Source organism: Electrona antarctica (genome assembly GCF_951216825.1).
Source record: "Electrona antarctica genome assembly, chromosome: 22".
Lineage (NCBI taxonomy): Eukaryota > Metazoa > Chordata > Actinopteri > Myctophiformes > Myctophidae > Electrona > Electrona antarctica.
Genome location: NC_136805.1, coordinates 25149695 through 25264618, shown reverse-complemented (window position 1 = coordinate 25264618; position 114924 = coordinate 25149695). Strand labels below are relative to the sequence as shown.

Here is a 114924-nt window from a genome sequence, read left to right as displayed (position 1 = left end):
CGTTCCCTTTGGATCTAAACAAAAACAAATATCAAACATATCTTCCGTTAAAAGCCGCTTGTTTTGCGTTTGGGTGTATTATTTGTACTTTGCCCGGTTTGCGTGCACCAAAGCAGACCCCTTAATCAATTCACATCCACAGCATCTATTTTTGTCATGAGAGGGAAACTTAAAACAGTATTGTTGGGGAGAGGGTAGGGCTAAATGCGGTCCACTTATTCTCCTTTCTCTGCCCACCCTCGGGTTTTCTCCCCATGAATATGCACTCCCTCTTTATCCCTGTTAGGTCTGAGCCTCTGTGACGCAACGATCGACGAATTGGTGTCAGGATGACTGGCAGACTTGTTCCACGCCGCTTTTGTTTTCAAAAAGTTTTCTGTATAGCTTGCCTGTTTGTAATGAACTGTGGAAGCGACAGATGAAAAGGACATAAAGTTAATCATTTTTGCTGAGGGGACATGGAGAGGGGGGTTGCCTGGCTGCGGGCCTCTTTTTTTTTCTCTCTTTCGGTTATAGTAGTGTCCCCTCTTCCATTTTCTTCTACCAACCAACCGTCAGCCTCTGAACCATAATGTTTAATTTAATACTATTACTGTACAAAGTAAAGAAAATGGTGGAATTCAATACTGTTTTTCTTTTTGTAATAAAAATGAAAATATTAAAAATAAATATATATATATATATATATATATAAATAAATAAATATATATATATAAGATGTACATACTTTGAGACCTTATAAGTGGAGAAAAGTTATCTTTTTTTCCATGCTTGTTTTTCTCCTCCCATTTGATTGGCTGTCCCTGTATCTATAGTAAGAGAGCCTACACCCCAGCTATTGTACAGTATTGAAATGTTTTCTTTTTGTCAAGGTACAGTATATGGTGTAGTAGGTCATGAGCACCAATGCGCCTTTTATGTGTATTTTTGAGAAACCTTTCTTAGTCGGGGGTTGTTATTGTAACAAGATCTCACAAGCAACACACACACCTAAAGATCTATGTGAACTGAACTCCCAGCACTTATAAGACATGAGACACATGCACAAAACTGTGTGCAAGTGCTGGGGGTGCAAAAGAATCTTGTGAAAAAAACAATCTGGTCGTTTAGCTTTTTACCAAGAGGATTGAAGACACAATTTTCACACGCAAGGCTCACTATTTTTCTCAAAAGTTCGGGGTTTTGGGGAAGGGATTGGGTGAAACGGAACCAGGTGGCAATATATCTTGAGACTTATTTTATAAAGAACAAGGAATAAACTCTTTGTCTTTTATATATAGATATATTATTTAATTTTATTTTTTTGGAAATAAAACTTGAAGCCTACAGGAATATTAGATACGACATTCATTTTTGTTTTTCCATTTTGTATTGAAGATGTACTAGTGATGCAAAAAGACACTGCAGACAGTCATTCAGTTTGCCTGTGGGGGAGGGGTGGAGGCTGTGGAGTATATCATGCCATTTTTTTCCTCTGTTTTTCTCTTTTGAAGAAATGTCTAATGTACAATGAATATAGATGTACACATACTGAATCAATGTACAAAAACTGATGGCAACTGAACAAATCTTTTCTTTTTTTATTGTTTCGCCTCTACAAGAGACTGGAAATAAGACTATTTAAATATTTGTTTAGTATTCAAATGGAATCTTTGACCACTCTTTCGCTCTTTCTCTTGTTAACAATTTTGGTGCTTGCTAAAAGGAAGCAAAAATGAAATAACTGTTGCTCCATTTTCATTAGTTTTCTTTTCTTTTTTTTAAGTTATTTTGGTGGTCTGATTTTTTTTGCCAATAAATTAATTGTACAATAAAGTATGTTTGTACCATTGGAAAAATATATACATGTGTCGCATCACAATTTCACCAAAAAAATGTATAGGAAGCTGTACAAACGGCATTTGACTGCTTCATGTGTAACAATATCTAAAGTTATTTGCAACACCTGAGTACTTTTGATGCTGGTTACACAGCCATGGTTATATGTGCAAATGTCATTCAGTAAGGCACAATGAATGCCCTTAATGTTCTGTGCGCTCCTATTTGCAACTCTGTCTTGTGGCTACAGAGTTTTAGAGAAAATGTTTTTTATTGTCAGTCAACGTGTAGGAGGATTGTAGTGGACACCGGATTGACGGGCAACAATGGTGGTAAGGAGTCATTTGAACACTTTGCTCAATATTGCTCAATGTGAGCAATATTGATTTCAATATCTCAAGAATTGTGCTATACACTGATTATGAGCAGATAATATGCCGTTTCACTAAAGTGCAAAATACTCAGCACCTGCGGTGGCTACAGGCGGCACACAAGCATCCTCATTAGTCATAGCTCATGACCAAATTCTATGTGCTTGTTTTGTCATTGTTGCTGGTTAGCTAATAGCACCAGCATGGCAGTTATCAAACCATGTACAAAGAAAAGTCATGACAGATACACAAGTCTTTCCTTTAATAAAGAATAAATAGTTTACATTCAAGTCATAATAGAAAAAAATATTACTAAAAATACATGTACATCTCCCTCCTGTTTCCCACCCCCCACCCACCTCTTAAAGTGTCTCTTTCAAGAATGAATAACAACAGACCAGAACCGTGCATTTAGTAATACAATAATTAACCAGGTTGGGACAGTCACCATTGTGTATCTATTTGTCTTGTGGGAGTGAGAAAAAGAGAGACAGAGTGAGGGGGGGAATGCTAGCCTTGAAAAGCTCCTGAAACAAGAACTGCAAGGTCAGGCACTTCCTTTCCCTGCAGCTTCAGTCTCTCTCTCTCTCTCATACACACACACACACACACAGTCGCACACAGACTCACACACAGCTCACAAGACGCTGATCCATCAACCCCAGAGTGGAACAAACTTCCATCTCTGACCAATGAGAGACAGAGTGACGGATTCCACAGACATGAGTCACATGACACATCAATTTAATGATGCACATGCAAACGTAGTGCAATTCGGTACAATCCGTTCTCAAAGTCTCAGCTGGTTTAGCTAACTGTTACTGTTGTTTTTTGCTACGGGTTCTGCCAGTTTGGTCCTAGCTCGCCTCAATGATATGGTCAGACGGTCAGACATACTGTTTCATGTTGCAGGGCTAGGCCTTATAATAGGTCAGAGAGAACGCAGAAAGCTGCTTATAGACTACAGTTATTGATAACGTTGATACAGTCTTTGTTCAGAGGTTTTTTGAAACCCACGAACAAGTCTAATAAGCCATGTTGTACGATGCTGTGTACAGTTACGGTACTAGTTACTAGTATGTACTATGGAGACTGACATCTACGGCTGCCTCACTGTGAGTCACTGTTAAGTTAAGTCTGTACAATACACTTCAGTCCAGTTGTTCAAGGGGTAAAGAACTGTGGAAGAACGGAGGATGATAAGGCTGTCGCCCGCTGTTAAAACGTACTGTCAGGGATAAGGCTTTAAAGAGTGCAAAAGGAAGTGTCAAAGGGTGGTCCACAAGTCCTACCCTATGTCTCAGGCCTCCAGTGGTGAAAGGGGTTCATTAAAACCAGCTCCCTCAAAATGAACACATTTGTGCTCTTCATTCATGCCCACCCTCCTTCCTACCAATTAGCTCACCTCCTCTATCCTCATGTCTCAGGCTACCACAATGGCAAGCTCTTGGTTTTCTTTCCAAGTTCTTGGCTTTGCCAATGGCACGCACGCACGCACACACGCACGCACGCGCACACCCGCACACGCACACGCACACACACACACACACACACACACACACACACACACACACACACACACACACACACACACACACACACACACACACACACACACACACACACCTCAACCACCTCAACACACCCTGACTGAATTTATGTGTCACAGAGATGTCACACCCAAAAATATGAAGAAGGAGAGGGGTCACATCAGCACATTGAGCTGTCTCCTCTCACACCTCCAGGCCCCACTCTCTGAGTCTGAAGAAGCCCCTGGCCGCCATCGCCTCGCGGAACGTCACCGTGAGTGAGTTGAGGGTGACGTCGGTCACGGTCACCTCGCCAGGACCCGCCGCCGGGCACCACACGCTTGACTCTGTCTCCGCTACAGCAATCAACGCGTCCTCCACCTCATTGACCCTCTGGCCAATGGTAGAGCTCCACTCCTCCTCCAGAGCCCTCTTCTTTAGCTCTCCTGGAGGAGAAGAGGGGGCGGAATGAGTGTGGTGGGGGGTGGAAGCCAAAGAGAGAAAGAGGACAGGACCATCTAAAGCAGCCAACAAACACATCAATAGAACCGTTTTAGAGTAGACATTGTGATGGGTAAACCTAGCTGAAAGTAATACAATTCACTCACTATGAGGTTGTATCATTTAGGTGTTAGTGTTTGACAGCTCCTGAGCGGTCAACGTTATGCTGGCACACAGAAACACCTAAATGAAACACATCCCTGAGAGACCCCTGGGAGATGGATTGAGGTAGAGCGGTAATTACTGCACGATTTGCCATCGTGAGTGTGAAAAAAAGGAAAAAGACCAGGTGAGAGAAAAGGGGATTGACACAGAGGGAGAGGGGAACACGACAGGTAAGGACAGGCAAAGAGAGGGTACAAGTGACAGCTGAACCGTGTCAGTCCTGAATAAACAGGGCAGACCGAGGATTTAATTGAGGGAGGGCAGTGACAGACAGAGAGGGGATTGGGTGTGCAGTCTGAAAGTGATCAAAGGCCATCATGTGTTTGCTGTTATTGAGTTAACCTCTCTGGGAATGACCTGGATAGCTTATCACTGCCTTGAAAGAAAACTGACAGAGACGGATAAGATGCATTTGGCAGCTACTGTAAGTGCTACTGGGGAGGTGGGTGTACATTAGGTACACCCAGGTACATTAGGTAGGATTAAATCTACGTCAGAATCATCGATAGGGCAGGATGTGTCGTTTCAGTTTGAAATGTCCTCTTGTTCTGAATGAGTGAGCAAGCTAGTTTTTCCTAATACAGTGAGACAGAGAGCAGGTACATTTTGAAAAAGAAGAAGAGGAAGGATGATGATGATGATTATGATGATTAGGTCTGTCACTGTGTGAATTTGGCCACCAGAGGGTTCTGGAAACGCTAAAACAAACTTGAAACAAAACACAGTCATGCTGTTCATCTACGTACACTGAGTTCACATTGAATTTAATCTAAGTAATCTGACACCGCCTCAACCGGACCATCTCGCGCCTTACATCAAGACAGCAAGTTAGAAAGAAATTATAATAGCGTTTTGGCATCAAGCCTTCCTCAGCATGTTAGAAAGTGGTCAATGGTGTTGTGTGTACCAGCCCAGGAGGGACTGATAGACAGACAAACATGACAAGGACTTCAGCTGCTGTTGGTAAAAACAAATAACATGTTAATTACGGTATTAGATGGGACAAAGCAGAGAGACAGGAAACCATGGGCAGAGAGGAGAGATATAAGATAACATGAATTGGATATGAATGCAGGCGCTCATGGCCCAAGCAACTGAACAGATATTCTGGGCACTAAGTAACAGCTTGGACCAAGGTTAAAAATAATAAGATTAAAAACTATATTATTTTTGTTTTTATAATTTTGTTTATACACCACTTAAAGCTGCTATAAGCAATAATATGTCAAAATTTCAATGACCTTTTTATTTAAATTTTTTGGGGTATTCAGACAGCCAGCAATGGGTAGAACGCTCCCAAAATAAATGTAGTCTCTGTGACACATCTAGGGGCCGCTATCTGCATTCAAAGATGTTCCTAGAAGCTTTGTCATTGGTCGAAAAAAACCTGGTCACAATGACTAACCAATCAGGAAGCAGATAGGCAAATCGACCAATGACAAAGCTTCTAGGAACATATTTGAATGCAGATAGCGGCCCCTAGATGTGTCACAGAGACTACATTTTTTTTGGGAGCGTTCTACCCATTGCTGGCTGTCTGACTACAAAAATAATAAAAAATAAAAGTCATTAAAATGTTGACATATTATTGCTTATAGCAGCTTTAATAAACAACATGCTAAAATGTAATATTAACAAAACATGTCCTTTGTTTTTGCTTTGTTATGCAGACCTCCTGAACTCATCCACATTCATGTATCAGCTGGTATCTGAAGCTTCATGACGGTCATGATCATATCCCCATACTAAACTGGGTCACCTCAGTGATTAGTACTCCAATGGTTGACCGACTGACACACTTACCACTCAGAGCATCTCCTTTCCTCTCTGTCAACGTCTCCAAGACTCTCTGGGCCTCATCTTTCTCGTACCTCCCCGCTTCCACCACCACCTCCTCCATCATCATCTCCTCTTCATTTCCCCTGTCATCCGACCCCTGATCCTTCCAGACCTTTCGTGTGGGACTGGGAGGATTGGAGAGGACTGAGAGACAGGTAAACCGTGCCCTCCTGCGCCGGCAGGCCCCGTAAGGAGGTTCCTCAGCCCTGGGGCCCAATGAGCGAGTTAAGGAAAGACGCAAGCGACGCGGAGGAGTCTCTGAGGACTTGTGGGCACTCCGGAGGTCCATGGTATAGATGGTGTTCTAAAGAAAGAAATTACGGTGAGCGTTCTGGGAGTGGAAAGTGACACTAGAAGACTAGAGTCTAAAAGCCTCCCTGACTGTATGTTCCTGTTACCTGACCAAAGTGTTGATTTCGTCTACTAATGCTATGACAAAAAATGTTTATCGACTACCTTTTTCCAAATGGAGACTAAATGAAAACTAAGCTATGATGACTAAAACTAAGACTAAATATATTAACAATTTCGTCAACAAATAAAAACTAGACTAAAATGTTAGGAAGGGACTAGTGGACAAGAGATCCAGTATAAGTCATTTTACACATGGTTGCATGCTGAAAATAGCAGATCTACAAGTGCAGGCCCTGATGGAGGTTCCTCAGCCCTGGGGTTGTGTGTGTGTGTGTGTGTGTGTGTGTGCGTGCGTGCGTGCGTGCGTGCGTGCGTGCGTGCGTGCGTGCGTGCGTGCGTGCGATAATCAAACCTATTAATTAATTGTCTGGTTTTGGTCTTATACTTTGTTTATAAATCCAGACTCAAATTGGAGCAGTGGAACCACCATGTTGTGTTGTTTGTAGCCTACTTGTGTTGTTGTTTGCTTTAACAATTTGTGATAATGTGATATTGATACTAAAACGTTACTTTTCACAGTAACGCATTACTATCTGGTGTATGTAATCAGTAAAATAACTTGAAATTAAGTAACAGATTTGTTTTTCTTCACCCCGGAAACTTGTGTCTTTGTTTATGATTACATACAAATGAGAAGCCTCTCTGAGAGTTACAGAGTAGCCTAAATGTTAGCCTCACAATGCCAAACATCTATTGCAAAGTTTTTGGAAGGAAGTCAGCAGTCCCTGGAGGAGCTACAACAATTGTATGCTGAGGAGTTCACCTTTACTGGGCCGGCAAACTCCACAACAGCGTCCGCCCTTGGTTATGGATTACTACGTGATTGAAGACAAGACTCGGGACCCCCGTGACATTCCGACACCTGTCAATCTCAAAGACACCTGACCTGACTTCATAAATTTGAGGGAAAAATAAGTATTAATGAATTAATATTTTGCACGTGCGCATGTGTGCCCACCCATTTGGTGCCTAGCCAGTATTCATTCCTGTATACGCCACTGCTGTATAGGCTGTCCCTCTCCCATGATTATAGTAATGAATGATTGACATAACTGTTCCAACACACATAACACCACATGCTGAACATAATGTTACCTGCAGAAAGAGCCCTTTGGGCTTGATTCCTCTCCTCCTGTGTCCCACAGCTCTGTCTCTCACCTCTCTACAAAGTCAACAAGACTGATCAAATTCCATTCAATTTCAGTTTACAACATTCCATTCAATTTAATTTGATTCAGTTTAATTTAATTAATTACATTTTCTCTTCCCTTCAGTTCACAACAATAAAAATGTTTGGTTTGAATACAGGTGCTCATGGTCATGGCTCAAGCAACACATATTCTGGGCACTAACAGCCTGAACCACAAGGGACCCCAGGCTCCCCAGCACATGAATAAACATTTATTTTGTTTTGCTTCGTTAATATATTAAAACTATCTTTAGTTTGTTTTTATTATTTAGTATATTCACTGCCTACTTAAACAACATGCTAACGCAATACTTGATTGTCTTTGAGTTTCACCTGGCCAGTTTCACCTGGCTGTGTCTATAGTTCCCTGTGTATATTTGTTTGTAGTGTGTTGGATTATCTATACCACACTGTGTTGTGCACAGAATAGAGAGAGACTTTGTTTGCACACTTTGAGCTGGACTCAGATTGAGTTGTCATGCATTTTTGGACCAGCTTAGAAAAACCTTGAAAACATGTGCACCTGTGTCCCATATTACACCCCCTAAGTAATGTTGATGATTGTTAATTGTGAATATAATGTGTAAGTCAGTTTGGGTCTTACTTGTCTTCATAGCTTTGGACCAAGCGTTGGTCTAGTATGTGTTCCTCTGGTTCCCATGTGCTATACCTGTGAGGTAAATGTAAAGATTGCACAGTACAACTAATGAAGCACCTCTTCATTAGTTTGATAATGCATTCATTAATAATCAATCTATCTGTTGTATCCATCTATCAATCCTTCCATCTCCTGTCTGTATATTTCTACAACATAGAAATGTACTGTATACATACTTTGGCGGCCATCCTTGCCATTTTAGCAGATACTCCACATGTCCCTGTTGAAAATAAGGTGATGTTAGAGAAGTAGGGTATAGCTACATATATGATCCAGGACCATCCAAATGTCATGTCATTGTGTTGTGTGCCCTTCTACACAATAACAAATAAAGATCTTGGAATCAGTTTTCTATATAGGCTTGCTGTCAGAGTCATTGCTTGCTGTCAGAGTGTTGTAGCCTATACTCATTGGCTTTGTTTTGAGTTGTTGATCTCACATACAGTAGCCTAGCTAATAATATTTACTATAATGCCAATTAACAATCCTGGATTCTGCATGAGTCTCCTTTGATTCAAACAAATCTACTTGATGACTTCATGTAATTTCTCCTTTCTCCTTGATTTGGTATCAAATTCACCAGAACACTGAAACTTACATCTTGGCTCTATGCTATTAACAGTACAGCCATAAACCTTGCTGAATTTATTTTGAGTTGAGAGGGTACGAGTGTGTGTAGGATGATCTAGGATCTCTAATTAATCATATAAACTATATGCGTCATCCATACCCGGTGCAATAAACGGTTATTAGTTCTGAGTGACATCGTCATCATCATCATCCCACTTCCTCCCAGATCAATTTAACGGCGTCACTATTTTTCCGACTTTTTGCTGGACCGAGTGATGGAGAGAAAGCCAAGCCAATGCCATATCCTTCCTTTACCACAACACAGAAAACAGTGGCCTATCATTTAACGTTATGTAAACATCACACTATCACGCACCCAGGCAGTCGTGGCTGGTCCAGTGTGCACTATTTTGCTTTTATTTGATTGCGTCAAAAACCAGAATCTGCCAAAGGGCACGGCAGATCTCTGTAGTATACTGTATACAACTTCAATACATTGGCTAGCAACAAACACTTCTGCCTACACTGATCTGGGTAACCTCATTCTCTGTGAATAATGTCGTCCTGTAGTAGGCTATCGTCCTCCGTGCTATCTTTCCCCAGCGCCTGACATGCAATGCTGTAATACGATGGCAACACACACCCACACCTCATCACTGACCCGCCCCCTTTAGAATAATATTCGCAAGATTGGGTAACCGTTATAGTAGGCTTAGGCTTCATTGCTTCAATACACCAACAAAACAGCCCCTTTTGCCGTTTTCAATAACCTTATTTTTGTCGTCATATCTCAATATGCTAGCCAGTCATCGTATTCGTAATACACTCACAACGGCACCCACCACGACCATTACCTTTCTCAATCTTTTCTTGGTGATTGATTCCACAGCGAACACTTGTTCGCCGATTGCGGATAGTTCCATCTCTCTCTGCACGCGAGGATCTATGTGAGAAATGGTTAAGTAGGCCTAGCGTCTTCTCCACAAAGTAAGTCAACTGTTATATAGCGGGCCTGTGTTTCTGTCCCCGTTAAGTCTGGTTCCCGTGACAGTTGAGTTCGTTCTACTTCCCTCTACTGGATTTTTCCGCACGTCCCAGTGACTTTACAAAATCTGCGACACATCTGCAGTGCACAACGATTGGCGCGGCCCCGTGCCACCAGACGCGCTCTTCTGTCAGAAGCGCGCTCCCCCCACCCATTATGCCAATGCAACGCAGATGGAAGTCTTGGGTCCGCGCACGAACGGTGAGATGACTGCACCATCAGCTTGTTATTGTGTTACCCCCCCCCCCCCCCCCCCCCCCAAACACACACACCACCAGAGTAAGAACAAGGTTACATTGTTACATTTACGAAATTACGATGATCATCGGTGATCCAACCCACTATCATTTCACTTTTCTCATAATGAAATAAACTCACACACATGTGTATACATAAAGTCAAAGTGCCATTATAGCCTTTTTTATTTCTGTGAAAATAGGAGGGGGGGGGGGGGGGGGGTCAAGATAAAATACAGTACATGTACAGTACAGGACATACCAGAACTCTTTTGATTGGGAGATGAATGTTTGGGATTGTCATGGCAGAAAATAAATGACGAAACAATGCTAAAAGAATTATAGAACACATTTGGTCAATGCGAGTGGTCCGATCAGCCTCAGCCTGCAGTAGGACCTAGTATCTTTGCCCATCATTGACTACCAAATCAAGTGAATCACAACGACTTTGATGTAGGTCACTTATCCGATGAAGGTTTTTAGACTGAGAAACCAACCAAAATTACACAGCCCCTTCTTTCCTAAAAGAGCAATATTGTGTTCTATATGTAAACAATTTAAGGCCAATATAGTTGTCAAAAAAACAAAAAACAATGATACGAAGAGTTTTCCTTCCAAAATTAGATATCTGCAATATGAAAAACTCTTAAAAATAAATGTTGGCATCAAAAAGCATGTCATGAATCTGATATACCATTAAAAGGTGTTCATCATCTAATGACATTTGCTTAGAAAATTGTAATAAATTATCAGAGTACTGAAATGTATCATCATGAAATTTCAGGTTGCAGAAAGAAATATCCAATGGATATATCACATTTTGGAATATACAAAACCCTTCATAACCCATATAATAAAAAGTTTTTCTTAACAGCACACATACATAGCCACACAATCTCTCTAATAATGCTCATTTTCACATTACTCAATGATGACACGTCTGTCTGGGAATGTGCTTCTCACCAGCTGACAATTTTAACTTTCCTTTTCTTCATCAGCAAAAGACACTTTGTTTCATTTCATGGCTTGCTCATCTCTAGAGACACACTGTCCAGTTCTTCCGTCCCTCTGTAGAGCAGAGCTCTTTCTCGAACTTACAACTCAATTTCAAAGCATCATCAATGGGACAAAACATACGGTACCCGGAGTTAAACTGTAACTGAAAAATGTGCAAAGACAACTCCCTCAGGGGGCACGCTGGTGGCTCAACCAGTTAGTGTGAACACAATACAAGTCTTGGTTTCAAACCTGGCCATGAGACCCATGTCACCACAAACCCCCATTCTCCTAACTCACTCTCTATTTTACTGTCATGTAATGCAGAAAAACCCTCCCTGAAAACAACCTCAAAACAACTACAGAGGTCTCGATCTAGGAGGTGATCATTTAGTCATATCGATACCTTTGCTACAGAGGGCTGTTGTTCAGCCGGATGTATTCTTCAGTGACATGGTGCACAACACTTTGTAACCAAAGCACAAATCAGCCTGTTTCTATAGACCAATATTACAGCATGAAGTACAGTCAAACATCCACTGGGAGGCGTGCCTGGCCTGGGTATTGCATTGCTTTGTTGCTCTACAAAACACTTTGTGTCTCAGTTAACAGACTCAGAGTGTGTGTGTGTGTGTGTGTGTGTGTGTGTGTGTGTGTGTGTGTGTGTGTGTGTGTGTGTGTGTTTGTGTTTGTGTTTGTGTTCCTGTGTGTGTTCTTGTCCATTGACAGCTATGTCACGTTGTGAGATATACAAAGTTGGCAATGTGATAATCACAGATTGTGAAGTGAGATATCAAAAGAGGGTGGGATGGGTGGGTTGGTACAGTCACAGTGAAGCAAGGAAGGACACATTTAGTGAAGGACAGACGTTTAGACACATCAGTGAACATGGCAGACGTCCAACATGTAAGACCGCTGGAGGAGACAGGCAGAAGAAACTCGTCATTTTACAGCCTGAACTTCCATCACTTTGGAAATTTGGAAAACTAAAAACTGTCGAATGTAAAAAAGAAAAAAAAAACTAAAAAAAGAAAAAAAAACTAAAGAAACACAAAAATAATAAAAAATAATAAAATAAAAACACGTGAAAAATAGTCAATATATATAAAAACACATAAGAATACAAGATAGTGAAATAACACGTTTTTTCCATAAATCTGACTGGTGTTGTGATTCTTTTCGTTCTCCCTGTAGGTGTGTTTGCTTCCTGCATCACCTCGGCTGTCATCTGATAACAGTCCCAGCGATGGCCGTGTAAACAAAACCAAAAGAAAAGGAGGAGGGGAGGAAAAAGAACGTCTGGCCAGCGTCGATTGGCCCACAGTTGCTTCCGCGTGATTGGCTGTGCACAACTGTTCTATTTCCTCTTCCTGTTATTCCGTGTTTCTGTTGTTTTCGCCCATGCCGCTTCGTCCCGACCTGAGTGCTGAATGGAACCGTGATTGGTCGCTTCTCTCTCCACCTAGCCATCAGACCTCCACGTCTGGTGCGACTCCACTTCCTCAGAGACGACCAGTAGCAGCTCACAGTTCTTCCCTCTCAGCTGGTGACGCAGGAACTTCCTGTGATGTCATAAAAAGTGGACAATGAGAAAGGAGTAGCCAACGAGCTGGCAAAATGTTGCGACATTATTCTGTAGTGATGTTTGATCGTGAGACGTGTAGGGCGCGATTCATACTCCTATTTTAGAGCCGAATAAAAGTCGGTTCGGGGGGGGGGGGGGGGGGGGGGGGTACCGTCCTAAAGTTGGCTCTTCGGTGCTACTGAAAATTTCTGACGAGCCGAAATCATTTAGGCACTACATCGGTGAAATAGGAGTATGAATCGGCCCTAAGGGCATGTAATAGACAGGTGTTCGATGCAGATAGGAGGCAGAAAGTGAGGGATGAATAATCTAGTCATAGCTTAAAGGATGACTTCACCCATCCTCACTAATGCTCATGATGAAATGGTACCTTGTTTTCTACCTGCCTACCAATAACATGGTACCACGACCCCTACCAACTACTATGGCCTCAGATCAGACGACCCGCTGAATTTAGTGTAGGAGGATACAACAAGGATATCCATGCTTCCTATTCCAGGAATAGAAAGCCTGCAGTGTCTATTAGCTTGGTTTCCCGATTCGATGACGTTACTGGTAAGCAGGTTTCTAAACTGTCCACAGCCCTCCTCTGAGACACAGACCAAGTAGGGAAAGAAATCTATTATAATTAGAATTAGTGAGGACAAATTCATTATATGAAGATGAAAATGGGTAAAGTTGTCCTTTAAGCAAAACTCACTAGCCTGCTGAATTCTAGAAAACTGTAGCACATGTAGCTCACGAGTCACGGTGTGCAGTACATCTATGCTATGGCTACACCTGGTGGTAACAAGATTTATGCTGCAGTAGTAATCTCGGCCACCAGCATCATCATAGTTGTAATAGGACCACATGGGTGAAACACACACCACACACACAGGCAAATGACACACACACACACACACACACACACACACACACACACACACACACACACACACACACACACACACACACACACACACACACACACACACACACACACACACACACACACACACACACACACACACACACACACACACACACACACACACACACACACACACACACACACACACACACACACACACACACACCTGAGCTCCTCTGGGTTGCCGATGGGGTGTGGGTTACGCAGCTTAGAGTCCAGGTTGTAGTAGACCCCTCCCACCTCTCTGACCCCTATCCAGTGCTGCCGCTTGAGTGGAAGTCGGAGGGGCCCCCAGCGCAGGTTGGATGGCACATTGAGAATGAATCCAGTCACATTAGACAACTCTATACAGCACACATCCCTGGAGAAGAGAGGACACAGATATAGACAAAAGGAGGGTTTACAATTAAAATATACATACATCTCAACTCAAAATTAAATAAAAAAAAATCGTTTAATTCTTGCCTCTCATACATTAATAATGGACGGTTAAAGCAATTCAAATTATCTAGCCTTAATTGCTAACAGCCTTATTGAATCCCTAACCCTCAGTACAAATACTGAGTATGTGAATATTACGTATGATGATACTTTACGAGAAACTACTACTACAATATTTAAGCTAAAACAAGAATAACTCATATTAATTGCTAGCTGCAGCAAGCTCTCGTTTATTAGCATCTATAATGAGTTTGTGTGCCGTAGCCTCTGCTTCAGCTCACAGTTTCACGTTGCGGCGTTCAGAGTATTATACGGCTTCACGTTGTGGCTATGGGCCATGGGTTTTATGCTCGACTATAGGTTTTATGGGTAAATCTGCAGCCAATGATGAAAAAGTGTCTACTACAGTCACTATTAGATATAAGTGAACAGCCACTTTTCAAGCAGCTGGCTAAAAATGTGATGAGTGATGACTCAAGTTGATGACAATGGCTAAATTGTCAGCAAGTACCGACGTTAAGAATAACACAGACTTTGGACCTGTTTTGTTCTAAACAGAGTAGCAGGAATGTGTGTCTTCTGATACCATATATTGCACTGATGAAAGGCAGCTTCCTGCCTCATTGTTCTCAACTATCACTCACAGATACGACTGTCCTGCGTGTCCTCCACTAAAAGTATTTTTTGACTAACAGGATTTCATTTCCTATTTAATTAAGTCAATTTATTATGCAAAATGTTAGTAAACTAATCAACCAAGACACAGTAGGGTAGTTTGATGAACTCAAATGATATAAATGAGCAGTACATGTGAACGGGGCATGGCTGGATACAAACAGTCATGCTTACTCGATTTGGTGGTCTCGTTATCTTAAGTGTCTTATACTGCCATAAGTGCATGCATTTTTAGCATAGCTGACACCAGTGGCTATGAAATCATTTATCTTAGTAGTATAAATGTCATACTCTAACCAAGGAGCCATACAGGGAATGCAATCTCTAAACCCAATAGCATTGGTGCCACACTCTACATCTGGATCCTTATCAGGCTTTTGATGTGCATTTTACTGTAGTTCATTGCACTTCATTCCCTGTCTCCCTATACTGAATTTTCTCTGTCCTTACAATTCCCATAAAGCATCCATATGGTCTATGACGTATGACCACCTTTACATCAATCTGATGCATATTGTCAAGATAGATATTTTTTGAAACAAACAAAAAAGGACTCGCAGCTACCGAGGGTAGCGGTTCAAACCCTGGAGGAGTTCACAATCATTTTACTTCAGTGACATCACTGGAGTCAATTCTCAGAACACATTTTCAGAACAACCACTTTGGTGGCGTTTCAGAGATACAGAAGAATGCTCATCTTCTTCAATGGTTGATAATGGAACATTAGCCCTACAACAAATACAGAGTTAAATTCTCAGTGTCCCTTAAACAGGCAATACTTAAACTTCCCTTAGCCTTTCTAGTAACAGCATACATTCAAAATATACAAGAAACATTTTTTATGGAATACCAAGCAGCAAGCACCCTGGTGGTGTCTCAACCATACAGACACAGATCCGATTCCAACATCATTGGTTCAACTCCAGACAATGACCATATCTTTCCTGTCTGATGAAGCAAAACAATGCCTGAATCCTAAATTCATCTTAAAGATGAGAAAATAGGTTTGATGTCAACCTCCGCCATGCCTGGTCCTGCGTACCTTCTTTTGTCCCACCATACAGCCTCAAATCCACGTGTCTGTAGAGCCGCCATGATGACGTTGACGTCATAGTTCCCATTACCCAGCATGCTCTTCTTGTGAGGAGTCACCAGAGTGCTGGGTGAAAGTCTGGCAACAAGGGGAAATAGAAGAGTTGAGGAAATAGAAGGACAAACAAAACAGAGAGAGAGCGAGGGAGAGATGAGGGAACGTGAGGCAGCCATGCGCGCGCGCGCGCGCGCGCGCGCACGCACGCACGCACGCACGCACGCACGCACGCACGCACGCACGCACGCACGCACGCACGCACGCACGCACGCACGCACGCACGCACGCACGCACGCACGCACGCACGCACGCACGCACGCACGCACGCACGCACGCACGCACGCACGCACGCACGCACGCACGCACGCACGCACGCACGCACGCACGCACGCACGCACGCACGCACGCACGCACGCACGCACGCACGCACGCACGCACGCACGCACGCACGCACACACACACACACACACACACACACACACACACACACACACACACACACACACACACACACACACACACACACACACACACACACACACACACACACACACACACACACACACACACACACACACACACACACACACACACACACACACACACACACACACACACACACACACACACACACACACACACACACACACACACACACACACACACACACACACACCATCCCTGCACCTTATTCACCTCTGGTAGATGTCCTGCAGCGTGTCCCTGCTGAAGGCTGTGCCGTCCTGGAAGACGTTATTGAGTGCGTGCAGGGCACACAGCTCCCTGCGCTGCTTCTCATGGTAGATGGCCGGAGGAGCCGGAGATGCCTCTTGGGAAGCCACCGTCGTGGGGTTAGGAGGAGGAGAGAGGGACGAGGAAGAAGACGAGAGATCCTGTTGCTGCGACTCCCTGAGATCCCTGCACCTCCTGTCCTCCCCACCTCCTCTCGACCCTCCAAGGACCATTTCTCCTCCTCCTTTCTGCTTAGTGACCTTCCAGGGCATGCAGCCCAGCTCCTGTAGGCCTCCTCGCCCCTTCCCCTTCCACTCCCCAGCAGAATGGGGAGCGCTTCCCATCTCCTCCTCCTCACTGACTCACTACCACCAACCACTACCGCCGCCACCTTCGCAGAGACGATGCTACATCGGTGTCATGGCAATTGTCGCCATGGCAACCACTCAGCTGCTCGGAGGAGGGGATGGGCTTGCGTGGAGTGGGTTGGGGGCAGTCGTCCAAGTTAAGTGAGAGACCCTTTTGGGGTTTGAAGAGAGTAGACCTGCTCTTTCAGAAACAGGAATGGATGTGTGGAGCGAGGGAAATAAAAGGGATGATGGACCGTGGACTGGCATTCACGTGTGCATCAACAGTGTGAAGGGATTGCCTGTGCAATTAGCAGCGAGTGCAAACATTAGATACTCCAGATGTGCGTAATCAATTAAAAGACAGCTGCTGAAGTAATGCCAGAGGTTGCATCATCAACCATGTCAAAGACTAGAGGAGACAGTCTTGTTGCTCAGTGTTTTCCACTTCCTCCATTGTGTGTGGATGATGATGACTGGCTTACAGGTTTGCAGTTCTTTCCATTGCTAACAAAGTGTTATACTGTAGATGCAGCTCAGTTGGGGATTTGATGCCTGAAAACAGCTGAGAGAGAGAGAGAGAGAGAAAATACACTTCAGGGAATGCTGTTTTTCTTGTTGTCAATATATGCTTTGTAAAAGTGTGATAAGATATCGTAATCATATGGTTTTACACGCTGTTCTCATTTTAAGCTGGTCAGCAATCACTAACGTGAAAAAGGTAAACATTTCAAGCAGCCAACTGATTGGACAGAGGAAGCTGTCTGTTTAGCTGAGAAAGAAAAAAAAACAACAACCGTGAAACGTACAAAATATATAATTTAGGACTAGACGAGTACGATCCTCTGGTTCATGACATTTGTACCAGTCTGGGGGGTACCTGTGTGGGCCGAGTTTAAATTGACGGTAACGATAATAATAATTACCCAAAAAAAAGAAGAAAAAAAGATACTCGGGCTTGCACAATCCTTCCCTTGCACTACGTGACAGTCGTTTGGCAATGCACACAAACCGTTTCACATTACAATTCCGACTAATCTCTCCATTTACCTTTCCCTTTCTGTCAAATTTACAGCTTCCAAATGACCGTAATCCTCTTTAAAATAACCCAGTCGCTCCTCTTTTCATACGGGGTTGCTTGGTAAGTCCTTTGTCTCGCTACCACTTTTTCCTTGTAGCTGCTGTGCTGCCTCTTGCCCTCTTCTCAACACGCGCATGCGTGCTGTCCCTCGCGGCCTCATGTTTGCTGTCAGACCTTTGCGTCAGAGCTCAGTGCGTACAGGAGCCCACGAGAGTGTGGTACGATGTGTACTTCCCTGGGATTTTTTTTTCTTCTTCTTTTTTCTTTTTTGTTGAAATGTTTTTTTGTTTGTTGCTGTTTTGGATTTTATAGGGACCAAACTGTCTTGGGGGGTCATGTATTTTAGGACCTCCCAGAACAGTTCCTACACCAGCCTGATTTTCATAATATTAGAGTTGTTTTGTATGTTTTAAAACATTCTGAGTTGATTTCTCACTTAAAGTGGCAAGACGAATATTTTCTGACTGTGGTAGGGGTGTTTCCTCACCTGGGACCCCCGGACTGACCCCTGCCCTGTGCTATATCTCAGTACTCATTTAATAGTCATTATACATTCCTCGCTCTGCTGCTCCTGCTCCAGAACAATGTCAATCAGATCATAATTGAAGGACAAAAGTTCTTGAAGCTGGGCTCTGATGAGTAGTAGCCCCACACACACACACACACACACACACACACACACACACACACACACACACACACACACACACACACACACACACACACACACACACACACACACACACACACACACACACACACACGACACACCTCTTTCTTTCAATTATGCCTATAGTCAATAGTGTTGACACAGTCTCCACCATAGCATTTGCATGCAGAGACCATGGCAGGTTGGTTATTGTTTGAGCACCAGCACCGTCCCTTGCATTATGAATGAATAAAGAAAACAAAAACAGGTTACATATATACAGTAGTAAAAGAAATAAGATTAAGAAACATAAAACCAATTATGTTCTAATCTGACATTGTTCTGGAGCAGGAGCAGAGCAAGGAATGTAATCAGTACTGAGATAAGCACAGGGGTCAGTCTGGTGAGGAAACACCCTTACCAAAAGTCAGAAAGGATTCTTCTAGCCACTTTAAAACATGCTAAAACATGCTAAAACCAAAATAGATGACCCCCCAGAAAGGGGTTGGGGGTCCGGAAAAGTTGAACCCCATCATTTTCTCATATTGGACTCTATAGAACCAAGATCTGGAGCTTGTAGATCTAGGCCATTTCTCAAAAATGTTGTATCAATTATGCAGCATGCATGCCTATCATTAATCCCATATTATATCCCACTTTTCCTTCTGTGATTACCTGCTAAATGCCAAAATTGTAATTGTACATTGTAAATCTGTCCTTGTTTTGATGTGGGAGCTATACAGCATGTTTGTAAGTTGTGGTGATGTTCTTTTGGATTTCAGTTATTGTGTTGTTTAGTTTTTCTGTTGGAACTCAACATATTTATCCTTAGGATTTTGCACGCACGCACGCACGCACGCACGCACGCACGCACGCACGCACGCACGCACGCGCACACGCGCACACACACACACACACACACACACACACACACACACACACACACACACACACACACACACACACACACACACACACACACACACACACACACACACACACACACACACACACACACTCTTCCCCAACACCATTCTCTCTCTATTGTCCATTTACAAGTTTCAGTCAGAGGCCATGTCAAACAGCAGTCCCTCTCACATTGCCACTCCTCCCTTCTCTGTGACTCGTGGATGAAATGCCTTCTGATCGCTCTCATCTCTACAACACTCCACCAGCCATCTACACATTGCCATCCAAGTGTCTTCTGTTGTCACTATAGCTCAGCCTGCATGCAGGCCACATAGACAGAAAGATAGAGCTGTTCTGAGACATCCAGATTCTAGTGTATGCCAGCGGGAGATTAGCCAGAGTATGCCCAGGTGAGCACCATCAGGATTCAGGACATGCCACACTGTGTCCATAAAGCTTCAAGGTAATTCTGAGGCTGGACTCGCATTACACATCGAAATGGGGAAGATATAGGGGTGTTGCTGACGAGGATAGGATATGTGAATACTGTGATCTGAACGAGGTGGAGAATGAAATCCATTTTATTTTATTTTGTCCTGTATCATGATCTGAGAGTAGTGTTTGAAAAAGTCCACACCCCTGATCTGGACCTCGTGGAGTGTGAAAGTGGTGAATTGGTTAATTTTTCACCATGTTTTTGCTTTTTCAGAGTATCTTTAGACATAGGGCATGAGATAGGAGGCAAAGGTTGACGTTTAACTAAATTGTATTATAGATGAACTGTATTATAGATTGGTTATATATTTCATGTGCAGGTCTACTTCACTGCTTGCAATCTGGTTGAGTTGCTGGCTGGTTACACACCTGAATGGTTTTGTTTTGTAATAATTTCCCCCCTCTCCCCCTCCCATGAATGGGTGTGTATGGGGCGGACGCATGCTGCACGCAAATGTGTGAGTCCAGCTCAACTCTATGGTCCAGCCTGATAGCCTCTGCAGCATCCTGTTTTCTCCGACCATCAGAAGGCTCTTATCACCAGAAGGATGCCATCGGGTCCAGGGCTGGACAGATAAAGACCTAAAGGGGCCTCCAAAACTTTCTTGCTGTCGTCACCGCACTGATTCCTAAAACAGAAGTTTAATGAGGGGGACTTTATTTGGCAATACAGATTTTCCTGCCCGGAAATGTCCACCCCCGGCCTTTTTTCTCAGTCCAGCTGAGTGGTGCATTCATGAAAATGGCTATGCCAACTCCAAAGACACAATATCAGTACTATTTGACCCCACTGATTACAAAAACAGAAGTTAAAGGAGGGGGACTTTATTCGGCAATACAGATTTTCACTTTTCTTTTTTTGTTTTTGCAGAATTCTGTGAATAGCAATAAACCGTTCTATTCCCATTGGCAGAATCTGCTGCAAAGTTCGGTGTGACCACACCCTTGATTATTAAACCTGTAAATTTTGCTTAATGTAGCCGATTCAAACTCAAAATTGTAGTGTTTGTTAATATTAATGCTCTACTCATACCTGTACCTATCATGTGTTTCACATTGTTGTAGCTGTTGCTGCTACACCCGAATTTCCCCATGGGGATGAATTATTCAGCACCATGGAGAGAGGCATGAATGAAAACAGCATTCAAATATCTTTTTTAATAAAAGTCATCGGCCTCACCACACCTTATGTGGATATCCTACACGGCCAAGAAACGTCAATCTTCCCTTCTACCTTTAGCCAAGGTACAGTAACTAACTATCATATGCTGCCTATATTGTCATGAGTTCTAAGTGGCCATATATTATTTTAGCGTTCTTGCAAATGAGACAAACCATACAAAAATTACTCAGACCAAAATATTTCCCACTTTTCTTTTTATTACAAACAAGAATTGTACTGAATTGTGTATATGGTCATAGATATGAGATCAAAACTCATTTGGTAATTTAACTCTTAATACCAATATCAGCATTTAGTAGTCAAGTGTACCAGCCATGAAAAAAAGAAAAACAAAGTTATTAATGGTCAGTACAGTGAAATGTGCTGAGGGTAGAAAAGACGATGCAAATAGGTTGCTTACAATACATCACGCACAATAACTGCAAAAAGCTACTAGGATTCCCAGTTTCCCTTCTTTATTTGCCAGCCATCTGATCGATAATAGCATCGACCAGTTCTTGTTTCTTGGTGCCGGTGGTTTTAACTCCAAACTGTTTGCAGGCATCCTTGAGCACAGGTACTGTCAGTTTCGCCAGAGTGCCATTCACTATGTGTGCCTTGAGGCTATCCGCTGACATCTCCACTTTGGCTTTCTTCTCAGCTCCGCCCCCAGCATCATCTGCACGACACACACACACACACACACACACACACACACACACACACACACACACACACACACACACACACACACACACACACACACACACACACACACACACACACACACACACACACACACACACACACACACACACACACACACACACACACACACACACACACACACACACACACACACACACACACACACACACACACACACACACACACACACACACTCTCTCTTTGACTAATCATAAGTGCAGTCGGCACCAAGTTTAAACTGTCATTTCATCTGTGTGTTTTTTTTCCTTTTCTCCCAAATTCTTCGCCAATTCTCCCCATGTTTGTACTGCTGTCTGACATGGCCTCTGTCACTGCAGAGATCACCCACTCTGCCAGCTTCCCACTTGTGAACCAATTGTGAACAATGAACCAATTTTGTTTATTGGAGTGCCCATTAAGCTCAAAACAAAGGGTAGGAATCAAACTCCACTATCCACTGCAGTGGGCACTGGGCAGAAACTTTAACCCTGCAACATCCCTGACCAACCTGTTTTGCGTTTGGCAGCTGGTTTGGTGTTCTCTGGGTTGTAGTAGGCAGGGTAGACCAAGTCCTTTACCTCCTGGGCCAGAGGACCCAGACGCTTGTCCATCTGTTCGGCTTTAGGCACTGAGAGAGAGAGAGAGAGAGAGAGAGAGAGAGAGAGAGAGAGAGAAAGAAAGAGGGGGGGGGGGGTGGATGGAGGTAGAGAGAAGAATGGATGGAGGTAGAGGGGGAAGAGATAAAGACGAAGGATATGGTAAAGAGAAAGAGGTAAACAGAGATGGAGGGATGGGTGTAGGAAAGAAGCAAGGATGTTAGTTAGTTGTTAGTTTTGGCTCTGTGCCAACAAGTGCAATTCAAGTCCTGTTTGAAATAAAGTGTGTATGCATTTGTGTGTCTCACTGGTGAAGTCTTCAATGGAATCTGGAGCTACCATGTCCAGAGCCAAGGCTTCCAGGTTCCTGTAGTGCTGTTGGAGGACTGGGTTCTCAAACGATTCACTCCTGCAACAATATAGTATTATGTTATGTAGGTATAGTGGTTCCGAACCTGGGGTCTGGACCCCCCTTGTGGGGTCCACAGAGGGGGCTTGAGCCATTGTCTCTTTGAACATTTTAAACATACTGCATAACATCATAACCTGTATTCATCCATTCATCTGCCTGTATCTTCTCAATGTGATATAAAACCTTTATTATTATTATTATTAAAAATGTTTGAACAATATTGAAAATATATCTACAATCAGCTATTTTGTAGATATATTACAGCTAACCTGTATTTGAAGCGGAGCTTGGAGACGACTTCCTTCATCTTATGCACTTGGATGTCTGATGCTGAGGGGCATTCTGGTGTGTTCAAGGTCCTGAAGTCATCAGCAAACGGCAGGAAGATGACATTAAAACCTGATGTACCAAGAGAACATGCGTGTCCATCAGTTAAGGCTTTTTCAGTGAGGCTCTGTAGGAGCCTAGCGGTCTATAAGCAGGTTGGTCTGGGTTGGTTATGCCGTTCCCATGTGGATCCCAAGATCCGCATGATTAGATGTTAGATGTAGATGTTCAAATGTTAACAACCGTGGCCATTTTATCCTTACATACACAGGGTCAGTTACTGTAGTAGTACCTGGTGGTGAGACCTGATTCTGTCCCTCGTCCATCTCCTCTCTCTGGGGCACCAGCGCCACGAAAACAGGAGGGCTGTTTCGTATCCTGATGTACCGACACAGTGCGAATAGGTTCCTCTCACTGCACCTCTTCAATAGTGCAGTGAACAGACACGCACTTCCTGGGGGTAGACGATGTAAGAGGAGTTGAACTTAGTGAGCAGAGCATGGCATATTAACAAAGTTACCTGCTCCATTCCCTGTCGGTGTAACTAACTAACTAACTAACTAACTAGCGCACACACACACACCTGTGACTTGGCCCTCCTCTGGGTAGATAAATCTAGAGGGTTGTATATGGTGGTGCAGCTTGAGTTTCTCCATGGGTTTGAATCCAAACAGAACAAGTCCCGGGTCATCAAACTGCTTTAAGGTGTCCACCTCCTCCTTCTCCATCACAATCTGTTTGTTTCCATACACCTACAACAAACACAGGCATACAAACAAAGGCATACAAATGTAGTTGGTTTATAATAAATTAGTTCACCTCTAGCAGTCACTGTGGCCTGTAGACAAAAAGTGAGCTTTCTTCTTCCTTGTTAGTTTCCATCCCAGCAATATACATTGCATTATATCTAAACCCCAGTTCACGCAGACGTGCGACAATTTTGAATGCTGCATCATTGTCACAGCACATAAGCAGATGGATAGGTTTCTTTTCGCTCCATACACGTTATTTTCTCATCCCCAAATGCCTAGCCTTGTGTGCTTAGTCTCCTCTCGTGAGAGTATTGCGTACTGTACCCATGGACCGAGACCAGTGTAAATACTTACTTTACATAACTAGGTTAATTACGTGAGCATCACATGAATGATAAGGTTCTGTAAAGAGTAGCTCCAAGCATGTGCACGCACCAGCTGTGACCACAAAATCCATTTACATTTTTTATTTCCCCCCTAAATTGCAATATATGCGATATAAGGATAATCCGAGATCCCAGATTTTAATACTTTTTTAACCTTTTTTTTTTTTTTTTATTATTTTTTTGCGGCTTACGCCTTTTATTGGTTTTTTGAAGGGACAGACAGTAGGCTGACAGGAAACGGGAGAGAGATGGGGGAAGACATGCAGTAAAGGCCATGTCGGGCTCGGGAGTCGAACCCGCGGCACACTGCGACTGGATTACCAGTCGGGTGCCCAGACGGTTACGCCACCGCCTGTGCTACTTTTTTAACCTTAATGATGAGTCTCTCAGCAATGCGGTCTGCCATGTTGAATTCAAGTGATGTGTTGAACATGAAATTCTGATGTAGTTTGATTGGCTGTCAGTGTTTTGATCGTTCATCAACTCGCTCTAAAAGTGTTCCCACTGTGGTCTTACCTGAGATTTCTTCATTTCACTGGGGAGCAGCAGGCTACCCGTTTGAGTGTGGAAGGTTCGAGTCTTGCTTCGGACCTGCTCGTTGGTCTCCCGGTACAGCTTAACTGGATATGGTTTATGGGCTGTCGCTACAGTGGCATACACAGCCACTGCCACGTTCATCCCCTCTCCCAGACACAGATTCAACCTGGGGGTGGGTATATTTCAATACAAAGTCATTCATAAACCAATCAGAGTTGGCTGGCATTGTGTCAGAGCTTCCAAGAGCAAGACACTGAAACATTAGCTAGCTGCTTCCTATGAGCATGTGGATGCCTTGCCTCTATACAGTTAGGTGTGTGAATGTGCATGTGAATGGGCACTTTGGATAATGGCACTGTATAAAATGCTGATCATTTTAAGTAACTATTTAAATCATGTTTGATGTGCACTTACTCTATGTGAAAAGTTGAGACTGAACTCACCTGATATTAAATTCAGACGTGAACATCCCACAGCACAGCTTTTTCATTGCAAATAATGACAGAATGCAGCAGGTGCTATGAAGAGTTGCCTCTAACCCTACCTGCACATGGCTCTTTTCTTCTGTTCCTTGGCACGCACCCTCTTCTGGAGGTCCTCCAGTTTGGAGCAGGGCTCCAGCTGCATTCCCAGCTCACTCTCATCCTCTGGAGGACTGACAACATCGCAGAAGAAGAGCGAGACATCAAAGCCGCCAGGTTTCATCTGGTGCATCAGGTCAATGACAACACCTAGCAGAGACAGGAAAAGAAAATCACTCTACAAAAGTCACTGGGAGTTTTTTACACATGAATGCAGTATTTGTAAATAAAGCAATTGAACAATTTCTTCTCAGTGCTTACTCAGTTACAATGCAAAAAAAAAAGATTTCCCTTTATGGCTTGCTTTAAACCCACCAGTTTCTTTGAGGTCGCTGGCCTTGGTGCGTGCCTGGCGGTTCTTGGTGGTGTCGCCACCATGCGGCTCATCCCTGCAGGTGAAGATCATGAGGCGCTTGTGTGAAAGCCGTAGCTTGATGTCGCTGTAAAGGTTGGAGCAGCACCACAGGGCATCACCCAGGGACGTCTCCCCCCTGATGCCCAGGTTTTCTTCCACAAACTGAGCACCCTTACTCCCACGCAGGGCATCTACTTCCTGCACCCTCTTAGCACCTGGAGGATGTTGGGTGAGTCACAATGAAGGAAAAACAATAATTATAATAAATGTCATAAGTCATAATAAATGAATATTAGAATATAGTCTTCCTCGTCTTGTATTAGTGCAGTTTCCTGCCGAGCTAAATATGTGAACACATTTATTAAAGAGTTCTATGGAAGAACCCTTTTGGCATGACCTACTGCATTTTAAAGTATTTTATTGAATTTCTACAATTTTACAAAATATCACAGTACAAAAAACAATGCTCTACCAATGGAACTACACTGTTATAACATGCCTGTACTTATACTGTAGAATACCCTGGTAAAGGCTGTAAAAAAAATCAGTCCACCCACTTACCTGGTTCCTCAAGGTCGTGGTACACATAGACATTTACCTGGTTCCTCAAGGTCGTGGTACACATAGACATTTTTGAAGGAGTTCCTGGGGTTTTTGCTCTGCTCTGTTCCATAGAAAACCAAGGCCACCAGGTCTTGGTAGCTGCTGATGATCTTGCTGCTGTACACACTGCGCACACACTACAAGTAGTGGACAAGACACAAGGTTTTGTTATCCTTATTTTACTGATTGGCTTGACCAATTATATCAAGTTGATATTAGTATTTTGTACCATGTTGAGATCGGTGGATAAGGACCGAGTTATGGCACATTTCAAGCACAACTCTTAAGTAATTAGTGATAAGTAGTGTTTAAAGTGCCTGAAATGTAAAATAGGATAAAACAGTACAGAGTTTGTTGCATTAATTATGGATAATAAGCCCATCTGCCTTCCTGTTATCCAAAATATTGGAATTGTTAATGGCCATGAAAAATCCATATTGTACGACCTCTACTTTATTTAGCTAGAATTATTTTGACTGAGCACAAATGCGCTCAAACAGTAACATTTTCCATTTCACATACTGTTGGCCGTTGGGCTCCACTGAGTGCTATCATGCATTTTGTCCATCTGGATTTCTCTGGCCTGTCCAGGGATTCTTACCTGCATGGTCATGTCAAAGTTAGAAGGTTCTCCATCTTCTCCTTTGACAAACATCTCCTTGGAGGCATCAACCAAGAACACCAAACTGTCTCTCCCTGTGACCTTGTACTCTCCTGGACACGCGACAATAAGTAACCAATTTGGTGTGTCAATAATCGTATTCGTAATACATATAATTGGGGATATTCTAAAACACTGCAAGCACTTAATAGTACTGTAACTCTCAAAAGTTGTAGCGCCCATGCAAAATATACAATACTACCGGTTCCTATGGCCACTGCATACGAGATGGAACGAATAACTCCTGAGTACTCTAAGATCTTGTCGCTACTCCAAGGGTTCCCGGGCCAAATCTTTCATGCCACGCCCACGACCCCCCCAAAATAATCATTTTTTAACTGGGGACCCACTCTGACAAGCACTTGGAATTGTAGGCATTGCATTTAGTTTGTCTCGGTTCCACAGATAAATATTGTTTATCTTCAGCCAATTTGGTATTAATACATTCACATTTCACTTTAGAAATGTGCAGATATACTTATACTGTGTGTTGGGTTTGCTTTTACTGTTGAGTGAGAAACCCCCCCAAAATTCCTCAGTTTTGGAACCACTGCTTTATTCTGTACCTCCAGATTCGTCTCCTTCCTCCTGCTCATCGTCATCCTCTTTCTGGTAGTAGGCGTTCCACTCTGCCATGGCCGCTGCCCCAGAAGCACTCCGCTGCCCTGGTCAAACCAAGACCAAGGTACAAAAAAATAAAGAATGAATGAATGACAAAATGTTCAAGATGTGTTCACATACGCACACACACTTACATAAACAGTACATACTTTAATATAGAGTTATATAACTTAGGCGTGTTAATGTGATGGATTTATTTCTGATTAAGAACAAGAAATGTGCAAAAACTACGGATTTAATCGCAAACATGAGCTCTTCTAAAGGTTATAATGTTAATAATGAGTATGTAACGTAAGCGCAACACAAAGTATCAAAGCTCGGAGGCGTTGCTTGCTTGCAAGTATATCAGAACACAAAGGATCAAGGTACTATTAGGGTTTAATTAAAGACCGTGAATGAGTTTAGAAGATCACATAGTTACCTGATCTTGATGAAAAGTGTGGTCAGAAGTCCAAACTATAGTACAAATAAATGGTATCTATCCTCTATATTATAACTTTATTATCCTCTCCTCATTGAAAACATAACAATGTGAATGAATAGGAAGTGGAACGTGCATGTTTTGTTTTTCTCTGTACCAAATGTGTGCAACTCCAACGTTGGCATAATTCGATACTGCCCTCTGCTGTTACAAATGCGGTATTGCATAAATTCAGGACTAGGAAACGCTGGTACTGTACTGTACTGCACTGTTTGCAACAAAATACATTATTTATAACTACGCTATGTAGTGACATTTTGCTTCCTACTCTAATGCTTTCTTGCTTTCTATAAAATCTAGGTAGGGGAATGTTATAAAATAAGTATTTACAATTTACAATACATGAAAAATGTCTGCTTCTTTGCCCCATATATATATATATATATATATATGGGGCATAAGGAGGAGACTTATAGTAAGAGAAAACTATCACCAATGTGTTTCTAAAGGTGTCTAATAACACATGACAAATTTCATCATTCTTTAAGTAGCATGTGACATATGAAACTAGGGGGTTTTCATGATTCTGAATCCATTCCAAGCATTAGTTTTGCACAAAAAACACTCCTTGGGCTAAATTAGGCCATATCCACTTGACCAAATGTGCTGACCTCATCACATTTGTGAGGCCGTTTTTTGCCTTATATAGGATGTTAAGGGTATGGTCCCATTATGCTAATAACTCAATTTCCCACGGGAGTTGAATTTCAAACTTTTAGTATATGTTATTAGACACCTTTAGAAACACATTGGTGAAGAAATTTCTTGGTAACGATTTAGTTCCCAGATTGGTCAAATACCTGATAAAATGCCCTTACTATTAAAGGAGCTGTGACCCCCAATGCATGCACTTTATACACATGAACCATGGAGAATTAAGTCAGGTAGAAGCACTTATTTGTATCATATTTTGTGTAATTATATAACACTGTTACATATATATATTATACACACACACACACACACACACACAAATTGGTCACGTGTTTTCGGCTGACTGTCGATGATGTAAGGCAGTTTACATCAGGCGCTGTCCGTGGCGTGCTACTTCATGTATTCAGTGTATTGTTTTGAATGATTCATGGTGACACAGCACCAGCTGTAGGTCTGTCAGAGTGTCAGTATAGTAGTAGCCGCCGCACGGTACGGTTCGCAGTCTTGCTTGCAATAATAGTAATACTTTAATTGATGTATTCTTCTTAAATTTATCGTACAGAATAGAAACGTTGTGGACCTATCATTTGTCATTTGTTTAGCTGGTCTAGTTTGTATTCGGTTTGTTTACTATAGCCTGTTAGCTAGTCCGGGACTCCGGGCTAACCCGTCGTGGTGGTGGTAGGGTTTAAAAATAACGTCGCTGGACATTTTGGATCGACTCCATCTGAATCATGGATCAGAACAGTCCCGCATACCCGGTCAAACTGTACATTTACGACCTGTCAAGAGGCATGGCTCGGCAACTGAGCCCTCTGATGCTAGGTAAGTTGCTAGCGTGTTAGCGTCGTTGTTTGGATTTTGGATTATACTGTACCTCCAACCCTCTGGTTGGATTTAACAGCACCTATAGGCTCCGATTAAACGGAGATAACCACCTCCTAAAACCAGACGGCCGAAGAATGACAAGCCATTCATACATTAATTCATTATGTTTTGTATTATTAACTCGTAATTCCTGGTCCTCACCATTAACTAAATGGTGAAGTCAGTCACTTAACCAACATTGATTTATTAACAGTTTGCAGAATTACAGTACATTTCAAGTACAACTGTACTGTACTTGACCAACATTAAATTTAACAGCTCCACTTCTATGCAGGAGGAGGCTCGTTCAGAGACCCCAGCATCCTCCCTGGGTTGATCACTCTGACATCGTCCTTAATCCGTAATGCTAATTAATGGTGTGGACGAGGAATTCATGATGAATTAATGTATGAGTAATTAATGTGTGGGACTGAAATGTATTTACATGTATGAATTACATGTATGAATCGAATCTGCCCCTCAAGTAAGTGTTACGGTTTGAGATATTGCTGCATATGGCTAATGTCCAATATTTCTCGATTTTACAGGGAAGCAGCTTGATGGAATATGGTGAGTTCAGTATTATGTCTTAAGATTTGATCTAAGTATAATGCCAAACATATAATTGGGATGAACCTTTGACTTTGTTGTTCTGGAAATGTGTTCTAGGCACACTGCCATTGTGGTCCATGGAGAGGAGTTCTTCTATGGGGGTGAGGGTATCGCTAGCTGTATGCCTGTAAGAATCATTGAACACTATCACCATATACCAGTGTTGCTTGTAACAGTTAAGAGAATACAAATTAATTAAAAAAAGTTAAGTGTGATAAGTGGTCAGTGGTGTGTCTGTGGGTGTCCCTAGGGTGGAACACAGCTGGGTGATCCCAACTCCATCGTGGAACTTGGTTACACGGAGGTAAACGAAGAGATTTTCATGGAGTACCTGTCCTCCTTGGGAGAGTCCACATACGGGTAACTGTCAAAGAGGAGACTGTCAAATTGTGTCAATGTCCTGTTTTACCCATGCGTCTGTCTCTGGCGGCTCTGGCCCTCTCTAGGGGGGGCCTCTGTTATCTGTTATCTGTGCACATTTGGTTGCCATGGAGTTATAAATAAGCTGTTGGCTCACTTATCTTCTACTGCCTTTTGCCCTCCCTCCTACGCCCCTCTCTCTTCTTATTGCTCTCTTTCACATTCTGTCTCATTCTCGTTTCTTTCATTCTCTGTACAGAGGGGACCGGTATCACTTGTTTGAGCACAACTGCAACACCTTCAGCAATGATGTAGCTCAGTTCCTTACAGGAAGCACGATCCCTTCATACATCACAGACTTACCAGCTGAAGTACTATCCACGTGAGTCAGAATCTTTGACGACACAATAATATCATTATTTCATTTTCATCCTCTTTCTCTCTATACCACCCTTTTCTCTTGTCTATCTGCCTCTCTGCCATAACACACATTCGTTTTTAATTCAACATCTATTAATTCCTCAACCTGCTGTATGACTGCGGTGTATGTGATCTGTTCTTTGATCCACAGGCCATTCGGCCAGGCTCTCCGTCCCATCCTGGACTCCATCGCCATATCTCCTCCAGGAGCCAACAGCTTCAGTGGACAGAGATAGACGGGAGTGTGTCCTATAATTCTTAGATTGAGAAAATACTAGATGTGTGTTGACTTAAGGGTGTGGGGGCTGAGTTATTTTCCTGTCCTGGGAGGGATAACATCTGGAGCTCTGGGTCTGTGTTCACAAACTTGTAGTGCTGATACAAGATCAGTGACAAATCTCTTAATTGTTCATCAGGATTTTGTGTTGAACTGAAAAAAGAGACAGGAAAGAAATCACCATGATCATAGCGCTAGGTATTATAATCACGATACCTAGGCTATTATGATCTTTAGTCTGATTTTAGTTAGCAACATTATTTGAATTGAAATTGATTCATAATTTTAGGAAACCTGAATCCCATTGTTCTGTTGAGGAGATCAATAATATTGTTAGAAGAAAAACGTATTTCTGTGAATGTTGATGTGCCGAAACAGTGACGCCAAAAGCGTTGTTTGACTTCATCTATAGTTCTATACTCTATTAGAAGAATTGGAACAATGGAATTTAGGTTGAAAACCAGTAAAAAATCATTCAAATTATGGCATAATGTCATCCCTATTTTGTGTAAGTCATTGGCAAAACATTTCAAACCTTTTTCAAAGAATAAAATAAAAATAGCAGATCTATAAGCTCACACCTTGACGCAATGCGACATGTAAGCGTGTACATTTTTAGATCTGACATTTTGCGCTGAATTGAGCAGCCTTCATCTGAAAGACTTATCTGCATTGATATTCTGGCACTGCAGCCTTTGTGAATACAGTCCCTATTTGTTTTACGAGACAAGGCCCTTCAATATGGTAGCCTGTTGGTTTACAATGACCTTTAGCCATGGCCCTCTGCTTGACATGTGTAGACAAATGCTTATTGCCATTTCTTAACTTCATCAAAGGATATTGACATCACTAAATGTGCAGACACTGTATCCTTTGTGGGAACCCGTACAGGATGATGACTCGTCCTCTAGTTCTTGTTAGAGACTGTAAGTGTAAGTTAACCTAACCTCCTTAACTTAATCAGTACTATACCAGCAAAGCCTGATCCTACACTACCCCAGCCTTAACGTGATCTAATCTTGGGCCTTGTCTTTCACTCTTACCCCATCAAATGCATGACCACTCGGAGCTCAGACTGTACAGATTATTATGTCAGCAGACCATAATGAGATGCCACAGTGTATATAAAGTATATACATTTTCCCCCTTGTTACCCTACTGCACATCTCGTCATGGTCGCTCATTATAGCTTGCAAAGTTCCCAGTGTATAGTATACTATGGACTTTGATGAATGTCAGATATGTATGAGTCACTCTTTCTTATCAGAAAGCTATTTATTCAGTTGCAACTTTTTTGTGAGAATCTTCTGTTAATATGCCTAAACTTTTTGTTTTATCTTCCATCATTGTGGATATTGCAATGACTGTTGGGCCACTATTATAAAGACCAATGAGAGTCAAAGACTAATGAGAGTTATAACTCTGTTGTTGAAGAGTGACAAGAAAACTGATTGTAAACATACCACTCTAACCTGATCATATATCCTCATTGTAAATCATATCTGTATAGTGTGATTTCTGGTCATATCCTCACTGTATAGTGTGATTTATTATCCTATCCTCATTCCTCACTATACTACCATATAGTGTGAATCTGTGTAGTACTATATAGTGTGTAATTTATTTTCTTGCCACTGCTCAGAAATATTAGTCATTTTCTTTAGTTTATAGAGGAGGCTGTTACCGCATGTCCTTTATTATCATACAGATTATAACTGATTTTCAAACATTCTGTACAACAAAATTGAGCGTTTAAAGGTGTAAAAATGGATACGGAACGGTGCATTTATACACTTTCACAGTTGAATGAACTCTGTGTGGATCCAGGTAACAGTTTGACTCTGTGGATCTTTGAGGTTTCTTGTGCTCCCAGGGAGCCAGAGTTTCAGATGAATGTAAATGTGTGGTGTTTTGATTATATTATTAAGATCAATCATAGACCCAAATCTGTTTAACCCACTGCTGCACAAGACTAGGTTGGTGGGCTTCAGCAGGGGTTTATACTTTATATTAATGCTTTGTCATCCTAGTTTTGTAGGAGCATATTGTAGGTGTATATCTCCTATTTTCATTGTGTCATTTTGTTTTCACTTATTATTATTTACCATACAGTACCATACTCATGTACCTCAGTGACACTCCTAAGAATAAGGCTAAGGGGAGGATATAAGTGCAGAGGAAGGAAGGAAATTTTGTGGAGAGTTTTTAGATGGCTGATTTGATTGTATTTCTGAAGTAAGAAGACACCGATTTAAACTCACTTGATGGATTTTGTCCTTGTATTGCGCATATTGGGAAATGCACAATTCATAGCAAGTGCTAGCTCTCTCAAGATATTGCATTAAAGTATAAAGCTGTTTGAGATGCTCAACTCTTGTGTAATAACCCTCAGGACTATCTCCTAACCTCAGAGTGCTATATGATGTGATTTTAAAGCAACACAACTGCATCTTTCTCCAGTGTTTCAGCAGCAATGTCCAAGAGAATTTGTGCATTTCCGATCAATCTTTCTAACGACAGAGGCAGCATTTCAACATGGAATCTTGTCAGTCAAAGGATTTGTACTGTTTTAATAGATCTGATACATTATGTCTGCCATGAGAAGTTATGCCAACTGATCTTTACTGATTTGTGTTATGGCCATCAATAGTTTAAATACACGTAATGCTTCTGTTACCGTATATCTACTTATTCTAACTTTTTGGATCAAAAGTTTCCTTTGTAACTTCTTTATCTTCCACATGCTTGTCATTGTGATCCTGAATATAATTTGTAATTTATTATAATTAAACTCAGACATGGTGTACTTCACATTTGTTATTTGAGTCAATTTTTTTTGTCAGGACAACTCACCCCGAACGTCCGGCCAACTCACCAGGAGTGAGATGTCTTCACTTTCGGGGGTGAGATGTCTTCACTTTCGGCCACTTTCGGGGTGAGTTGTCTGACTGAATATGTAGCCTTTGAGCTCTTTTATATACTTTACTGAACTAATGGTGACATAGTTCCTATTGGATATTGAAGTAGTCTATTTTCAGAACTTTACAACAACAACAATTTCTACAATAATATAAAAGTATAATTAAGTCAAGGCATGATAGCACAATCACAATATAGGCTACAGATGTAAATATATTTATGACAAAGTAAAATGTCGAGGTCAAATTCATACATTTAATAAACCTTACAAATACAAACATTATTGTTTGTATGTAGGCTACCCAGTAGCCTACCCATATGATTAGATGAATGTGCAACATTGTTTCCATCTTCCAAGCATATTCCTGCCAAAATGGAGATCTTAAATTGTTGAAAATGTCTTTAAACCTCTGATTCCACTCATTTCCTTGTATAATCTGAATGATTTATCCTTAATATAATCTAGATTCATTCAACCAATATCTTCCTGAATCAAAGTGTGTGTGTGTGTGTATGTGTGTGTGTGTGTGTGTGTGTGTGTGTGTGTGTGTTATAAACTTCTGAAGAAATGTGAACTGAACCCCTCCTAATTTGGTTACAGATGGCTGAATGGTTATATAAGGTCACTTGTAATTTCTCACATGCTAATGTATAACTAGCAGTAGCCATATCATCATCGTTGTTGGGGGGGGGGGGGGGGGGGGGTCAATATTGCTTTGCTATTCAGATGTAATTCAGTCAGTATAAGTAGGCCTATTAGAACTGTGCTTGATTGATCATGCGTCCGTTGGGAGTGCAGTCTAATTAGCAACTTTGTACAGCCGTGAGACTCTGCCTTTGAAGCGCAAACATTATCCACAAACGACCCCCCCCCCTCAATGCTGCATAGAGAGTGAGAGAGACGCTCTTACAAGTGTTTCACCGGATTTTACTGTTAAATAAATAAATAATTAGCCGTGACTGCGCACGTCTGTAGGAACCGATAGTTAGATCCGAAATTGCATTAGGCCTACTGTAATGGGTGCCACGGAAAGTACAGACAACTCACCCCGCAATGTCAGAAAGTGAAGACAACACACCGGGGTGAGTTGTCTGGACATTCGGGGTGAGCTGTCCGTACTTTCTCGCCCAACTCGCCCCAGCGGAAAGTACAGACAACTCACCCCGACATGTCAGAAAGTGAAGACAACTCACCGGGGTGAGTTGTCTGGACTTTCGGGGTGAGCTGTCCGTACTTTCTCGCCCAACTCGCCCCAGCGGAAAGTACAGACAACTCACCCCGACATGTCAGAAAGTGAAGACAACTCACCGGGGTGAGTTGTCAACTAGTCAACTACGCCCCATACCTCCCTGTTGGGACTGCGAGGAGTAACTAACATTATTGGTGAGTTTATTTTGTTTTAAATGTAAAAACATGGACCTTTGGGATGTACTCTTTTGTTTCACGTATACTGATGAGACAACATGCACAAGATGGCGCCAGAGGTATAGGCTATGTTATTCATCGACCGTAAATAACATGAAACGTTTTTTTTCCCTGGCTTCAATTTATTGATGCTTATTTGATCCGTAAAGCCACTGGGCCTGGCCATTCTCTTTGATCAATAACCTTTTAAAGTGTTCACTCTTTGTCACTGACCTTTTTTAATCTGGTTTAGTTTATAGTTAGACTGTAACAGTCTGTGTCGGCAGCCCTCTTCTGAGTAGACCACTAGACCTAGACCCATATGAGATATAAGATATATAGCCTATATAACCCATATAGAGTTATAAATAGAATAGTAGACAGAAATGAGCACCATGTTACAATGACGCATGTCTGAGGACAAAAATAAATTAAGATAAAGTTGAAAACGGGTGAAGTCTGAAGTGGTCCTTTAAGCACTATAGGCCTATCTCTTGACAACATGTGTTTCGTTTTTTTTAATCTAGCATACCACCTATTCAAGCAGGGGGGCACAACCATAAAATGACTTGATGGGCACCACAATATTTTGACAACCAAAAAGAATGAATACAGCCATACACATGACCTACTGAGGAATTTGTACATGGTGAAAGGTAAAAGTTCAGATAAATGTATTTGTGGTGACTGATGAGTTGTGTCTGTAACTAATTATGAAGTGAGATTTGGCTATAATGTTATGAATGTTACCCTGCTATTTCCAAGTGATAGACCAAATTGGAGAAATCAACAACAACCGACACAACTCATCATATCCATTTCTCTGAACTTAGGCCTTGGCTTTAACCAAACAAATTGCTCTAGGTCAGTTCATGTTTTATTTTCAAGCCACATGAGAAGGTCATATTATATCAGTGGTAAGCATGTGTTAATACTTTACTGTACCAAATGAGAGAACTCAACAATCCCAGACAACTCACAATCACAAATACATTTATCTGAATTTCATAACATTTCAATAATCAAATTGGTGAAAGGTAGGTCAGTTCACCAAGAGTACGTGTTACCACAGAATCAATATTTAGCTTTGGCAATTCCACACTACACATAATGATGCGCAGATCTACAGTAGCCTATAGATTAGGGGGGGAAAATCGCTACCAGCCAGTGAGGACTGATGGTTTATTTCCACAATTTACCCACATTTGGTTATACTCTGTTCCTGTAGCAGTTTCACGACTGTAAATGCAGTCCTGGCAGATGTTAATTTGAGTGAGTCACAGCCATTCATCAATTCTAAATAGTAGGCTATATATAATAATATATATAATAGTATACCTTTTATTCGTATTAATTAACTGTTAGAGAAAAGAGAGAAAAGAAAATGCTAATAGAACTTCACTATACGTACCTTTCATTTTCCATCTGTATTCACGGGTTTATACATGCTTCACACCTCTGTTCCTGAAGTCTTGGCATTCAGAATGTGTATACATTGTTGTTAGTGGGAATGAAAAAATGGGCGCACCGCCACCACCGGAAAGGCAGAGCAAACGGGCAACATCCTGCTATCCACATTCTGTTTGGCACTGCCCCATGCACTGCCCCATGCACTGCCCCCAGAGGCAAATTCAAAGGAAAACAGGGTGCAGTTTTTTCTTTCTTTGCCGATGGCCCTGGGTTCCCAGATTGGACCTAAGGCAATGTCCAACATGTATAGCTTTAGCTTTCACATTTAATAATCATAGAATATGGCATATTTAAATCTCACTGTAATGTAATACAGTCACTATATGAACATACATTAAGATGCAAAATGTGGGTTCCTCAAAGACTTATAATTGGATTTAATAGTATTGTACATAACATGCGTTGTCATTTTAGATATCATTAAATATCTAAAATGACAATTGCAACATATATTGCAGATGTTCTGTGTCCTGTCACTAAAGTAGCCTACAAACCCACAAAACGATCAGACATGCGTACAACACTTGTAGCATAGCATCCCATTATTGCACGGTAGAAAATACCTATTGCACAACTTAATTAATGTATTTCTCTTTCCCTAACTTTTAGCCATTTGACATTCCTCATGAAATTATATGTCTTTCCATTTGACATCAACATCAATTCAGTTAATTATAAATATTATGAGAATAAAAATATATTAATCAGTTTAGTAAAAGCCCTTATACAAACAATATATGACAATATACCGGTATTTACACAACAATAACTGACCAAAGGAGGATGCATGATTTTCAGATGAATATTTGATAAAACAAAAGGCTTACAGTAAGTGGTATACATATACAAGATGTAATACTGTAATGTCATGGATAGTAGATCTTGTGTAAAAGTCCCACTCCATGTATTTGTTCTGTAGCCATTTTCTGTTCTCCCAACTAGTCTCCAGAACTTTCTGAAAACTTCTGATGGCTGAAAAAGAGATTTATTCTTGTTTCCCCACAAAATAATAATATATAATAACAATATAAGCACTATTATGGCCAACAAGAATGCTGTAAAGACTGAGACCTCTTGAATTGCTATTTCTGCAGAGCCAAAAACACATTTGTATATGCTTTTAACTGAAATTTAGATTGGTTAAAAGTTTTAGCTCATTTGGAAAAATGACTTTGACATTTCAATGGTAAAACAAATAATGATGTAAGAAATAAACGTATTGCCTGAACCCCCCCCCCCCCCCCCCTGCTACCCTTTAATATCCTCCCAACTCATATTGTCATACTGTATGTTTGTATTGTGTGTCATTGAACATATTCGCACGGCAGGCATTTTGTTCCAACTTCATACGATATGTGAATATGGTGAATCTGTGTTTGAAAATAAGCAATTGGTGATACTGGCCTGCAAGGGTTGACACTAAGGTCTCAGCGGCACTTGCCTGTCGGACAAGAACAGGTCATGTTCTACTTGCCCAAAGGTCATGCCCCCTTGCCGGAAAAGTACATTTTCCATTATAAAATGATTAGTAAAATGTGCTGTTGTTGTTAAATCTAATCAATAATTGCCGAGTGGCGACAGTCACTTTGAAACAACAGAATGAAATTAGCATTGTTCTTCATAAATAGCCTATAATATTTCATAAAGAAGATGGAATGCACTTGCCCATCAGGCAACCTGAAAGCAAACTCTGCTTGCCTGAATGTTTTATTTACTTGCCACGGGCAGTCGGGCAACCGTTAGTGTCAAACCCTGTGGCGTTATACTGTACATTGGTACTTGTGGGAGCAAAGAAGGAAGAGATGCATTTGGAATTGTAGGGCGCAATGTAAACGCAGCAAGCTAGTTTGTATGTGCTTGTATGTGGACAGTGATAACTGTAGCAAAAGTTTCTGATTCTGAATTGATCCTACAACAATATTTGTGCCGCAGACAAATGTCTGTTGAATTGTGTGTGTGTGTGTGTGTGTGTGCGTGCATGTGCGTGCCGCGTGCGTGCGTGTGTGACATTAAACCCCCACATGCTGTGGACTCAGCCTGTGGCATGACACCCATACAACCATGCAGCATAAACTCTTGGGGAGTGTAACTTGTCATTTGGACCAATAGTCATGCATGTGGGAAAGCTAGCTGGAGTCATCTGTCTCTGAGGGGTGTGTGAGAACTCTTAAAGGAGTGCTTCACCCAATTTCAATCATTAGCCCTCACTAACACAATAACACTCATTATTAGAAGGTACCAGAGAGAGAGAGAGAGAGACCATTTCTGTCTACAGTGGGCTGTCGACAATGTTTAACAAGATTCCAAACTTTTGTATTTTATTGGCTTCTGTTTCAGCATGCTAACCTTCCAGGATATCAAAGGCTGTAGTTTCCATTAGCTATAGATGATGTCATTGATAGGCAGGTTTCTGTCCATGGCCCACCAGTGAATTAATATAATTCATTATACCAATTATATGAAGAAAGGTTGAAAATTGGTGACATGCTCATTATATGAAGATAAGGTTGAACATTTTAAAGTGCTCCTTTAAACAGAACATAAGCCACGGTAGTGTATGGTGTATGGATTGATGCATATCCACCAAATGGTGGATATGCATCAATCCAAACACCATACACTACCGTGAATTCATTAGCCTTATAGTCTGGCCCCATTAGGAATCAAGCCCCTAACCCTAGCAGTGATGAAAGCCTTGCTCAGCCAATTGAGCTACACAGATCCACAGAATTAAATAGTATTGCATGACTCAAGAGAGCAACATTAGGACACTAAGAGAAAAGCCCAATGGGCGAAAGGGTTATGCATCAACGGGCCACACAAGGAAATGAGCAGTTGCAATTGGAGGACAAATGAGTGCACAGAGACGTGGGAAAGATTGAGGGAAAGAGGCATCAAGCGGGAGTCGGGACAACATGAGACTGGCTGTCAGGCAGAGGATGATGACTAAAAACAGATGAACGAGAAATGAAAGAGGTGAACGGATAATGGGACTCAGAGGAGGAATATAGAAGAGAGTTGGCTGTGAGGGTGTACTAGAGTGTGTGGGTGATGGGGTGTACCTGTCCTGGACACATAAGACCCATGAAGACTTCATGGAATATCACCCACAATCAAAGCCTCAGGTCCTGAACCAAGCAATAACCTTGATTTAGATCAGTTCTGTATTTGCTTCAGTGGAAAGCAATTGGTTTCTAGTACTGAGAACAGTGAGAATCATACAACCCTACAAGTTGCAAGAGAGCTTATTAAAAATATTAGGAGCTTTTGCAATTTACTTTTTTGTGACTTTTAGAGAGTTCAAATGCAGAATATGAAGACTAACAGATAAATCTTATTGAGGCAAATGACTTGCATGTTGCTGGCAGCCATATTAATAAAATGTTTTGTTTTACGAAACATTTTAGTTTTTTGACAGAGACAATCCATTCCCGTGTTTTTCTTTGAGACAGAAAATAGCAACGTTAAGAGGGGGACTGCAAAGAGGGCACAAAGACAATACTCTGTCAGGAAAGGGTAGCTCAAGTGTCTATACATCATTTATGGGTTCTTCAATTTTGCCTTCATTCAGCACAACTTTGATGACACACCACCCAGATAAGTGCACATCGTTACGTAACTCTTTGGAGCTGTCCTGCATTTTGTGCAACGTTGAAAATTATTTAATGTAACTGCTTGATTTAGATCACAGTAGCTTTCAAAGTCCAGACCTCATCAGGTATGTATAATCAAACTCGCTGTGTGAAAGGTCAAGCCTGTCATGTGATCTCCGTCCAATCGATAAAGATTTCAACTCTTCTCTTTCCAGGACAGTAGCACATTTGTGCTAGAGTTTGACATTTGAAATGTCAGACCCTTTTGATCCCCGGTGTAACACACTCAATGGTGTGTGTGTGTGTGTGTGTGTGTGTGTGTGTGTGTGTGTGTGTGTGTGTGTGTGTGTGTGTGTGTGTGTGTGTGTGTGTGTGTGTGTGTGTGTGTGTGTGTGTGTGTGTGTGTGTGTGTGTGTGTGTGTGTGTGAGCTGTCATATACTCATATACTATATGAATGCCTGCATGACTGTCCAGTGGAATTCTTATATTGTATTGCTGTTTTTGCACAAGCTGTAGCTGCTTGTACCTGTAGCCTAAGGCAAATACACGCCTCTTGATTCTTCTTGATGATATTGTATACATTTTGATGCACCATACCTTAAAGTCACGTCTTGCATTTAGTAATTGACTTCATCATTTGGTGTAATTTTGCTTATTTATTTATGTGCTCTTATCTGTTTGGCCCAGGGCAGCTCTGCTCAACTAACTCCACAATAATACCCTAGTGACTGTTTAGCCAATTGCAAGTTGTGCTTGCAATGTAACTCTTCACCATTGTAAGTATAGCAGCACAAACATTATTGTGCAAACAATTCTGTGGCCACAGCTGAAGCCATCAGCAATAGCTGCTGCTCAATTGATATTACAACATCTCGCCAACCAGCATGGTTGATCCCTTGTTGAGTAGATACTTTATCATGTCCCACTTCCGTTACAGAAGTTCCTTTTCATGATGTGAAAAGACATATCTCCAAGAAGTTCGTCATGTGGTATTCCCCTCCCCTGAATCAGTCTTGTCTCCAAGGACAACCGGCAGGTAAAAAAAAATCACACCATCTCTCTCTTCTTACCGGCGTAGGTGGTCTCCTATTTCATATCCAGGTATTTCTAATAGGACTCTAAGACCTCTGACCTTTGACTGACCTATCATTTTCCCCATAATGTTCAGATTAAAGACATGCCATTAGGAGTCATGTCCACAGACAGTGTTTTATGAGTAGAGGAGCGCTTATTGATGCCCGCAATGTTCGAATATATCAACCGTTGCTGTCCTCAAAGGTCATGTCATCTGTGTTATTGGCACAAATAGACAAGTGGAAACATCGCTAAACATAGACAAGCCAGGAAGATCAAACGTGACATTGATGGGCTGCGCTTCTCCAAAAGTTGAACTGTTTTCTGCTTGAGCACTCTGCCAAAAACTGCTGGATGCAGAGAGTGCTGAAACGCTATGCTCGGCGTTGGAAAGAGGAGCACACCAGGCAGAAAGGCGCTGGCTCCAAAACGTTTTCTGTGGAGTACAGTAGAGTGACTAAAATATAAAATGGTAACCGCCACGAGTCCACATTGTTTGTCCTCTGCTGTCTAGGACTCAGAGAGGTGATGTGGGTGGTCTGCCACACTTCAGGGTTTCAAATGCCTCCATGAATTTCACTCCAACGACACCTCAAAGGGGTAGCGTGCACGCACACTCCCATACCACACACACTGTCCAATGGTCAGCAGAGACTCCTTCAGTGCCCGAAGGAAGGAAACACAAGTTACTATCTAGTGAAATAGTAACTAGTCAACACAAAAATCCATCCCCGTCAACTCTCTTTTTATAACCATTTTCTTTCATCATTTTCTTATTTCATTGCTCTCCTCCTTTCTCTCTCTGCGCTCTCTCTCTCTCCTTTCACTACTGCCCCTTTCTATCCTTTCTAAAGAAGTTTAGCCCGTGGCTCTTACCGTGTGCACGAATGCATGCATGCATGCGCACGCACGCACGCACGCACGCACGCACGCACGCACGCACGCACACACTCTCTAACCTCCTTTCCCCATCCTCCCCTCTCTCACTGGGCTGGATAGAGGCTGATGGAACGTGACACCAGGGTGGCATTGTCCCCACCATCAAGTTAATGTGACCTGGGGGCCGACATCCCTGAATGTTGGACCTATGTTGCGCGCTGCACACTTTAACAGGGCCAGAGACTTGGAGAGAGAGAGAACGTAGAGATACACACATGTACGAGCAGGGCTCTTTAGCATAATGTTAGTAAACAATATAATGCCAAAAAAACGAACTACTAGAAAGTATAATGCTACAGATCTCACCTGTTTTTAAGTACAATTTTGTATAAATTTCGGAAATTGCGAGACTCACTGCAAAATATAAAAATCTAAATCTCTATTTGGCTTTATAGCTGAAGCACAGCCAGTGTATTAGGTTGCTGTATGTTTGCATGATTGCCATTAAAATGTGTACAGTATGAACAGATTCTATTAACCAGATCTGTTGTATTGATATATCACTTGTGTTGTCCTGACGCTTAGGCAATGGAAAGAAGAGTCAAATTGTGCTGAAAATTATCCTCACTCCACCCTAGACGGAGCAGCGCTCTCATGCTGAACATCATTGCATAATAAAAAGGTAATATTGGAAACAGCAAACACACAGGTCTTCTATCTAGTGGACCCCTAACCCTGGAGGGCCCTGGGTTGCCCTGTCCATCTATTTCATCCCAAAATATATTTTACATGATTAACTATGACAACGGCAGTTTAAATCCTTATGTTCCCAACAAATTAATATAATTTAACGCAATACATAATAAATTATCCAAAGGTAACGATTAACATGAAGCAAATTTGGCACAGCCATAACGCAGTGATCTGTTTTTATGTTGCATAATGTGCAATGATTGTCATGACCCCTGATCTTAAGCTCTGTCATACCCTCTTTGAGTTAAAAGCAGTTGTGTTTAGAAGAAAACAGGAATGCCGAACAATCTAGCCTGGCACAAATTGCCGGGACTATATGGGGAGTGGAATCATAATCCAAGGAAATTGCACAACCTAAGATTTGATTGTACGACTAATTCGAAGCTGAAGTGATGTCCCACTGAAATAATCGGGGTGGAGGTTCTTTCTTGGCCTGCATGCTGGGAGTGAGCTTGCAAAGTTAGATTGACGATCGGTCCAATGAGATTAGCTGTTCACAGATGATTAGCTATTCACAGACATACACACATACCTGGTCAGACACACGGACTGACACACAGATGGACATGAGCGAAAACATAGTCTCTGACCTTCGGCCATCCAGCCTGGTCTGAGACAACCAGGCATTTACAACTTGTATTGTACTATAAACACTGGCCATGCTGCTTTTCCTTTTAATCCTGCTCCTCCCGCTACAGGCTTTCATTTATTTATCTCCTGTTGAAGACCACTGCGGCCAGCATGCCTAGTACGGAGTTAACAACTGGTTCGTCCCTGTGGCCCTGGAACCTCAGACGGTCACTTCAGTCTTACTGTGGGTGGAGTAGCTCTTGTGCCTGTTGTAGTGGTAGTAGGAGGAAGGGTGGGGCAGATGGTGACCATGGCCCTGGAATTGACCTAGCACCGCTCCTCCATCCCCTCCTCCGTAGGGCCTCGTGTACTGCTGTCCGAACAGGTCGGGCATGTTCTCTATACTCTGCTGCCGCCGGGTGGAGTAGGCGTGCCTTCGGGCCGAGGGATGGTGGTAGTACCCGCCGGCAGCCGAGGAGGTGCGCCCAGGCACAGATGTCTGCCTCTGGACGTGGCGGCCACTCGACTCCCAGGCCTTGAAGGCAGAGCCGGAGATGACTGGGAGCGTGATGGTCTTTGGTAGGCGCTGGTACTCCAGGTGGTTGGGGGGTATGGAGATGGAGAGCGGGGCGTGGAGGTCAGCCAGGTGGTGGGGCCCAAGCGGGGCCTGGTGGAGGTAGGACTTGTCCTGGGGGTGGTGGTGTTGATGGATGGATGATGAGTGGTGGAAGGCTGGAATAGGGGGAGGAGCGGCCTGGTAGTGAGAGAAGTCCATCAGAGGGAAACTCTTGTAGTAGCTACGATTCGCAGTGTCAGCTGGGGGGGGGGGGGGTGAATAGGGGGAGAGAGAGAGGGAGTAATAAGAGACAGAATGAGAGAGAGTAAAGGAAGGGATAGAGAGAAAGTGTGTTATGGTGAAAGAGAGTCAGGGACACATAAAGAAAACAATAATTAATGCATGTTTAGTGCATGAAGATTGTCAAAAACTAATAGGAATTAGGCTTACATAGTACATTATCATTTGAGTCATATCCTATTTACAGTACCATGGTCTGGTGACAATATTCCTTAGTTGTATATATTTTATGTTGTGTATTTTGACGTGTATGTTGTGTGCTCATTTATCTTTTGTTCAGTTGGAGGCCATATTGTGTTTTATGCCTGGCTGCAACCAACTTTCCCATGGGGGACAACAAACATCTTGAACTGGGTGATCTAATATAACAGGCTTGTTTGACAGACGGTCAGTCCAGAGTGTCATTGGGCACTTCTAGCAAGGCTGTCAGACTCAATCTCATTGTGGGCCTTGTTAAGAATTTACAGTCAAGCCTGGGGTGGACATTTTAACATTTATCTTTTCATAGAACAATCATCCTATTTATAACTACATGACAAAATGTGATTAGATATTTATTTGTTATTTTATTTATGGTTTGTTTCATTGATATTTCCATCTCTTTTCCAAGTGGGAAACGCCAATAACTTTAAAAGCCAAACTATGCTATACACATATCATGACCATGTGACAGATCAGTGTAAGTTGTGTACTGTACTTAATGTACCGGTAATTGCAAGAGAAACTATCAGAAAATGTCTAATTGCTTCTAGGCAGCTTCATTACCATCTCTTACCTCTAGTATTTGTTGGTCAAAATGTCAGCATGAGTGATTCTGAAATACTTGATGAATACAAGCCCAGGTGACTAGATATACTTGGGATCTATAGACTGAAATTGAACAAGTGATGGTTTATCACTTGATAGTTATTTTTGGGGCTTATTTTTTTATTAGCCTTTACTTGGTCAGCCCCCCATGGTCAGCTAAAGAAAAGCAGAAGCAGCATGTTAGACCTATTTTAATATCAAGTTTCAGGGAGCCAGCAGGGGAGCATCATTACATGACAGCTACACAGCCTTGGGACTATGCAAAAGGTTACTGTGTCTATAGGAGTTATTATCACTGTGTGACGCGTTTGATCAGCGTTTCCTCAGCGTTTCCTCAGCGCCGTGACAAGCACATATGCATCAACATGTGTGTATGTGTGTAACTGACTTGTGTGCACAAATGAGCCAGTGGACTTGTGGATGTGTGCTTACCAACGGCTTTTAGAGAGGTGTACTTGTTGAGACCCAGGCCCAGGGAGCTGTGGTTGCTGTGTGTGTGTGGAAGACCATACGGACCATAACCTGCATTGTTGAGATGGTATTGTTCTGAAGAGAAGGATGGAAAGATGAAGAGAGAGTGGAAAAAGAGACATCATTTTAATTAGGCTACTGCATGCATTGGACTTTTAAAGAAGCGCACATGAGGGCAATTCATAACTGGGGTTGTCCGAATTTGGTGCAGAGCGCAGACTCCTGGTGCACACACGCACGGACGCGCATGCACGCACGGACGCGCACGCACACACACACACACACACACACACACACACACACACACACACACACACACACACACCTTAATCTACACTTCTATACGATAGTGTAACTAATCAGTTTAAGACACGTGTGTGTGTGTGTGTGTGTGTGTGTGTGTGTGTGTGTGTGTGTGTGTGTGTGTGTGTGTGTGTGTGTGTGTGTGTGTGTGTGTGTGTGTGTGTGTGTGATTTGTTTTGCATCAGGTACACTGAATCTCACGTCTGCTCTGAGGCACTCGCATCATGCATGTGTAGCTGTTATTGGAATTCTATATCAATGCTAAATCAATTACAATAGTGCCAAACCTCCAATAGAAATGTTGATGTTCCTAACATTTGATGGGTGTAATTGTTTTGCAGAGGCCAGACTATACGAAATTACAAAAGTCAACATGATGACATGATGAAACAAAAGTGTGAATTACCTTTTCAAGGTCTGCTGGTGATTAAGTATTTATGGTAAACTACTAACTAAACTAACTAACTAAACCGGAAGGAGAGTGTGGAATTAGGGTGGCCAAAAATAATTCCAGATTTAGCCTCATTAAGCTGGAAGAAATTCTGAGACATCCAGCAATGGGTTTTTGTTATGTAAAGCTGCCATCTGCAGTGAGAGTTAATTTTGTGATTGTGAATAATATTACCAAGGGGGAGGATGTGAATAGAGAACAGAAGGGGACCCAGAATGATCTGATCTGTGGAACACTATTCCCTCAATGTCAGCCCATTTTTCTAAGCGGTCTATTAAAATCGAATGATCAACAGTGTCAAAGACGGAGCCAAGATCAAGGAGCATTAAAATAGAACAGTCACAGGAATCCCTGGCAAGTAATAAGTCATTTGTCACCTTTTAAAAGAGCTGTTTGTGCTGTGAAATGCCTGGAAGCCTGACTGAAACTCCTCAAAACACAGTGAAAATTCATGAAAGTTATCTATTGAACGGATCCTATTTTGTATTTGTACGAGGTGTATGTCTATGGCTAATAAGTATGTCTTTGTATGCTTGTGTTGTGTGTCTGCATTATGCTGAGTCTGTTGATGTTTAGCATACACCATGCCAGCTTCGCAGTGCAGTGGTAGGCTATTACTATGAAAACCTGCATTTCCCGTCAGTCGTTTGGTCGGTCACACCTCGTCTTGTGACATCACGCCTCCATATATGGTCACGCCTCATTAAACCACACCACCATATATGGCCGTCTCCATATATGAAGATCACGACTCTGACCTCATCAAACCCTGGATAGCCATATATGGAGAAGACTGGATCATCACCTAGATCTGCATATATGGAGCCGGCTACATCTGACCTCAAACCTCAAACCCTTAGATCTCCATATATGGAGTTGACCTGTTCTGACATTCCATATGTTGATCCCCCCCCACCCGTCCTTCTTCTTCGATGTCTCCCTTTTGACTGATACCTGTCCATTCAAACTCTAGACAGGCCCGCCCCAAAGTTATTAGTGCAGCCGGCAGCCGGCGAAAACTAGAGTTCTCAACAAGCCCGAAAATTAAGGCCCGGCCCTACCTGGGCCCTCATCAAACCCTGTACACTCAAGACACTTCCCCCACTGTCACCTCCATATATCCATATACTGTATGGAGCTGACCTGATCAACATTCCATATTTGGCCAAACTATTGGCTGTTGATGGTGACATAACTACGTTATGTACCTTGCAAGGTTGGTACATATAAGGTCAATAACGGTCTAAAAGATTTAGAACAGCAGTTGTAATAGACATCAGTTAGTGTGAGATAGCAGTACTTGCATGCTCTGCTTGCGCACAAGTAGGCCATACTACTTGTGTGCAAGGCACCTCGATAGAGTGCATTTCTAGTTTGTTATGTATTAATTAAACAGCACTTCTGTGAATACTCTGTTAAGAATAACAGACCACTGTTGAACACACAGTTTCACATTTCACAACTCAGCAGAGATACATTGTCTGGTCAATCTCGTTGCACAGTTTAACGATAAATATCCATAGCCCCTGCCTACACTGATGCTATTGATTGATTGGTGATAAAGGGCGCAGAGAGAATGTGAGGATTTCAAGCCAGAATTTCACTTGTTGCATGAATTGCTAGAATGGACTTGACATACCTCCATGAATGCTGAGTGTCTTTGCTAGGAAACTAACCAAAAGCATAACCATATTTACAAAAAAGCATAACGAGAAGAGAAGGAATGTTGACTGCAAAGGTAAGGTAAAGTGGCACCGCTCTCTGTCCCCTGTCCAAATGAGTACACAAATGTCAGTAAATTAATACTCATGATGTTCATGTACTGAAAAGGAGCAACCACAGTGCCTCCCCCCAAACAAACAAACAAACAAACAAATCCCAAGACAGAATTTCCTCTGCCTCTTGAGCAGTGCACCAGGCTTGGTACTGGTGTAGTCAGGACATGTACCAGTAGATGACACTCGGTCTGAGATCAGATGGTGGTGGGATGTGGAGTGGGCACAGCAGCTGCAGTGGGGCTTCTGGACCTAGGACGGGTGTCCCGGTGTATTGTTTCTGAATAGGCCGGTGCCTAACTATAAATTATGCAAATATCTGCATGCATGTGTGTCAGTGCATCTGTCCTTCCTGTACAGCAGGGCTATTCAACTGGTGGCCCGCGGGCCAAATGCGGCCCGTGGAGCGGGAAATATATATATATTTGTGTGTGTGTGTGTGTGTGTGTGTGTGTGTGTGTGTGTGTGTGTGTGTGTGTGTGTGTGTGTGTGTGTGTGTGTGTGTGTTTTCAGCTAGTGCTCGTTGACGCTCGTTCTGTCAAATAGGTCTATTCTCAGGTGTATATATCCAAAAACACACAATCATTCTACAGTTGTGGTCCCCGACCTAATCTAGTTGAATACCCCTGCTGTATAGTATATCGACTTCAAACTCGGTGTGCGTATCGCAGAGGCCGGAGGGAGTGTGTGACAACAAGCAAGTGTGCTCTTGCTTGTTGTATGTATACAGGTTGATAGTGTGAATTGGAGATCTCCATGCCATGGTGGTGGCACATATACATAATATCTCGAATAATTATCACTGAGTAAGTGCACCTTGTGAGGTTTCAACCCTCTTGAAGCAAAGAACAATGCTTAATGAGTTGCATAATATCTCCTCTGTTTCTCTAGCTCTCTGGGCATGGTGTGTGCACTGTGATTAAAGCAGTTCGAAGGGCAACCACCAGTGTATTCCCTTTTCTGCTTGGCTGTCTGTCACTGTAAGGGCCTGCAGGGCCCCAAGGGCCTGGCCCCTCTGTCTGAACATGTCTGAACATAGTAGGGTCAGGGCCTATGGGGCCTGGCCCTTCTGTCTGAGCATGTCTGAATATAGCAGGGCTGTGGCGATGTGATGTTACCTGAGATGGACAGTGGAGCCAGCTCTTTCTGTGTGTATTATGTGAGAGAGAAAGAGAGAGATAAAAGGGATGGATATATTCATCTAGAGCAGTGGTTCCCAAATGGTGGGCCGAGGCACTGGTGTGCCATGAGACAAGTCCAGGTGTGCCTTTGGATTTTGTGACAACCACACATTATTATTTCAATATTTACAGGTATCTGTTCAGTTATGAATGCTTCAGCAAATAAATCTGTTTCCATCGAGTCTGAGTCTCCCGGTCATCAAATTATTGGCTTAGGAATGTGACAAAAAATCTCCCTGAATTCAAGGCTTCATGGGATGTGTAATTGATAGAAAATATGTAATTTCTTGGGTGAACTACTCCTTTAAACCAGAACACCAGGTTATATTAAAGAAGTAGTGAGAAGAATACAACAACTGCAAGCAAGGTGAATTAATTGGCAAGTTTCACGATTACATCATTGTGAAGCATAGAATTTTGATTGTATGAATTGTATTGTATTGTATTATTATGTATTGTATTATTCGCGGTTAATTGTGAAGGCCTACATTTAAGTCATGCATGCTCTCCCCATGTATTTTACCCATACAGCCTATTATTAAACTTAGCTAGCTCAAAGAATCTCAGTACTGTCCATTTTCATCTATTTTGTGCTGTTAAAATGTAAATTCTTTTAAAATAGCGATGCAAGCTTGTTTCAAATAGCCAACAGGTTAAAGTGGTTAAAAGGATTTTGATGCTATAATATTAATTAATTTAGCTGGGGAATATCCTCAAGGACCCCATGTGGTTGAGAACCACTGCTATAAGATATTTGCATTAGCAGCAGCACCAGTCATAATGCAGAAAGCAATGCCGCGGCTAGAGTGATGGCTTCTGGAGCTAAATTCATTTCAGGTCAGTAGTTTACTACAGCGGTTCAAATATTACTTTTAGTGTGACTCATGGTGCACACATGTGCTAATGTGTGTAGGCTAGATGGACACACATTGTGCATGTGCTGTTGTCCTGTATGTGTTCATAACCATGAAAAAGTAGGAAAGCACTAAGAGGTTTGGGTTTGTGTGTGTAAGATCACTGCAGGAGGAAAGCATTAAAGCTGAGCGTGCATAGCACCTGTCACTGTCAAATAACTTGAAAGTGTGTGCGTGTGTGCGTGCGTGCGTGCGTGCGTGCGTGCTTTTTGTCTACTACGTTTTGAAGTGTAAAACCATAACCGTTTGTAAATTATTTGTTATACCACAGTTTTCAGTTGGTTACATTTACTGTAATAAGGGCAATGTAAGCTAAAGTATCCTACTAAGAATATGTGTCTCTGGCTTGATGGTACTTACCGGTAGTAGTAGCATCAAAAGGTAGTTATTTTATGGTAAATGGGGTCAGCGTTTTGTTTTTCTTTCTTTCTTTTTTTTTAGCTTCAAGCATTTTTCCCCTCAGTGCCCCGATGTTTGTGATAGAGTTCCAGACAAAAATACTTTCTCTTGTCCTTGGCTGACATCATCATTCATCAACAGCCAAGCGTAAACAGTTATATAAATCATACAATTTACCTTTTGACTCTAATGTCTGCTGACTTCCTTGAAATACCCAAGACTTTGATGCTAATGTCAGCCAAAAAGATTGAGTGAAACCGCTAATCAGGTAATAGTCTATAGGCCAGATGCCTCATTATCGGATATCGTTGCCATGAAAAGGGACAAAGGGACAATGTGATTTTTGTATTGCTACATGTCTGTAGTTTATGAAATGATGTGATAGCAATGTCAAAATGGCAGCTGTATACTTGTTGTACCCTTTTATCTGATATAAATTGTATATTGTGAATGGCATAACTAAGCAAATAATGGGCCGATTTGGATGATTCTGCCATCAAAGTATAGGTTTCTGGGGTGCCGAGTTGATTTATGAGGTGACTGAAGCAATTTAAGTGCAGTGTCATGTGTCATACGTCAATGTCAAGGTAATTTTAAATCCAAAATGTCCTATACTACACTAAACCGTCTTGGACTTCTTTTGATCATGTTTTCACCTGTTATCCTCTGATCCTAAAGCCGTAGATTAACTCACAGGTTGCGGAAGAGCGCCCTCTATCGTAAACATTGACAACACCACATGATGTCTAAAGATGTCAATGGCGGTCTGTGCGTTGGCTTTGAAATTACGTCTATAGACATCATTGGCAGTCAATGATATTGAACTAGCAACCTCTTCCTCATCAGAACTGTCTTGTTCAACTGTAGGCATTGAATCTTCCTCAGGTGCTTGGTTTGTACAGTTCTAGAGTTTGCAGAGGTCTCAACCCATTGCTGAGACAACTGCAGTTAGGAAGCTTGCATAGTCGAGAAATGACAGAGTTACCGTGTGGGGGTCCCTGGGGGGTCCCCGGTACATCCAGGGGCGGTTCCTGCGAGCCGCCCGCGTCCAAAACGGTTGAGAAATGACAGAGGAACCGTGTCGGGGTCCCCAGGGGGTCCCTCTACTGTACTGTACTGTACTGTCACTGTACTGCACTGTCACACCCCAAATCATCATATATACATTTAATATATGTGTGTGTGTGTGTGTGTGTGTTAGGCTGCGCAACAGTGACACTTGGTTGTGAAAACCAACCAACCAAACGCAATTTTTGTGCTCGGACAGACCCAGGGACAGACCCAGGGACAGACCCAGCCAGGCACAGACCCAGGGACAGACCCAGGGACAGACCCAGCCAGGGACAGACACACACAACTCCTTAATGAAGTGGTAGTACCACTTAAAACGCACCAGCCTGCAAGGACTATCTGAAAAACACAGCAGCAAGCTCCTTAACAGTTATCACCATCCCTGCCCGTCTTCCCTTCCCTGAACACATGCAGGACAATTGTTTTCGTATAGACACTCAACAAAGCCGGATGCACCACGGTGGGTTCGAACCCCCAGCCTCCATGGTAGTAGTCAGCTACTTTACCATTGCGTCACAGAGCACCCATAGAGCACCGAAGTCTTGACGTCACTCGCTCATCCCCTGGTTCACGGAAGTAATTTCTCTATGGAGAATAACATGGGGTCATCTTAAAATCATCTCATATAAGCATTGTGGTCCAAAAATAAACAAAGTGTCTCTGCAAAATTGTCGGGGAGGTGGCTCTGTGTCGTTTACGACCGTCAGTCACTCATATTTGATACCGTCTGTTTCTAGCGAAAATTTAACTAATTCAGCAGTAGTAACATTTAACATTTAACGTTTTCTCTCAGTCAGTTGATTCTTCATATCCATATGAATGAAACGGCCGGGATGACATGTTTATTTTTCAAAAACAGTTCTTATATGAGGCGATCTAAAATCCTCCTGTGGGGATTACAATGCAAATAAAAAGTACATGAACCCGTGGACTTGCGCCCTACCTATATTGACGTCAGACTTCGGTGCTCTATACCACCCATTCAACATTAAACTATGTAATTTATTTTCCATAGGACTGATGTGTACATTTGAAAAGAGTACCGCACAACAGAGTTAACTCGCTTTTGCAAGTAAACTATGTATGATTATACATAGGCTATGTATATTCAGTTTCACAAGACATAGTTAATAGATAAAATAACTAAACTGGCTGAAAATGCTACATATCTTAATGTTTTAGTCCTTGCAGTCTTGTAAGATTTCAGTAGTGAACATTTTAAGTGCACCTGGCATTATCTTTTTCGCTGTTACATATCCCAGTATGGGAAAACGCCACTGAAAAGTTGAATTATTTGTTCATAGAGTCACTCTGCCGCTTAGTTTACGATGGAAAAACCGATACAGCTCAATAATACATACATAGGCTACATCTGTTAACTCTCCAGCTGGTCCATCTAGAGCTCAGCTCTGCTAAGTGCTACATTTAGGGATGTCAGAGTTAGTGGACCCTCTAGCATTGCCCTACACGCACGCACGCACGCACGCACGCACGCACGCACGCACGCACACACACACCACTTTTATCCTACAAATGCATAACCAATGCACAAATCCATGTTGGCTGCAGGTTAATGTATGTAGATGTGCAGAATTGGCACGTGCCCCTATGGGTAAATTCCCTGTCCACATTAACATAGTAATCACTGCATACAGCATGGCTTGTGTGTGGGTGTGTTGTGTTCTACCTACTGATGTTGATTCAATCGAATTCAATTCACTCGTTCTCTCCTCTTTCTCTCTCTCTATTTTCCCTCCCCTCTTTTCACAACAGCTCTTTTTATTTCTCAAGCTTCCCCGCTTCCCCCCTGTTGAGCAATGATGCACATTTGAGTGCCTGGCTCACAGAGTCGCAGTGAGTGTCCCCAATGCCAGCCAACTTCCTCTTGATCTTGTACAAAGCAATATTTGACGTTCTCCCCCCCCCCATGTGCTGGATATCTTTTTACAAACGATATAAAACAACTCAACATTGAGCTAGTGAACATAATTGGTATAGTAGTACAACAATTTAAGGGAAGACATTTCCCCATAATCTGCATCATGCGAGTTTGTGTCAGTGTGTGTGTGTATTCTAAGTATACCTGTGCTGTTTTGTAGCAGAATGGAGAAATTACCCTTCAAGAGCTTCTGCCAGAAATACCCCTCTCTCTCCATTTGGTTACATTTGTATACACTCAGAGTTAAATTAAACATTTTTTACTGTGTGTTTTACCGATGCCTGTATTGTGAACTCACCACTCCGGCTGCGGAGCATCCGGGCTGAGATGCCATTGGCTCTCCCTCCTGTAGGGGAGTTGGCCAACATTACATCCACTGAGGTCATGTCCCCTCCAGGCTGCTTCAGCAGGTCAGTCAGGGTCCTGGTGGAGTTTAACACACAAAACATCTACAGTCAGGGAACTACCTTTTTATTTAATTTTCTTGAGCATTTTCTCTACAATTTAGTCATTAGACCAATTCTCCTTGAATAACAAGTCATATTATTTTAACACATCCCACACACAGACATAACAGTTTATATATGATTGCAGACATACACATACACGAGGGGACAAGGGCGGTGCAGGAGGGTGAAACTAGCCATTGCGAGGGCCAGAGGTAGCTACAGAGAAATCTTGAAAAGAGTTATATACAAGGGTGCCCTTCTCTAACCTGACTCCGCCAGATGGGGCAGCAGAGAGTACACTGGGTTCCCCCCTCCTGCTCCCATCTGGGAACTCTCAGGCAGACTTGATGCCCGGCCACAAAACGGCCTGGCCAATCAGCAGCAGCTAGAGGCGGGATCAAGACATACACAGTGCTGTCTTGATCCCGCCTCTAGCTGCTGCTGATTGGCCAGGCCGTTTTGGACCAAAACAGTTTGGTGTGGTGTGTGAGTACTAGTTGTAGTGGCTGGCATTTGCTTTATTAAGCTTTAATGTTTTCTTTTTGTTTGTTTCTCAACCCATAAAAAGTCCTTGTTATGCTAAACACAGCCTTGGTACATACATCCACTCTGACTGACTTTTTCTGTACTTTATGGTTAAATTATTATAAAACGAGAGAAATGGAAAGAGATGTTACTGGAATTAATTCTTGGGTGAATTGTCTATGTTCCTACATATTGCACTGGATGTTGTAGGCCTTTAGTTGGCATGTTTCTCCATGTTATTTCCCCCCAAGATAGTCACTCAAACCATAGGCTCCCCCTGTGCCCTATTTGAGCTGCAGGACAGGTGCATAAAGTGGACCTTCTGCAGTAGTTAGCACCACTGACAGTGTAGTAGACGTATATGTTAATAATAGTTTTTAATTTGAATTAGAATAGGTGAAGAGGTTGCACACACCAGAACTAAAAAACATTGCTAGGATGCAACTGGGACGTATCCTCAGTGATGTATCCCAAGGTCCTCTGGGTTTCGGGTCTTCCAACATCATACCCCTCACATGGGTGACCCAGCCGGGGTGATCAAGTCCCGACTTAGGTCCCAGTAACTACCCTCGATCAGTCCCTTAGGGAAAAACCAGGGACACACAATCCGCTGCTCCAGAACTACTCTGCCGGTAGTGTGTGTGTGTGTGTGTGTGTGTGTGTGTGTGTGTGTGTGTGTGTGTGTGTGTGTGTGTGTGTGTGTGTGTGTGTGTGTGTGTGTGTGTGTGTGTGTGTGTGTGTGTGTGTGTGTGTGTGTGTGTGTGTGTGTGTGTGTGTGTGTGTGTGTGTGTGTGTGTGTGTGTGTGTGTGTGTGTGTGTGTGTGTGTGTGAGAGACAGAGAGAGAGTGCTGTGAGCTGGAGTGCCACATCTGCAGATGCAGATGCACTGCAGATGCACTGCAGATGCACTGCAGATGCACTGCTGAAACAATTCCCATGAGCAAGTGCCCAAAACTGCAACTGCTTCCTGTAACCCAAGGACTGAGGTAACAACAGCATCTGGCGTATTTGCATTGCACACATGCACATACATGTGTCCAACTGTACATGTGTACATGCACCTTCATTTCAGTCAGTGGGACTGAGCTTGATATTCAAAACCCTGTGAAGATTCACAGGACATTAGTTTTGGGGTGTAACAGCTATTGATCAGTTCATGCACATGTAGTCCATGTAACTCCCTACAGACCCTTAGCTGACAATAACTCTAATCTCCACACCCTCCCTCCGCGTGGAATACAGCCACACATGTTCATCACTTTATATAAACGTGTTGGGGCTGTCGTTGCCTTTGTTGAATTCAGTGTTTTATGCTATTCATTCCTTTGATCAATAATTCAAACGCTTCCTCTGTTCAGCCATCGAAACTCATGTGCATGTATATATTACAGCAGCCTCCCAACCGCTGTTGATGGTCATGCACACACATGCGCGTGCCTTTTTTTGTGCAAAATACAGTAAATACAACCTGTGTGAATGCATGAACATGCACATGTGTACGCATGTCGTGCACACACACACACACACACACACACACACACACACACACACACACACACACACACACACACACACACACACACACACACACACACACAGGCTCCTCTATCGGTGTCTGCCCCCTCAATATCGTAACTCTTCTATTAGATGGCTCTGGGCCAATGTTGTGTTGCAGCGAGACCACACAGCTCTAAAAACGGTGTGTAATGTAGGTGTGATGTATGCGTGACTAATGGTGTCATAGATGCCAAAAAGTGCTTGGAATGGAGAGTTTTTGGCAAAATGCTTTTTGGTGTCACACATAATAAGCCTGTTTATCTATCATCACATCAAACATACGGTTTGTACTCTCTCTCTCTCTATCTCTATCTCTCTCTCTCTCTATCTCTATCTCTCTCTCTCTCTCTCTCTCTCTCTCTCTCTCTCTCTCTCTCTCACTAGTGTAGGCCTATCTCTGACTTTGTGTTGTTGGGTGCCGTGGGCCTCTGCTCTCTCTTAGCTCACTGTGCAAACCGTTTTCTGATTGGACATCTGCAACCAAACTGCTGCTGGTGTTTTCAGAGTGTGCTAATTGTTGGAGTGAGCTAAGCTTCTGCATTTGTATGTGAGGAAAGGCAAAAGGATGGTTTAGTCACAGGTTAAGCTATCTGACCAGCCACAATAAAAGTCTTGATCTGGAATTAGCTACATGTCTATTTCCTAGTCTACCATTTAGGAATGTGATTGTGACACTCTTCTCAAATTATTGCTAGTTTAAACGATTTGTGTCACTTTTAAAATGCTAGGCTGCAAGTATCTAGTAGAATGCATTGGGCGTTTAAGTTAAATAACTCCGAAACTACAAATCATTTCAAAGTAAAAAGTTCCAGCATGTGTCTCCACAGTAAGCTGAATTATAAAAAGTGTGAATGGAGTTTCTAGGTGAAAGTGCTTTTTTGACGTGCCAATATCTGCCATTGAGCCCCATTGAGAATTTCTCAAATTTGAAAGCACTATATTTCTAAAACTATGAAACATTTCAAAGATTTCTTTTCAGGCAAACATGTCCACCGTAGGATGAACCTAAATAGGTTTGAATGGGGTTTCTAGGTGTAAGTATGTAGGACTAGTAGCATGCCAAAGTTTGTGCTATTGCCATTGAGAATGCATTGGGCGTTTAAGTTAAATACGGGGGGGGACATATTTTGACAGCAGAAACTGCCTGTCATAATTCCTCCCTCCCTATTCCAAAGCCCCCCCAGGTACATTATATATTTAAACTATTTTCAGCAATTGTACACTTATTTTTTCAGTGGGTAGATCTTGTTGAGCTGGTCATTTTGAAAGTAGATCTCACGTCATAAATGTGTGGGCACCCCTGATCTAGTTTATGAAATAACAGAACTTTCACTGACTGGACCAATCACCATATACAGTATTAAAAGTAATACTTCTCAACTGTGAAGTCCCTACTCATCGTACTGTAAGAGTGAACACGATGTTCTCCTGTCAGAGCTGTTCTTAAGACTTAACTGATTGTCTCTCAAATTACTTTCGAGTCCTGACCCACTTGGCAAAATGCACTCTTGTCTCACTCAGTATCATCACAAAGTTCCCAAATATCACTTTATCAGTTGAATGTATCTCCAAGACATGTTTGTCACTGTAATTCCTGTCATCTCCCCACATTTTTCATGTCACAGAGCAAGGATCGCTGCAAGAACTCGCGCCAGGGATTATAGTGATAGCAATAGTGGGAATAGTGGAGATGATTTGGGCATTTTTGTTGACCAGTGAGGAGTATACCACTCATGTTTTGTTACTTAAATTCTTCATATCATTCAGTAAATAATTTTGCCATAACTTTTAGCATTGCTTCGGTTGCTATGCAACTCCTCCGTCCCCACCAGCTATGGGATTTTTACATCCAGACTCCATTTATCTCCATTAAAAGCAGGATTTTCAATGCCCTGTATCTCTAAAGCTTTGAGCCCTGTCCATGGTGAGCTGTCGCCCATCCTATGATCGGATTTCATTTGTGACTTTGTCTCGCATGGCTACGGACATGTAACCGTTTCTGACGAGAGGTAAGGTGCTAATGCTAATGATCACTGCTCACAACAATAGTCCCCACCACCCTGATGATAACCCGGAAATTAAACGGAGGCTCGTAGTATGGGACTCAATGCTGGCACATGTTAGCTGTGCTTATGCTACCACCTAGCACTGCAGGCAGCGAAATAATTTTAAAATATGCCAAGAGCTATGCCAGCGGGTGGTGAAGTCTGCCCAAAAGATCATTGGATACAGCCTTGTCCCCCCTCCCTTCGGGCAAGAGGCTGTGTAGTATCAAGGCCAGCACCACCAGGAGGAAGAATAGCTTCTTCCCTGTGACTGTGAGAATCATGAACCTCTACCTTGAACCATCTGTGAGACTACACATAAACTCTGCATTATGAACTGTACTGTCTGTGACACACAAACTGTTTCATGTTGTTTTAGTGCTGCTGCTTTTTCATGAGCACGTGCAATATTAGTGGGTGTTACAATTGCTTTTTTGCACTTGCAGAGTATTCCTATGAAACGTTTAGATGTCTTTTTGCCTGACCAGGACCTGGGTAAACAAATTTCGTTCTGTATTCGTATGGAATGACCATGCCAGTAAGACGCCTGAGGGTGAGAAGCGTGACCTCGCCCTTTAGGGCTGAAACAACAGAGCTTTTTAATACGGCTCAGTTAAGAAGCAGGAGTTGCACTATTAATCTGGTTTCCGTGAGGTCAGATGTAGAGTTGCTGGCCGGCTCCATATATGCAGATCATTCTAGGTGATGATCGTCTTATGACACATGCTATATGGAGCGTATCTTTAGTGTACACTACAGGATTTGATGAGGTCAGATCAACATATGGAATGTCAGAACAGGTCGGCTCCATATATGAAGATCTAAGGGTTTTATGAGGTCAGATCAACATATGGAAAGAATTCTGTACTGGCCATATATGGAGCATGACTTGAGTGCACAGGGTTTGAGTGTGACGGACGTGTGACGGATGTATCTTGAGTGTGACAGACGCCTGGTGCAGGTTTTCATAGTAAACTGCGACCTACGCGCGCAAAAACTCCTTGAACCTTGATCACATGGGTATAAGTCTGCCTCTGCTTCATTCCTGCACATTTCAACATGCACTCTACAGTAGAAAGTGTAAGACGTGTAAAGAGTTTTGTGGGTCTTGACAGACAGACACCATAAACTACTGTAAATACTTTCTACACGGTTTTAAATCCTTGGCTAACAAACAATGACCCTTCACTATGTATTATCGCGGTGTATCTTACATGCACACTCTCATCGTTATGTAATGACATGAATGTGTGACTCTGTGACATCGTGGCCTATAGTTATAGTCTTTGCTCTCCTATTAGATTAGGGTCATAGGGACTGTGAGACGGGAGTTTCCTAATGCCCTGTAACTATCAGTTTCCAAACCCTCAGCATACCAATTAATGATAATCACTCAGCAGCACTAGCACGGAAGTACAGTACAACAGCGGAGTGTCTCCATGTCTCTTTGTGTACCTCTCACTTTATCTCTAGCTCCCATTTATAAATAATATAATTGCGACTGCAGGTCTCATTTACTATGAAAACGTGCATTTCCCGTCAGTTGGTCCATCCGTCCGTCCGTCCGTCCGTGCGTCACCCCACACCTCCATATATGGTCATGGCTCGTGACATTACGTGACATCACATCATCATGGATGGAGATCCCTGATGTCATCAATATTAAGCCCATATATGGGAATGTTCATATATGGAGATCCCTGATGTCATCAATATTGGCCAGCAACTCTACATCTGACCTCAAACCTCAAACCCTTAGATCTCCATATATGGAGCTGACCTGTTCTGACATTCCATATGTTGAACCTTCCCCATTCGTCCTTCTTCGATGTCTCCCTTTTGACTGATACCTGTCCATGATACCTGGCCCCAAAGTTATTAATGCAGCCTGGCAGCTGGCAAAAACTAGAATTCTTAACAGGCCCAAAAAATAAGGCCCGGCCCTACCTGGGCCCTCATCAAACCCTGTACACTCAAGACACTGCCCCCGCTGCAACCCTTAGATCTCCATATAATGAACTGACCTGTTCTGACAAAGCGCCAACGCTCGCCCAGCAGTCTTCCGTCACCCACCCAGGCGGATGCACGCTCTATAGCTATAGGTGTCTGTTGTATGCCCCCCCCCCCCCCCTATATGGACTTGACATGTCCGATATCAGCACAGATCTGTGTACAGTATATGCCTATATGTGAACTAGAACTGTCTGTCTGACGTCAGCGCAAATTGCCATTGTTAGGAATTGTTAAGCCATTGTTGTGTGTGTGATGTCAGACCAGAGCTTGATGAGAGAGATGAGGGAGAAGGAGAGAGACGTGCATACAATTATAATTTTTTCCAAAATGGTGTAAAAATGTGTTGCTTAGCACGTAGTACAGCATGTACAGTGTACACACACATATACAAGGACAGTGTTCTACAGTATTTCACCAAAAGTGTGTGTTGCATTTTACAGTTACTTGTATTGTATTGAAAATTAAAGAGCCCCGCATGTAGTATGCAAATCGGAGGCTAGACGGTCAATGACGCATGCACGACACATTTTAACATTTCTGCACAGCTCAGATCTGAACCCATTTGATTTGGCGTTAGGAACTAACTGCCCTTGCTGACGTCGACACATGGCAGGGTTTGAATCTCCCTCACCAAGCTAAAAGTAATTGGTTTTGATAGCACATCAGTAAGCTGGATGCAATCCTACCTGGAGGGGAGAGAACTGTTCCTAATATATGTAAACGTCATGACATCAGCTTGTGACTGCAACTTGTTCCTGTTCGCAGATGACTCAGCAGTCAGCACTGCTGGTCTCGGACAGGAACAAACTGCAGGTTGAAAAGGCCCTCAGCTCTGAACTCGGTAGAATCTGCACCTGGCTCGCTGATAACAAACTATCCTTACACCTGGGAAAAACTGAATCTATTCTCTTTGGATCAAAAAAGCTCAGCAAGGCAGATGGCTTCTTGGTTAGAGTGGGTGACAATATTATCACACGAAAAGATGAAATGACCTACCTAGGTTCCATCCTGGAGGCTAATCTTTCCGGTGATAAAATGGCCACCAACGTAATCAAAAAAGTCAACCAAAGAATAAGATTCCTTTACAGGATCTCCTCACTGGTCAACAAAAACACCTTGAAGACCCTAACAGGAGCCCTCGTACAAGGTTTCTTCGACTACGCATGCACCTCTTGGTACCACAGCACCTCGAAGGCCCTTAAAACAAGGCTCCAGACTTCCCAAAACAAACTAGTCAGGCTCCTACTTGGCCTCACCCCCCGAACCCACCTCACCCCTGCCCACTTTGACAGGCTGGAATGGCTTAGGGTCGACGACAGAGTACAGCATCTTGCAATGGGTCTGGTCCACAAGATTTGATACACCACCAAGATACCCATGTACCTGTCTAAATACTTCCTTAATGTTAAGTCCACACCCACAACCCCAGAGAAAGTGCAACGAACCATGTGCAACCCAGATTCGGCACAAAAATGTGTGCCACCAAAATGTGGAACGCCCTACCAACCGCTCTCAAAGGGCACCTACGGACGGCTGCAATTTGAAACTGGCCTCCGTAAAATCGGAATCCCCACCTCCCCCACGCCTTTTTCCCCTCACTGTATATGTTTCTTTTCCCTTTTTACCTCCTTTATGATGAATTCCTGTTCTGTTCTTTGGCTATATAGAAGTGTCTATTTGTACATCTCTAAATGTTTTGTTTTGATGAATTGAACAAGGTGGACCCTCTTGTAAACAAGTGTAATGCTTTATTGGGTCGTCCACTCACAGTGAACAGTCTTTGTATTGAGTTGTGCTTGAAATACTGTAATTCTGCAAACTGTTAATAAATATTTCAATCAATCAATCAAAATAAAAATAAAAACACCAGGGGCTGCTGCAGCCCCCTCAGCACCCCCTGTATGGCTTTACGCAAGTGCAAAATGCACCATTTCGCTTTCTATAAAATATTGTTTTGGTAAACTTTGACTTTGTTTTTAGTCTTGCTACACTATCTCTCTCTCTCTCTCTCTCTCTCTCTCTCTCTCTCTCTCTCTCTATCTCTCTGCCACACACACACACACACACACACACACACACACACACACACACACACACACACACACACACACACACACACACACACACACACACACACACACACACACACACACACAAACAAACACACACATCCCTTAGTTAGTGGGCATTGGCCCACATATAAATGTGGGCACAGAGAAGCCTGGCAGGAATGAATGAGGAAGCGAAAATGAAAGAAAGGTTGGGAAAGGTAACAGGGCTTGGGGGTGAGAGTTGGCACATCCTGTATAGACTTTGTGCTTTCACTCTGGGGAAGCGTTGCAGGAAACAGTGATGCAGATCAAACACGTGCATTTACACAAACTTCCTTGCAAACTCGCACACTTAAACACACATGTGCAAATGTGTGTGTGGATACATACCGTTAGAAAGATAAGCAAACATGAATATAAAATGCCCTCTACCACCATCACACATGCATGCACACACTCAGACAGAAACAGAAACAATCACAAACATACATCCAGTAAAAACACACAAACACACAAACACGCACGCACGCAAACACACACATTGGTAAAAGGTGAGAGGAGATGGCGTGTGACAGCCAAACCCTGGAGAGAATCAGGAAGGGGGGGGGGGGGGGGGGGTTACAGGTGAGGCAGAGCCATGGAAGAGGAGAGGACCTGGGGGGTGGTGCTTACTGTATGTGGAGGGGTCAGAGTGAAATGACTACAGCCACGACCACCTCCTCTCGGTGTAAACATGTCTATCTGAGGAACGTCTTGATGTACTCAACTCCACCCCTCTCTCTCTCTCTTGCTAAGCCGCCTGCACAGGGTTTGTCTGTACGTCTATCTGTATGTCTGTCCCCTCAAAAGCAGACCAATCACAGCTCACGTTGCTACGGTACATTACATGCATGATGTCACAGACAGAAGCACCTCTGGCCATAAATGAAAGCAGCAAAACAATCTGACAATGACAATCTGCACAACCATCAAAAATGAAGTGAAAGTTGAATCGTAGTTGATAATCTCTGAGTCTGCATGTAAAACTGATTTGTTTGTTGTGTTTTTGTACTTGAAATATTTAGAAAAAACATGATTTCTCTTTGGCCAAAGGAGCGTTACCGTGCTGGTATTCATGCCCACAAGCAGCCAGTCTGTCAAAGCAGGGATGATGCCACGTGTATATGTATAGTGCAGCTTCGCCACTGAATCATTGTGATTTGTGCAGCTTTGTTCACAAACTTAACACATTAACTTGGTTGATATCTTTTCACCGATATTTCACCAATATTGACGCAATAATAATGTGACTGTTAATGGCTTTGAAAATGAAATACAAAAACAAAACAAAAAACAGCAATGAGCTAAATATAAATGTATAATATATAATAATGTAATATATCGGTATCGGTCGATTTGACCCTGCATATTATCTGATAATTTCAATATTTCATCATATTTTCTACTTCCCTTAAAAAACCATGCAGCCAAAGTTAAATTAGCAGCAGAAAGGTCAACAAAGGGAATGTGTGTGTGTGTGTGTGTGTGTGTGTGTGTGTGTGTGTGTGTGTGTGTGTGTGTGTGTGTGTGTGTGTGTGTGTGTGTGTGTGTGTGTGTGTGTGTGTGTGTGTGTGTGTGTGTGTGTGTGTGTGTGTGTGTGTGTGTGTGTGTGTGTGTGTGTGCTGTATGCTGAGAGGGTGTGAGACGGATGAATAGACAGGGAGGAACAGTGGCAGAGAGAAAGAGAGAGTGGCGGAATGGAAAAGCAATTCCATTTGTGGTGTGTGACAGTAATCCATATGTCCATGTTGGTATTGGGTATTTATCTGGCTGCACAATAGGCCACAACCACATAAGTAAGGTCAAGACCGATAAGTGGCCATGTCCCCATTACATAACTTTACAGCCAAAAGTCCTATCATTCATTCTTTCATTCACACACATACAGTAGTGCACAGGCACGGATAGATTACAGAACATTCAAACAAACACAGACTGATGCATATATACACAATGTGTGTCGTAGCTTACACATGCCGTGAGTAACACATTCATTTATGGTGCCGTGTTATTTGTCCAATGGCTCATTGTTCCAATGGTGCGTCGTTCCTTCGACTTGCGCATTACTAACCCTATCCCTAACCCTAACCCTAGACCTAACCTTAACCCTAGACCTAGCCATGGGTAAGTCTTAACCGGCCACGGGTAAGTCTTAACCGGCCACAGGTTAGTTTTAACCGGCCACGTATGTCGGACAAACGGGATGTCAGAGTTATGAGCAGTCCCCTTCATTTACTGCATGTACACGTGGATGCACACATCTTTGATCATGTGACTGCTATTAATTTCTCCATGTTGGTTCTCTGCACATGACCCCATTTAATGGTCTGTGTGTATGCTGCTAAACCCTAGGCTGACCTTTCACTGTATGGCCAAGAGAGTTCTGAGCTCTACCATATACAGGTTGTATGCTGTATGCTGTATGCTGCTAACCCTAGGCTGACCTTTCACTGTATGGCCAAGAGAGTTCTGAGCTCTACCATATACAGGTTGTATGCTGTATGCTGTATGCTGCTAACCCTAGGCTGACCTTTCACTGTATGGCCAAGAGAGTTCTGAGCTCTACCATATACAGGCTGCCTACAGTGCTAACCCTAGGCTGACCTTTCACTGTATGGCCAAGAGAGTTCTGAGCTCTACCATATACAGGCTGCCTACAGTAATATCTTAATGACATTGTGTGTAAATGGCAGATCTACAAGCTCACGTGTCTTGATGTGTATTGAGAACTTGACGATTGCGTATTTTGGCATACAACAAAGTATAATAGTGGTTAATTGAGGTTAATTGAACTATACTGTCCTAGTACCTTTATTTATAGCCGTTGGGATTTTGGGGCAAACACATTTACCACAAGAACAGTTAATTCAATTTCAATTTTCAATTTTTACTGCACTTTGGCTTTGTATGGCAGACTAAATCACATGTTTTGTGTGTGTGCCTGTATGTGTCTGTCTGTAAACATGTTAGTGTACAGTATGTTCTACTGTGTAGTGAGTCAAGGTACATACGGCACCTTTGCATACATGTACAGTATGTACTCATTGTACTGTACAGTTTGTCTGTGTAAAATGTGTGTGTGTATGTTTCTTAAGGGTCTTAAGTACATTCCACTTGGAGTGGCTGTTGGATATATTTGAGCTGCACACACAGGACACACGGTCTTAGTCACACAGACATTTTCGGACCAAGGATTTGTGTCAGGGGAAAAGGAGCCCTGAGAACGGTAATGCAGTGATCTCATTGCAGTTTGTTTAATCTTTGGAAGGGTAATCTGTGTGTTTATGCTTCTGGATGGTTTCTGTTTCAATGAGGTGCTGCCCTTCAGGAAATGTTTCATCCTGGCAATAGTTATCTGCCAATGGTGTGTGATATGATATATCACACACCAATATTTTATTTATTTATTGTCTCCACCAGGCCGAAGGCATGGGGAGAGAGTATGTTTTGCACTCCGTCCGTGTGTGTGTGTGTGTGTGCGTCCGTCCGTCCGTCCTTCCTTCCTTCCTTCCGTCCGTCTGTTACCAGCTAATCTCCACCACCGTTGGCCCGATCCATGCCAAACTTTGCACACACACTCCCTGGATGCCAACGACGAACCTCTGCCCCAAATATTCCTCAACGGCCTGTTATAGCGCCACCATGAGGCCGATTTAGGCAAAACACATTTCTGTAGAGTACTCGTACACATTTTATCCATACATCACACAATTCGGTATACACTATCTCCATAGTCATGTGATCAACACGGATCTGCACCATTTCCCATCTTCCATCCTGATTGGCTAAGATTGGCTTCCAAAGCTCACATTATTGGTCCGTTTCGAACAAAATCATGCCACAAATCACAAACAGTGTGCAATTTCCGTGAAATTATACACGCACATTTCCACTAGGCCGAAGACGACATGCCAATCATTTTTTCCCCAAATCAGCCTCACGGTGGTGCTATAACAGGCCAATTCCTGTTTTTAGCTATAACTGCATCGATCTGTATACAACTTATGTATGCGCACTCCCTAGAGGCCATGGAAAAATCATTGTCCCTGCATCCCTCCACATCTGCCGGTTATAGCGCCACCATGAGGCCGATTTCTGCAAAACATATTGCTTATGTTAGTCGCACAGATTTCATCCAAATCTCACGCAAATCGGTACACATGATCTCTGTAGTCATGTGATCAAGACGAGTCTGTTGGATTTCTCAGATTCTACATTGATTGGCTAACATTGCCTTCCAGGAGTGGCCCGTTTTGTACAAAATGCTGCACATGTCCTGCTCATCCAGAATTCTATCCTCATGCTATGAGTGATCTGGCTCTGCATTTCCTCAACAAAATGAAGAAAATTGTTGCAAAAAACTAACAAGAAACATGTTTATATTACTCCTAAACATTTTGCCAAACATCTCACACAGTCCTATCCTCCTGGTGGAGACCTGTGCCCAGAAGGGCACTTTTTCTAGTTTATTATATTTTTGATCGTGAACATAGACAATAATATTTTTCTGCTAGTGGATTTATTTCGTTTTTGTTTTGTCATTATTACCAAACTTACCTGAATAACTGAGTCATATCGGTTAAACAGCACTGAGTCATTCATTCTTTCATCAATCTTTTGTCAGGGACTATTTTCAGATGGACTGGTCAGATCAATGTGCGTGTTAAAATGCAACAGTGGAATGGTAATGGAACTGTAATGGAATGGTAATGGAACTGTAATGGAATGGTAATGGAACTGTAATGGAATGGTAATGGGACTTTAAACAGTACATAATGGCATAGTGACATTGAGTATGTTGGATTACCCATTTCAAGCAAGTCTCTGCTGCATGCAAGTACATGCAGAGATTGGGTTCCTCAATGTTTTCTATTAGTTACCAAACAAACCATGGTATGCTTTGGAAAATGGTCTGCAGTAATGTCAAGTGTGTCAAAAGTCATAATAAATAAGCTACGACATGCAAGAACTCTGGAATAAACCTTTTAAGAAGAGCCGGGTTGAGAGGAAGATGGGGGAAGGCAGAGAGAGGAAGATGGGGGAAGGCAGAGAGAGGAAGATGGGGGAAGGCAGAGAGAGCGACGGAGGGATAATGAACGATTAAAAGGGGTTTGAGTACAGTTCATGCTGCGTGTACATTTGTGGTATTTGTGTCCTAAGGGAAGCAGATTTAACCCTGGACCTCATATTTAACCTGACCCGCTGCAGCACCATAATGTTGCAGCTTGCAGGGGCATGTGGATGCGTCTGTGTCAGTATGTGCACGTGAAGTGAATAGTGTGTTCATACTGTACTGTATGTACATGGGTGGGTACGTGTGTGTGTGTGTGTGTGTGTGTGTGTGTGTGCGTGTGTGTGTGCGTGTGTGCGTGCGTGCGTGCGTGCGTGTGCGTGCGCGAGTGCGTGCGTGCGCGTGTGTGTGTGTGAGTATGTGTGTGTGGAAGATATATGCCTGCTTACAGTATGTGGACGTGCTTGCATGCATGCACACACACATGCATGCGTACGTATGCCTGTGTGATAGCAAGGCGAGAGGGACACGGGGATTGAATATTAAATTTGTCAATGTATAAGTAATGACGGCTCATTACTTTTCTTTTCTATAGAGGATTGTTTTCATTTCCAATGCCTGTCTATCTGCTTTTTGTAGCTACAGGAAGCAAGACGAATCAAATGCTGGCCCAGAACATGTTTGTGTTTTTATGGAGGTACTTGGTATTGACTTTTTACTTGTCTTCATCATATCACACACCCTTGACTTAGTTTTAATAAGTCAATATCTCAGGAGAGAATAACCTTTTAAGATGGAATTATTTCAGACTAGCACAGTCCTTCCCTTTCAAGTTAAAACAAATCCTAGTAGAGAGATGTTTGGTCGAGGTTTCATTCTTTTTGTTGTTTATTTCAAATATAAGTGATGCTTACAAGCAAAGCAAATGGTAAATGGGATTAAATAAAATACAAAATAACACAAATAAATAGAAAACATGGAGAAAAGAAAGACGATAAAAGAAAATTAGAAACATGAGTAAGTGATTTATGAACATGAATATGGATGAATGCATGAATGCAGTCCATACACACGGACATGTGTATGGACTTCACTGTGTAAAAAAAGAAACAAAACATAAAGCAAAGCAAGACAATGTCAATGTCAAAATTTGGCAAATTTGATCATCCTTTTTGTAATTTTGTTTCCTTTCAGCTCTTGGGTAATAGCCACTCTTTTTCTTATTTCTGTCAACATACTTTCATTTCAGACAATAATTACAGCATGTCATTGTCCTGCTTTTACCCTCACTGAGCATTGTGAAGGTCAAGGTGCTGGTCATCATCCAATACAAATATTATGAGAACTTATGCAGGATCATCTTTAGGATGATCTTTACTGTACCTCATACCCCCACACACATAGACACATACTTACATGCGCACAGTGTGTGTCATGCAAGGGCACGTAATATGTTATGTACACATGCACATACAGCCATAAATGCATGCAGGAACACTGTATTCACACGCACACACACAAACATTCACACACACACACACACACACACACACACACACACACACACACACACACACACACACACACACACACACACACACACACTCAGCCGACCCCCACCCCCATGGCCCCTACTACTCACCTGGCATTGCTGAGGTCCGTCCCGACTCCGCCCCCAACTCCACCCCCTCCCCTGCTCTTTTCCAGGCCCAGCTTGGCGAAGATGCCAGCCAGCACCATGACAGCCACCACGCCGCAGATAATGTAGACCACCAGGTGCGTGCGGTCTCGGTCTTCGTTAGCCTGGCCCTCGGTGGCGGTGGCCACAGGCTTGCCGGTGTTGGCCCAGATGGGCGAGTCGTAGTTGGAGCAGATGTTCTGTTCGAGGCGCTGCTGGCGGAACTGGCAGCAGAAGCGGTAGAAGCACGTGCCACAGCAGTATAGGAAGACGCCGGCGTTGCAGTTGAACGGCGGGTCCCACTGGCCCATCACGTCGTAGTAGCCCATGCAACGTGTCCCGGACGATGGGGGGCTGTCCTCGTCGTCGCCGTCCCCCCCGCTGTTGGCCGTCGACAGACCCGTCTCCGCGGGCGGGGGAGTGGTCCGGGCAGCAGTCTCTGCTGCGACGTCGGAGCCCGACATCGTGGCGGTCTGGTTGGCCGGCAGCTCGAACTCGGCCGTCACAGAGTAGGGCACCCATGAAGACGGAGTGGCGCTGTCTTCGACCGGCGTCTCGGTGGCTGAGAGGTCCTGGGCGAGGGCAGGCCGCATGGAGGGGAGGATGGAGGAGAAGAGGATGAAGAGAAAGAGGTTGGAGGAGGAGAGGGGGCTGGTGACCACCGTGATGTTTCGAGACCCCATCAGCCCCGGGTTGTACCTGCAGGCTGAGAGTTGGGCATTAGAGCGCAGGTTGAGGGCCATGGAAGATGGAAGGCTAAACACAGAACAGACATTGAAAAAAAAGAACAATACAAAAATCTACACTATATTTGTTGGACAATACTGTATACTGTAATAATTGTATGTTTACATTTATGCTGATTATATCGTTTTGTCAATATTTGGGGAAGTGGCAGCAGACATTGTACTGTCTGTAACCCATGTGCATCATCATAAAAGATAATTTATAAAATGTTCAAAAAACCTAGGCTAAAGCTCAACTTCGTGTCGCAGTAAGGACGGCCACGGTTGAGGTGAGTTGTATTGTGTGGCGAATTATGGTAATATAATGCATGGTGAGCTTTAATTGGTCCCTACCGAAGAAATGTGGTAATATAGCTTATCGTATTTGACTCTTTACTTTACTTTTTTTTGGCCCTGCATAGTGAGAAATGAGAACAGAACAGAACAGAACAGAACAGAACAGAACAGAACAGAACAGAACAGAACAGAACAGAACAGAACAGAACAGAACCACGCACGCACACACACAAATAGAAATGTACCTTTTGATCTCTCTGAGATGTGCAATGAGTTCAAAACCTTCTCAGTTGTTCCCACAATACTCATGGGTTCAGCTCCCCTCTACAAATATCCACAAACTTTACTCAGCAGCATTCTTCCTCCTGATTTCCCCCATCCGTTTCACTCTGATCCTCATGTGTTTTCCATCCTCCGACCGGACACAAGCAATCGCAAAAACTGTTTGTAGCCCGTCCGTTATCCCTGTTACTTCTTCTCTGTGTTTGTATGCCTGTAAGGTGCGCGTTTTGTTGCCTCGTGTTGGTCTGTCAAGTTTTGGCAGGTATGAGCGCTGAGGGGTCCAGGTTAGCTATAATCCCACAGGGGTGCTCGCTCGCATTGCCAAGTCGCCTCAGAGTGTATGAGTCTATGTGTGTGTGTGTGTGTGTGTGTGTGTGTGTGTGAGAGTGTGTGAGAGAGAGAGAGAGAGAGAAAGAGAGAGAGAGAGAGAGAGAGAATGAGGTAGAATGGGTATGTGTGTGAGTGAGTGCTGTGGAGCTCCATGAACAGTTCAAATGAGATATACAGTACCCCCCCCCCCCCCCCACCCCTCTCGTGTACTCCTCCTATCTGCTACTCTCCACCCCTGCCCTAGTATGTGTTGAGAGAGAGAGAGAGAGCGCTGTGTGTGTGTGTGTGTGTGTGTGTGTGTGTGTGTGTGTGTGTGTGTGTGTGTGTGTGTGTGTGTGTGCACGCGCTCTCATGCGTGCGTGTATGTGTCCGCCTGTCTGAGGGGAGGGGGTTGTTCATATCCAGCTGCATCTCACATCATCCCCACAGGGAATGAAAGACTGTAGGGATGGATGGAGGAAGGGGGAAATCAACAGAAAGAAGAGTGTTACCAAGTGATGTGTAGATGTGTCTTGCTTCTGTCAAATAGTTTTGTTTTTTTCTTCTTTTTTTTTGTTAGTCTCTTAGTTTTATATAGTTTATTAGTCTCTGCATATGTCACTCCATCTTCTTCCCCACATAATTCTCTCTTGATCTGTCTGTTTCAACTCTGAAAGTGTAAAAACTCATAATTCTCTCTTCCTGTTTCAACTCTGGAAGTGTAAAATCAGGCTTTTACTCTACATAATTTTGATGGAGGACAGCTCTCTCTCTCTCTCTCTCTCTCTCGCTCTCTCTCTCTCTCTCTCTCTCTCTCTCTCTCTCTCTCTCAATTCAATTCAATTCTATTCAAAGGAGCTTTATTGGCATGAGAAAACGTTTACATTGCCAAAAGCCAAAGTGGAGCAAAACAATCAAGATAAAACAATGTATGTACAAATATATATTGAATATAAATAGGAATAAAATAAAGGTGTAGACTAGTTATACATCCATATGCGAGACGTTATACTTTTGAAAGTTGACAGCAGTATATTTCAATGTTTTTGCATTTACTTAGTAGTATAAAAACATGTGCGACAAGTAGCAGAAATGTATTCAAATGTAATGTAATTAAAGTTAGTTGCTCTGTTTATATAACAGTATTTCTATGTACCGAGGTCATTTGCTGTAAAACAGTGTAGGTTATAAACAGTGTACACACAATGATTTGTATTCCTTAAGGTGGTTGTGTTCCATTTGACATCATTCTCCTGTCACAGCAGCTCACACATCTTGCTGCTGTGTTTGCACATTGTTGTACTTCACCCAACAGAGTTTTTTGTCATTAGTCATGTTTTCAAAGTCTCCTTGGGTGATTGTAATCCGTGGGAACTGGGAAGTATATGTCTCTGATGTCTTGGTACAGTGGGCAGACAGTTAGGAAGTGTAGCTCAGTCTCTACCTCGTTTTGTGTACTGTGGGTGCATAGTCTGTCTTCTCTTGGGATCCAGGTCTGCCTATGTTGGCCTTTCTCCATCGCAAGACTGTGAGTCTATATCGAATTAATGTTTTCCTTAGTTTTGGATCAGTTACAGTGCTCACATATTCTGCTACTGTCTCTCTCTCTCTCTCTCTCTCTCTCTCTCTCTCTCTCTCTCTCTCTCTCTCTCTCTCTCTCTCTCTCTCTCTCTCATGTTTGCTCTACTGTCTCTCTCTCCTCAGTCTGTTGCTCATGCCACAGGCGTGGATAAACAAATCTGTGGTGCAAAACGCTGCATGTCTGTGTAAGGATGTCAGGGGTGTGTGTGCGTGCATGCGTGTGTGTGTGCGTGCGTGTTTGTGTGCACATTAATCAGAAAGAATTAGGTGTAGAGGTCCAACTGCAGTCCTCACTTTCTCTATTTGCTTTGTCCAAATCCCAGCCTGTTTGGAGACCCTCCGATACACTCAGCCAACAGCAGGACGAGAGCTGGCAAACATATACACATGCACACGCATGCGCGTGCGCGCACACACACACACACACACACACACACTCACACACACACACAGGCACACATACACACACACACATGCACACGCACACACATGACCACGCGTACATACACGCACAGACACGAACACAAACGGATTGCCATGGGCAATTATAACTGCTTTTCTCCAAGTATACTACAAGATGAAGATGTGAGATTTTTAATGGAATCATAAGCAAGATTGACAAGGGCTTTTATTTTCTATTTAGTTAATCGTCTCTCACTAAATCCCCCCTTTATGTTGCACTCAGTCTATAGCAAACGCAGTCAGTGTTTCTTCATCTTCAGTTGATTCTAGTGACATCACACATATTGGACAGTAAGAGTGACGTCTTGTTTATACTCGTTGTACAATGGCTTCGCTTTCCGATAATAACACAACTTTCAAACTGTTATTTCCAACTATTTTCACCAGGCGGAATGAACTGTGATTGGTGTACTTTTGAGGGGACATACAGACATATAAGCTGGGGCCCCTTCCTCATTTGTGAGGGTTAGGGTTAGGTTTCTGGTTTAAGGATACGAATTGTCCTTCTTCAGGCAAGGGTTAGGGTTAGGGTGTCCCGACCTGATTCCAGGGAATCAGGTCGACAATAAGAGCGTCATCAACACTTCCACGTGCTGGATGTAAATTCACTGGACAAGCACCACGTCCATCCACACGTAGAGCGGTTTGAGCCAAATCGGACATTAACCTGACTTAACTCAAGGGTCCTGCCAGCATGAAGTCTGTGGCATGTCCGATCCTACTGAGCCGGAATGTTGCGTTCATACAGTGCGTTTAAAGTCTGGAAAGCATCCAGTTCATGTCTGCAAAACATGTTCTAGACAGGTTGGCTTATGTGTGAGAGGGGGAAAGTGGATAAAAGCACTAAGCACAGTAGGGGAATGAGAAGAAAGGGGCAGATATAGGGCAGTGAGATGGGGACAAAAGGGAGAAGGGGGCAAAGAAAGGACAAGCAACAGCTGACTACTGATGTCAGATAGAAAGGGAGAGAGGGTCAGAGAAAGGATGTGAGATAGAATAGGAAGAAGGAGACATGTGGAAAGACAGGTGGAGAGAGGGAAACTATTGCAAGACAGGAGAGAGAGAGAAAGAAAGAGAGGGATTATGATGAAGGAAGCAGAATGCTGAACTGGGAAAGACCGATTATATTTATTCATTTATTCATTAATAAAACCAATCAGAGCCAATCAGAATGTCGGCTGCTATCACCTTTTAAGAAACGGCATGCGCCCGGCCGTAGGCGCATTCCTTCGTGGCGGAGATCAGAAGACTCACAGAACGCTTTTCTACAATAGTGACACATACTCCTGCATTAAAATCTAGCAGCCTTATGTGATGTAATTAAGACACGGGGGGAAACAAAGGTTCTCTGCTTACCAAAACATCACATGATGGAAACGAGAGGTGTCCATATGTTCACGTACTGCTGCCATCATAATCATCTTGGCAAAATGTCTCCTCATGGCAAAGAGACATTGACATATCTTGACTGCTGATCAGTTTAATATTCACATGATGGTCATTCTTAGGTTATTTGTTTAAAATTGCATATGAAAGCATGAGCCAATGGGAACATGCTTTCATATGCAGTTTTCTCTCTCTCTTCACTTTTGAAACAATTGACAGCAGTTTTCCAATGTTTTGCATTCACTTGGTATAAAATATTTGGGGCAACACAATTAGACACCATTGCCCTGTCACAACATCTCACAAATCATGCAGCTGTGTTTGCACATTGTTGTACTTTACCCAGCAGATATGAAAGGTGTTTGTCATTTTTTTTGTCATGTGATTGTAATCTGTGGGAAGTACTGTATGTGTCTTTGATGTCTTTGTACAGTGAGCAAGTGGTTAGGAAGTGTAGCTCAGTTTCTACCTCAAATAATATTTAATTCACCGAATTTACAACTGCACTTTACAGTGGCACTTGGCACTGGCGCTAGGTGACCAATTTCAGTTTGGGAGAGGCATATGACAGGGTAGGGATGGAGAGGCATATGACAGGGTAGGGATGGAGAGGCATATGACAGGGTAGGGATGGAGAGGCATATGACAGGGTAGGGATGGAGATGGATGGGGTGTTCAGATTAGAATGATAGATTAAAATCTGGAGCAGAGGGCAAGAAAGAAGCCCAACTGACTGAGAGACAGGGATCTCAATGTTAGTATTACAGTGTGTGGCTTTGACACATATGGGTATATTGTCCTTAGGCTATACATGCATGCGTTGCGCATGTGATCTGATTGAAGCAAAGAGTGCTCTACGGCTCTACGTCCTCCCTGCGGGGAACAGCAGTGACAGCACACGTTGTGTCAATTGACATAACGCATAATGACTAATATTGGGGAGGAAAAGGGGAAAAGTGTGTGTGTGTGTGTGTGTGTGTGTGTGTGTGTGTGTGTGTGTGTGTGTGTGTGTGTGTGTGTGTGTGTGTGTGTGTGTGTGTGTGTGTGTGTGTGTGTGTGTGTGTGCGCGTGTGCGTGTGCATGTGCATGTGTGTATGCGCATGTGTGTGTGTGTGTGTGTGTGTACATGAATACATTGTGTGGCACGTGTGCAGTTAAAGGTGGGGAACCTGAATCCGGAATAATCCCACGGACCACCACGGTATTAATGTTGTGCCTGAACTAGATTCACTGAAACGCCTGCTGGTATCCCCCCCCCCCCCCCCCAAACAATTCCTGAATCTTCGTTGAATATTTAATCTTTTACTTTGTATCAGATGACGTTAGATTTTAGTCTTAGAATATTCATCATTTGGCTCCAAGTCTTTGTGTGACTATATACTTATTTTTCTGTGTTCATTTTTGCATTTTGCCCTCTCTCCGCTTTCCTCTCCACTTCTTTTTAATCACTCAGTCCTGTTCTTTCACTTTCACCACCTAATTGCGTCTCAGCATCAATTAAGAACTGGTTCTGCAAGAAGTAGGAATGATTGATTCTTGAATGCCGGTTTGGTGCGTGTCTTGATGTGGATCAGTCTTATTTGAGGGTGTTCATTATTTATGATTGAATCATGTATGATTATATATTACTCACGTGACTGTCGTCATTTTACGACCACAGGGCTCTTCTTGGGATAGGAGTGTGGAGGATGTTGGTGAGAGGTAATGAGAGGAGGGTGTTGGAGGAGAGAAGAGAAATAAGTGGAGGATAAGATGTGAGAACAAGGGATAATTAGAGAAGAACTCCCATCGGTAATATACAGAATGTGTCTCCTTTAACTACTATACGGCGAATTGACTAATGAGACGTAGCTCGCGGAGTTAGTTCATTCAGACATACTCGAAGGGGGTTCATGCCATGCTCAAAGGCGCATACTATACTCAAGGGGTTAACATGCTGCATTACTATGTGGGTGTACAAGTGTGTGCAAGTCCCTCACGTCATTCGCCGATGTGGCAGTCAGCTGACCAATTGGGCGGGCTACTTAAGCTCACCAGTCTGCATGCTCTTCCTGCCTTCCTCTGCATATGGTCCCTGGTTGTATGTGATGTTTTTTCCCACCACCACCCCAGCACCACCGGTGGGCTCTGCTATTTATGTTCCCCATGGGGGGTTATTGTATATCTATCTCCCTGCTCTTAATGTTTTATGTTGTTGCTTAATCTTGCCGAGCAGGGAGAAATCCAGCAGAGCCGAACCCCAAGTCAAATATCATATGCACACTCATTACTCATTCTGTAATAAATATTGGTAAATCTATTCGTGAGTTGTCTGACTGAACTAGTATAACTTGAATGCTACTTTTATGTGTGATTGTCTGTACATGCTCTACAGTATGCATACTTGAATTTATGCAAGCGTGGGCGTACAGCATGCATATGTGTATGGAATAGTGAGCTAGTTCTCCACTAAAAGCATTAGTGCACCAGCAGGGCATGATCAGAGACTATGCCCTAATGAGGGGATCCAGGCAAGGCTTTGATGCTGCTCCCCTCTGAGGGTCCTGGGAAATCAGTGTAGGGGAGGAGGGGGACTGACCTTTGACCTCAATGTTGAGGAGAAAAACTCCCTATGCTGAGATTTCTCATGACTAGCAACATCACAAATAAATAAATAAATAAAGGCATTACCTGTTTACCTTTAAAAGGGGGTCACTGATGCACTGTACTTGTTGATGGCATACTTTACCACATAATTTGGATATTACATTTATCTTCTCTCCTCCTCTTTACTCTACACAACATCAGTTTGGGTAACTTATATCTGATACGTATAAATATCTGTAAAATGTATATACAATGCAGACTACCTCCTTAAATGGTAAATGGTGCATTTATATAGCGCCGCTTTACATAGATGGTGCATTACATTCACCCATTCATACACTGATGGCAGCGGAAACCATGCAGGGCACCAACCAGCACATCAGGAGCAATTAGGGGTTCAGTGTCTTGCTCAAGGACACTTCGACACTAACTCTGGGGGAGCCCGGGTTTGAACTTTCAACCTTGTGGTTACCATCCAGCCACTCTACCCCTGAGCCACTGCCACCCCCCTCCTTGACAACTGAATCTATAGCATGATCTATGTCTAAATAAAATGATTCAGATTCAAAATCTTGACAAGGACATGGTCCTGCCAGCTTGTCATGAGGTGTGACTGTTCTCACGGCCCTTCTGTTATTGTTGCTATATGATATGTCTTTTCAAACCTTTTGTTGATGTATTTATCATTCTCTAGTCTACAGTAAGTCAGTAACAGTAGGACTGTGAATGAACTTATGGATGTACATTGTACCAGTTGTACGTTCACGTGCATGACCATGATTCGTTTTTACCTTGATGTGTGCGAGGACTTTTCCACAAAGGACAATGCCATTTGTTGTTTCTGCCCTGCTCTATTCTGTTATTATCCTGTTCATTTCTATTCAAAAGTACCTTTACGCATCACAATCCCATTTTTGTGTGTTAACAATCGTGAGAAACTGTAATAGATACCCCAGTTACGTGAGGCATGGCTGGTCCAGTAAATCTATACTATACTATATTTGAATAAATGTATAATTTGGAGAGGAGATTAATCTCTATTGATTTTTTGAGGATCTCTGGTAGTGATCATCATAAATATCCAAAATTATAGATATATTTAAGGAGAACTGTCAAATGTTTACCCTGCTTTCAGCAGTGCATAGCAGGATATTGTAATTAGTCCTGTCCATCTGTCTGTCTGTTGGCAAAATGACTGTGGAACAGATGGCTGGATTCTCATGAAACTTGATGGGATCGATCAGTATGCTGCCCCGAAGGGATGATTAACATTTGGTTTCCAAAAGGTCAAGGTCAGACACAAGGTTAAGGTCACAATTACATCACCATATATCAGGAACTGAAAAACATTGAACAAGAGATGATGGTGTGGGCAGTGTTTGCACCTGCAGGTGCATTTCTGTTCTGAAATTAAGAGACCTCTGTGAGTAGTGTGTGTGTGTGTGTGTGTGTGTGTGTGTGTGTGTGTGTGTGTGTGTGTGTGTGTGTGTGTGTGTGTGTGTGTGTGTGTGTGTGTGTGTGTGTGTGTGTGTGTGTGTGTGTGTGTGTGTGTGTGTGTGTGTGTGTGTGTGTGTGTGTACACGTGTGCGTGTGCGTGCGTGCGTGCGTGCGTGCGTGCGTGCGTGCGTGCGTGCGTGCGTGTGTGAGAGAGAGAGTGGGAGAGAGAGAGTGGGAGCGTGTGTGTGTGAAGGGAAGTGGGGGGGGTCACAGTATTAGGAGGAGGTCATCTCCTGGGGGACAGCAGTCCTCTGTCTATAGTCTGACCCACTCTACAAACAGGAAGTTGATTGATTCCCATCGCCAGTCCATCAAACACTGGTTATAGGCTGTTTTGTCACCCAGACATAATGATGGGATGTCTATTTGTGTTTGTATAGGTCTGTGCTGTCGTGTGCAGTAGGCTCTCATAATTGTCTCCACCAGGCCGAAGGCATGGGGAGAGAGTATGTTTTGCACTCCGTCCGTGTGTGTGTGTGTGTCCTTCCTTCCGTCCTTCCGTCCGTCCGTTATCAGCTAATCTCCGGTACCGTTGGCCCGATCCATGCCAAACTGTGCACACACACTCCATGGATGCCAACGATGAACCTCTGCCCCAAATATTCCTCAACGGCCTGTTATAGCGCCACCATGAGGCCGATTTAGGCAAAACACATTTCTGTAGATTACCCGTACACATTTTATCCATACATCACACAATTCGGTATACACTATCTATATAGTCATGTGATCAACACAGATTTGCACCATTTCCCATCTTCCATCCTGATTGGCTAATACTCCCTAGAGGCCATGGAAAAACATTTTCCCTGCATCCCTCCACATCTGCCGGTTATAGCGCCACCATGAGGCCGATTTCTGCTAAACACATTGCTTATGTTAGTCGCACAGATTTCATACAAATCTCACGCTAATCGGTACACACGATCTCTGTAGTCATGTGATCAAGACGAGTCTGTTGATTCTACACTGATTGGCTAACATTGCCTTCCAAAGTTTTCAGGAGTGGCCCGTTTTGTACAAAATGCTGCACATGTCCTGCTCATCCAGAATTCTATCCTCAGAGATGCTATGAGTGATCTGGCTCTGCATTTCCTCAACAAAATGAAGAAAATTGTTGCAAAAAACAAACAAACAAAAAAACATGTTTATATTACTCCTAAACATTTTGCCAAACATCACACACAGTCCTATCCTCCTGGTGGAGACCTGTGCCCAGAAGGGCACTTTTTCTAGTTCGTATCTTATTTCAAAACAAGCGGAGTAGGAAGTGTCATACATTACCGTGCAAAGGTGTTCAGGTCCTCTCAATAGGTGACAGGATTGTCTGGATTGCAATGATATTTACACAATACACATATATTATTCCAGTATGCCATATGCTATGATTTTTTAATCCAAAATTATGTTGTCAGCAGCTTTTAAAGAAAAATGTATATTCAATCCCTACACATTAGTTCTTTGTACACTGTTTGGGAGTGATTTTCTCCCCCGTTCTTGGCAGATTTGCTCCAGGTTGTTCAGGTTGGTTGGACTGTCCAACTTGGAGTATGGTATGTATTGAGGCATTGGTTTGGTTTGCAAAACAAAAAGGAATGCTCGCTCGCACACTGAGGTGCAATAATATATAATATTTTGCAACTGGAGCCCACATGGACAGAGTGGCATTCCGACTGGAATGGCGCTGCGTCAGAATAGCGGACAGAATGCCAGGGTCTAACGGTAGCCCATAGTGTGCTAGTGTTCCTTTTAAGTTTTTTCACTCAGCACTGTCGAACTTTGCATTGAGCATGTCTTTCCTTCTTTGCAGTGTTTGGTATATGTGTCACACACAATGCTTTGAATTGTGGCCTAAACGCTCTGTATTGGTCTCATCTCACTACAAAACCTTGCCACTCTTATAGTTTCTGGCAAACTCCAGATGTACTTTGATATGGTTTTTGGAGTAATGACTTATTTCAGGCACTGTCCCCTATACACGCTAGTAACTGTTGATATGGTCCACCCTCAGCAAAGTAGCTCATTCAAAGTGACTGTTGGCATCTCTGGGGCTTTTCTCACAAGTCCCCTCCTTGCCTTGATAATAGGGACTTTAAGCAACGACGGTTTTCAGGACGGCTCCGCTAGGCGGAAGTACGGCGGCTATGACGCAATCGCCGTAGCTGTCAAAATCGTTAAGCAAACAGCCGTCGGCTACGGCGACATTGGTTCCCGACGCGTCTATGCAGCATGTGTCAAACATAAAATATATATATATTTTTAAACACCCTGTCGCGCGTCCGCTAACTTGCCGATATTGCTTAATTCTTACATGCGCTGGACATGACCAGCAGTGGAAAGAGGAAGGTCCTGGAGCAATCTATGTTATTCTAAAACCGTTTTAATAAACATGGTTAATATGATATATGGTATTAGTGTTATTTCTTCATTTAGAGCATGTCAACACACTACACAGCATAAGATAGGTGCTGGAGCAATCATGTAAATGTATGACAGCTAATTTCAATAAACATGGTTATGACATGGCGTTGTAGACACTACATGTAAGTTTAGCTTCTGCCGTAGTAGAAAGGGCTTTGACGGCAAGCCTGTTTATGTATCGAGCACTGATCCATTTCCGGTTGCCGGAGCGGACTGCCGTAGCCGTCGTTGTCCCTAATGAGTTTTAGGGACAGGCATGTCCAGGCAGTACTCGGGTGGTCTGATACACCTTTCATTTCATCACTATTAATCCAACAGTGATCACATTTTGTAGCCTTTTTTGTGCATGTCTATTACTTCATCTGTAATGTCTTCATTATCACAGTCTGATCAAACATGCAGTGATACCTAACTTAGGGGGTGCATTATCCATAAAATGTGACCAGCTTTAATGACTTAAAGGGGAATTTGGTTTATCTTTTATGCTGGGACCTATTCATAGACCATTTGGACCACAGACTAAGGGTGGATGTAAAAATGATTGGAATAAGGGCCTTTCTCGGCCCCACCCTTCTCCTATTGTTTATATTGTGTTTAGTTTCCAAGATGGCCGCAGCACCAGGAGGGGGTGGGGCGGAGGTGAGTGGGTGGGGTCGACATATGCCCTTACTGGGCTACAATGCATTAGTACGGTTTCAATACTACAGTATTCTATTGGGCTCAGCCTTAGAAGTGCCTTCTAAGGAATACCAATTACATTATGTTAATTAACTGAATCCTTCATCTACTGTGTGTGTGTGTGTGTGTGTGTGTGTGTGTGTGTGTGTGTGTGTGTGTGTGTGTGTGTGTGTGTGTGTGTGTGTGTGTGTGTGTGTGTGTGTGGTTGTAGTCATGGACCTGCACTATGCTCGTGTGTGTGTGTGTGTGTGTGTGTGTGTGTGTGTGTGGGGTTGTTTGTAGTCATGGACCTGCACTATGCTTGTGTGTGTGTGTGTGTGAGGTAAATGGTAAATGGTAAATGGTAAATGGTGCATTTATATAGCGCCTTTATCCAAGGCGCTTTACATAGACGACCCATGGATCATTGGACGACCTGCTCTACCTCTTGAGCCACAGGGCCTCATTAATTTGATTTGATATGAATGGAATATACTCCTGGGAGCTGGCAAGGTAATTACCGGTACATTTCATACATTGATGTGAGTCACCTTTTTATGTGGGTGGTGGTGGGGTGTATTAACCACATAACCCAAACAATTAACATCATATATGCACAGACACAGCAAATGACACTGGGGAGAGTAAAATGTATTTAAATGCTCCTGCTGTTGTGCTATACAGTATGTCTTTATGTTGTATTACTGTTTATGTTTTCATGTCACAGCTTTGCAGTGCTTTATAATGTTCTGTCTTGGAAAAGCCTTAAATACCTGTTCTGATGTGTCTGTAAATCTCTCAGTCAAGCTTTTGTGTTCTATGTGTATGTGACTGTGGGCCCTGTCACGCCTTATCCTTCTCTTAAAGTGAACGTGTAAGGTGGCACTGTATGTATGTGACTGTGGGCCCTGTCACGCCTTATCCTTCTCTTAAGTGTAAGGTGGCACTGAGAACTTCATGAATGCTAACAGCTAGCTGGCAGAGAAAGAATTAAGTGTTTTATTATTTTGAAAACATTTTAAAATAGTGGAAATAGCCGATCTACAAGCTCACAATGTGTCAATGTAGATCAATTTCACAATTTCTTCAAAATAATAAGATAAGGCGTTGTACATGAAGGATAAGGTGCCCTGTATGTATGTGTGTGTCTACGTGTGTGTCTGCGCGCACACACACACATGACACATTTGTGTGGTCTTGTGATTGCGGCTGTACAGTACAGTATGTGTTCTCCAGGAAAAACAGCTGGAGAAAATGAAAACAAGATTATCATTTTTTAATCTCTTTTTCATAATTTTCTCTCATACAGTATGGTTACAATAATATACAGCATCAGTAGTTCATATGCTGTAGCACACTTATCCAACTCAATGTGCCATGAGTGGAATTAAATCAAATAACACACAATGGCTGGTTTGTGTCTATCATGTGGACAGTCAGTAAATGCATTGGTTCACACCAAGTTCAGCCAGTGAATAATGACCTCGCCCTGACACCAACTCTAGTATTGATTTTTCCCACTAATTGTGTTGACGAGCTCACTGCTGTTGTGAAATAGTTCAGTTATCCCGTTTAAGTGGGTGACATGGCAACAGAAAGTAACAGGCTCATGTCTGTGATGTTACAGTAATAAACCAGATGTACTAGACAGTTTGAATTGTGCAGTGAAACGAGGGCTGAAATATTTGTACTTTAGGAAACATTCCTTAGATACCTAAGTATCTGCTGGTCAACATAAGAGACGACTGATTAGAATGACTAGTGGACTGTACTGTACTCAGCTGGCCAATTAGACAAAAGGATAGACAGAGAGGGCAGACGAGTCCAGAGGGCCTGAATCAAGTACCACAACACACACATGTACATGCACGTGCACGCACATACGCATGCACACACACACACACACACACACACACACACACACACACACACACACACACACACACACACACACACACACACACACACACACACACACACACACACACACACACACACACACACACACGTGGCTGGCCATTGATTTTTGATGCTGCCGTTGCTCCACTTGAAATTATGGGGTGTTGTGTTTGTGCCGTTGAGTGCATGGTTGCCACATGAGGGGCAGAAAATCAACTGATAATCACCAGTAGGTTACTGATCAAGACAATCTTTTTTTTTTAAATAATTTTTATCCCATAATTTTGTAACCCATTTTTCACCCGTGTGTCAATTATCTTCTAATGTGATCCTTGGCTCTACACACCCTCCGCCAACCTGGGGAGAGCAACGGACTTGAACTCATGCTTCCTTCATGCATGAGTGTCCAAGTCGCTCCTTTACACCTGACAGGGGGAAGTTTCCCTGGTTGGACGTAGCGTGTGGAAGGAACACGTTATTCCAACCACTTCCTTTCCCATCCATCAGGCGCCCCGGCTGGCCAGGGGGAGGCAGTTTAGAGACCAGGATTACTGCATGTTTTTTGTGAGGGTATACCTACCCTAGGGGACACGGGGAGAACATGCAAACTCCACACAGAAAGGCCCTTTCGCCAAACCCACCTCGGGTATGGGCACTGATACCATACCCGAGACACGCCGCCAGTGCCCACAGCGTCCGGAGCGGGAATCGAACCCAGGACCTTCTAGCTGTGGAGAAGACAATCTTATCGGCCTACTGCACATGCTGGGAGGGAGCCTACTGAGAATGACAACCCTCCTCATACCCTAACCTTAACCTAACTGCAAGCACAGAGCATCGCAGTCACTTCCTTGTTTCCTAATCGCAGCCACTAGGCTCCCAGACTACATGCAGTAGGTAAGATCGTCTTGATAAGTAACCTACTGGTGATTATCAGTTGATCACATTCGAAGCGGGTGGATGTAGACTGCACTGCACATGAACATGCTGTTTTCTCTTCTCTATAGCCCGCTCCTGGAGGTGAGCAATGCCTCGTGAATGACTGACTGACTGACTGACTGACTGACTGACTGACACAGACAGACAGACAGACAGACAGACAGACAGACAGACAGACAGACAGACAGACAGACAGACAGACAGACAGACAGACAGACAGACAGACAGACAGACAGACAGACAGACAGACAGACAGACAGACAGACAGACAGACAGACAGACAGACAGATGGAGTGTAAAGCCTAATTTATACCACTGTAATTATACATTTCCTTGAAAGGAGTGACAGAAAAGGGGGAATTGGATAAAATGCCTGAAGAATGGCTTAGAAGATTTAGAAAACAAGAGGATCCTTCTAAAGAGGGACAATACAGCTTGGATAATAAGGTGTCATTGACTCTGACCAATACATACGCATTTATTATTCTGTGTGTGTGTGTGTGTGTGTGTGTGTGTGTGTGTGTGTGTGTGTGTGTGTGTGTGTGTGTGTGTGTGTGTGTGTGTGTGCGTGCGTGCGTGCGTGCGTGCGTGCGTGCGTGCGTGCGTGCGTGCGTGCGTGCGTGCGTGCGTGCGTGCGTGCGTGCGTGCGTGCGTGCGTGCGTGCGTGCGTGCGTGCGTGCGTGCGTGCGTGCGTGCGCGTGTGTGCTTTATGCCTGTACATTGCATTTTGTGCCTTTGTGTGTCTTCCAGCACGTCTTCTGCAGACTGCCCTATCAGCTATGATGACCTTTATCAAATGAAAGGAGATGCAAATACTCTGCTTCCTTTGGAGCCATTACACTCAACACACAGTGAAGAGGGAACAGGGTCTGGTCTACCCTATTGAGAATAGCTGTCAGTCTTCTCTTTCCAGTTTTGATTGGCAATCAGAAGGCCGGTCTCACTCCCTATGGACTGATAAACATCAGTCTCAATTCGGCCTCTTTTATTACAGTGCTATTAAATGATGCATTTATCCAAGGCGCTTTACATAGATTGTGCATTACATTCACCCATTCATACACCGATGGCAGCGGAAACCTTGCAAGGCACCAACTAGCACATCGGGAGCAATTAGGGGTTCAGTGTCTTGCTCAAGGACACTTCGACACTAACTCTGGGGGAGCCCGGGTTCGAACTGGCAACCTTGCGGTTACCATCCAGGCACTCTACCCCTGAGCCACCGCCGCCGCTGCAAGAGAATAATAATGAATATAATTAATCTCATCTCTCTAGTCTTCTTATAGTTACAAACCTCTTTCTTTCATCACATATAGTAGCTGTCAACATCAATGGGCTGTCCACTCTCCTTCACATTTATATTGTCTTTATTGAGATGGACGGCAATCACAGCATAGGAAAGACAGTGTGGGGGAAGTGCAGAAAGAAAGATGTCTCCAGACCAATTCACTTTTTTGTGATTCTGGAGCGTCTCAATCAACCACATTTTGTTCACCTACTGTAGGCTCTCACCCATTTCTGTTTCCAGGAATCTATAAATAAAGTGATTTATCACAATGACAACTAGGGCTGCATTTGTAACTTGATTGCTGCAGCAGTCAGCAGGTGTCATGTAGCCATTGGTGTGCAAACATCTCCACTGTGCTTGACTCCAAAGGCACCAAAGTATAGTTGCACCGCTCAGTTCGCACGGGTGCGATTTATTTATTTATTACTATTACTATTACTATTACTATTACTATTATCTTGTTTTCTCTCAATTCTCTGTGGGGCTCTGCATCTTTCTGTGGGGGCTCATCATATTTCACAAGAAGAGCATTAGCCAACAATAGTTTTGATCAGTGAACATGATATTGTGTCCCTCAACCTCTCACTGCCACTGCAGAACTTCCACTTCATGAGATCATTGTATGTTGTTCCATTAGAGCCTAATTGACAGCATTGATCTGTGACACATACTTGTGTTCAATCTCGCTTTGATTTCAGATTATTGTACTTCACTAACCGCCGAATATGGACTGATAGATGGACGAGTACATGGATGGTTGAAAGGATTGATGGATGGAGATACAGTAGATAGGTGGATGCAAGAGGGAATGATGAGACCGTCACAGATTGATGGATAGATGGGTGAAGGGATTGACAGATGATAGATAGTGTGTGTGTGTGTGTGTGTGTGTGTGTGTGTGTGTGTGTGTGTGTGTGTGTGTGTGTGTGTGTGTGTGTGTGTGTGTGTGTGTGTGTGTGTGTGTGTGTGTGTGTGTGCGTGCGCGTGTGCATGTGCACGTGCGTGTGTGCGTGTGTGCGTGCGTGCGTGCGCATGTGTGGATGGATGGATGGATGTCGCAGTGGACATATTGACAGATTGAATCAAGGGATAGACAGACAGATGTGATGGTCTAATGGACAGATCTACAGTATTATGGAATGACAGGATGAATGGACAAGTAGATCAATGGACAGACAAACAAAAAACAGCACAACAAACATAACAGTAGTGCTGGACATGGCAGGTTTATATACATGTAAATGTTTTCACTTATAGTCGACTGAAAGTGAAAACGTATTTCAAAGTTAAACAGAGACATCTCAGGCCATAAAGCGTCACTGCAATAGTAGTGGTCAGTGTTATTGAACACAGCAGCAATGCCCTCTAGGTCTAGGACTGTCAATTATGTCAGAAATCATTTAAATTCCAATCTAATAAAAAGATAAATATTTGAATACATTTGAATCTTAATAAGTGTTTGTTATCTGCTCCACAGATATTACACCACAACTCTATGACCTGTATCAGCTGAGGGAACTGAATGGAAAAGACATTTCCATCAGTGTTTATATTCTACTGTTAGAGAAAATCTGGAATAATTCATCCTTAAAAAGTCAGACATAAAATCCATTGAGCCTCGCCCATTGATTTCGGCTCAACTCAGGAGTTTGTCCAATCTGTTGCTTTTTGTTTGCTGTAAAGGGCAAGATGTCACATTTCCCCTTTTAAAGTGAGCGTGTCAAAGGCAGATACAGAATCAGGGAGAAAGGAGAGAAGCAGATATATCCTGTGCCGTCTCATGCACAGGATGTAGAGAAACGGTATAGATAAAAGAGACAGTTTGATAGAGAGAGATGCAGTGAAGTGGAGAGAGAAAGGGATTGTGAGAAGAGATAGAGGGAGATGAGAGGAATAACATACAGAAGGGAAACAAAACCTCTCGGAGTAACATTGAGGGCAAAAACCTTCAAAGATACCTCTATATGTTTGATTGATTGATTGATTGAAGAATTTATTAACAGTTTGCAGAATTACAGTACATTTCAAGCACAAACTCAATACAAAGGCTGTTAACTGTGAGTGGACGACCCAATTAAGCATTACACTTGTTTCCAACAGGGTCCACCATGTTCAAATCATCAAAACATTTAGAGACGTACAAATAGACACTTCTATAGACAGAACAGGAATTCATCAAAAAAGAATTCATCAAAAAGGAGGTAAAAAGGGAAAAGAAATATATACAGTGAGGGGAAAAAAAGGGGGGGGCGGGGGGGGGGGATTCAGATTTTACGGGGGCCAGTTTCGAATTGCAGCCATCCGTAGGTGCCCTTTGAGAGCGGTTTTGAAGGAGTCAAGGGATTCGCATGTCTTAATGACAGTTGGTAGGGCGTTCCACATTTTGGTGGCATAGGAGCGAAAAGAATTTAGTCCCTTGTTTGTGCCGAATCTGGGTTGTACATGGTTCGTTGCACTCCCTCTGGTGTTGTGGGTGTGGACTTCGTTAACATTAAGGAAGTATCTAGACAGGTACATGGGTATCTTGGTGGTGTATCGAATCTTGTGGACCAGACCCATTGCAAGTTGCTGTACTCTGTCGTCGACCCTAAGCCATTCCAGCCTGTCGAAGTGGGCAGGGGTGAGGTGGGTTCGGGGGGCTAGATCAAGTAGGAGCCTGACCAGTTTGTTTTGGGAAGTCTGGAGCCTGGTTTTAAGGGCCTTTGAGGTGCTGTGGTACCAGGAGGTGCATGCATAGTCAAAGAAACCCTGTACAAGGGCTCCTGTTAAGGTCTTCAAGGTGTTTTTGTTGACCAGTGAGGAGATCCTGTAGAGGAATCTTGTTCTATGGTTGACTTTTTTGATTACGTTGGTGGCCATTTTATCACCGGAAAGATTAGCCTCCAGGATGGAACCTAGGTAGGTAATTTCATCTTTGCGTGTGATAACATTGTCACCCACTCTAACCAAGAAGCCATTTGCCTTGCTGAGATTACTAATAGAGCCAAAGAGAATGGATTCAGTTTTTCCCAGGTGTAAAGATAGTTTGTTATCAGCGAGCCAGGTGCAGATTCTACCGAGTTCAGAGCTGAGGGCATTTTCAACCTGCAGTTTGTCCCTGTCCGAGACCAGCAGTGCTGAGTCATCTGCGAACAGGAACAAGTTGCAGTCACAGGCTGAAGTCATGTCGTTTACATATATTAGGAACAGTAGAGGCCCTAGTATGCTTCCTTGTGGAACGCCACAGCTCACTGGGAGGGGGGGGGACAGTGTTCCGTTCACTTCCACCATCTGTTCTCTCCCCTCCAGGTAGGATTGCATCCAGCTCATGTATTGCCGGCTGAAGGTGGATATTATCACATCACACATCACATCACATTTTCCCTCATATTCTTCCAGAAATATTCATAAACACAATCTCAAAATGCTGCTTGGGTGTTTTGTAGTTGTGTAAGCGGGACTAAACCTCCACTTGGAGATACAATGCAGTGATATTATGTGGTTTCTCAGCCAGCAGGTGGGGAACCAAAAGTAAGTCACAAAATGTTCTCATGGAGTCAGTCGGAGTACAGTATGTGTGTGAGTACAGTACTGTACTGTGTACTGTACTCTGTAGTGTACTGTACTGTACTTGTGCTGTGTGGTACTGTACCACACAGTTCTGTACTTGTACTTGTACTGTACTTGTAGGCCTACTGTACTCTTACTGTAGTCGTACTGTAGCCTACTGCACTGTATTCATACTTTACTGTAGCCTACTGTACTGTACTGTACTGTACTGTACTGTACTGTACTGTACTGTACTGTACTGTACTGTACTGTACTGTACTGTACTGTACTGTACTGTAGTCTTACAGTGCTCAGTGTGAAGCTCAACAGCAACACTTAGGCCCAGACAGACAGACAGACAGACAGACAGACAGACAGACAGACAGACAGACAGACAGACAGACAGACACTCACACTGAAAAATACATGTTACACTAAAAACTCAGCGTCCCATCATGCACTTGTGCACAGTGTGAATCTCAACAGCGCCACTTTGTCACCTGTTCGTATGCGGTGTGCCCACCGCTCAAAAATGTCCTGGGTGGTTTCTGCACCAATTGTCTGGGTGCATTCATAGAATCATTCCTGGATGGATGTACAGTATAAGGATGTCATTGTGTTTGTGTGTGTTCGTGTGCGTATGCGTATGCGTGCGCGTATGCGTGTGTGTGTGCGTAAAGGTCAACATGTCCTATGCATTGGTTCGATGTTGTTTGATATATTTGGAAGGTTGTTCATGTTGTTGGATTGTGGCAAAAGTCAGAGCTAATTACCAGCTGTGCCTCAAGCTGTGTGTGTGTGTGTGTGTGTGCGTGCGTGCGTGCGTGTGTGTGGCATATACGCCCACATGTCTGTGGCTAATGTAATTGGACATGACAATGTGGTGTGCACTTGAGCCATATTTCACTTTCAGGTTTTTTAATATAGAATTGTATTTCTTTATGCAGCTTAGTTTTAACACAGATCACATTTAACACTAAATATTTTAACTCTTGAGACTGTAGTATGATGTGATGGTTTTTAGCACACAATGAATTTCACGTGCATTTTACTTTGTAATTGATATAGAGCGTCGCAGTCCCGCCCCCTTTCATGACGACGCCAGGCCCAGGAAATGAATCACAAAGCATTTTTCCCATAGACATTTCAAAAAGTATTTATTTAAAGACCTTTTAAGCGTCGTACGAAGCCAACTCGAGTCGTGACAAATCATGACAACACACACAATATTTTGGACCAAACAAATAATTACATAGAAGAAAAACAACAAAAAAAGTGTTGTAACCTGCCGTTTTTTTCTACTTTATAATTCTTTGTTTGGCCCGAAAAATTGTGTTTGTTGTCATGATTTGTCACGACAAGAGTTGGCTTTGTCCGCGGCGTAAACGTCTTTAAATAAATACTTTCTGAAATGTCTATGAGGAAAATGAACGGAGAATCATTTCCTGGGCCCTGGTAGGGGGCGGGACTGCGACGCTCTATTGCACCCTTACAGTGTGTTTTAACAGCGGGAGAACGGCGAGCGACACATGCATTTCATTGGCTATCGCCTAAACGTCCGCTATCGCCGGACTATGTCGCCCCAAAAGATACATTAATTTCATATTTTCGGGTGACGTTCCTCCGCCCACTTTTCCACCATCACCTGTTCGCCTGCTATCGCCAGTAGTTTCCGGGTCCCATTGACAAATAATGCAAAAATGTGTCTGTCTGTCGCTCGCTGTTAAAACACATTGCTATAGCGCTACCAGAGGTGGATTTGAAAGAATTTGGGTAGAGGTTCTTCATTGGCCTACTTGGAATATGCAAAGTGTCACGCTGATTGGTCCAGTGGTACCTGAGATTAGCTCTACAGACAGACACAACAACGGACAATGGCAAAATAATTTTAATAACTTTTTTTACAGCACAGCAGCCTTGTGTTCATACAACAGAAAGATTGGGTATTGGTTAAGACTCACGTTATATATCTTTCAGGACCTTTCACTGCTTCGTCTCAACCATAGTCTATGGCTCTGGTCTCAGCCACCGCTGTGTATTTTTTGACATTCCGTTTCTAAAGTTGAATGTTGCCACTACTGTTGGAGCCATAAACTACACAGGTTCATCCCGATGTTCTGGGCATCTTTGTAATGTTAGTGTTAGTAAAAAGCAGGTAAAAGAGTAACGTTTGAGCAGACTAGCATCAGTCACTTTCCCATTCAATGTAGTAGAAGAGCCGACTCTTTACACCGCAGATATGTCGTCTCCGCCTACAGGGAATAAGTTGCCTGCGACCATGAGACCCGTTTCTGAATCGGTCTATAGGTGGAGTGAGGCAATGAGCATTTTATTCAAAGGGTGAGTTGGATGTGTGTTGCAGTGAGAAGACTCACACGTTGAGCAACGCAATACAAGTTGACAGCCTGAACTAGCTTTCAGGTACTCCATTCACTGCATGCATACATGTACAGACATACTTGTCAAACAACTCCCTGGGTATACCTTTGCACTGATGTACGTGCTGATAAATGTTTGACCTGGTATCTTTTACATTACTCTTCTCCTTTGCTGACAGAGCAGCCAGATCAAGAAAAACAACACATGAATATAGTGCTTATACAGGCACCTGTCTTCTAGACCATGGCCAGCAGTTCACAACCAACACTAGCAGTTTCAATGTAACTATGAACTATCCCTCCATCGAACCAACCCCCTGGGAAATGGGACCTAAACAGCCAACAGGTTGCTGTTTAAACAGGAATTTATTTCATTTGAAAATACAGTAGGTCTTTGCAAGCTGTTTTTTTGCAGGTGAGAAGCGGCACAATGATATTCAATTTACTTTTAAAATATTCCAGAATCGAGACATTTTGGACACAAAGAACTGGCCAAATGTGAACATTCAAGAAAAAGTAGGTAAAGTTTGCACTAAAATGAGTTGTCAATTAACACTAACGTGGCACCAAATGGCTGCTCCGCTGCTGAATGTTGGACATTTGCAGGTCCTAATAATATCACCTGTATAACAAGATAGTCTAAAAGCCCAGTTAACGTCTGCCCCAGTCCAAACCCAAGTGGAAATTGGCCAAAGGATGCCACTACAGGAAAATGTACTTTAACGGCAATCTGTGTGGAATTAGACATTTTTGTCAATGGTGGCACAGGAAAGACCAAGAGTCAGCAAAATCAGTAGGACCCATCCTCTTGGGATCACGAAGATCACAGTGCCCTGCTAGCAGCCAGCAGGGCTAAAAACATTGGATGGAAATAAAGTTACAGACCTTATTAAATTGGGGGAAATTCGGTCAAGGTCATATGAAGTTTTTTTGGCCAGCTCAATTTAAGTGGGAAATAACCCTTCTGTCTATATTCGTGTTATAATAAAAAGGTGTGTGTATGCAATGTGAATGCAGTCATAATTTAAGGCAGGAGGCAGCACAGGGCTAACTGTGCAAACTATTGACCAGACATTACATAAGCATGTCGTTGATTCTAACCTTGGGATGGATAAACTCTGCGTTTGTGTGAGTGTGTGCGTGTGTGTGTGTGTGTGTGTGTGTGTGTGTGTGTGTGTGTGTGTGTGTGTGTGTGTGTGTGTGTGTGTGTGTGTGTGTGTGTGTGTGTGTGTGTGTGTGTGGGGGGGGGGTGGTCTGTTATGCAATACACTAATGATGCTTTGGAGGATTTTATCCATTCTCCAGCGAATGATGAGAAAGGATATCCATGTGTGTTATGACAGAAAATGAGCATTATACCGTGAAAGAGCATTGGGATAACTGGCTTGGTTTACGCTTAGTTATACGGCGGTGTCATGCACCAAAAATAGCAGATCTACAAGCTCACAATGCGTTGTGCGTGTTAATTTTGAGCTTACAGATTTTCAAGTATAACGGGGCCCTTGAACCTAACTTGTGCATGCACGCACGCACAAACGCACGCACGCATGCACGCACACCACACAGACACTGTACAATCCAAATTTGACACTCAGGTTTGACGGTGATGTTATGGAATCAATGCATATAATAGATCAGATATGATGATAGCATAAAGTGAACGATGGTGTGTCATAACTTGCATGTGATCAGTTAATTGACTTGTGCTGGTATGGCACAAACTGCCCTTTGGGCAGCTTGTTTAATTGGAGCAAAGCAACGGTACAGAGGTTTGAGAATGCGATGTAATCAACCCAATTGTACTGGAAGTCAGTTATGTTGAATAACTGTGTTTTTCATAAGCCATAATTGAGTGAGACAGCAGAAAACTGAGAACGAACTAGCAGTTCCAAGGCCAGCAGAAGTATGGCCCTGGGGGATGAGTATCTTAACCACTGATATCAAAAACTACCATGAACCATTTATAATTGGTTCAGATCATTGTTGAAGTACCAGTTGAGATACAGCTGTACTCTTAACTTATCTAATACGTGTTATTTTTCTTTACATTCACGGTGTCTGTATACTGTATGATTTAGTACAAAACATAAACATAAACCATGGTCCTTAGCCTATCTCTCAACTATTATTTTAGAACAAGAATAGCATTCAAATATAACAAAAGATTTAGTAATTTCTAACCAGACCCCTATTCCAGGACTCATTGCATGTGAATAGGTGGAACACTGAAGATGAAACAAATCGCCCCGACAGAAGGCATCTCAGTGACAATGGGAGAAGTAGACTGTTGTTGCGGTTACATTATTACAACACAGTTCAGACTATATTACAACTTACTATCCGCCCCTCTTTAAAATATAAAAAATGCTCGTCTACATACAGTATGACGTAAATTCTCCGGACGGAGAATACAAGGCATTTCGCCTATGTTCTTATGTTACCCCCATAGAATACTTTTATTTGTTGGAGATCCGTGCTTTTCCCAGCACACATGAATAAAAATGCTATGTGACTGCTGCATGGGTACTTGGTGGCCAGACCCTGTCAGATGTATACAGACAAGGACTTTAGCCCTGCTGATGCTAAGACCCTTTGGAACATGCAGCAGTTAATTAGTGACATGGCCTCAGGGACATTTGTGCTCTTTCTGCTCTCTTTGTAAAGACAGGGAGAGAGACGGGAGCTAATGCTGTTAGAGAGAGAGAGAGAGAGAGAGAGAGAGAGAGAATAGAATAGTCTGTGTGTGGGATTGCTGTGTACAGTATTTTAACTTCCGACTGTCATTAGACCGACAGCCTACCTCAATCCCTAACCTAACCCTATCCGCAAACACGGGAGCAACGCATGTTCGACCGCATGTCCGACCGTTGTTTCTGCATGTCGGTCCGTTGCTGTGTCTAATCTGCGTGTGCATCCCTTTTAACGTATGTGACTTGTGAGTGCCATTACTGTAATGTTCATGGTGTAAGAGAGACTGCAGAACGTGTTCTTATGCAAACCCGTTGTGATTATTTTGTGACACCATTGTGTGATGCATAAAAAAGGTCTTAAGTGGTTATGGTCTCCACCAGGCCATAGGTTATCGTGGCCTCCTGCCCTGGGGGCAATTCGACATTCAAAGTCATGATTTGAGGCATTTTGTTCCAAAAATGCGTTTTGCAAAAGTGCTGTTGGGGCTATAACAGGCCAATATGAAAACGATGGGATTTATTCTTCGGCCTAGAAGAAATGTGCATCAGTGCGTTAAAAATGTCCCTCAAATTGCACTCTTTTCAGTGTGTATTATCGGACTTCAAAGCATGAACAGCATACAGCACAGCCAAGTAGAAAAATACACAAAAGCAGCTTGATTAAACAATTTTACTTTGTCTTGAAATTACTGTAAGGTATAACTGGGAGGCAGCATATGCTATACAATGATGTAATCGCAATTATCAGCGCTGCTAGTGCAGTGAGTGCACACACTGGGAAGTGGGAACAATTACAAACAAACAAAACAGGTCAACGTGACATGACAGTGATTATTAGCTGATACCAACTAGTGGTAAGTGGACGTACAGGATGAGGCCGAATACATGTTTTTTTTGTTTTTGGAGGCCCCTGGAGGCTCGAGGCCCGTTTCAATTGAAACGATTGAAACATATATAAGGCCGCCACTGTACTCAAGTACTGTACTTAAGTACAATTTTGATGTATATATATTTTTTACTTTCTTCAGTATTTACAATTTTTACTCCACTACATCTCAGAATGTATTTCAATATTGCAGTTTTGATACTTACTTAAGTAAAGAATGTGAGTATACTTTTTCCACCACTGACAATATGTGCTTTGTTAGTGAGTGGCTAGATGACCTGGCACATGGGTCATCATTCAAAGCTCTGATAGCCTGAGGCCTGAGCGTAAAAGCTTTGTGGAAGCACACTGCACAGGCATATCTGTCTGACCAAACAGGGAGAAGATGGACGAAGAGAGGGTTGGATGGAAGGATGCAGGGAAAAGTGTGTTGTGAGGATGTTGTGGTATTAGAGACATCCTGTGTCTATAATTGTATAATGCATTATACAAAATATCAAAAAATAAAGAATATTGTAAATCTAACACCTGTCTGTCTATAGGAGCTCACTCAATCACTCAGGTTACATCAACACCCTTCCTTGGTGTAATTATCCATGAAAGACTAAGCTGGAAAAAACACATTAGCCATGTCTGTAAGAAAATATAAAAATCTATTGGCCTTATTGGCAAATTCCGATGTCTGGTTAATCATAATTGTCTCCCAACTCTTTATTATAGTTTAATGTATCCATATCTTATATATTGCAATATCATTTGGGGAGCTACTTATAATACACATCTTCACAAACTCCATATGTTGCAAAAAAGATTCTGCAGGATTGCCACATACAGTGATTGGTCTGCTCATTCTGCCCTCTTTTGAAACAACTCAATATTTTACCAATTTTTAATTTAAATACATACCAATCTTTATTTTCAAAGTATTGTTTAATTGACCAGATCACTTAATTATATATTTTTGTTTTATCTCTTCTTCTCAAATCATGTCTTATGGTAGATAACCAATATTCTAATCATGTTGTTGTTACTTTTTGTTTTGTTACTTGTTTTTTGTTTGTGTAGCCCCCAGCCAAGACCTAGCCCGCAACAGCCCTGCCAATCGGGCTCAGCCCTATTGGCACGGTAGGTTGCGCGTTGGTCTGGCGAGTGGGAGCCCCGGGTCCAATCCCCGCTTCCGCGTAATGCTACAATCTGGCGTAGTCGGCAGGATCCGTGGTCCGCGGTGTGAAGTGAGAAGCGCGAGGACGCGCTTCAAAGACTGGGGGGGTGATTGTAGCCCCCAGCCAAGACCCAGCCCGCAACAGCCCTACCAATCGGGCTCAGCCATATTGGCACGGTAGGTTGCGTGTTGGTCTGGCGAGTGGGAGCCCCTGGTTCAATCCCCGCTTCCGCGTAATGCTACATTTGCATAATGTATTCTGGAAATTCTATATTTCTTGTACAATGTTTCATTGTGTCTTACATAGGTAGAGGCCTCATATAAGCCCCTTGGGCTTTTTGCATCAGCCTAGCACTTTCCCTTTTTATATTTGTATGTTTATTGTATTGTTTTTATACTGTGCTGAATAAAAAATAAAAAATAAATAAATAGAATAAAAATAAACATACTTATACAACATACTAATTATAATTATTACAATCTGCTTATAACACTGTATAATTAGTCAAGTATTGTAATATTGTTTATATTTCAAAATGGCCTGACACTCATGGATCGTAGTGTATTATAATTGCCATAGTTAATAATTAATACATTATAATAATGTTAAAATGTACTGTAATCACTGTTATAATGCATTATAGTGTGATTATAAATCACTAAGTGACTTTTTTTAATAACCCAATGACCACTTCTAGTGACTTATCACGCTATAATGCTAATACATCATAACGCTATAGGAACCCACCAGCCATGCAAGATTAAGCGTATGGACACAGATTTTTTTCCCCGCTCTATGTTAGAGGGATATTTATAACCTTCTGACTTACTGACAGCAAGAAATCATAGTTTCAAACCCTCTTATTATAGATGGAGAATTCAACATTTGGACTGAAAAATGATATGATATGAAATTTGATATACCCCACTCTCACTTTTTTCCGATTTTTGCAGCTTCGTAATTTTGTAACATCATCTATTTCAGATTTCCCATCACAACCACCAGACTCCCTTTTAGACTCCATCCAAAAGCTCAACCCACACTCTAAAGGGGTGATTGGGTCAGTTTACTCTTTATTGAACTAATTTGACCTGGAACCACTTACCTCATTAAAGAATCAATGGGAGGGAGAGTTAGGGACACACATTTCTGATGATGTTTGGAAGGAAGCGCTGGATAGGATACACTCATCTTCAATCTGTCTAAGGCATATTATTATTCAGTTTAAGGTTACACATCGCCTCCACTGGTCCAAAGTAAAATCTAAAAATCCTATATGTGATCGTTGCAATCAACATCAATAAGCTACCCTTACACATGCGACTGACATCAACAATCCTTAATCACTCAGAACACTGACCCTACTGTAATTTGTTTTTATTTAAAAAAAATTTCACTTTTTGTGTATTGTTTCTAATATTGTATTAATCCCTTTTATATGTGTTTATTGGCCTGTGTTCGGGGGACAGCCAGGTGTAGAGGGCACAGCCGTGTACAAACCTTGAAACCTGCGCTCACAAGCTTGTGAGCAATGCTTTTGTGGTGGTTTCCCAGCATTGCAGTAATTATAATGAATGAACTATGATCCTGGTCAAAAAGAAAAGTCTGTGAGTGACCAGTAATTATGAAGTATTATGAAAGGGGAAGTCATTATAATAGGCTGTATGTTATGTTTTTATGTTTATGTTATGAGTTAAGAGTGCTTAAAATTGTAATTATACAGTGTTATAAGCCACTTAAATTGCTTTATGTATTATTATTTTTATTATAAAATATATTTGAGTATTTGTGAGATTCAATAGCTACAATATTATACATAGTATAATACAATACAAATACGAATACAAGCGGCCGAAATTAGTTTTCTTCAACGTGTGGCTGGCATCTCTCTTAGAGATAGGGTGAGAAGTTCAGTCACACGAAAGAGACTCGGAGTAGAACCGCTGCTCCTTCGCCTGGAAAGGAGCCAGCTTAGGTGGTTCGGGCATCAAGTTAGGATGCCTCTCGGGCGTCTCCCTAGGGAGGTCCTCGACGCACGTCCCACTGGAGGAGACCCCGGGGCAACACATCGACTCACTGGCCTTGGAACGTCTCGGAATCCCCCAGGAGGAAGTCACTAATGTTGCTCTGGAGAGGGAAGTCTGGAGCACTCTGGTGGAGCTGTTGCCCCCGCGACCCGACTACGGATAAGCTGTTGAAGATGGATGGATGGATGGATTATACATAGTTAGAAATTGCATTTTACTTTATAAAGCATGAAGGCTTGCCGAGTAGATGGGGTTTTGGGTTTAAGTTAAAAGGTAAACTTAGGTTTAAGGTTCGGTTTATAATCTTACACAAACTCAATTGTAAACTTTAATCCGTCAAAGAATAATTCTGGCATGAGGCCTTATAAAAGGAGGAAATGACGTAACGACTACGTAGTCGTGACGTCAACCCTGACATCATGAACCCTAGCATCCTAATTGTGGGCATATCATAGTAGGAGAAAATACACAAACATTTTGCAGAAATAGACAAACATTTGGCTAAAGTTTTGCGGAAATAGCAGATCAAACTTTGTTCAATCATACCCAGTCAGAATGCAATATGACTCCTCTGAATGAATTCATATCACTCAAATGCATCATGTTAATTGAAGGAACACAGACAAAGGCCAAAACCGACAGTGATGAATTTTCTCTGTCAACATTAATTGTATATAGGGTATGTGTGTGACATCATCATCATCATCATGCCCAGACGTTATGCAGGAACGCCTACTGAGTGACAAAAAACAACTTTCCGGCCTTGACACCCATACATCCAAGCAGAAAAGTTTAATGCAATCTGATTGCATTAAACTACTCACTTTGACACTCACTTTGCCTCTCGATTTCCCTCTCACTTTATGCATGCAGATCGTCTATTGGGGGTGCCTGATGGCTCAGCCAGAGTGCCCAGACCATGCTCCTAGTGAGTCTATTGGGGGTGCCTGATGGCTCAGCCAGAGTGCCCAGACCATGCTCCTAGTGAGTCTATTGGGGGTGCCTGATGGCTCAGCCAGAGTGCCCAGACCATGCTCCTAGTGAGTCTATTGGGGGTGCCTGATGGCTCAGCCAGAGTGCCCAGACCATGCTCCTAGTGAGTGTAAGGAGGACCCGAGTTAGATTCTGACCTCTGTGTTGTCTGCCATGACTCTACTCTCTCTGCCCTTTGTATCCTGTCTCTCTACAATTATTTATCTGAAATAAAAACAAAATATTAAATACACCTTAGAAAGAAAAACATATTGTATCAGGCATTCGGACAATAACAAGTTATTGTATTTCATATCAAATGAATTATATCCCTTTCACTAACATACATAATAAATGCACAATAAAAACACGGTAGACAATTTGAGTTTATTGAATTGACAAAGAGATTTCACAGAGATATGTCACTGTGAGTGTAGGTTATATGTGATGGACACGTAGATAGGTTTCCTTCCAATCCACAGTATGTCCCTTTAACAAAGGAACCTACTGTACCCTCACAAAATCTCTGCCAGCACAAGGGAGGGAAAATGATGGTGCTATTTAAAAGTGAATTACTCAACAGTTTGTCAACACAGTGATGAGTGATGACACTTTTATAGGCTGACTTCTCCAGATTGTAAAAGTGCTAAATGATTCAGTGATTAGCTTTTTTCATTCTTTTTTACTAGAAGGCCCACTCCTCCTGACTTTCTTTCTTTTTCTCTGTACTTTGACAGATTGCTGGAGAAAGCTGACTGTGTAAGGGAGCCACACAGACTATCCCCCTGCTGGGATGGAATCAATAAGACGCTGGGGTGTGTTTTAACCGCCTCTGCCATCGAAGGCCACCAGGAATTTAGTTCATTGATTTTTTTATTCACAGTATATAGAATGGGTACCGTACATTTCAACAAAAGTACAGGTCAATACAAAAACTGCTATGAGTATAAAACCAGAAAAATACTTGTTTACATCAGGGTCCTCCATTTTCAATTCATCAGAAAGTTTAGGTACTGAAACACTGTAACACCCTTCCTGTTTGAATTTTACAAATACATGTCACTAAAACACAGTGAAGGGTCCTTCCAGCATCTTGTAAAACTGTATAGGAGTATTGGGTGTTCCTGTAATTCTCAAAAACATAGGTTAGAGGGGGAAAAAAAGTTGGCTGATGCAATTAATTTGCAATCACAGAGGAAACGGTATAACTGCATGAACTAGAAAAGTCGCAATTTTGAAAAATTGCAAAGTGTGGTTGCCGCAGTCGCTTACATAGGCCCATCCCACTAATATTGTCAGCCAATTACAATGTCACGTTACCCCTGTGATCATGACTCTCTTGACTCTCTTGAAAAGTAATGCTACTAACAAAAAGCATGCTACTGTAATGCTATGAAACACGAATTTCCTCTCAGGGATCAAAGGTCAGTTTGAGTAAAAAGAAAAATATTATTTATTCATTGGTTTTACAGGTTCAATATACATACAGACAATATTACATAGACGACATAACAAAAGAAGCAAATATATCTAAGCAGACAAACAAATAATGAATAGAGAAAATAAAAATCACACCTGTCTGAAGTGAGCGGTGCAATTATACATTTATTGTTATAGTTACTGTACTGTGGTCTATATACTGTATTGTAGTGCACTGTGCTCTCTACTGTACTGCCACTTTACTCTGTGCTGTACTCTACTGGCCACTTTAGGTGGTGCAGCTTTCTGTGCTTGGACATACATACATAACAGGGACAGACACAGGGACAGACATACGGACACACATACAGTAGCTCCGTAATGGAGCGGAGGCACCTCTCAAAAACGGAGCATGGACATTTCTATAAACCTCTACATACGGTATGTTCCGTGATTATTGCATTCGTGACACTCACCGTTTCAGAACCATGGACAGCGTCAGCACCATGGATAGCACCGTTGTCATAATGTAAACATACAGTGGGAGGTCATTTAGATCTGGCCGTTCTGATCTAGTCTGGCTATACCAGGGGCTTCTTTTTTTTTGCACTGGCAGGCTTGTCTGGTTTCCAGGCAATTTTTGGAAATCAATCATAGCCGTCAAAATCTTGATCACATGACTTCAGAGAATGTTTACAAACTTGTGAGTTTTGGATACAATTTGTAGGAGTAGAAACTAAAAGTGTGTTTCGAAGAAAACAAAATAGCGGTAAATGCAATCAAATGGCTCACTCATTGGATAACCTGAAGGGATATTGATGAATGAATTCCATATTAATCAAAGTATTCTGCGGCACGGTGGCACCCCTGGGAGTGAGTGAGGGGCGGGCTCTTTAAGTCCTCAAACTGTGGCATGCACCCCCTTTCAATCACACACACACACACACACACACACACACACACACACACACACACACTAGTCTCTTAAGACAGACTGTTGATTCTCAAATTCAAATGAAAGGGCGCCGTTTCTCCTTTATTTGTCGATATTTGCCGATATTCTCAGATTGCACACACACCATAATTTTTGTAACCCATTTTTCTCACCATGTCAATTGTCTACTGTAATCATGGGCACGACACTCCCTCTGCCAACCTGGGGGGAGCAACGGACTGTCCTCATGTTTCCTTCGATGCATGAGGAGTCCAAGCTGCTTCTTCCTCCCGCATATGCGGGAGGAAGCGTCAGTGAATCCTCGCTATGAGTCTGGCCCCGCCAGGCTGCTCAGTACCCACATACCTAACTACCCCAAAAAAGTGAATGAGAACAACAATCTTGTACCACCCACTATCAAAACAAATATGGGTAAATAAATTCTCCTTCTACAGCACTGCCACCCAAGTGGCTTTCAGAAGGCCCAAGGGACTCGGAGAGAGGACATGATCACTTCTCCCTTAAACAGGTGATCACCCCTACTTTCCCCCACACGGCACACAGTACATCAAGTGTTGATGTTTTTTTGTGATTGTTATTCTTCATCTCATGTGTAATAAAGTATTCGATCAATCAAAAACATATCGTCATTTTCGCTCATTTCTATTTTCTTCCCCCAACCCTGCCTTTATATGTTATGAAAGTGCGACCTCCAGTGGTCTTCATGACCTCTTGCACATGCCAGGCAGCTACCTACCTACCAATCAAAGTTCCACAAACAGTAAACACAACACGTCATATATACGCGACAACAGTGGCATGGCTCTGACAGAATCTGAACATTTCTTTCCAGTTGAGATGTCAAAAGCTTCATTTATTCTGTTGTTGGACTTCGGTGTCACTCGCCAAAGAATAAATAAGCTATAATTCTTCTCTATTCAGTAGATCTTATGTTTATTTTGTTCTCCGAATGGTCCCTGTTGCACCTCCTGTAGTTTTTGACTTTGACGACTACTTGGATGCTGTAGATTTAGACTTAACCGTTACTTTGTCAGAAAGCCAAAGCCGTCTTTCTGCCGCACTTTCTGCTGCAGTAACCTTTTTTGCAGCCCTTTCCCTGTCGGTGATGGTTTTTTCGCGGAGGAGGTCGACTCGTCCAATCTCCACCATGTGGTTCTCCCATGATCTCATCTCGTTCTTGTAACGAACATCATCATCCTCTGCTAGCTGAATGTACACCTAAGACATGAAGGGAAGCGAGAAGATGATTTGAAGGCTGAAAAAAAAAAAAAGAGTTTAGTGAGTTTGCATTAGATACGTATAGTCTAACCTGTTTTTGATAAGTCAACAATCTTTTCCAGTCGTCGTTCATTGACTTCATCTTTGCCTGAAAGACAGCAACAAAAGCATCATTATTATCTTTAACTGTTAACTGTTTTTTTATCCCACGATTTTGCAACCCATTTTTTCACCCATTGTCAATTATCTAATCTGTAATCCTGGGCGCTACACTTCCTCTGCCAACCATCCTCGTGCTTCCTTCTATGCATGAGGAGTCCAAGCTTCTTCTTTTCACCTGACAGGGGAGAGTTTCCCCGGCCGGACATAGCACGTGGAAGGAACACGTTATTCCGGCCAGTTCCTTTCCCCTCCATCAGTCGCCCCGGCTGACCAGGGGGAGGTAGTTTAGAGACCAGGATTACTGCATGTTTTTGTGAGGGTACCTTCTCCTTCTACTGTTATGCTGACGACGCCACCAATAATTCATCTGACCCCTTAATTAACTGCATAGATGACATAAAAACCTGGATGGCCGCAAATTTCCTACATCTCAATGACATTAAAAACGAAATCCCACCCGTTAACAACCTCGGCCCCCTTACATCCAACATCCATACTAATGCAAAAAATCTTAGCGTTATTTTCGACTCGCCGACACTTTACTTGCCAAGATCAAACCCTTCCTCCAACTAAACAATTTGAAACAGTCATCCATCATCTCAAGGCTAGATTACTGTAATGCACTATACTATGGTATGCCCCAATCCTCCCTCAGACGACTACAATTAGTCCAAAATGCTGCTGCCCGCCTCCTCACTGGTACCAAAAAGTTTGACCACATCACACCTGTTTTAACCTCACTCCACTGGATCCCCATTAAACAGAGAATTGATTTTAAAATCCTCCTATTCTCTTTTAAATCTCTCAACGGCCTGGCCCCCCTATATGACCCAACTCATACAGCGTCACAACCCCTCCAGAGCCCTGAGGTCGGCTGACCAGTCACTGCTGACTGTGCCAACAACCCGAACCCTCAGAACAAAAGGTGACCGTGCCTTTGCTGTGGAACAACCTCCCCCCATATTAGAGCTGCTCAAACCATTGCCATTTTAAGTCCCCACTCAAAACGCACCGTTTTTCCTTGGCTTTCAATGTTATTTGATTTTATATGCTATATGTTATATGTTTTTCTATGCTCTGCTTGATGTATTTGTATTTTGCTTTAATTTATTTTGTAGTGAAGCACTTTGGTCAACCCTGGTTGTGTTATAATGTGCTATATAAATAAAGGCTGATTGATTGATTGATACCTACCCTAGGGGACACATGGAGAACATGCAAACTCTACACAGAAAGGCCCTTTCGCCAACCCTGCCTCGGGTATGGGCACTGATGACGCAGAGGAGAGAACACGCCCCCAGCACCCACAGCGTTCCCAGCGGGAATCGAACCCAGGACCTTCTAGCGTTGAGGCGACAGCACTACCGACTGTGCCACCGTGCCCCTCAATAATATATTTATTGATTTTTAAATTTTTTGACAAAGACAAAACAGAAATAGACACAGACAGCTTAGCTCAGACACGTAGTGGTTGCACAATATTGCAGAACATTATGGTTCACAATCACAGAATTTAAAATATCCAATTAAAAATATATATTTTTACTGCAGATTCCTGAGGGGGCAGACAGAGAAAGCAAGAGAACAAAGGGAAGATGAGTCGAATGTTACAGTGGTATTAGAGATGGTGCAGTTGTGTACTGACCACCACGTCGTGTCCTCTAGCCTTGTCAAAGTGCTCTGACATGAAGATGTTGAATGAACTGCGTTGGCGTTTGGGCTTCCCCAGACTGGTCAATTCCTAATAGGGACAAAGGAGAGAATAGAGAGAGGAAGCTTTTTTTTCATTTCAGTAAAACAAAACATATGTTTATTACATATTTACATACTTAGCATATTTAGCTAACTTAAGTTTAAGTTTAATAAATACACAATATTACACGTACTGTTACACCATTATTGAATATGTATGTGTTGTGTGTTCTTTGTTTGCATGTGCCAGAAGTACCAGGATTCTCCCAGCAACATATTTCAGTTTGGGGAAGAGTCTGAGTACTTAGACTTCGAATGATGGCCGACCAAAAGCACCAATTAATTCTTTCTTAATTCCGCATATGCGGGAGGAAGCGTCAGTGAATCCTCGCTATGAGTCTGGCCCCGCCAGGCTGCTCAGTACGCACATACCTAACTACCCCAAAAAAGTGAATGAGAACAACAATCTGGTACCACCCACTTTCAAAACAAATATGGTTAAATAAATTCTCCTTCTACAGCACTGCCACCCAAGTGGCTTTCAGAAGGCCCAAGGGACTCGGAGAGAGGACATGATCACTTCTCCCTTAAACAGGTGATCACCCCTACTTTCCCCCACACGGCACACAGTACATACCGTGTTGATGTTTTTTTGTGATTGTTATTCTTCATCTCATGTGTAATAAAGTATTCGATCAATCAAAAACATATCTCATTTTCTCTCATTTCTATTTTCTTCCCCCAACCCTGCCTTTATATGTTATGAAAGTGCGACCTCCAGTGGTCTTCATGACCTCTTGCACATGCCAGGCAGCTACCTACCTACCAATCAAAGTTCCACAAACAGTAAACACAACACGTCATATATACGCGACAACAGTGGCATGGCTCTGACAGAATCTGAACATTTCTTTCCAGTTGAGATGTCAAAAGCTTCATTTATTCTTTGTTGTTGGACTTCGGTGTCACTCGCCAAAGAATAAATAAGCTATAATTCTTCTCTATTCAGTAGATCTTATGTTTATTTTGTTCTCCGAATGGTCCCTGTTGCACCTCCTGTAGTTTTTGACTTTGACGACTTCTTGGATGCTGTAGATTTAGACTTAGCCGTCACTTTGGCAGAAAGCCAAAGCCGTCTTTCTGCCGCACTTTCTGCCGCAGTAACCTTTTTTGCAGCCCTTTTCCTGTCGGTGATGGTTTTTTCGCGGTTCTCCCATGATCTCATCTCGTTCTTGTAACGAACATAATCATCCTCTGCTAGCTGAATGTACACCTAAGACATGAAGGGAAGCGAGAAGATGATTTGAAGGCTGAACAAAAAAAAGAGTTTAGTGAGTTTGCATTAGATACGTATAGTCTAACCTGTTTTTGATAAGTCAACAATCTTTTCCAGTCGTCGCTCATTGACTTCATCTTTGCCTGAAAGACAGCAACAAAAGCATCATTATTATCTTTAACTGTTAACTGTTTTTTTATCCCACGATTTTGCAACCCATTTTTTCACCCATTGTCAATTATCTAATCTGTAATCCTGGGCGCTACACTTCCTCTGCCAACCATCCTCGTGCTTCCTTCTATGCATGAGGAGTCCAAGCTTCTTCTTTTCACCTGACAGGGGAGAGTTTCCCCGGCCGGACATAGCACGTGGAAGGAACACGTTATTCCGGCCAGTTCCTTTCCCCTCCATCAGGCGCCCCGGCTGACCAGGGGGAGGTAGTTTAGAGACCAGGATTACTGCATGTTTTTGTGAGGGTACCTTCTCCTTCTACTGTTATGCTGACGACGCCACCAATAATTCATCTGACCCCTTAATTAACTGCATAGATGACATAAAAACCTGGATGGCCGCAAATTTCCTACATTCTCAATGACATTAAAAACGAAATCCCACCCGTTAACAACCTCGGCCCCCTTACATCCAACATCCATACTAATGCAAAAAATCTTAGCGTTATTTTCGACTCGCCGACACTTTACTCGCCAAGATCAAACCCTTCCTCCAACTAAACAATTTGAAACAGTCATCCATTCATTCATCATCTCAAGGCTAGATTACTGTAATGCACTATACTATGGTATCCCCCAATCCTCCCTCAGACGACTACAATTAGTCCAAAATGCTGCTGCCCGCCTCCTCACTGGTACCAAAAAGTTTGACCACATCACACCTGTTTTAACCTCACTCCACTGGATCCCCATTAAACAGAGAATTGATTTTAAAATCCTCCTATTCTCTTTTAAATCTCTCAACGGCCTGGCCCCCCTATATGACCCAACTCATACAGCGTCACAACCCCTCCAGAGCCCTGAGGTCGGCTGACCAGTCACTGCTGACTGTGCCAACAACCCGAACCCTCAGAACAAAAGGTGACCGTGCCTTTGCTGTGGAACAACCTCCCCCCCATATTAGAGCTGCTCAAACCATTGCCATTTTAAGTCCCCACTCAAAACGCACCGTTTTTCCTTGGCTTTCAATGTTATTTGATTTTATATGCTATATGTTATATGTTTTTCTATGCTCTGCTTGATGCATTTGTATTTTGCTTTAATTTATTTTGTAGTGAAGCACTTTGGTCAACCCTGGTTGTGTTATAATGTGCTATATAAATAAAGGCTGATTGATTGATTGATACCTACCCTAGGGGACACATGGAGAACATGCAAACTCTACACAGAAAGGCCCTTTCGCCAACCCCGCCTCGGGTATGGGCACTGATGACGCAGAGGAGAGAACACGCCCCCAGCACCCACAGCGTTCCCAGCGGGAATCGAACCCAGGACCTTCTAGCGTTGAGGCGACAGCACTACAGACTGTGCCACCGTGCCCCTCAATAATATATTTATTGATTTTTACATTTTTTGACAAAGACAAAACAGAAATAGACACAGACAGCTTAGCTCAGACACGTAGTGGTTGCACAATATTGCAGAACATTATGGTTCACAATCACAGAATTTAAAATATCCAATTAAAAATATATATTTTTACTGCAGATTCCTGAGGGGGCAGACAGAGAAAGCAAGAGAACAAAGGGAAGATGAGTCGAATGTTACAGTGGTATTAGAGATGGTGCAGTTGTGTACTGACCGCCATGCCGTGTCCTCTAGCCTTGTCAAAGTGCTCTGACATGAAGATGTTGTATGAACTGCGTCGGCCTTTGGGCTTCCCCAGACTGGTCAATTCCTAATAGGGACAAAGGAGAGAATAGAGAGGGGAAGCTTTTTTTAAAGATATTTTTGGGGGCTTTTTTGTCTTTATTGATAGAAGTACAGTAGGTAGACAGGAAACGGGAAAGAGATGGCCAGGAAGACACACAGCAAAGTTTGTCGGGATCGGGACTCGAACCCGTGACACACTGTCATGCTGGATTACCAGCTAATGTGTCTGGACCGCTAATCCGGAATAAATTACTCTTTAACAATTTAAATATACCTCCTTGACTGGGCTCCCCTATACTTGGTTCCCTAGTCTACAACAATATATATATTTTTAAATCACACCTGTGTGAAGTGAGGGGCGCTCTGATCATCATACATCATCTCATTCCGGCCAATTAGAATTTGCGTCCTCACCTTTACACAAACACTGAAAACTGGCCATTCATTATCAATGGCATTTAATGTTTGTGTTGGGACAAACACTCAAAACTGGCCAATCATTATCAATGGCATTTAATGTTTGTGTTGGGACAATGATGTAAAACTGGCCATTCATTATCAATGGCATTTAATGTTTGTTTTAGGACAAAGTTTGTGTTTACACTAGAGATGTCCCGGTACTGTATCGGTCCCTTTTTTGTCCTATTGGGTCATATCCCCTGCCATCTCCCCAAATACAGAAAAGCTAAACAAGGGTCCCGAAATGGGCTAGAGGTTAAATCAGACTACATGGATAGACTTCCTCCCGTTTCAGCCTCCATTCCCCACCCTTATTCCATACACCAATCCCTCCGTCTTCCACTTTTCATCTATCCAGTTGTTCATCCCTTACCATCTTCTTGCGCTTAGCATTCCGCTTAGCCAACATCTGTCTCCTCTCCTCTGCCTTCTGTTCGATCTGTTCGATCTGGGCTGGGGTGAGCCGGGCCTGGTACTGCTCAAGGTCCTTTTTAAATTGCTCCCTGTCGCGCAAAGCCGCCACCTCAAATGGCTACATAGAGAAGAGAGATGGAATGTTTACACAGCCTTATGAAAACTCAAAAGACAATCATTTAATCACTTAAACCCAATATAGCCTAATTGTCCCCCAGCCATCTATAACTACTTTCAACCTAGCGTCCCTATTTTGTACATGTTTTAAAAAAAATGCAAAATAGTGATTCATGGTACAAAGATGTATAAAATACGGTTCAAATTAGGAGATGTAGATAATTTATCCTAACTTTATAAATAAAACATACAGTACATAAAAGACAACCACTGATCCCGCATGGCTCATTGTCACTCAGCAAAGACTCATCTAAACTTCTAATGCTATCAAAGATAGAGGTTTACGCTCCCTGAGTTGCTCAGACAAAGCTTGTAATTCTAAATGAAGCAGACGGTTAGAACAAAGAATTTAGAGTGAGCAATTACCCGTTTCTCTTCTGGACTCAGTGTGTTCCATTGTTGACCAATCTTTCTGGCGACCTCCATGAGTTTCATTGCTGAAGGAAATCACGATTCAATATTCAATACATTTATTTTTTACCAATTGTAAAACACTATGAACTACACCAGCATGAACGACTCAATTCAAATAGTAGCAGTACAGTAATAGTACAGTAGTACAGAAAATGCCAATGAACATTAGAAATTGAATGATCTCAACTGTATGCAATTTGTATTTTGCCTACCTGGGTTTTGTCTAACTACGAATGGCTTTTGTTCTCTTACATATCTAAAGAAAGAATTAATTGGTGCTTTTGGTCGGCCATCATTCGAAGTCGAAGTACTCAGACTGAAATATGTTGCTGGGAGAATCCTGGTACTTCTGGCACATGCAAACAAAGAACACACAACACATACATATTCAATAATGGTGTAACAGTACGTGTAATATTGTGTATTTATTAAACTTAAACTTAAGTTAGCTAAATATGCTAAGTATGTAAATATGTAATAAACATATGTTTTGTTTTACTGAAATGATACACCCCCATCATTAAAACACAGGGCTCAAGTAAAAACTGTTATTTTTCATATCTCTCCAAGTCGTCCTCAGAGCAGGCTGATGTCATCCACGTAGTCTAGGTCTGTTAGGACTACTGCAGGGTGTCTTCTTGACCTCCTTGGTGTAAGAGTGAGGCCAAGATCCTGCTCTCGTCCACTGATGGCCTTAATGAGCCCGTAGTCCAGGACGATGACAAAGAGGAAGGGGGCTAGGATGTCTCCTTGCATTATACATATACCCTGTATATATATATTGGAGATGTCCAATTGTTTTAAGTGTTCAGAGGTGGGCCTCCAAAGCTGTCTCAATATTTCTCCCACAAATCACACCTTGACACTTATTCAGCCTAATATTGCAAAAGAATATTTGTAGGCCTATTACACTTATTGGTGTTTTACGACAGCAAGTATTGATCAGATTCGAGGCAACGACAAAAGTAACATTAGTGGGCCTAAATCAGTGCTTCTCAACCAGTGGTCCGGGGACCACCAGTGGTCCTTGAGGGGGTTCCAGGTGGTCCCCAATTCCGTGCCATGATATTTTCTTCTAAGTGTTGGAGTTTGGAAGCACTTGTTTTTGGTAACGGGTAGCGCTGCTGCTATAACTGCAGTATGTCCAAATTCTAAACGGGTGGTATGCAGGGCCGTACAGTGACTTTGACGAGCGCTTCCAAACCCCAACACTTAAAATAATCACCTGCACAGAATTTCTTGACAGAAAGTTGCTCATGTCTACGGTGGATTTCCATGAAACAAACGCTTTGCAGATTGAAATAGGATAATTCAAGTTTGCCCTACAGCTGCAATGTTGGTGAGTTTAATGTCGTTTAACACAAGCAGATCGGATATTTCAATTTGATCAATGAGCTGTCAATTGTCAATGCAACTCTAGATCTAAAAAAATATCTAGTGTTGCAATGAGCAAATTGCGGCTACATGGAAATGGACAAAATTTTATTCAATAACAAAATATTCTTTAGTCTTGGGTCTAACAAAATCTCATCAAATGGTGGTCCGTGGCTCAAATGCTGAATAAATAATGGGCCTTGATGTGAAAAAGGTTGAAAACTACTGGCCTAAATGTCTGAAAACACATAACATATCAGGACGAAACCATCATTATGTGCCATAATAAGACAATTGCATACTTAACACCATATAAGCCAAGACGGTAATGTTAGCTATATTTAACCACATACAATTACTGAACCACTACCATAAAAGACAAGTAATATTACTCAGTGTAAATGTTTACCTTTGTATATCCCTTTTAATTGACTAAGCAAACGACCACATGTTGATGAATTATGTAATGTAAACATGCTGTAAATGCATGAATTATGTAATGTAAACATGCTGTAAATGCAATTGTGAGGGTCTCTATAGCTCCAATCATCACCCACATAGTAAACCTCTCCATCAAACAGGGACAGGTCCCCCTAGATTTCAAACTGGCCAAAGTAACCCCCCTGCACAAGAAAGGGAGTAAATTAGACCCCGGCAACTACCGCCCTATTTCTATTCTAAGCTCCATCTCGAAAGTGATGGAAAAAATAGTCTATGAACAGGTTGAAAAGTATCTTGCCACTAATAAATTATTGTACGAGTTCCAATCTGGCTTCAGAACATCCCACTCCACTGACACATGCCTTCTCTATTTGAGCGACCACATCAAACAAGAGGTGGACGCTGGCAAATACTGCGGCATGGTCATGCTGGACCTCCAAAAGGCTTTTGACACAGTGAACCATACTGGTTAACAAGCTAAAAGCAATTGGTTTCGATAGCACATCAGTGAGCTGGATGCAATCCTACCTGGAGGGGAGAGCACAGATGGTGGAAGTGAACGGAACACTGTCCCCCCCTCCCAGTGAGCTGTGGCGTTCCACAAGGAAGCATACTAGGGCCTCTACTGTTCCTAATATATGTTAACGACATGACTTCAGCTTGTGACTGCAACTTGTTCCTGTTCGCAGATGACTCGGCACTGCTGGTCTCGGACAGGGACAAACTGCAGGTTGAAAATGCCCTCAGCTCTGAACTCGGTAGAATCTGCACCTGGCTCGCTGATAACAAACTATCTTTACACGTGGGAAAAACTGAATCCATTCTCTTTGGATCTAATAGTAATCTCAGCAAGGCAAATGGCTTCTTGGTTAGAGTGGGTGACAATGTTATCACACGTAAAGATGAAATTACCTACCTAGGTTCCATCCTGGAGGCTAATCTTTCCGGTGATAAAATGGCCACCAACGTAATCAAAAAAGTCAACCAAAGAACAAGATTCCTTTACAGGATCTCCTCACTGGTCGACAAAAACACCTTGAAGACCTTAACAGGAGCCCTTGTACAAGGCTTCTTTGACTATGCATGCACCTCCTGGTACCACAGCACCTCAAAGGCCCTTAAAACTAGGCTCCAGACCTCCCAAAACAAACTGGTCAGGCTCCTACTTGGCCTCACCCCCCGAACCCACCTCACCCCTGCCCACTTTGACAGACTGGCATGGCTTAGGGTCGGCGACAGAGTACAGCATCTTGCAATGGGTCTGGTCCACAAGATTCGATACTCCACCAAGATACCCATGTACCTGTGTAGATACTTCCTTAATGTTAACGAAGTCCACACCCACAACACCAGAGGGAGTGCAACGAATCATGTTCAACCCAGATTCGGCACAAACAAGGGACTAAATTCTTTTCGCTCCTATGCCACCAAAATGTGGAACGCCCTACCAACAGTCATTAAGACATGCGAATCCCTTGACTCCTTCAAAACCGCTCTCAAAGGGCACCTACGGATGGCTGCAATTCGAAACTGGCCCCCGTAAAATCTGAATCCCCCCACCGCCCCCCCCTTTTTCCCCTCACTGTATATGTTTCTTTTCCCTTTTTACCTCAATTATGATGAATTCCTGTACTGTTCTTTGTCTATATAGAAGTGTCTATTTGTACGTCTCTAAATGTTTTGATGAATTGAACATGGTGGACCCTGTTGTAAACAAGTGTAATGCTTAATTGGGTCGTCCACTCACAGTTAACAGCCTTTGTATTGAGTTTGTGCTTGAAATGTACTGTAATTCTGCAAACTGTTAATACAATTTTCAATCAATCAATCAAACCCATGAGGGTTGGGTACATTGTGTGCAGGACACGAAAATAAATAATCAATCAAAACCACATTGCGCTCTTCGTTAGACGTTACACTATTTGTTTTATAGTAATCAGACAGATAGGTGGTATCTGCCTGGTTGTTTTGGCTACTTTTACAGCAACAATTACCTTGCAAGAATGCTGGTGCAGGAGAACACATTGAAGGACTTAGCCAGGAGGCTAACGCCAGCAGTCATTAGGCTAAAGGGAGCCATGTCTGCATGGAGGACTGAGATTAGGTCGCTCTTCTGTATAACGAATGGACGGTTTTGCTGTCCCAGGCAAGTTCAAAAGTTGCTGTTTTTGCAGGTGACTTAATCCAGGCCGCCTCTACTCCTCTGCAACGTGCAGCTAGCAGCAGGCTGCAGAACATGGATGGATCATGAATGGAGCTGAGCAGAAGGCGCCTACTATTCTCCACCAGGTGCATTGTGGGAGAAGGTCAAGTGTATCCTGTTTATGTAGTCTGTGTTTCGCAGCGGCAGATTCGCCACAGATTCTGTGCTGCTGACACTGACGCGAGGTAAAATTATGACATGTGTGAGAATGTGTTGTGAACGATGAACATTTTTTTATGCATTTGATTTCTTTTCATGGATACCCGGTAGTTTTGTTTGCACTTTTACCACTAGTTCTTTTTTTTATAGTCTATGGTTTTGAGTGACACACATTTTCTTTTTACCATTATATGGTGTTTTTATTTTGTTGGGTGTTTGAATGAGTAGGCCTATATCTTATAATTTGCATGAATTAGATCAAATATAAAATAAACACAAACTTGATATATCATATCAAGTTTTGTTTGACTGTGGATAGTCAGCTTAACAAAGTATTCAAATAAAACAATCGTCCAGGTTGGAGTGCCACTTTTTCCAACCCGGTGGATTTTTTATTTGAAACTAAATGTAATGACAGAGAAAGAAATTAATAGGAAGAAAACTAATTCAAGTAAACGAAGCTCTGGACCTCCAAACTACAACACTTGCTCCTTGCAGCCACCAAGACTCACCTGAAAACGTCCAAGATCCAAACTATACAGTATACAATACATCAAAGGTTAACATAAGATTAAAAAAAAAAGAACCATGTGGTTGTTTTATGGGACGGCAACAATAACCTTCACATCCCCTCAAGGTATGCTGTGTCTGTTAAACCTAAATCAAACTTTATCAAACTTTAAAGACATAACTATTTGTGTAATGTAGTACATCACAACAAAGCAAATCATAATGTTGGTATACAGGAAGACCTTTTTCAAATAGGTTATTCCTACTTTGGCTTATAAACCAATGTATCAAATGTTGTACTTGTTTGGGAGTTCTCTGGAAGCTTAAACAAAAGTGAACTCCTTTGGAACAAGCTTTAAAAAACATGCGGCAACTG

At 42.6% G+C, this 114924-nt stretch overlaps 6 protein-coding genes across 10 annotated transcripts; 1 reads left to right on the top strand and 5 right to left on the bottom strand.

The window, feature by feature from the left end:
* Positions 1 to 2543: 2543 nt before the first annotated feature.
* cbx7b (chromobox homolog 7b) lies at positions 2544 to 10154 on the bottom strand. Its single transcript, XM_079493365.1, has 6 exons — positions 9909 to 10154; positions 8661 to 8704; positions 8431 to 8496; positions 7733 to 7799; positions 6188 to 6527; positions 2544 to 4164 (listed from the first exon to the last, which is right to left on the bottom strand). Exons 1-6 carry the CDS (start codon positions 9975 to 9977, stop codon positions 3923 to 3925), a joined length of 828 nt encoding a protein of 275 aa, XP_079349491.1. The 5' UTR covers positions 9978 to 10154; the 3' UTR covers positions 2544 to 3922.
* A 1551-nt stretch (positions 10155 to 11705) lies between these two features.
* josd1 (Josephin domain containing 1) lies at positions 11706 to 18317 on the bottom strand. Its single transcript, XM_079493370.1, has 5 exons — positions 18165 to 18317; positions 16732 to 17679; positions 15988 to 16116; positions 13996 to 14190; positions 11706 to 12893 (listed from the first exon to the last, which is right to left on the bottom strand). The coding sequence occupies exons 2-5, from the start codon at positions 17109 to 17111 to the stop codon at positions 12794 to 12796; spliced, it is 804 nt and encodes a 267-aa protein (XP_079349496.1). The 5' UTR covers positions 17112 to 17679; positions 18165 to 18317; the 3' UTR covers positions 11706 to 12793.
* Positions 18318 to 21608: 3291 nt separating this feature from the next.
* On the bottom strand, positions 21609 to 28526 carry xrcc6 (X-ray repair complementing defective repair in Chinese hamster cells 6). 2 transcript variants are annotated; one of them, XM_079493330.1, is made up of 13 exons: positions 28371 to 28526; positions 27895 to 27993; positions 27269 to 27381; positions 26663 to 26804; positions 26025 to 26279; positions 25673 to 25859; positions 25108 to 25294; positions 24037 to 24205; positions 23746 to 23907; positions 23396 to 23525; positions 23023 to 23123; positions 22627 to 22746; positions 21609 to 22089 (listed from the first exon to the last, which is right to left on the bottom strand). In XM_079493330.1, the coding sequence occupies exons 2-13, from the start codon at positions 27962 to 27964 to the stop codon at positions 21887 to 21889; spliced, it is 1839 nt and encodes a 612-aa protein (XP_079349456.1). In that variant the 5' UTR covers positions 27965 to 27993; positions 28371 to 28526; the 3' UTR covers positions 21609 to 21886. The 2 variants fall into 2 exon arrangements, with proteins under 2 accessions (XP_079349456.1, XP_079349457.1); XM_079493331.1 differs by having other exon boundaries at positions 27269 to 27378.
* A 922-nt stretch (positions 28527 to 29448) lies between these two features.
* Positions 29449 to 33974, top strand: desi1b (desumoylating isopeptidase 1b). The gene is made up of 6 exons (XM_079493375.1): positions 29449 to 29909; positions 30500 to 30521; positions 30621 to 30690; positions 30814 to 30923; positions 31183 to 31305; positions 31495 to 33974. Exons 1-6 carry the CDS (start codon positions 29819 to 29821, stop codon positions 31577 to 31579), a joined length of 501 nt encoding a protein of 166 aa, XP_079349501.1. The 5' UTR covers positions 29449 to 29818; the 3' UTR covers positions 31580 to 33974.
* Positions 33975 to 44349: 10375 nt separating this feature from the next.
* Positions 44350 to 71418, bottom strand: shisa8b (shisa family member 8b). The gene is made up of 5 exons (XM_079493343.1): positions 71087 to 71418; positions 69784 to 70525; positions 54750 to 54874; positions 46380 to 46493; positions 44350 to 45100 (listed from the first exon to the last, which is right to left on the bottom strand). Exons 1-5 carry the CDS (start codon positions 71148 to 71150, stop codon positions 44505 to 44507), a joined length of 1641 nt encoding a protein of 546 aa, XP_079349469.1. The 5' UTR covers positions 71151 to 71418; the 3' UTR covers positions 44350 to 44504.
* Positions 71419 to 101312: 29894 nt separating this feature from the next.
* LOC306915757 (transcription factor A, mitochondrial-like) lies at positions 101313 to 113982 on the bottom strand. 4 transcript variants are annotated; one of them, XM_079493356.1, is made up of 10 exons: positions 113671 to 113982; positions 110074 to 110210; positions 109814 to 109884; positions 109230 to 109388; positions 108327 to 108422; positions 106601 to 106657; positions 106404 to 106511; positions 105192 to 105287; positions 103476 to 103532; positions 101313 to 103384 (listed from the first exon to the last, which is right to left on the bottom strand). In XM_079493356.1, exons 1-10 carry the CDS (start codon positions 113754 to 113756, stop codon positions 103157 to 103159), a joined length of 1095 nt encoding a protein of 364 aa, XP_079349482.1. In that variant the 5' UTR covers positions 113757 to 113982; the 3' UTR covers positions 101313 to 103156. The 4 variants fall into 4 exon arrangements, 3 of the variants coding, with proteins under 3 accessions (XP_079349482.1, XP_079349483.1, XP_079349484.1); XM_079493357.1 differs by having other exon boundaries at positions 110074 to 110207; XR_013788877.1 differs by having other exon boundaries at positions 103301 to 103384; positions 106292 to 106511.
* Positions 113983 to 114924: the final 942 nt, after the last annotated feature.

Coding starts and splice junctions, on each gene's coding strand:
- cbx7b (XM_079493365.1), bottom strand. CDS start 9,977: ATGGAACTATCCGCAATCGGCGAACAAGTGTTCGCTGTGGAATCAATC. Junction 7,800..8,430: donor GTCCAAAGCTATGAAGACAA/GTAAGACCCAAA, acceptor TTGACTTTGTAG/AGAGGTGAGAGACAGAGCTG. Junction 6,528..7,732: donor CCAAAGGGCTCTTTCTGCAG/GTAACATTATGT, acceptor TTCTTTCTTTAG/AACACCATCTATACCATGGA.
- xrcc6 (XM_079493330.1), bottom strand. CDS start 27,964: ATGGCAGAGTGGAACGCCTACTACCAGAAAGAGGATGACGATGAGCAG. Junction 26,805..27,268: donor ACTTTGACATGACCATGCAG/GTAAGAATCCCT, acceptor CACTACTTGTAG/TGTGTGCGCAGTGTGTACAG. Junction 22,090..22,626: donor AGCTGCCAAACGCAAAACAG/GTTGGTCAGGGA, acceptor TGTGTCGTGCAG/ATGATGCTGGGGGCGGAGCT.
- LOC306915757 (XM_079493356.1), bottom strand. CDS start 113,756: ATGGCTCCCTTTAGCCTAATGACTGCTGGCGTTAGCCTCCTGGCTAAG. Junction 109,389..109,813: donor TGAGTCCAGAAGAGAAACGG/GTAATTGCTCAC, acceptor TTCTCTATGTAG/CCATTTGAGGTGGCGGCTTT. Junction 103,533..105,191: donor CTAGAGGACACGACGTGGTG/GTCAGTACACAA, acceptor GCTGTCTTTCAG/GCAAAGATGAAGTCAATGAA.
- desi1b (XM_079493375.1), top strand. CDS start 29,819: ATGGATCAGAACAGTCCCGCATACCCGGTCAAACTGTACATTTACGAC. Junction 30,924..31,182: donor TTGGGAGAGTCCACATACGG/GTAACTGTCAAA, acceptor TTCTCTGTACAG/AGGGGACCGGTATCACTTGT. Junction 31,306..31,494: donor CCAGCTGAAGTACTATCCAC/GTGAGTCAGAAT, acceptor TTTGATCCACAG/GCCATTCGGCCAGGCTCTCC.
- shisa8b (XM_079493343.1), bottom strand. CDS start 71,150: ATGAGTATTGTGGGAACAACTGAGAAGGTTTTGAACTCATTGCACATC. Junction 70,526..71,086: donor CATCTCAGAGAGATCAAAAG/GTACATTTCTAT, acceptor CCCAACTCTCAG/CCTGCAGGTACAACCCGGGG. Junction 46,494..54,749: donor GATGCTCCGCAGCCGGAGTG/GTGAGTTCACAA, acceptor CCTTCTCTTCAG/AACAATACCATCTCAACAAT.
- josd1 (XM_079493370.1), bottom strand. CDS start 17,111: ATGGGAAGCGCTCCCCATTCTGCTGGGGAGTGGAAGGGGAAGGGGCGA. Junction 16,117..16,731: donor CTGCAGGACATCTACCAGAG/GTGAATAAGGTG, acceptor CCTTGTTGCCAG/ACTTTCACCCAGCACTCTGG. Junction 14,191..15,987: donor GTATGGTGGGACAAAAGAAG/GTACGCAGGACC, acceptor TCTCTTCTCCAG/GGATGTGTGCTGTATAGAGT.